The sequence below is a fragment of the Calypte anna genome, chromosome 9, assembly GCF_003957555.1.
Source record: "Calypte anna isolate BGI_N300 chromosome 9, bCalAnn1_v1.p, whole genome shotgun sequence".
Lineage (NCBI taxonomy): Eukaryota > Metazoa > Chordata > Aves > Apodiformes > Trochilidae > Calypte > Calypte anna.
In genome coordinates, this window is record NC_044255.1 from 23,915,163 (window position 1) to 24,038,148 (window position 122,986).

Here is a 122,986-nt window from a genome sequence, read left to right on the forward strand (position 1 = left end):
AAAAAAAATAAAATCAAAAGATAAAATCAGTCTGAGATGAATTCTTCCCTTCCTCTCCATGCTGGGAGGCAGGTTTGGTCCTCACAGTGTTCCCAGTGAACCCAGCAAGATGCCCAAGCCCAAAGTGCTGAACTGGGCAAGGGGCTGGGGTGTGGGGAAGCCTGGGGAAGATCCCAGCTGAAAAAAAAAAACAAACCCAGGAAGCAGAGCTACAGTTTTGTTCCTAATAATTACATAATAATAATAAAAAAAAAAAAAGACAGAAAAGAAAAAAGAAAAAGGCATTGAAAACCTAGAGAAATCCTGCCATGGCAGCATGACCACTGCTCAGCAGAGCACTCAGAATCCTCAGGCATCTTTTTATAAGATTGGATTAGATTTTTTTTAATTAAAAAAAAAAATAATTTAGCTCATGAAGCCCATGCATTCCCTGCTGCCTGAGCACACCCCACAGCACAGCCTGGCATCCTGCTTTTCCTCCTAAAACTTGCTGCAGCTCTGGCCTGCACACGTTAGGAACTGCAGCTGCTCATCTCTGCTCCTGCAAACCTCCTCGGCTGAAGGGAGGAAAAAAAAAAAAAAAAGTGCTGCTTGGTTTCAGATTCCTGGAGGAAATCTGCCTGCACATCCCTGGATGGTGAGGAAACCAAAGAGCATCCCCAGCCCAGGAGGCATCCACATCCCACACCCCCCCCCAGACATCATTTAATTAGTTGTAAAAAAGCCCAGCTACCCAAAAGGGGACAGAAAGCTGCACAAGAGGAAGGATTGAGTATTTAGTGAGAAAATGAAATACCTTACCAGCCTCATGGTGAAGTTTCTGAGTCACCTGCAAGGGGAAAAAAAAATAAAAAAATAAAAAAATAAACAAAACCAAGGCAGAAATCCAAGGCTGACACAGTTTACTCCTGCCCAGGCTGGCTCCTAGGAAGAGCAGAGGAGAGAGAAGCTGCAAACCTTTGAGTTGAGCTCACTCTATAGGCAACAGGAAAAAAAAAAAAAAAAAAAAAAAAAACCAACCTCAAAGGCAGGGAAAAAAATAAAAAATAAATAAATAAAAGAGGCAGAGCAAGAGCAGCCCACAGACAGTGAGATGAGAAACTTCTGGCAAGTCTCCAGCTCAGGAATGAATCCATCTCTGGTCGGAGATGGATCAGGCTGGAAATGAAAGGAAACTTGGATTTAGGGGCGGGTTGGGATCCTGCAAAGATGGGCAGGTTCCAGCTTTTCCCAAGCCTTGCCCAGGAACAATGCTGGCTGGGAAATTCAATAGCATGGGAGGAATGTGTACACACAGAAGTAGCTGGATAGCTATAAATACAGAGATTTAGATCTGAGGCAAGGAGCCAGCACCAACTTCAAATGCCTCATTCCACCAGCTATTTGCTGGGAATTTTATTGCTTCTATCATTCAGCACAAAGGTAGAGGGGCACCTCAAATTCCTCTTCGGTATCAAAGGGGATTGGCAGGGTTTTGTTATGCTCTTCATAAATAAATTTGGTTTAGGGATGATTTTTTTTTTTTTCAAGCATTGCCAGCAAGCTTAAAATACATTTCACAGACAGAATTCAGATGTTTCCAAGTGTGTGGCAAAAAATGTCAGCACGTCCAGACTAAACTTGTCCAAACATTTATGGATTTCCAGCCCAGAGAAGGAAAATAAAGGAGTCCAGGGTTGAAAGAAGACATAACAAATATTGCTAGCTGCAAAGTTTTCACCAGTCCAAAGACTCCCTAAGATGTAAGCAGCCCTGAGCACTGGGGAAGTGTTTGAATTTGTGGAAAATGCAAAAATTGCAGGGTTTTTTTTTCGTAAAGGATGGTTAATTCTGGTGCTTCACACTGCAAAGGGAATGGCAAAGTTTGTAAATAAAAATATATTCTTGGCTTGAAAAGGGAAAAGAGGCTCCACACAGTGTGGGTTCAAGTTCCTAGCTGAATTTATAGCTTCTTTTCTTGCCAACCCTGATAATGCTCTCCTTGAAAAGCTGGTTGCAAGTTCAGGGGGTGTCTTGGTAAATACAGCTCCCAATAATTACAGCTCTCCAAAATTAGGGGGAAGGCTCCTGTAGGTTTGGATTGCTTTTAATTTAGCAGGCAAAGAGGAGCAGGGAGTCAAGCTAAGCTGAGGATCCAGAGGGATTCTTTAATGCTTGTTTTCTTCCTATTAATAAATCAGGCCTCTGTGGGAAGAAAAATCAAACAGCACCAAACAAACAGGAATTCATTAGAGACACAGAAGGCAACGCCTGGGGAAGGCAGAGGAGCTCTGTGACAAAGAGAGCAGCAACATTTGCCACCTATTTTGGGGGATCTATAGAAGCAGAAGCATCTTTCATGTCAGCAGCTCTTCAAGATTTGGTCCAGCTCCAGTCCTCACCTCCAGCCCTGCAGATGGAGCAGCCAAGAGGCTCCAGCTGTGCCCAGATGTGCCAGTGGCAAGGCCAGCAAGCCACTGTAGGTAGCCCAGGTTTTGCTCATCACTTCCTTCTGCCACCTAAGAGACCACAAAGGTGTTGTTTAATTAATCCCATTTCTCCTCCCTGGGTCTCCCCTGACAGCAGGACCAGAGCTCTGGGCAAATCCACCCTGGTTGGGGAGGTCCAGGGTCACCTCCAGCCCCACCACAGGACACAGATCCTGGGGCTGGCTCCATGTCCTGCTCCAGATCTCCCATTTTACCTTCTCCCCATGGACACACAGCCCAAAGCCAAGCTGATGGCATGGCTGGGATGGGAAGGAGGAGGTTTCCACCCATCACACAGGTCCCAGAGTATCAGCTGAAAACCCTGCCCAAAGCTTACTGCTGGTCTGGATGGCTCTCATCAGGGAATCTGGGCATTTCTGTCACTGGAGAACCTGGGGTTGTTTTGAACAGCATCATTAGTACAACTTAATGAGGGTATTTCTAATGAAACTGGGGAGATCAGACACTTCAGGGCATGATGTAACTGGCCCAGGCACAATTCCTGCTGAAGGCTCAGGGGGGGATTTGGGGATTTACCCTCATGTTCAGGAGGATCCTGGAGCTTCTCCAGCACTGTAACACTTGGGTCTCACTGATGTCTGGGGGCTCAAGGCACCTGGCTGAGGTTTAATGGCCTGTGAGAAAGGAAAGGTCAAACCAGATGATCAATGATCCTTCCTAAGGAGTGAGATGAAAAAAGATCTCCTACCACCTGCAGGATTCAACCTGATTTTCCTGTAACTGCATCACAGGATTTCTGCCAACCCATCAATTGATTGTAAAGCAAGACCCCAGCCCACAGCTCCACACCCAGGGGAGACAAAAGCTGCAGGAACAACTCTGGGTTTTGCAAAACTAACTCCAATTCCTCCTTTGCACCACAAGACTTCCCCACCTGGGGTCCCTGACACCAGCACAAGCCCCAGCATCACCAGTAAGCACTGGGAAAGGACCTTGTCCTCAGCCACCTGGACATTTAGGACAGCCATTTCTGTCCAACAGTTTGGCATATGAAAAGAAATACTGACTTTTATCCACGGGGAAGATGCTGAAGGTGTTGGGACCTGTTGGATTTATGGGTTCTGAGGGGCAGGCAGAGGAAGGAGTTGTAGCACAGAGCCAGGGTGGGAATATTGGGGATAATATCCCCTCCACCAGGGATTCCTCTGAGCTGGTTTCTAACTTACATCTTGTGCTGCAAGCCTGCAACATATTACATGCTCAGGAGGATTTTTTATTATTATTATTTTTAATTTGTCCTCTATGAGCAAAGAGAGCTCATTACCCATAGGTAATGAAAGCTGCCAAGCTGCTGGAGCATGTTTTGCTCCAAGCTAAAGTCATTGGAGGGTTTTGGGTTTGGTTTTTTGCTGTCTGACAGCCAGCTGGGCACATCACTTCTCTGTCACTGTGTCCCAACAACCACCCCAGCCCAGCCACAGCACTTCAGTCCCTCAGCACACAAACAATTCTCCTCCCAGCAGAGGCAGAACTCAAACCCCCTTGGCCTGAAACACCTTCCAGGTGTCTGAATCACATCCTTGGTGCACCCCTGAGGTTTTTCTTTTACACCTGGAGTGTTTCCTACCTTTAGACATCTCCAAAATTCCCTCCAATTAACAACAGCAGCAGTGACAGAAACCTGCAGAATACAATTTATATCCCTGCCAAATGGAAACCAGTCATTCACCCTTCTCCCAACTGGAACCCAACTGGTTCCAGTGCCAAAAAGCTGCGCTGGACTGGTGCCAGGGGCTGGGAGCAAGGAGATTCAGGGTCCCCTCTTCAGGACCCCCTGGGGACTTTGCTCACACACCCCACAGCTCCTTTAGCAGCAGCATTTTCAAGTTCAGGCTCTGGTTTAAGATTTGGACTTCCAGGTGTGCTCCCACCACCACTCAGGTTCCATCCCTACAGAGGTGTGCAGCTCAGCCAGGTAATACCAGTTACAGAGATTTTTCCCTCAAATGACAAGATGGCCAGAAAGCTACTCTTTGAGCCAAGAGCTTTATCAAGATCCCAAAATCTCCTTTCTATCATTTGCTTGTGAAAAAAAAAAAAAAATAAAGAGAGGAACCAGGGTCTTTGGCAGTGCTGCTGCTGCCCTGACCCCCCTGGGCTTGCAGCCCCTGATGCTCAGCTCAGTTTTACACATTCTGTCAGAAAAGTTCTGCATTTAAGTAGGTTTTGGAGGTTTTGTTCATAATCCCTTTCCCCCACACACACTCTAAAATAAAAACAATTGCAAAGAGGAAAGAAATAGCAAAGTAAATCACAATCTTGCAGCCATCTGCCCACCAAGCACGAACCATCTTGTGCCCGAATCCAGACACAGAGAGGGAAAGGGACTTTCCTCTGGCCTTGCCATGAGAGAATTCCTCATGGAAAAGGCTTTCAGCCTGGAAATCAGCCTCCAATTTTTTCATGCAGTTGATGGTGTTTGTTTCTTCTTCCTCCAGGCAGAGGTTTTGACCTGGGTGACAGCCCAAGAGGGCAGCAGGGCTGGCAGGTCCTCTGCCTGCCCCCAGGGTGGGATGTTATGACCCCATCACAACTTTTATTAATCTGCCCTGGATAAGAGATTATGGGAGAAAAGAACTGTGGATTTTCTTTGTGCAGAAAGGAAGCTCTGGGTCTCTCACAATAATTAAAAGGCTGAATTACTCTGTTAGATCATAATGCACCACTAGGAAAAAAAATCCCATTTTTATTACCCAATTTTTATCAGAAATTAAAATTAACTGCAGTTTAATATATTTCAAAGTCAGATAATTATAGACCAGGCAAGGAGGATCTCTTTTCTGTGACAATACCAGCTCCAGGACCTCCCTTCCCTTCCCTTCCCATGCCCTTCTCCTCCTGGAGGTCCCAGGGAGGGTGAGGTGAGCACTATGCACACAGGGCACGGATAATTCTCCTTTCCATCTGCAGCAAACACAGCTTTTAGGAGCCTTTTTGATTTCATAATCAATAAACATTCACCCATTCCCTCAATAGGTGATTCCCTTTGCAGCACTGCTGCAAAAATGCTGCTTGTTAACACCAGATTTGTTTAAAGGAGGAATGAGCAGAATAACTGAGAAACCTGATGGATTTTCTCTGCCTTGCAGGCACCACGGGGGTGAGGCATTGCCCAGATGCTGCAGATGATGCCTTGCAAGAGTCAAACCTGCCACATTATACTCTCAGCAAGAAAAAAACCCTCAAATATTCCATCCACAAACCTTTTTCAAGAAAGTCTGCAAGTCCCAGCATGGCTCCATGACAGACTCCCCAGCAGGCTGCATCATTGCCTCCCACCACACCACAGAAAAGGTCCCTTCGAGACTGCTGCTGGCCAGAAACCCTGAATTTTAAGGACAAAACAAAGCTGGAAGAATTGAGGTTTCCTGGGATGCTCAGTACATTCCACAGTCCATTCCTAAATCCACAGCCAAGAGGACAAACCCAACCCTTGATGCTTCTCCATGCCAAGGTGTTTGGAGTCCTGTTTTTCAGCCCTTCTCCCTCACCTCTTTGGGCAGCAGAACCCTCTCTGCTCTCCCAGGAGCCAAGGTTGCCCTTCCCCACATTCCCAAGAGCTGAGGACCCAGCAGGATGGCCCCAGAGGGAGTTTGATGCCTTGGGACAGCAGATGGGAAGGAGGAAGAACTGGTGCCTGGCTGAGCAGGAAGGATGCAAAGAGCCAAAGCTGCAAAACCCAAGAGTTCCTACATCCCTCTGCAGCACCCAGTGCTGCCTGGGAATCCTCTTGCACAGAGCCTTAAACCCAGGAATTAAATCAGCAAAGCTGAAGGAGTATTTTTCTCACCCAGCTAATTAGGCAGAGAGGAGCTATACAATGTGGTCATAAGGTTGAATTAAAAATATCCAGCCACAGGTGTACATACATGTCACCTAACTAGAGACAATGTGGCCCAATCAGCTTTTGTAGCAGGCACCATTCCCATCTGCTGAAGTTCCCTGTGCATTTCTGCTGTGTTTTATGAGCTCTGGTGCTTTGGCTCTCACTGCCAAGGCAAGGCTGGAATCTGCCTGGAGCAACATCCTCACCTCTTGGGGAAAGGCTTGACACATAGAATCATAGAATCATAGAACTGGCTGGGTTGGAAGGGACCTCAGAGATCATCAAGTCCAACCCTTGATCCACTCCCCCCGTGGTTCCCAGCCCATGGCACTCAGTGCCACATCCAGGCTCTTTGGAAAGATCTCCAGACACGGAGAATCCACTACTTCCCTGGGCAGCCCATTCCAATGCCTGATCACCCTCTCCAGAAAGAAATTCTTTCTCATCTCCAACCTAAACCTCCCCTGGCACAACTTGAGACCCTTTGTGCCCTCTTGTCTTGCTGAGAGTTGCCTGGGAAAAGAGCCCAACCCCCCCCTGGCTCCAACCTCCTTTCAGGGAGTTGCAGAGAGTGATGAGGTCTCCCCTGAGCCTCCTCTTCTCCAGCCTCAACACCCCCAGCTCCCTCAGCCCTTCCTCACAGCAATTCTGCTGGATCCCTTCACAGCCTCCTTGCTCTTCTCTGCACCTGCTCCAGCACCTCAAGCTCCTTCCTGAACTTCCTGAGGGGCCCAGAACTGGACACAGGACTCAAGCTGTGGCCTCCCCAGGGCTGAGCACAGGGGCAGAATCCCTTCCCTGGACCTGCTGGCCACGCTGTTCCTGAGCCAGCCCAGGATGCCATTGGCCTTCTTGGCCACCTGGGCACACTGCTGCCTCCTCTTCAGCTTCCTGGCAATCCAGACTCCCAGCTCCCTTTCTGCCACTCTGTGCCCAGCCTGGAGCTCCCACAACACTTTGGGTTGTTGTGGCCAAAGTGCAGGACCTGGCACTTGGCCTTATAGTCTCACCCTTCTTTCTCCAGAGTGTCCCTGCAGTACAGCCAACCCATCCCAAGCCACAGTCTGTCACCATTCAATGGAAGGGGCTTGGTAAGGTCTGTTCTTGGCATCATCAACCACCCTGTGCCACCCAGGCTGGGTCAGTACATCTTCACAAGTCTGTGAGGCTACGTGTTGAATTGTTTCAGGCTTTTGCCCAGCACGGGCCATAACAAGCAGTCTTTGACTGTAATCTGCCTTTAAGAGCCTTGCAAGGATGCCTAAACCACATTTCTTGTATCCTGAAGAAACTGTCTCCTATAAATAGTGTATTAATCATTTACGGCCATCAGCTACGGCTTGAGATTTTTAAGCTCTACACTCCCTGAATGCCAATAGAGAAGAAGAGCCAAGCTGGCTCCCTCTGCTCAGAGCATTCCTCTGGGGAGCTCATTAGCACAGAAACACTTGCTGGAAATTTTAAGCAATCTCTCAGTGCTGTGTCTGTTTGGGATTTCACTCGTGGCTATGACAGCCAAACAAAAGCTCCCGGACAGCTCTAATGGCCCTCAACACGTTCCCACAAACAGACTTTAATATATTTAAATATATTTAAGCAGGCAATGATTGAACTGTCTCATTCAAATATTGTCCTAAGCAGAAGTTGCCTCACCCCTCCTGTGCTCTGTTGCTCCCAGACGTGTTTATCCAGCAGAAACAGATCCTGGATGTGTCTCACTGCTGGGTATCACACGGAGGGACCTGCACCCACCTCAAGCTCCTTCCAAATGAAACATTTTAATCCTAGAAAGAAAGAAAAAAAGCTGTTTCCTTGCATCCATGAAGATGCTGGGATCATCTTCTGCTTTGCCAAGGGAAGGGGACTGAGGGTGCAGACAAACCCCACCTTTTCTGGTGGGATGGGATGTGCCCAGGCTGCAAAGCCCCAGTTCCCCCAGGACTCACCACTTCTTCCTCCTGAGGATGAAAACAGAGAATTCACCTATTTCATGCATGAGCAATGAGCATTTGTGTACCTGAATAAGATTTCTAACTAAACAACGATTTTGAAATCAAACCAAGCCCTGGGTTTAGCCTTGAAAGCACCTGGAGATGACACCATCTACCTCTGCAGGTCACTTTGTCCCCTCACCTTTTGGTGGAGTGAAATTCCCACTCCTCCAGTCCTAACTTGGTGGTTTATTAAACCCAAAAATTGTATTTTCATGTACTTGGGAACTAGTTTGATTTTCTCAGAGGAGCCAGAGGCAGGATTTGCTGGCCAGAAGCAGAGGGAAGTGGTTTCAGCCATGATTTGTGGCTCCCCAGCAGCTCTGGGTGGAAGCTGGGACTGATTGATGTGCATGTAGGGATTTACAATGCAAAGCAAAGAATTGCTGATTAAAGTGGGATCCACAGCATTCCAGGACCTTAATGAGCTGTTGGAGAAAATTAATTTCCATCTCTAATACATGCTGCGACGACGAGGAAATCCTGGAATTCAATTAATCACAGCAGAAAAATAGTTATTGGATATAATTGTAAGTAAACACTGCTTAATTATTCTTCTGAATAATTTAGAAGTCACTTCCCCCAGTACTGTTCTGGTTCATTCTGCTGTGTATTTCTTGGTCCATAACAGTCTCCCCATTTTTGGAAATAAAGCCACATTTTTACCATCTGCATTCCAAAACAACAGATTTGGAGCACAAACCCTGCCTTACAACCCCAGAGCAGAGCCATGCAGTGCCCAACAAAGCAAAAAGCAGCAGAAATCATGCAGATTCACATCCATTTCTCTTTAAACTGGGTGCTCTCATCCCTCCCCCTGTTATTTAGCCACCATCTCTAATTAAATAGCCCCAGACCTGCTGGAGCTACGCATCCCCTTCCAAAGTTATTCCTTTAAACCTGCACAGTGCTGGTTTTGTTGTTGTTTTTTTTTCCAGAGCAATGACCAACAGCACCTTGAGTGTCTGAGCTATTTTACAAAGTTTGTTTCTCTCCAAAAGGTTGATTTGGAAGACTTTGCACTGTGACCTTTCAGATCACCCAGCCCAACCATTAAACCAGCACTGCCAAGGCCACCACCAAACCATCTCCCTGTCCCTCCATTTTTCTCCTGTTATATTTTCAAGGACTTCTACTCTAAAACAAGAGATTTGGAGCACAAACCCTGCCTTACAACCCCAGAGCAGAGCCATGCAGTGCACAACAAAGCAAAAAGCAGCAGAAATCATGCAGATTCACATCCATTTCTTTTTAAACTGGGTGCTCTCATCCCTCCCCCTGTTATTTAGCCATCATCTCTAATTAAGTAGCCCCAGACCTGCTGGAGCTACGCATCCCCTTCCAAAGTCATTCCTTTACACACTGCTGGTGTTGTTGTTTTGTTTTTTTTTCCAGAGCAATGACCAACAGCACCTTGAGTGTCTGAGCTATTTTACAAAGTTTGTTTCTCTCCAAAAGGTTGATTTGACAGGAAGCTGATTGCCAGGAAGCTGAAGAGGAGGCAGCAGTGTGCCCAGGTGGCCAAGAAGGCCAATGGCATCCTGGGCTGGCTCAGGAACAGCGTGGCCAGCAGGTCCAGGGAAGGGATTCTGCCCCTGTGCTCAGCCCTGGGGAGGCCACAGCTTGAGTCCTGTGTCCAGTTCTGGGCCCCTCAGGAAGTTCAGGAAGGAGCTTGAGGTGCTGGAGCAGGTGCAGAGAAGAGCAAGGAGGCTGTGAAGGGATCCAGCAGAATTGCTGTGAGGAAGGGCTGAGGGAGCTGGGGGTGTTGAGGCTGGAGAAGAGGAGGCTCAGGGGAGACCTCATCACTCTCTGCAACTCCCTGAAAGGAGGTTGGAGCCAGGGGGGGTTGGGCTCTTTTCCCAGGCAACTCTCAGCAAGACAAGAGGGCACAAAGGGTCTCAAGTTGTGCCAGGGGAGGTTTAGGTTGGAGATGAGAAAGAATTTCTTTCTGGAGAGGGTGATCAGGCATTGGAATGGGCTGCCCAGGGAAGGAGTGGATTCTCCGTGTCTGGAGATCTTTCCAAAGAGCCTGGATGTGGCACTGAGTGCCATGGGCTGGGAACCACGGGGGGAGTGGATCAAGGCTTGGACTTGATGATCTCTGAGGTCCCTTCCAACCCAGCCAGTTCTATGATTCTATGATTTGGAAGTCTTTGCACTGTGACCTTTCAGATCACCCAGCCCAACCATTAAACCAGCCCTGCCAAGGCCACCACCAAACCACCTCCCTCCATTTTTCTCCTGTTATATTTTCCAGGACTCGGGCATCACTTCTCACAGCTGATGGAAAAACTGATGGGAGACTCTCTTTTCAAGGCTTGGGCTTTGTGGGAAGCAGATCCCTGGCGTGAGGAAGGGACACAGGCTGCTCTGCCCAGCTCCACGCATCCCCATCCCTTCCCAGCAGCTCTGTTCCATCCTCCCCTCCTCACCTTTCTTTCTCATGTGCAGCAGACACAGCTCCTGCAGCAAGAAAAAAAAAGAAAACCCTGAATTTGCAAGTGCTCCAGATTAGAGAGCACCTGGCACCTGAGAACTTTGCAAACAGGTTTGCAAAATTGATAACACAGATGTTGTAGGAAGAAAATCACACTTGGTGAACATAAACTGCATATTAAGTTGTTTGATTTTTAGTAAACCCAATGTAAGCTACTTCAGATAGAAAATTAAAAAATAAAAACTGCTCCTTTTAGATCATTTTTGTCTGTGCCAAGGACCACCTGAAAGAAGTCCTACTGAGGATGTCCCTCTTCTCTTGCAAACAGGATGGCAACTGCCCTGCTATTTCTTTTCTTTACATATAACAGACAAATTCCTCTGTATTTTAAGCATAATACCTGAGTAATTAGGGCCCAAACACACTGTCCTGGCTCACCCTAAGAACAGAGAATTAAGATTATTGGAGCAAACGTGGCTCTTGCAGCACAGGTTGGGTTGGCTCAAGGAGCAGCTTTGGGTTCAGGCTGTGATCATCCCCCTTAACTCACAGAAAATTCAATTATTGCAGCCTGCAAAGCCCAGAATCCAGCTTAAACAGCCACGAGGAAGAAGCCAGGAGAGAAAAGCAAGGTTTTGGGTTGGTTTTTTTTTTCCTCCCAGCACAAAGAAGCAGCTGCAGAGTTCCACTGCTCAGCCAGGAAGAGGAGGAATATTTTAATTGGACTTGCAACTTTTCCCCTCAGCCCAAGGTGCCCGCAGAGCAGATGTTCCTCTTGTGCATGAAACAGTGCAAAAAAAAAAAAAAAAAATCTACAGAGGGCTTTGTGGCTTTTATCCTGGCTGGCTTTTCCACCTACAGCTACCCAGTGCCTAAAGAAAAGAGACAATTTCCCTCTGTGCTGATGGGGCTTTTCATCTGGCACCAAACAGGTCCCTTCAGAGGAGCCCAACAGAGGTCAAGGAGGAGAAGACCCCTGCCTCATCCCCATTATTTTCACCAGCTCAGGCATCTCACCCCTAACTGTGGGGTTTCAGAGAGCTACATGAAGCCCCAAATTAAAAGACTTTAAACTTTCAAAGGCTGCAGCAAAACCATGGGCATCTTTGGATTGAATTTATTTATTGTTTGGAAATTAACTTGCTTGAAGGAAGCTCTTTTTTTATTATTATTATTTTATTTTTTCTTGCAGGACTTCTCTGCTGAAGGACACCAACCACTCTCTCAATATAAATTATCCAATTTAAAAGCCTGTCTCTCAGCTCAGAGAAGCTCCATGATGAGTGGGTAATTCCCCAAGGTGAGGCTGGGGATGGGATGCAGGGGCTGAGATGGAAGAGCTGTCTGGCATCTGAAGAGCAAAGAGCCATTTCTGGGGTTTTAGCATGCAAGGAGGACTAACATGTCTGTTAAAAGAAAAATGTGAACCCTGGGTCTCTCATCAGGGACTCATTTAAATGCAATTTGGCTAAATTAGCTGCACTAAGGAGCCAATGGAGGCAGGCTAAGTGTAAAGCCAGATAAAATACTGCTTCACTGCTACCAGTGATTCATTTTAAAGGACACCAGGGGGTAATAAGTCATTAATAGGTAAACATTTTTTTAAGCCAATATATCCTCCAGCAGAACTCAGGCTGGTGCCTGGTAAACTGAGGTTTTGCCAGATTTCACTGCAGAATTCCAGCTGCATCCTTTCTATCTCAGCCATGAAGGGCAAACAAGAGCTCAGAACCTGCTGGTCTGACCACCAACACCTGCTTTTGGACCACCAGAACAGCCCCCTGGGGGTGCTGGGATGCTTGTTGGCTGCCTCCTATCAATAGGACCCCAAAATGATGGGAAGGGGTGTGCTGAGAAATGCCCAGAAGTGGGAATATCCCACTCCAGAGGATGCCATGGGAAGGTCTCCATGCAAGAGAAAAAGCTCCAGGAGGAAGGAGCTGGCAGGTGATGGGAGGTGCTTGAGGGAATGGCAAGGGATGTACCCTGAGGCTCACCTGGATGTCATTTATTTTCATTCATTTACACTCCAGAAGATGAGCATCCTCCCCATGAGGAACAGCAAGCTGCTGGGGGAACTCTTCCTGGGATAAAAGTGTGGGATGGAAAGTCAGAGCCCAAGGGGTGAATGGGGACATGGAGGATTCCAGAGGGTGGCCCAGCAAGGAAACATTCCCAGAGCACAGGAAGCCCCAAATCCCATGGTCTGAAGATATTTTTATGGGGAAGGACATGCACATCCAAACCCTCCTCTGTGTGTTTTGAATCAGGGCTCTGTAAAGAACCTTTCCCTGTTCCTGGCTGCTGTGCATTTCAATTGTTTATATAATATATTGCATTTCACTCCTGAGAGAACATTTCCTCCAATGCTATAAAACATTCCCTTCATTACTCTCTGAAATTTAAAGATGGCAACACTTGGAGACAAAAAGCTTTTTTTCTTTTTTTTTCCCCAAAGCACCAGGCAGTTACTAATGATGATCATAAAGGATTAAATTTCCAACATAATTAGCCAGTGACAGGTCAATACAATCCCTAGGCCAGATGGCTTCTTAATTGAGTTTTCAAAGAAAGTCAGTAATTATAGGAACCACCCTTAGATAAACTTTTCTTTTTCCTGAAGTTCCAGAATACCAGATTATGCCCAAAAGGTCACAGTTTGAGTTTGAGTAAAGGGAACAACAACAACCTTTGAGTCCCCAGCTTCTTGAGACTCCTCATACCCATCACCCCTGCAAGAAACTCTTGATCTAAAACTCAAATCCATACCTTAATCCATATGGATCAGGCTGGATCAACACCAGACACTGCTTCCCATCACAACCTTGAGTTTTCCCCAGGGGCAAGCTGGTTCTCCAGGGATGGGCTGAGAAAAAAGAAACCATCACTGCAGCCCAGTGAAAATTCTTAAAAAATGATAAAAAAGGGTGGTTTGATTTGCATACAAACCTGAAATAAATGCAGCTCCTCTCAGCAGGGGCTCAGCCACAAACATCTCATTTTGAAGCCTCCTTCACTCCTGTCCCAGGGCTGCAGGGACCCCTCCTGAAGGTGTTTCTGTGACCCTGGCAGCAAGTTCATGGCAATAATCACAGCAAAGCCAAACAAGAGCAGTGCCCCTTATCTTAGGGAATAACAGATGAGCACACTTGGAATTTATTCTGTTTTATGGAAATTAAATGTCACTCGAGGAAACTCGGCAATTTCTGCTCTGATTTAGGGAAATACTGATAAGCCTTTTTTTTTTTTCTTTTTTTTTTTTTGAGCTGGGGTAACATCTTTTCTAATCAAGTCTTGTTCAACAACATGTAATAACCTCCTGCTGGGATATCCCCCTGAGCTCCTTCGGATTCCTTGAGTGAAAACTCTGATCCCAAGTCCTAACCTGCCACTAAGCAGCTCCCAGCAGAGCAGAGGGCTGCAAAACATCCCCTCCTGCTCCATCCCACACCAAAACCTCCTGTGTGTCACTGGGACAACACCACCTCTGCTCAGCTGCCCACTGCCACACACAGCAGCTCCAGTGACCAGGACAAGGATCCCTGGTGCCTTCACCCCCCTGAGAGCTGAGACAGCTCCTTTCCCCCCACAGCCCTGCCCTGAGAACCACAGAACAAACCCCAGACTGGTTTGGGTGGGAAGGGACCTTAGAGACCCCCCAGTGCCACCCCTGCCATGGGCAGGGACATCTCCCACAGCCCAGGATGCTCCATCCCCATCCAACCCATCCCTGAACACTGCCAGGGATGGGGCAGCCACAGCTTCTCTGGGCAACCAGGGGCTCAGGACCCTCACCCCAAAGGATTTCTTCCTAAAAGTCTCACCTCAATCTCCCTTCTTTCAGTCTGAAACCCTTCCACCTCATCCCATCCCTTCAGGCCCTTGACCCAAGTCCCTCCCCAGCTTTCCAGGAGCCCCTTCAGGCACTGGAAGGTGCCCTGAGGTCTCCCTGAAGCCTTCACTTCTCTGGAACAATAACTTGTTAATGTTTTGCTTCTCTCTCATCCTCTCACTAATCCAAAAATTAATTCCTGAGCAGATGGGAAGCTCCAGAGCCCTCCAGCCTGTGCCCCTGGCCTCCAGGGACCTACTCCCAGCCATGCTCCTCAGCATCTCCTCCCATCCCCACCACTCCCAGCACCAAGCAGCCAAGTACTTAAACCCTGCTTAAAATTAACAGCTGGCACATTATCCACTGAATCCTTGACTTCCCACCAGCTCCAGTATTTACAGTGAGGAATCTGCCCTTCCTCTGTACAACCACTTCTTCTGCAGAGAGCCCTGGATTCATTTTTGTCACTCTTCTTTTCGTTCCAAGGGCTGTTTTATCACTTCCCCATCAGAGCAGCCTGCTGGACCTGGACCTGGACCTGGACCTGGGCTTGGTGAGCAGTCCTTCACAAAATTAAAGATGAAATCATCTGCTCTGAGGGTTTGGATGAGAGCCATGGACAACGTGACAAATGTCTCCAAAGTCAAGCACAGAAAACCAACATCATCTAACAGCCAGGGGGATATTTAATTGTTCCTAACATTTACTGAGTGGTTCCAGGACCACAGACTTGTATCACAGGCTGATGAGGAGATACCAAAGACAGGGAAATCTGTAGTTACACCAGATCTTTATAGACAGATAGGGAAGATTATATTTTAAAATAAACACCTCATTCTGTAGAAAGACACAGGGATGGGGACTGGGCAGCCTGGGCCAGGACCTCACAACCTTTTCCAGGGAGAAGTTGGTCCCAAGATCCAACCTAAACCTTCTCTGGCACAGCTTGAGGCTGTTCCTTCTTGTTCAAGAAGCAAACACCTCCCCTGGCTTCATCCTCCTCTCAGGGGGTTGCAGAGACCCACAAAGTCTCCCCTCAGCATCCTCTACTCCAGGATCAGCACCCACAGCACCCTCAGCTCACCTCTTCTCACCCCCGTGGGTGCTGCTGAGCAGAAAGCATCCCAGCTGATAACATTCAAAAGCAATGTCAAATAACAAATTCATTCATGTACCAAAGGAAGCTGTGATAGCTCCTTTACCACCTCTATATCTTATCTCATTAAGGAAACAACCTCTCCTCCTCAGCCAAGCCAGCAGAGGATTTATTGCTGCCAACATTTTGTCAGTGCCAAGGCAAAGGAGAACCCTGCTCAGCTCTGAGTGATAAAGACTCCTCCACAAACTGAGAAGTGTCCCAGGCAGAAAAATAAGATGTGTGAGGAGCTGTGGTCTGAACAATAAATCTCTGGCTGGCTGCTGGCAGCTTGGCTGCTGGGTGTTAAACAGGGCTCCATCAGCAGAAAGGCAGAAGCCCTGTGACACCAGCACAGATCTCTAATAGATGGAGACAGACTCAAAGTGGTCTCAGTCCCCATGATTTGTAAGCCAGTGGTGAAGATGAAAAGGGAGTTATGTTCCTGGTGCCTGTCACATCAGCCATTAACTCTTCCCTTTCTGTCCCCAGGCTCCTCATTCTCCTGGTCTTGGGGCCACTTACCATTCCCTACAAACCCAAAATGGGCTGCTGTGACTGCAAATGCCAGCCAGGGCTTCTTCAGTCACTCACAGCACTGAAACCTTGGCCAGGAAACCCATTCCCACCCCAAGGAGCCAGCCAGGGCTCCTTGAGTCACCCACAGCACTGAAACCTTGGCCAGGAAACCCATTCCCACCCCAAAAAACTGGATCCACATGCTCTTTAAGGTCCTTCTGACCCAAACCACAATGTGACTCTATGATTCTAAACCCAGGTTGGGTTTGTTCCCCCCATGGTCCCACCAGAGATGAAGCTGAACTGGACCCTCCCTATCCCTCCCAGCTGGGGCTGCCCCAACACCAGACCCCTGGGATGGGTGCCCCCCATGCCCACTGCTCACAGACCCTCTCCTCTCCCTCCTCCCCTTCCCATTTTGGTCAGGAATTCCATAGGGCAGCCCAATTTTGAGAAAATCCAGAGGCCCTGGCAGGCTGCTAGTCAGGCACTGGATTTTTATTTCCTAGAGGAAGGCTTTGTATTCAGGTGAGGCTTCCTCTCCCTGAATTATTTCCCTGCAGCTTCTCTCCTGGGAAAGGTCCTGCCCTGAAAAGTCAAACCCTGGGCAGGAAAGCTTCACCTGTGTCACTGTGCTCCTTGTAGGGGATTAAATGACCTCGGGACACCCCATGCACTCAGACTGTCATGGAATCATAGAATTGGCTGGGTTGGAAGGGACCTCAGAGATCATCAAGTCCAACCCTGCCCTCATCTTCCTCCTGAAACCTGCTTCAGTTTCTGCAGCATTTGAAAGAGGCCTTTGGAATTGTTCCCTAAATCCATTCTGGAGTTTCATGCCAGTTTCTTGCAGAGTTCCTGTGCAAAAGAAGATTTCATTTACCAGCTTGAATTTTGCCCCCCTCTTGGAGCTCAGCCAAGCCATTCCCATCACCAGGACTCCCCAAGAGATCTGGGATTCCTTTTCCTTCTCTGTCACACTGGAAACTTTTGGCCAGACACCAGTTGAAGGAAGAAAACATTAAAGCCCAGGACTCATTACCCTTGTCCTGGGGACAGGGAGGGCTCTGACAACCACTGAACCCTCCAGGAGGGGATTTCTTGAAGGATTTCCCACTTTTCCCCCAAAACCAAGCACCAGTGCCCAGATGCAAGGCTTGGCTGTCAGCTTGCACTTTGCCCAAAGCTGGGAAAGCTCAGCTCACACAGCAAGCAGGGCTTTCTTTAAATGTCATTTTTAATATTTAATCACCCTGGATGGCCTCAATATTTACAGCATAAGCCATTTCATTGGGAACTTAAATATATTGCCCAGATATTTAAGGAAACTGATTCAGAGCCACATAAATGTAATTGCACTTAACATGACCTGGGAATGAAATAGCACTCAGTACTTTTTAATTTTTTTTTCCCTGCAGGATGTTTAAATCCCATTTGGAAAAAAATTATGCAAAGGGAGGATCTTCCAGTGTGTTGCCTGGATAGATTTCACTAATTCTATGTCATGCAAGCAATCCAAAGCATTAAAAGAGGGCTTAAAAGGGGGAATAATGAAAATACAAACAGTTGACCTTATATATATATATATTTACTGTACTATATATGCAGGTATAGAGTGGAGCTTTGGTGAGTTGACCCCTGTTTGCTGCAGCAGTCCATTAAAAATGCATTTTCCCCAAAACAGAACCCAGAAAGAAAGGCAATAAGAACAAGAGGAAGTGAAAGAAAGGCAGAAAGGAGTCAGATGTAATTCTATTTCTGGTATGGTGAAGATGCTTAAATATCCTGTGCATAAATAACAGCTTGCCCAGAGAAATGGTTTCCCACTTCTCTGTGTCCCTGCCCTGAAACTGGCTGCAGGTCACCCCTGCAGCTCTGCCACAGGGCTCAGCACTGCCCAACATTGTCCCCAGCCCAGGAAAAGGAAAAAAAATCTTGTCCTGAAACTACAGAAGGAAGAAAATCCCCTGGTTTTGTTTTCCCTCTGGTGGGTGAGCAGGGGTTGGGGCAGCACCAATGTCCTGCACACCCCCAGCTGCTGCTGCTGGGAACCCTGGGGGGTGACAAGGACACGAGGGACACCCCAACACTGCCACCACACAATTCTTCACCATCAGGGGGCTCAGGGTACCCCCAGAAGCTGTGGCTGCCCCATCCCTGGCAGTGTTCAGGTTGGATGGGGCTTGGGGCACCCCTGGTGCCCCTGGACATGGCAGGGGTGGCACTGGGGGAGCTTTAAGGTCCCTTCCATCCCAACCCAGTCTGGGATCTGTGCTGCCCTGTTAAGCAATGATGACTGGGAGTGCTTTTCTATCATTTATCTACAGATCAAACTGTTTCAGCCCCAGCTACAACCCCCTCAGGCAGACATTTGGGGTGCCAGGAGCTGGACCTCCTCTGCCTCCCCAGCTGGGAGCACCCAGCCCCATCCCACCCCTCAGCCTGGTGACAGCACCAAAGCAGCTGCTCCTCAAGAGCTTTTGCTTCCAGCACCAGGAGAAGCTTCCCTGCTCTCCATGGAACAGTTTCTCCTCCCCAGGAGCAGGGAAGCTCCCACTTCCATCTTTGATTAATCCAGAACTGAAGTGAATCACCCATCTGTGCCAACACAGGGGCTGCAGATGGTTCTCTTAATGATCTGGGCCTGTGTCTTCCAAGAGTTTTTTTCTGCACAAGGCAGGAAAAACTGAAGCCAAGGGTAGCCCAAAGTGCCTCTTTTCTTTTTTTTCTTTCTTTTTTTTTTTCTTTCCCCTCTCTAAATTCCTACAAACAATACCCCAGCTGCCCTCAGCCTTCTTCCTCCAAGATGTGGGCTCCTTTTTCTCCTGTAAACATCCCAAAAAATGGGAAAGGAGCAGCTGCACCTCCCATTTTGCCAGGAGTGAAGCCCTAAATCACAGCACGCTTTGGGGTTACACCTTGTGATGAATTGAGACCTGAGCAAGGAGAGCAAGGGGGGGCCCTTCCTATCAGTGTAATAAATGACAGCAGAAGGGACTTTTTTTCCTTTCAGGTTGACAACCCAATAACACAGCAACACGGCCACAAATCATCATGCCAGAGCAGGATTTGTAACCCCTGCCAAAGCTCTGTTCTGGTTGGGGAAGCTGAATGGATGAGAGCTCTCAGCATCCACCCCAGACAGGGATTTTATTTTTTTTTTTTCAGATCAGAAACCAAAATACCATCACATTTTTGACCCACTACTCAGCCACAGTCCAGAGAACACATTTAATGTATTCTTCTCCTTCTCACAGCAAAATTGCTCAAGTAGAGCAGATGATTCCTATTTGCCAGGGCAGGGAGGGGAAGAATTAATGTTTGCAGAGAAGCATCCCACCAGGGCTTGGCCACACTGGGCTTCTCTGAAAAAAAAAAATTAAAAAAAAAATCACAGCAGGAGGGTTCCATTCCCTTAGGAGCCATCACAGCAGCCATCCTGGCTCCCAAAACCAGCCCTTCTATTTCTGAGAAAGGAGGCAATGCTGCCTGGAGCTGGGAAACACATTATCCCATCTTGGAGAGGTTCAGGCTGAGAAGTAACAAGTTCTGTGCCCAGCCAAGGGATGCTGCTCCCAATGATTCACCAAAATGAGTTTGCCTTGCAAAACACCCATCAAAAATCAGAGAAATGCTGCTCCAACACAGAGGTAATTAATGAGAATCACACAGGACCCAGAGACCTTCGGCAGGGTGCAAATCTGCAGAAGATTTGTTGGGCTGAATCCAACTGGATGAGGTTCAACACAACAACCCCATGGGGAGCTCCAGGCTGGGCACAGAGTGGCAGAAAGGGAGCTGGGAGTCGGGATTGCCAGGAAGCTGAAGAGGAGGCAGCAGTGTGCCCAGGTGGCCAAGAAGGCCAATGGCATCCTGGGCTGGCTCAGGAACAGCGTGGCCAGCAGGTCCAGGGAAGGGATTCTGCCCCTGTGCTCAGCCCTGGGGAGGCCACAGCTTGAGTCCTGTGTCCAGTTCTGGGCCCCTCAGGAAGTTCAGGAAGGAGCTTGAGGTGCTGGAGCAGGTGCAGAGAAGAGCAAGGAGGCTGTGAAGGGATCCAGCAGAATTGCTGTGAGGAAGGGCTGAGGGAGCTGGGGGTGTTGAGGCTGGAGAAGAGGAGGCTCAGGGGAGACCTCATCACTCTCTGCAACTCCCTGAAAGGAGGTTGGAGCCAGGGGGGGGTTGGGCTCTTTTCCCAGGCAACTCTCAGCAAGACAAGAGGGCACAAAGGGTCTCAAGTTGTGCCAGGGGAGGTTTAGGTTGGAGATGAGAAAGAATTTCTTTCTGGAGAGGGTGATCAGGCATTGGAATGGGCTGCCCAGGGAAGTAGTGGATTCTCCGTGTCTGGAGATCTTTCCAAAGAGCCTGGATGTGGCACTGAGTGCCATGGGCTGGGAACCACGGGGGGAGTGGATCAAGGGTTGGAGCTGATGATCTCTGAGGTCCCTTCCAACCCAGCCCATTCTATGATTCTATGAAATCCCTGCGGGTGCCTCTGGGCATCAGCACAGCACAACTCCAATGCTGTACCCAATATTCAGAAGTAACTTTACTCTCAAGTTCCTCACTTGCCTGTGCATACACCAGCTTTGCTCACAAGTTGTTCAAAGCAAGGACTCTCTTTGGCCTTCCCTGTAGCAGGCAGCACAGAGGATGAAGTGCAGTGTGGTGCAAGCAGCAACCACACCAGGAGCTCCTGCACTCCACAAGCATCCACGGCACCCACCAGCTTGCAGGAGAGACCACAAACATCTCAAAGCCAAAGGCACAACCTCCACCAGCCTCCACACATCTTAAAGATGAGAGGTGGACAAAAAATAAGAACAACTAATAGCCAGCCCTGGTATTTCAGCGTGGGATAAAAATATAAGGCACGTTATTTTCCCTGCAACGTTACTATGGTGATTTCACTAAGGACAAAATATCCTGGGCTTTAGTTGAGCTGTGGTTATGAACCAAAGCTCACAAGCAAGATACTAATCTGCCCATTGAACAATACCAGGGCTGGTGAATAATAATCAAAAGGCAATTACAGCACAGACAGGCTGTCAGAGCTCACCCCGCTGGGCGTGAAGGTCAAACGCATCGCATTAACCAGGGATCTGCTGGCTGAAACCCTGCAACTCAGTACACAAAAATCATTACTTCTCGCTGTATTAATAATGAAAAGGGCTGCCAGCACTACTTCATTTACTTGGACCAACATGAAATGCCTGGCATAAATATTGCACTCAATCACATGCAAATTGCCTCTGCACAGCATATCGAACCGCACGGAACTCCGGCGCGGCAGAAAATACATATATAAACTTTAAGTATACTCCCCACACTTTACAAAGATGTGATGAATTTTGCTAACTGTTTAGAGCTCCACATTACCCAGAATTTATGAGCCAAGCATACCCATTTTGCCAGTTAATGCTATATTGCAAATCACTCTTTCAAGTCCAAGGCATTTGTTACAGGCGGAGGGGCTGCGACTGCTGTGGTTCTGTAATGGTTTCCCTTTTGGGCTGTTTACAAGTCTCACTTTTGTGCTAGAATTTTCTTTCCCTTGCTTTCAGCCCCGGGGTAAATATCATTACAAAACTCTCAGAAGAACTCGCAGGTGTCACAAATCCATCTCCCCCCAGGAGCAAGGCACAGAGACAGGGCTGAGGCTGCGCGTGGGGCTGCTCAGAGCACTTTGCATGTACTTTAAAATATCAAGAAAGAAAAAAAAATAATAGAAAAAAAAGGTGTCAAAGCTCTGGCAGAGCAAAGGCTCACCTGGCTGAGCTGGGATGATGTGCTGCTTAATTCTTGAACTTGGACCTTTGGTTTATAAACTACTCTTTTCCCCCCTCACGGATTCTCTGTCAGCTCCTCACCCGCTGCTGGAAACGGAGAAATGTTAAACTAGAAAAATAAAGAGGAGATTGTGCTGGGAGGAGCAAGGAGCAGGCTGTGTTTGGGCACAAACTAGATGAGGGTGGTGAGGGAAGAGAAAGGTGCTGCTGACTTTCTCTAATCAAACCCCATCTGATTTACAGGTGATCAAGTGCAGAGCATCCCCCTAAGCTGCAGAACCACTCAGTAAAAGGGACAACCACAGCGAGGGCCCCAAAAGGAGCCCAGACAGGGAGAATCCATCAGGCTGGAATTACAGCCAGCAGGACAAAGAATAACCCAGAAGCTCCCTGTCTAACAGAGGTGTAACTGCTCTGATACCTTAAAATATTTCTTTCCCCAGACCTCTGCCCTCCTCCATCTCTCCCCCTGGGAGATGTGGGCTCGCAGTGCCTGGGCTCACCCTGGGGAGGAGGCAAGACTGAGCTGCTGGGTAAATTCTTCCACAGCTAAAACATATGGAATTTCATTACTTGAGTGACAGAGACCTACTCACTGTTTACAGCAGGGCTGCTATTAAAGCAATTATTTGGGATCAATGCAATCCAGCAGCAGGATTTAAATCTTGCCCAGCAACCAGGCAACAGAATAGCTTCTCCTGACAGGTCAGACTCATAATACTTTGTTCCCTTTGCAGCAAAGGCCAAAGCACAATCTCTTTGCAGCCCTGGGTAATGGATCTGGACAAAAAATGCTTTTAAAATCCCCCAGCCAGATGATGGTCCTGCCACTGAAATCCCCCCAGGTGCCACAGCACGGGTTACACACAGGATGATGCCCTCCAGATGCCAGGTTCACCTGTTGCCGCCTCTGCTCAAACCCCCTTTTTCCAGGGAAATAGCCCAAAAGTTCAACCCATGGCATCGTGAGCCCGTGGTTTGGTGGCAGCAGCTGGAGCCAAGCAGTGGCCAGGAAAGAACCTTTGCTCTGGTGTTCCTGCAGGGCTCAGGAGGTGAGACTCCCAATCCCCAGCTCCAGCTGGGATGGAGGAGGTGCCATGGCAGGGGGTATGGAGGTACCACCACCACTACCAGGGCTACACATCACCTGTGGGTCCCCTTCCTCAGAGGGACACCAGAAAATCCTTGAATCCCAGAGTGTCAGGAGCTGGAAGGGACCTCTAGAGCTCAGGGAGTCCAACCCAAAGGAGCCTCACCCAGGGCAGGACACACAGAACACATCCAGGAGGGTTGGAAAGGCTCCAGAGAAGGAGACTTTTTCCTGGGCCAGGGTTCCCTCACAGCCAAGAAGTTTCTCCTCATCTTGAGCTGGAACTTCCCATGTTCTGCCTTCAACCCTTTGTTCCCTCTCCTATTCCTGGGCACCACAGAACAGAGATTGGCCCCTTGCTCTTGCCCCCCACCCCTCAGATAAATATCTAGATATTACCTCTCTATAAATATCTATTCATAGGCATTCAGAGATCTCCTCTCAACCTTCTCTTCTCCAGCCTCAACACCCCCAGGGCTCTCACTCTTCCTTCCCAGCAGAGATGCTCAGGTCCCTTCAGCATCCTCTCCCTTGGCCTCTCTCCAGTAGATCCCAGTCTCTCCTGAACTGGGGAGCCCCAAACTGGATCCAGCATTCCAGGTGTGGTCTCCCCAGGGCAGAGCAGAGGAGGATCTGAAAACAACAACAATCCCTGACCCATCCCAGCCAGGAAACAAAGGAAACAAACCTGAGCACAAAGCACTCCCCATGTCACAGCAGAGGTGACAGAGGGAAGAGGGGGTGGGATCTGACTCCAGCTGATGAGGAGAAAAATCCATCTGGGCTCTGTCCAATTTGCTCTCCTTAACACCTCATGCCTTCTCCACACAGATTGATTTTTTATTTTTGCGTGGGGTTTATGAGGGGTAATTAATATTCATTCCCAATCAAGCAGAAAAAAGATCCCTGCTGCATGAAGATGTTTATTATTTATTCATATTTAAGGCTCGTTAGATTAATCTATCCCAAATCACCACACGCTGCCAGGCACAATTATTATAATTTATTAGGATAATTTCCCTGTTTTATTTCCCCCTGATGCAACCCTGCAGGGGGTGCACATTGCTCCTCCAGTGCTCCCAGCAAAGCAGCCCCAACCATCCCCTTCTCAGAAGGAAGGGGCCACCCTCCAGGTTAGATGTGGACCCCAAACTGGTTTATTTTTAGATACCCCAAGGTACAGAAATCCACTCTCCCACCTGGGCATGGGGTTTGGGATTTATATATTGGAGAAAGACACTGAGGGAGAAAAAAAAATGATGGTGACTTCCTCCTGAAGCTGTTAGATGGACTGCACCAGCCAGCTCAGGGCATTCAAGGTTCATATCCCAGGTAAACAACACAAAATGAGGGGCACTGCCACCAAAGGAGCCACCAAAGAATCCAAGAATCCCAGACTGGTTTGGGTTGGAAGGGACATTAAAGCTCATCCAGTCCCAGGGACACCTCCCAGGATGCTCCATCCCCATCCAACCCATCCTTGAACACTGCCAGGGATGGGGCAGCCACAGCTTCTCTGGGAAACCCAGGGGCTCAGCACCCTCATCCCAAAGGATTTCTTCCTAATATCTCACCTCAATCTCCCTTCTTTCAGCCTGAAACCCTTCCACCTCATCCCATCCCTCCAGGCCCTTGTCCCAAGTCCCTCCCCAGCTTTCCTGGAGCCCCTTCAGGGACTGAACATCTTCCTGCCTCTGTTTCTTAGACACAAATGGCACCTCCTGAGACTTTACAGGAGTGGGACTTCAGAGTGAGGGGAACAGGGATATAAAGTCCTCAGCTCCATGCTGTGCAAAAGGCTTCACCTCATTCCTTTAAAAAAAACCCCAGATATTTGCTTAAAAGCTGCAGTTACCATTATTGCATTTAATTGCTGCCCTCAGGGGCTCCAAAGGAGAGAGGCTTTTATAAATGTAATTATTTTCTCCCAGGGCTCTCAAGGTAAAGGTGCAATTCCAGCTGACTCCTGAGTTATGGAATCATTTGGGCTGGAGAAGACCTTTCAGACCATCAGGTCCAAGCAGTGCCAAGGCCACCCCATGTCCTCATCCCCACATCCCCAGGGCTCTGAAACCCATCCAGGGATGATGGGGACTCCAGCCCTGCCCTGGGCAGCCTGGGCCAGGACTTCACAACCTTTTCTAGGGGGAAATTGTTCCCAGCTCCAACCTAACCCTCCCCTGGCACAACTTGAGGCTGTTCCCTCTTGTTCCTGGGGAGCAGAGCCCAACACCTCCTCTCAGGGGGTTGCAGAGAGCCACAAGGTCTCCCCTCAGCCTCCTCTGCTCCAGGATCAGCATCTCAGCTGCTCTTGGTCACACTTGTGCTCCAGACCCTTTCCCAGTTCCATTCCTTTTCCCTGGACACACAAATCACTCCCTGTAGGAACCTGTCCATCAGTTTTCAGAATATTTTCTCAGCTTTGAACAAAAGGCTCTCATTTTCCCTGATTCCCAGGGAAGAGCATCCAATGTGCTGATGCAGGAGGAATGGAAGAGGAGATTCTGGCTTTGAATCTCCCCCCAGCTGAGTGGCTGCAATACCCACAGCATGCCTGATGATTCCCCCCCTGCAAAAAAATAAAAAAAAAATGACCCTGCAGTGCAAACTCTTTTGAACTGAGCTGCTTAATCAGAACCTCCCCAGAGTACAGGCAGCCACGAGGAGAAAACGAGCTGACTTTCTAATATAAAAAGAAAAAAAAAAAAAAAGACTTCCTTTGAGTAAAACAAATGCTTTTCTAACAAAGAATGTCCTGGGGACAGGAAGACAATGTTGTGCTTTTGATGCTACAACACTCTACTTGAGATTAAATCTCTCACAGATTTTACCCCAATTAGAAATCTCCCATAGCAAGTAACAAAATAAAATTGTCCTCCTCTGATGACAGACTGCATGTTAACTCTTCTTGGCTGCCTTTCATACACAGACCTGAAGAGCAATCCCAGACAATTATTTCAGCATTCCTTTCAGCTAAAGTTTGTTATTGACTCTTGATATTTCAGGCATCTCCCATCAGCTCTACGCAAAGATTTTTGGGGTGTTTACATTTTTTTTTTTTTGCCACTTAGAGACCCTTCCAGTTCTTCTACTTTGATGAGCAGTGGGGGGAAACCCTGGTGTCACCAGGGCCAGTCTGCCAACAGGGAAACAGCTAAACCACTAAAACCTTTGAGCCAACCAACACTACCCACTGCACTTGGAACAGGAAACATTTCATTTCCATGAGATCAGGGTTATGATTCCCCTTTCATATCAGAGAATCCCAGACTGGGTTGGGTTGGAAGGGACCTTAAAGGGACCAGTGGAAGGGACCAGTGCCACCCCTGCCATGGTCAGGGACACCTCCCACAGCCCAGGGTGCTCCAAGCCCCATCCAACCTTCAGCACTGCCAGGGAAGGGGCAGCCACAGCTTCTGGGGGCACCCAGGGGCTCAGCACCCTCACAGCAAACAATTTCTTCCTAAAAATCTCACCTCAATCTCCCTTCTTTCAGTCTGAAACCTTTCCACCTCATCCCATCCCTCCAAGCTCCTGTCTAAAGCCCTTCCCCAGCTTTCCTGGAGCCCCTTCAGGGACTGGAAGGTGCCCTGAGGTCTCCCTGGATCCTTCTCTTCTCTGGGAGCAGAATTTGTTCATGTTTTCCTTCCCCCTCATCCCATCACTGTGCAGCACGCCAGGATGGCAGCCCGAGGGAGAACCCAAGAGCAGCTGCATTTGCTTCATGCTGAAGCCCCAGGTTTAGAGCAAAATGACCCAAAACCAGAAGAGCCAAAAGCCCCAGCAGTGTAAAGCCAGGGGATGGCATTCCTCCCATTCCTCAGTCTTTGCCTGGGGATCAGATTCCCCACTTGCAACTCACACTTTTTTCCCCTGGGATGTTTGACCAAGCCAACACAAAAGGTATCCAATATCTGTTATTTTAAACACAGTTTCAATAAACTACAAAAGTTGATGCTGTTGGAAGCTGGATTATATATGATCTCATTAAAGAAAAAACGCTGGCACTTGGAAAGCTCTCTGGTGGCCAATCACAGCTTGGGGAGGGCTGAAATTTATAGCTTTGATCCCCACAGCTAAACCATTTAATCTGATAATAAACATCAATCACTGATTTTTATTTTTTTTTTATTGCACCATTTTGCAGCCTGAGCAGAAAACCTTGCTCTCAGCACCAAATTAGGCACCCCAAAGCCACCCTTGCAAATAAATACTGACTTCAATATTCAGCACTCTAATTCCAGGGGATCAATTTTTTTATTTAAGCACTACTGGAGCTTAGGAAAAAGTTTGTAATTACCCCAAAAAAATAGCTACACAAAGACAAGCCAGTGCAGCATAACAGCATCTGCTGAGCAGGAGCCAGCACCGTGGGGCTTTAGAGATGTCAGAGTTGTCACCAGAAAGTAACTGGGTGTGTCCAGATGTTCTGGGGGACAGCCCACAACCCCATAACTCACCAGGAAACATGACCTGAGCTCCCAGGATGCTCCCAGGCAGCCTCTGGAGGTACCAACCCCCCAGCTCCCACTTGCTGGCAATGGAAGTGGAATACTCAGGCTAAATACATCATGCAAGCAGGTAGCTGGCAGAAAGGATAAATCAGATGGAGCTCATTAATACATAATGATGGCAAACTGCAATTAAATGAAATACTCTTCCCTCTTTCAGAAGTGACTGAAGTAATTATTTTTTTTCTTTCCTTTGGTTGCCTTGAACATCATGGTGGCTTCAAGCTGGATTTCTGCACCCCGTGGAACAAGGCAGTTTGTCAGCAGGCTTTCTGAAATGTCCTCCTCTAAACTAATCTTTTCCAACAGATACACTGTCATGAAGTTAAATTATTTATAAAAGTTCCAGCCCAAGTAGAGATGGAGGATTGAGATGTAAAGATTGGGCCAGTCTTCTCCATCAGCACCTGGAAGGCTCAAGCAGGTTGGCTGCAAGGAGAAGAGAGGAAGCTGCTGGCTACACTCCTAGCAGGATCCACTGGGATTCTGCCCCAGACAAGGCAAGTTACATCTACATTTTGGTGTCCAGGAATCACTTAATACAATAATGATCTTCAGGGGGGGGAAAAAAAATAAAAATTGTTTTGTCTTCACTCACCATTTCCATTTCTCCCCAGCAAGAATAAGGAGCAGAGCAAGGGATATTTGTCTAGGCAGGACTGAAATGGCCTTTTCTGACAGGTTTTCAAAACCAACAGTCACACAAAAGCCAAAGAAATCTCAAGAAATGTCAGCTATGCCCCAGAGAACCCAAGAGTCCTGTGAGACAACTCCAGCAGCAGCAGAGCCAGCCCAAGAACCTGGCCAGCAGCCCAAGGCTTGGCCATCACCACCCACGGGCAGCAAGTGGGAACTCAGGTCAAACCTCAATCAATTTGTATTCCTTGATCTTCCTTAATTACCTCCCCAGAGCACACTCAACTCCAAGGAGCTTTGCTTACATGAAAAAATGTAATGTCTTTTCCCCATGCAAGGAAAAAAAAATATCTGAAGACACTTCAATAAGTTAAAATACCTGCCTTTTGGTCTTGCAGCTGCAGGAACACATCTGAGTTACACAACACAAGTGCTGGAGCTCCTCAGAGTGAACTTTCCAGTTGTCTGTGGCAAAAATCTCCAGTGTGTATGTAAAGCAGCTTAGCAGAGACTCACATCAGCAGTTTTGTAAGTGTTGCATTAAATCCAGACGGTGGTTTTCATCTCAAGACAGGAAAAAAAAAAAAAATGCATATTAATCCCTCAGCAAAGCAATGCATTGAGAATTTTAAACATTTCTGTCAGTATTGGTAAAACCCTAATACAGACTTTGCTGGATGAGCTACTGAATCATTTTGGTTCATTTGGAGGCCATTTGCTAACTTTATTAGGCACTATTCAGATGATGGATATCAAAAGGATATTCACTGTAGAAACAGGCTTTGTTTCTGAAGACAGTAATTAGGTTAACCTCATGAATAAACCCTTTATATCAGCAGCCTCTACAAAGCAAAAGCAAAAAAACAAAAGGCAGGAGAAAATGAGAAATGAAACAAAACCATTTCCTGCAAAGGGAAGAACTTACACTTCCCTAGAGCCCTCTCCATCTGACACTCTTAAAACAACCCACATCTCACCTGCCTGTCCCCAAAACTGGGCTGAATCCCACCCAACCCCAAGCTGGACACAAGTTGGGAGTGCTGGGATGAAGCTCAGCACCTTGAGGTCATCTCAGCTGAGGGACTCGGTGTCACCCATCTGAGGGGCTTTTCTGTAGGAGAAGAGCAGGCTCTGGGCAGATCTGTGCTGCTACACACCTCCACCTCTTAGACACACTCAGAGTAAGTCAGTAGTAATTAAATCAGCAAATAATAATATAAAAAAAAAGCCAAGCACTTTTAATGGAAAAGAAACTTAGCTTTGGTTGGTTGGTTTTGTTTTGGTTTGGTTTCTTTGCTTGAGCCTTGATTTGCTTTGTATTTGGTTGTTTGTTTGAAACACAGCAAAGCAAGCCAGCAGAGAAGGCTGGGGAAGAAGCAGCTCTAAGTCAGAAGTGGGCTGGATGGTTCCTCCTGGGCCCAAGAGGAGCAAGGATGGAGAAGGGCAGATCCACTGCAAGGCTGGAGGCTCCATGGGCTCCCAATGGCTGTGACCAACTAACCAGGGCCTGGAGGTCACACTGCCTCAGTCTCCAGAGATCTGACCTGGAAAATTCAGAGCAGAAGGCAAAGAGCAGAGGCAGCAAAGGGTGAATCTCCTAATTCTGTTTAATATCTTTATTGATGATTTAGATGAGGGGATTGAGTCCATCATCAGCAAATTCACAGGTGACACCAAGCTGGGGGGGAGTGTGGATCAGCTGGAAGGCAGGAGGGCTCTGCAGAGGGACCTGGACAGACTGGAGAGTTGGGATGATTCCAACGGGATGAGGTTCAACACAACAAGCCCATGGGGAGCTCCAGGCTGGGCACAGAGTGGCAGAAAGGGAGCTGGGAGTCTGGATTGCCAGGAAGCTGAAGAGGAGGCAGCAGTGTGCCCAGGTGGCCAAGAAGGCCAATGGCATCCTGGGCTGGCTCAGGAACAGCGTGGCCAGCAGGTCCAGGGAAGGGATTCTGCCCCTGTGCTCAGCCCTGGGGAGGCCACAGCTTGAGTCCTGTGTCCAGTTCTGGGCCCCTCAGCTCAGGAAGGAGCTTGAGGTGCTGGAGCAGGTGCAGAGAAGAGCAAGGAGGCTGTGAAGGGATCCAGCAGAATTGCTGTGAGGAAGGGCTGAGGGAGCTGGGGGTGTTGAGGCTGGAGAAGAGGAGGCTCAGGGGAGACCTCATCACTCTCTGCAACTCCCTGAAAGGAGGTTGGAGCCAGGGGGGGGGTTGGGCTCTTTTCCCAGGCAACTCTCAGCAAGACAAGAGGGCACAAAGGGTCTCAAGTTGTGCCAGGGGAGGTTTAGGTTGGAGATGAGAAAGAATTTCTTTCTGGAGAGGGTGATCAGGCATTGGAATGGGCTGCCCAGGGAAGTAGTGGATTCTCCGTGTCTGGAGATCTTTCCAAAGAGCCTGGATGTGGCACTGAGTGCCATGGGCTGGGAACCACGGGGGGAGTGGATCAAGGGTTGGACTTGATGATCTCTGAGCTCCCTTCCAACCCAGCCAGTTCTATGATTCCTCTGCACCAGCCTGTTCAATGCGCAGCTTCTCCTTTTAGCCCCAGACATCTAGAGGTTCCTTTACCACCAACAAGAGTAGCCCCAAAACAAGTAAAAGAAAAAAAAAACAAACCAACATGAAAAGCCTCAAAGGAAAATTCAGATAAGGTCATTTGGCATCTTTGTACCTTGCCCACTGACCTCTAACCCACCCAACAAGCACAATGCTCAGCCCAAAGCTGTGATGAGCATTAAAAACCTTGGGGGCAACTTCATGGCCAGCCTACAGGTTGTGCTTCTCCTGTTTGTAGTTTGCTGTCACCCTAAAAGTCCCTGAGCAATTTCAGGACATGAAGGGTCCCAGGAGAGGTCACCTCTGCTCTTACCCACTCACTTAAAGAGCCATTCCAAGGGGGCTCTCTCCTTAGCAGAACAAAGCATTAGATTTCAGCACTAACAGGGAGGGGTTTTTACCTGGAGTCAGCTTTAAAATGATGTTGACATTATAGCCAACACATTATATATCACTATTTTATGTCAGAAGCTATTGGCATAAAAATAAATCAATCTAAATGCAGAGCTCTGGTATTTAAATGAAGCCTGGAAATGCCAGACCTTTCCTTCAATTTTCCCTCAGCTTCTCCTGTGTGTGTATCAATCACTTCTGACAGATTTCATACATGGGGATATCACCTCTAGTCTCACTAAAAACTATTTTAAGTGAATTTTATATACAAGGACTGGGGAAAAAAAAATAAAATCTGCTTTTGGGAGCTATTTTTATAAGTCATACAGTTTCTGGTAGCCAAAGAGTCACAAGTGAGGTTTTTACCATCAGCCTCAAATGCAATGAACTGGTTGCCCAGAGATGGGGTTGATGCCTTATCCCTGGAAATATTCCAGGTCAGGAATGAACCCAGGGTGACACCTGCTGAGTTAAAGCAATGACAAAGCCAAACAAAATTGTTTTAAATCCAGAGGATTGACCCAGAAACACTGACTTGAAGAGATGGCCCATGCAAACCCTCCCAGCATTCAGGAGCCCAATTGGGAACACCACAAAGGGGTCTGAAGAGATAGCTCCCCAACAGACCCCATCCTCACCAGCAGCTTTAACCCAAAAAGAGCTAAAATCAGAATATAAATTAAAAAAATAATTTAAAAAATCACCTGGAAGACATCCACTGCCTCTGTGAATAAAGCAGGATTTTATAGTCTTCTATACTAAGGAGGTAAACCCATTTTCCACCAGTATTTTGGTGACCTCTGAGATTTTTTTATTTTTTTTCTGCCAATTTGCAGCAGGCAGGAGTGATCCATTTCATCCCAGCTGCTCTGAGGCTGTTATTTCACTCACCTTCATTTGAAGCTGTGTTCAGTCATCATTTCAGCTGGCAAGAGAAATGCAGGATGCCAGCTCCAGTGGTTCTGAGGTACTGACATTAACAGCTGCTTTCTCTCTCCAGACCAAGCTTTGTAACCATGTAAACAAGTCAATTAATTAAGGTGCTACAACAACAGAGAGTTTAATAATTTGAGGGAGCAGGGTGATGTTTGCAGATCCACAGATGCTGTACAACAATACCAGAAAGAGTAACATTTGCTTGTTGAGGGGAAACAGAACAGGAATTATTTCCTCCCTGGCTTGCTGGCAGGCCCCATTTGGCTTGAAGAAAACAAAAAAAAAAAGGATATTTAAGATATTTCAGCCCTAAATTTAAGGACACCCTAGGAGAGGTGGGCAGGCTTTTCTCCAGAGGCTGGGCCAGTGATGGGATTCAGCTGAAGCCTCCCTAAGGGCACCTTTCCAGCCAGATCAGAGCCAGCTCCTCCACAACACACACCCCAAAACCCCCCCAGTAACACATCAAAAACCATACTGGTCTCCAACACCAACTCTTCCCAGGCCAGCAGCCCAAGCAAACGGACCAAACTCCTCCCAAGGAAATGGGGCAGACCAAGAATTTCCAGCTTGGGAAGGTATTTAAGAGAACCAAGGGTGTTTGGGGGATGTATTTCTGTTTAATATCTTCATTGATGATTTAGATGAGGGGATTGAGTCCATCATCAGCAAATTCACAGATGACACCAAGCTGGGGGGAGTGTGGATCAGCTGGAAGGCAGGAGAGCTCTGCAGAGGGACCTGGACAGACTGGAGAGTTGGGATGATCCCAACGGGATGAGGTTCAACACAACAACCCCATGGGGAGCTCCAGGCTGGGCACAGAGTGGCAGAAAGGGAGCTGGGAGTCTGGATTGCCAGGAAGCTGAAGAGGAGGCAGCAGTGTGCCCAGGTGGCCAAGAAGGCCAATGGCATCCTGGGCTGGCTCAGGAACAGCGTGGCCAGCAGGTCCAGGGAAGGGATTCTGCCCCTGTGCTCAGCCCTGGGGAGGCCACAGCTTGAGTCCTGTGTCCAGTTCTGGGCCCCTCAGGAAGTTCAGGAAGGAGCTTGAGGTGCTGGAGCAGGTGCAGAGAAGAGCAAGGAGGCTGTGAAGGGATCCAGCAGAATTGCTGTGAGGAAGGGCTGAGGGAGCTGGGGGTGTTGAGGCTGGAGAAGAGGAGGCTCAGGGGAGACCTCATCACTCTCTGCAACTCCCTGAAAGGAGGTTGGAGCCAGGGGGGGGTTGGGCTCTTTTCCCAGGCAACTCTCAGCAAGACAAGAGGGCACAAAGGGGCTCAAGTTGTGCCAGGGGAGGTTTAGGTTGGAGATGAGAAAGAATTTCTTTCTGGAGAGGGTGATCAGGCATTGGAATGGGCTGCCCAGGGAAGTAGTGATTCTATGATTCTGTGTAGCTACCTGGTTGGACCAAAGCAGCAGAAACCTCTCTCCTGCTGCAACCCCCCAAGACTGTACCCATGGAATGAGCTTGCTGGAAGTGAAATCCCAGAAAACAGGAGGTTGTTTGATGGGAACACCAAAATCTGATCAGGAAAAGCGGTCAGCACCTCTTAGAACCCAAGCCTCACCACACATCTCCATACCAGGAACCTCTGAGCTCACTTTGCATGAAAGACACAATTTATGTTTTCAGCTGCAAAACTGGAGGAATTTTTTTGACCACCCCTTCCCTTTTTCATCCAGCCCAGAGGGTCTGTCAGTCCAACAGACCCACAGAAATAAATGACAGGAGCCAGAGCCTGGAAATCCGAGTTTTTGTGCTGTTACAGAACACGTTTCTCATGGAGTCACGTTGCAGTGCTGACCTCTAGTGACAGATAACCCAGGAACAGGAATATTTGTTGGGATAAACCAGATCTCCCCTGCCTCAGAGGAGGCACAGAGGGCTCAGGATGCTGCCCACAAATCCTCCAGCAGCCCCTGCTGGGAAGGGGAAGAAGGGGAAGAAGGGGAAGAAGGGGAAGAAGGGGAAGAAGGGGAAGAAGGGGAAGAAGGGGAAGAAGGGGAAGAAGGGGAAGAAGGGGAAGAAGAGGAAGAAGGGGAGAAGGGAAGAAGGGGAAGAAGGGGAAGAAGGGGAAGAGGGGAAGAAGGGGAAGAAGGGGAAGAAGGGGAAGAAGGGGAAGAAGGGGAAGAAGGGAAGAAGGGGAAGAAGGGGAAGAAGGGGAAGAAGGGGAAGAAGGGGAAGAAGGGGAAGAAGGGGAAGAAGGGGAGTGACCCAGGGAAGTTCCACCGTGTGTCTTCAGCACCAGAGGGTGCAGAGAATTGAGAGATTTAAGTGTTACCAAGACCTGAAGCTCACAGTTTCTGTCCCTGCTGTGCCACACACCAAATGCTGCCCTCCAGGTAACAGCACTAGAGTTCACTGCAACGGGGCAGAATTCAAGAGGACCAAGAGCAACAGAAGAACAGAATTTCCTCTGTCCCCAGGAGAAAAAACCTAAATGCATCCACACATTAAATGGAGGAACTGGAGACAACTTTGCCTTTGGGTCCTCAAAGAGACACTGTCAGAAACTCCACGTTTGTCAGGGGAAAGCAGAGGTCATGCTTGTTTGAAAAAAAATAAATAAAAAGAATCTCTAAGTCCCCACAGCCACAAAACATCACTAAATCATGTAAGAAAAATACAGGTGCCAGTATGCAGTTAAAGCTTTTATTAAAAAAAGACCCAGAATTCACAAGTCTACAAGGAAAAATAAAAGCAACTTGTATCAATCAGCTGACAGTCTCTGGTTCTCCAAGGGAGCACAGAAAGCACCAATAAAAATGGTCACAGGTCACTGACTGCTCCCCTTCAGCAGCAAGCTCAGCACAGTTCACAACCTGCTCCTTTTATCTTCCTAGATTGCTCCTCAGACTACAGAACTATAAAGCAAAACAACCCTGGCTTAGTCTTTCAGGAAGATGATCAGCTCATCTTTCAGGAACATGAAAGAAATCTCCACTGAAATGTATCTTTAAAAAAAAAAAAACCAAAAACAAACAAACCAACCTTAAGACCATGAGTTCTAGAAGCTCTGATTAAATTACTGTAGGCAAAAAAAAATAAAGTGTGTTTAGTACTATTTAGTACAACAGTGCATTCAACTCTCTTCATTTTTAATCCCAACCTCTTAAAAATAAATCAATTTTCACATTAATCAGGACTTCCACCAGCTTATTGCTAAGCCTGGGACCTGGTATTCAGCTCCAGGTCTGTAACACTGAAATTGCATAGTTCCATTTCCTTGGACTAACAGGTAATTCTTCCCACATATTTTTTTTTTCTATAAGAAAAACAAAACGGGCCATTTCCAACATGGTAACCAAGTTGTCCAACTCCAGAGGCTAAATCAGACCTGCACCAAGGCTCAATTCACAGCTATTTGATTACCAAAGCAAAGTTTTTGCATTTCAGCACTGGGGACACCAAGTCTTTGCTACTGCCTCAAGCTACTCACTGAGTATTTCAGAGAGGAGGGTGCAGTACACAGCACATCAGTTCCAACAAGCAGCCAGATGCTTCTTCATCCACATCTCTGTTTTTTATCCCCAGTGCAGAGGGGCAGCTTAGACCAAGGTACATTAAAACCAGGGTGCATCACTCTGCTTTTTGCTGTCATCAGTACTGGAAACAAAGTTTAGTGCCCCAGGACCTTCAGTGTGTTTCTGCCTTTGCAAGTGGGGGAAGAAGTTATTTCAACACACTCCTGTGAGCCATGGTGGGTAAGTAGGAGGAGTAATTATCTGGGAGCTGCAAAAATTAAAAAAAAAATAAAAAATCATGCATCATAATAAGCCCTCTTCTCAACTCATTTGGGCCACCAGCCATTGATTCATTTCCATGTTCTTCATTAGATTTTTAATTACCATTTCTCAGTGTATTCTTAGCATTTTATCAGTTTGATTTGCTGGCTACTGGACCAAGCAGCCAGGTTCTCATTGGTTTATTCCTCATTAGTGAAACCCCTACTATGTTACTAATACCTGAGCTCCTAGTTTGGAGAGGTATTTATTCCTTAAACTAAAGTCATCAGCTTTGGGCTGTAATTTAGCCAAGTCTTCTTCAGTCTGACGTCTGAGCCTCTCTTGTTCTTCAGCTCTGGAAAAAGAAAATTGGTTTCAGGTATTTGCCCAGAGGAGTGCAAACCCAAGCAACTTCACCTTGGGTATGTAGTTTGATTTTTAAGAACTAGAAAATGCTTGTAAAATCACAGCTGAGTACTGGGTATCAAACTAAAAGAGACCAGGAGCTGTGTCTGGATTACTCTGACTCAACATAAAGAAAGAGAGAGGCTGTTTTCTGCAGTTTCCTTTTATTTACATTGCAAGCCTTCAGGAGAAAGAAAAACCTTTTGGTTTCCAGAGGTTACACAGCATGCTCAGTGAGCCTTTGGAACAATCTTGACCATCACTTTATTAAAACAAGCTCTCACTCCTTTAGAGATTACAATACAAAAATAATCAGTTGTCAAAAATGCAAATAAAAGGCTGCTCAGCAGCCTTCAGAATGAACAGCAGTGTCCTAGAAAGAGCCAGCATTGGACCAGAGCACTCTCACTCTTTTTCCACCCAAGTTTTAAAGAGGAATTGGACCAAACAAAGCTCTAAATACAGTTTGCTTAAGACAGTGGTGTGCATTAAACAAAGGCAGTAACAGTGACCCATCCCTAAGCTCTAAATTCAGACCAGAGAACAGCAGCATGTGAAGAAACCTCCACCCAAACTGCACACAGACACCTCACACTGCTCTGTGTCTTAAGGTGAGGAGCTTTTTCTGGGGTTGCAGAGCACCCTCTCCAAGGACAGAGCTTAAACACAGAGCAAACCACTCTAAACCCACTCTGTTCAAACAGAGAGACGAGCTGGCATTGGTTAAAACTGGTTACAAAGCATAAAAATTAGGCATTTCCTGGATAGGTCCCAGCAAGTTAGTTCCTTTTCCAAAGAATTACTGGGCAGAGAGAGCAAACTAAACACCACTACAGTTCTTCAAGTTGCCATGATGCTGATCAAATGCTCCCCACTCCTGGATGATATTTGCTATTCAAATTTCTTTTCTGAAAAACACATTGTGATAGAAGTTACTGACAAGTTTGTTCTACACCCCACAGCAGACACTAACACAGAACCATTTCTCACAGTAAATGCTCAAGTGTTTACACACATCTCACAGGGGCCAGGCAGGTTGAAAAGCAGCTCTACTGGGACACAATTTTTGGTTTTGGGTATAAAGTGGGGTGTTTTTTTGTTGCTGTATTTGTGTTAAAAACCTGCTGTGACCTTTTGGCTCAGGGATGATTTCCATCACAACCAGTGTGCTCAGGGGGTCTGGTGAGGTTTTCCTCAGGGCTGGTGTGTAACAAACACAAACTTGGACAAGAAACAAAACCACACTGAACTCCCCAGGTCACCTGGAGAAACCCCCTGGGCAGGTATTCTCAGGTCTTTTTCCAAGACCAACTGAAGTGTCATCACACCCCAGTGAAAGAAATGACTGCACACCTCACAGCTTGTGCGTATTTTACCTATGAAAAAGGAAATCATTCCAACAAGGTTACAGGTAAAGGAACTTCAAGCTCTGAAGGGACTCACTGAGTTGTTAGGTGAGAACAGAAAGAGAGGAAAAACAAATTCAGATCAGAGGAGCAGGACCTCAGATTTCTTAAGGCCTATTCTACCCTTAAGCAAACTGAACATTTGCTTTAAATGTGTTGGAAATGTGTTGGAAAACCCAAGACTTTATCCCATTGATTTTTGGATTCTTTAAGGCACTCCAGTCCTCAGAGCACGAAGCAGGTGACAATATCTGGGTGCTGAGACACTGCCAGGAAGCATCTTTCACAAGGTCACCAGGACAAACTAAGCTGCCCCAAATTCCAGAAGACAGACTTGACATTCTGTCTGCTTCAAAAAGGAATTTTCCTAAACATCTGTGTAGATAATGGAGAAGCTGGAGTGGAAATAGAGGAGCTGAATAGTCTTTCATTTTGCCTTTAAGGTGACACCTCTTTGCCACGCAGTGCTTTTTGTCTTCTCTCTCCTCAAATTACAAGACTAACCCAGTGTTTGTACAGCATTCCATACCCACTGAAAGCCTCACCCTTCATTTAGTATCCTCAGAGAGTAAACAAAAAAAGAAGCAAACTTTCTGCTGTGCAGAGGGGGTAAAACAACACTTATTTTTTCAGACTATCCAATTCCAGCTGTTAGGGACCCTTACCATCCAAGGAAGTGGATTTTTAGGTTACTTTCCTTATTTTCTGTAGAGAGGAAACCAGCACATACAAATCTCCCACAGAATGAAATACACTTAATTGGATGAACAGCCAAAATTTGCCTATTTCAGGAATTTCTGCCCCCAGCCCACCCCATTTCCTTTTAAAGGGAGTGGATTCCACTTTATTGAAACACCTCATCCCATTTCCTTCCTAAAACCAGAAACTTTTCACTGCAGTCAGTAAGATTTATGACCCCAAACTGGGTTTCAGATGCAGTTGAGACTCAAGCCCCAGCTTCCAGAGAGAAGCTGAATGAACACTTCCAAACAGGGACAGCAGGAGGAGGAAGCTGGAACTGAAGGGGAAGTGACTGGGGTGTAGTTTCTTCTGAAGAGATATCTGGTTTTCAATGACACTTAAAAAAACCCCAGAGGTAATGCCTGTTGCTGACTGGGTCAGGTCCACACCACATAAATGAAGCACACTTTGAGGCAAGTGATCCAATATTTTTTAAACACACTTTGGTTCCACTCAGTTGAAACCAAAATAAAGGAAAAGAGGGAGGAAGAGTGCCAGAAAAGAAGAGCTGGTTATTTGCTGCTTCCTCTAATTAGTAATTCATAGAAGGCAGGAGCATGAAACTCTACCACTAAGTGTTCATTAAGCCAGAAAATAACACTGAGTACAAATGGCAGAGCTGCAAAAGGCACTGAGTTCAGACAGAAATCCCCTTCACTACTTCAGCTCAACTATTTAAGGACACTGCTCTTCATACTTACTCAGTTGCAGCTACTTTTTGCAGTTTTTTCCTTTTCTTTGCAGACCAGTTGAGATCTCCCCCTGCAACAGAATAATATACACTTTGAAGCACCTTATTATTTTTCTAATGACTGCACCTTTGATTAACACCTCACTACAGAAGTCCTCAGAGCACTTGATAAAAGAAATCAGTGGGATAATCTTACAGAAGTAGGAACCAAGGTAGGGAGGATGAGAAATGGGCTCCCAATCATCCCAGCAACCCAAATCAGGACCCAAGCTAAGCTCAAGTCTGAGTCAGTTTTCTGCTAACAATGAAGTTTCCCCACAAGCTGCCATAATACCCCAAAAAGTGGAAGCAAATTTGAAAGAAACAAAATAAAACCCTTCTACATCCTTCAGTGGTTACTGCTTAAAAAAAAGTTGAGAAAAACCACTGCTACCTGAAGGAATGTCTACAGAATTAAGTATTTATATTTGTAGGTACATGTATAGCCAAGTTTGTTATGAAGTTCAGAAAAAGCTGCAGAATTTCCTCCACATTTGTTCAAGTCAGCTGAGAACACTTACCTCTGAGGTGGTTCACAAAATACAGCATGACTACAGCTACTAGTGACACTGAAAAAACAAAATCAAATAAATAAATATACAATGAGAAGAACAGATTTAAGACAGAAACAAGCAACAACTGAGATCTTTTTTCCCTACTGGCTGTAACTGAGGGGAGATTTTTGACAGCAGCATCTATCAATTGCTTCTAAAAATCTCACTCTGCCCCAAGTAGCATGGTAACTCAGAGAAGGTTATTTTAGTTTTAGGTTTATTAATAAACAGCCCTCAAAAGTAGCCTTTAAGAGTATCAGTCAACTACCCTTTTAGTCATTTTTTTTCCCCCAACACTGAAACTGCTTTCACTAAAGCACTTCAAGAAAACCACAACACTCTTCATTAGATCTGAGTTATTATCAACACTGACCCCAGCTGAAGTCTCTCCCTAACTAAAAAAGGAGTAAGGGAATATTAAGAATAAACCCTTGAAGCCTCTCTCTGACTGTAAGAAAGGAGTTATTACTGCTTTACAGGAAATATTAAGCCCTAATCAAGCTTCCTGTATGTACAAAAGTCATTTTCAATGTCTTTAATACTTACAGCAAACACAAGCAGTGAAGAAGACTTCCAGAAACAAGTATCCTCTTGTGTCCAGAATCATCCCAGCTGCTATAGCAATAACTGCCAGACCCAGATTCTGGATGGACTGCATACTAACACAGAAACAAAGGATTACCATGGTGCAGGAATTTATTTTTAAAGAAAACAACATCAGCAGCCCTGAACAACCAAGGAGGTTTAACTTCTCCCTTTCTGTTGTGCCATCTGACCCCAGGCACACATCCTGAACCTGCATGAGACTTCCTGCTGGGCTGAATTTGGAGGAATTAGTGTCATTAATGTGTCAGAACTGCCTGATCTTCAGTGCCTGAGCATCAAGGCAGAGCAGAGCAGCAGAGCCTGAGGTACTTACAAGCCATAAGCAGTTCCCAGCTGGTGCTCTGGAACAACAAAGGCAACCATGGGCCAGAGGGCACAGGCAAGCAGTGAGTAGGCAACTCCTAGCAAACACTGGGGAAATAAAGAACAAGAGATGTCACGTGCTGCAAAGTTCTTATAAACTAAAACATCCATTTTCCCCTTCTCACAGAAGAGAAGAACAACCCAAGCAACACCCTGTGCAATACTGTTCTAAATATCCACATTTAATAGGAGAGGGAACTACTTCCAGGAGTGAACCTGAGTTTCAAAGCTATTTCTCAGCAAATCTGCCCTAGAAAGGGGAAAAAACAAAAAGAGGTTTACCACTATCCCACAGTGCATGTGAGATGGTTTTAAGCTTCAGAACTACACCAAAAGAACAAGTTTTAGGAGAAAAGTGAGTGCCTAGCACAGCAACCTGGTGATTAGTAGGTAGTAAGGAATGTCCATGAAGCATGAGAGGAGAGTTTTACAACAAAACACCACCAAAGCACTGAGATGAATTAAAACCTTCTCTGCAGGGAGAAGGAAAACTCCCAACTCCAGACAAATCAGCATCAACCCCATCACATATTTAGCTGTAAGTCTCAGAGAATTAGTTACCATTGCTATCCAGGGGTTCCAGAAGGTAAAAGCCAACATAACATGAGCAGCAAGGGTAGTTACTACAGCACATAAAACCCAGATGATATTCTTTCCAAGTTTATCCACCAGGAGCCCAAAGACAGGGGACATGGGTGCTGAGATGATATACACAATACTACAAAAGAATAAAAATAAAAATAAGAGAACTGGAGAGCAGCCAGCCATGGGCAGCCTTAGGTGGTGTCTGCAGACAACACCCCAGATGCCCTTCTCACCTGTGAGGATGTAAGAAAAAGAAAAAAAACAAACATAAAAGAGATTCCAGAGGTCAAAATGCCCAAAAGGTCTGAAGAGATGAAAAGACTCAACATGCAAGGAAATCCTGACATAGCTGGAGCTCTTGGAATCATATCCCAGAAAGTATGGTGGTGAGGTTGGGGGGTTCAGGGGTTTTTTTTTTTTGCCATATCACAAACTTAGAAAATGAAGTTCATTATTGTTGCTATCAATCTGCTTCTCTCACTCAGAAGGAAATCAAATCCCAAAAGAATGCTCTTCAGACAGAGCTTTTCCTTCCTAATTCCTCAATTTTTATTTAAACATATACTCACACTTCCCAGTTATTCCTTGGGCCAGGTGAAATCTATCTGCTCACTTAAAGTCACCCCCTGCAACAGCAGAACCCAAATCTCCTCCCAGCTGGGGAGAGCCTAAAGACAGACACACCCCCCTTGAGCACAGCAGGAGCTCATTAACTTACTCATTAAACCAACCCCAACACACCTGTTAATTGCACTTGCTTCTTGAGATGAGAATTTAAACTTCTCAATAAAGAAAACCCTAAAGAAAAACAAAACAGATTTAGACAAATGCACACTGGTTGGACCTGGGAGAAAAATCAAGCTAAAGACACAAGAACCCAGGAAACTTTTTAAGTATTTCCCTCTGTGTGAGTTTGACACCAACATCCCAGTGTGCAGCCTCAGTTACAAGGCACTCAGGAGCTGGTTAGCAGACTCCACACCATTTTGCCTCAGGATTATTCAGATTACACTCCAAAAACCTAATAATGAGACAGTAGCACCAAGCATTCTGTTACAGACCAAAGGGAGAGGTTTTGGAATACAAGGAAAAACCAGGCACCTCCACTGCTGACCCAGCACTCTCCAACTCACCCCAGGTTTTTCCATCTCACCCAACATAAAACCTGCACTGGGCTCAAGAAATCTGTTTAAAACTCCAAGTACATTCAAAACACCTTTGAGCTCTGAGATCAAGTCATGTGGTTCAAAAGGGAAACCCCATAAGAATGCTTCAGCTCTGCATGATGGCACAGTGCTGGGCAAAATCTGTACAAAATACTAAATCTGCACCAAGTTTTAATCAGATATGGAGCATGTATTATGCTTTTGAGTTCTGACAGCTCAGCCAAGCTGAGCATTTCCCACAAAGCTGAGCAGATAAGGAAACTGTGAGGTGTTTTAATTTGTATCTCCAGAGGAGAGGTGACAAACCACAGCACAGACTTGCTGGGACACCCAGTGGCTCTGTGGCTTCCTGACTATCAGCCTGCACTTCTCTCCCTCTGTAAGCAAGGAATGAAAACCCTGGCCAAATTCCAGGGGAACAGCCACACCAGTGAGAGGCACTTACTTTCCAAGCCCAATGAAAGGAAAAACAGCTCCATAGTAACAGACACAGATGACAAAGATCAGCCACAAGGACAGGGAGAAATCCTTCACATCTGTGAGCTTAATCACTTCACCTGGAGTGGGGCAAGAGACAAGAGTGTTTCAGCCTGAAATTCATCCCCACTGGACAGACACTCAGGTGATGAGAGCTCTGTCTGCTCTTGTTTGAGCTTTTCACAGTGAGAGGCAGTGAGGAACATCCAAGCCCTAAACCAACAGTGCCAAAGCCAAGAGACAATTGTCTCCCCCCCATTATGGACAGACAAGTTCTCCAAAGCCTCTGGAAATCTTGTGTACCAGGGTTTCAAGGGAATGTTTTAATCAGCTGGCAAAATTCATGCCTCAAATCACACACTATCTGCTCTTGCTTGGGCCTCAAATCTGGTTAATTTCTAACTAGCCTGAATCCTCCCACACTGAGGACTCACCACACACTGTGTTTGGGAAGAGTTGCAGGGTTTTGTACACTCAGTAAAGGAAATCAGAGCAATTCCACACAACCAGTGGCACACACCAAATAAATTGGGGCTGGGAGGCTTTGTTTATAAAGTTGGTGATGGTGCACCTGACTGTGAAGCATAGAATCACAGAAATGGCTGGGTTGGAAGGGACCTCAGAGATCAAGTCCAACCCTTGATCCACTCCCCCCGTGGTTCCCAGCCCATGGCACTCAGTGCCACATCCAGGCTCTTTGGAAAGATCTCCAGACACGGAGAATCCACTACTTCCCTGGGCAGCCCATTCCAATGCCTGATCACCCTCTCCAGAAAGAAATTCTTTCTCATCTCCAACCTAAACCTCCCCTGGCACAACTTGAGACCCTTTGTGCCCTCTTGTCTTGCTGAGAGTTGCCTGGGAAAAGAGCCCAACCCCCCCCCCTGGCTCCAACCTCCTTTCAGGGAGTTGCAGAGAGTGATGAGGTCTCCCCTGAGCCTCCTCTTCTCCAGCCTCAACACCCCCAGCTCCCTCAGCCCTTCCTCACAGCAATTCTGCTGGATCCCTTCACAGCCTCCTTGCTCTTCTCTGCACCTGCTCCAGCACCTCAAGCTCCTTCCTGAACTTCCTGAGGGGCCCAGAACTGGACACAGGACTCAAGCTGTGGCCTCCCCAGGGCTGAGCACAGGGGCAGAATCCCTTCCCTGGACCTGCTGGCCACGCTGTTCCTGAGCCAGCCCAGGATGCCATTGGCCTTCTTGGCCACCTGGGCACACTGCTGCCTCCTCTTCAGCTTCCTGGCAATCCAGACTCCCAGGTCCCTCTCTGTCTGGCTGCTCTCCAACCACCCTGTGCCCAGCAGACTTGCTGCTGATATAAAAATTAACTAAAATTATGATTAAAAGACATTACTGTGAAAAAGATGTCAAGCAGCAGCCACTAACATTGCAAACCTGCACAGAGCAGAACCATGGAACCAGGAAGGCTGGAAAAGCCTTTCAAGATAATTAAAGCCCAACCATAATCCAACCACCACAGATGGAAGGCTCTGTTCCCACCACTCACCTGTTTTCCCTTGCTCTTTACAAAGGAGTTTCTCTGCTCTCCTGTCCAGGTAAGCAAGGATTGTTGCACAGGCCAGGGAGAAGAGACAGGTCACACCACCTGCAAGAAGGCAGGGACACAGCTCCAGTCAGTGCTGGCAGTTTGGACAGTGACAGATCCTCACTGTTATTCCCACTTCCCTTCCAGAGGGAAGGGAGAGAGACTTTCAGGTGGGGAAAGCTCAGCAGGTGGATTTAATGGGACCCAACAGCTCCAGGAGTGAGGTGTAAATCCTGCAGCCTGCCACAGGAGACACTTCCCTTGATCTGGAGTACATTTATTTTATTAAAACATGACCAGCACTCCCACTCAGCACAGCCAAGCTCCTTATCTGGAATACAGAAACAAAGCCTTGTGATCAGCACCAAGGCCTTAAAAGTCCTGCAGGACAGAAAGACAGCAGCTGAAAATTCATTTTTACTTAACCACTGGGCAAGCTGTGCCATCCTGAGAGCCCTCAGAGTGTTTTTCAGGTCTGCCCTTTACTCAGAGGATGTTAAATGCTTCATCTCTGTAAGATACAAACTCCAGTGGGGCAACCACAAAAAAAAAATAAATAAAATAAAATCACACAGCATTTTATCAGCTGCAGCAATCACACTGCACAAGAACACCCCACACTGAGGCAAGCAGTGCTTGTCCTAGTGCCATGTTTATTTGTCCTCCTTTCCAGCTTGTAAGAAATCACCCAGGCCAGCTGCTCATATTCAAAAATAACAAGAATATAAATTAACCAAAATAACAAGAATATAAATTCCAAATATTACTGACCTATCATGAGGGTTAACCCCAGAGTGCTGGAACCAGTGTGCCCCAAGAGATCCTGGATTCTGGAGTAAATCCATCCCATAATGTTCATGTTCACTGTGCTCCCCTAGGCAGAAGAGGCTCAGGTGAAGAGCAATGCAACTCCCAGTTCCCCAGATTCCAAAGCAGGATGCTAATGGAGCAGTGCTTAAAACAAACACAGATAAAACTCTGCCCTGCTGCTTGGGGTTTGTCACAAATTAACCACTGCAAGAATAATAACAACAGAGTCAAGGCCTGAACAGTGTTTTGATGGATAAATAATAATAATTATTAATTATTATTAATGCCAGAATAATAATTATGGCAGATATAAATAAAATAATGATGTTTTATTATAAATAAAACTATTTATTAAATAATAAAGAGATAAAATAAAATGCCAGAAAATCCCCATCACACCCTGCATGAGCTCAGCCACACACAGGTTACAGCAAGCAGGACTCCCACCTGAGAGGAAAAAGCACATTTTTTCCCCTTTTTCTGCCCCTAAAGAAAGAATCCCTGGCTGCAGTCCCCAGGCTTCAGCTGAGCTGAGGCAGCTGCAAGTTAACAACACCTTGAACATCCCCCCAGCTGCCACCACCTAACCCTGTTACCCAGGGACATCCCTACAGTGCTGCAGGGATGTCCCCAGCACTCTCAGTGCTTCCATCAAACCCAAATGACACCACAGCTCCTACCAGCACCACCCCAAACACACCCTACAGCACCAGGGGAGGATGGGAGGCCTTCAGGCAGCCTTTTATGAGACCCCAGGAATCAATTAACCAGGTGAAATGCAGCACTGGGGCTGTCCCACCCAGTAACCTGCACTGCCACCACCACCAGGCTGACAGGTTCTAAGAAACCCCACTAAAACTCCTTCCTTGTGCATCCTTTGTCTGTTCCACCACAAATTCTGGACATTTTACATTTAAAGGCCTTCAGGCAGCCTTTTATGATACACCAGGAATCAATTAATTAGGTGAAATGCAGCACTGGGGCTGTCCCACCCAGTAACCTGCACTGCCACCACCACCAGGCTCCTGCAGAAGGCTGAAAGGTTCTAAGAAACCCCATTAAAATCCCTTCCTTGTGCATCCTTTGCCTGCTCACCACAAATTCCTGGCATTTTGCACTTAAAGGCCTTCAAGAAGCCTTTTATGAGACCCCACAAATCAATTAATCAGGTGAAATGCAGCACTGGGGCTGTCCCACCCAGTAACCTGCACTGCCACCACCACCAGGCTGACAGGTTCCAAGAAATCCCATTAAAACCCCTTCCTTGTGCATCCTTTGTCTGTTTCACCACAAATTCTGGACAATTTATATTTAAAGGCCTTCAAGAAGCCTTTTATGAGACCCCAGGAATCAATTAACCAGGTGAAATGCAGCACTGGGGCTGTCCCACCCAGTAACCTGCACTGCCACCACCACCAGACTCCTGCAGAAGGCTGAGAGGTTCTAAGAAATCCCACTAAAACTCCTTCCTTGTGCATCCTTTGCCTGTTTCACCACAAATTCTGGACATTTTACATTTAAAGGCCTTCAAGAAGCCTTTTATGATACACCAGGAATCAATTAATCAGGTGAAATGCAGCACTGGGGCTGTCCCACCCAGTAACTCCACTGCCACCACCACCAGGCTGACAGGTTCTAAGAAACCCCACTAAAACCCCTTCCTTGTGCATCCTTTGTCTGTTCCACCACAAATTCTGGACATTTTACATTTAAATTTCAATCTATTTCTCACTGAAAGGCCCTGGGGAGCACCAGAAATGCCACCTGCCCCTGCCAGGACAAGCAGCAGACTCAGAACCCACACAGTTTGGGTTTTTTTATTATTTTTTTTTTCCTTTTTACTTACAATTCTGGCCATGCTCAGCTGCAACCCAAACACAAGGTTTAACTCCTTGCCTTTAAACCAGCTGACTGCATAAGTGTTCTGTGCCACTGCCAAGGATTCTCCCCCTGTGCTGAAAAAGAAAGGAGACACAAAAAGGGAAAACATTAATTGCAACCTGCAGAGCACCCAGGGAGAAGTTTCAGAGACTTTTATCTGCTGGGAGGTAAAACCAAAGCTCCTGGAATGCAATTCCAAAGGATTACTGAAGAGTGGGAAGCACCCCCAGCAGCCCAGCAGAGCTTCTCCTTGCCTTTGGGACTCACAGAGCTCATCTCAGGGGGAGCAGCTGCTCATTTATCTATTTATTTACAAGAACCAAACAAAACCCCAGAGCAGGCACCTCACCTGGGATCTGGATTTACCAGGATCTGATCCCCCCCTACACTGCAGCTGCCTCAGATTTTCCATCAGTTTGATGCTTGACAGATATTCAGGAAGGGATTCCCTCATTCCCAGGTGGTATTTGGTGTTGTCAGTTGTTCTTTTTCCTCAGGAAAGGAGGAATCAAGAGAAAAGGGGAAGCCTGGGAACCTTGGCATGTCCCACTTTTAGAAATGCCTCAGTGTGCCAGCAGGGCTACAGCTTCCCAGGCCCCAGAGAACACACTCTATGGCCTGGTCTGGGCCAGGATAAAGGGGATTTTCTGTCTTGTACTTCTGCTTTTAGCTCAGTCTCTTATAAGTAGTTGCACTTGGAATTAACAGCAAGTTTCTCAGACAGTGTGTGCTTCTAGGACTGATAACACTTGAAGTTTAGAGTTACTGCTAGAGACTGGTGTGCAGAGCCAGGGACACTGCTCAGCTCTGAGGAACAGTTTACCCTCCAGAAGGAATAAAGAGGTCCCACCTGCAGCCTCCTTTGGGGAGAAACAGACAGGATAGATGCCAGAATTGACCAAACAGAGGATTCCATCCCATACACCTCATCCTCAGGAGAAATTGGAGGCATCACGAGGGCCAAGCCAAGATTTCCTGCTTCCAGCTGCCTGCCCTTCCTGCCTTTCCTGCTTCCCTTCCTTCACCTGGCATCCTGGGAGGATTCCATCCCTTCCTCTGCCTATGCTCCTGATCCATCCCAGCCCATATCTGTGTGTTCCTGCCTCCAGCTCCCAACTGCTCCTGACCCCAGGATTCCAGCCTGGACTTTCCCAGGGCTGCCCTGCAGCCTCGGGGGTGACCTGAGAGTTATTGGGGGAAAGGGGGAAGGAACCTGGGATCCATTTTCCTGTATATTTGTATAGATTTAGTCATTTTTCCTATTTATCATTCCTGTTCCATTAAAGCTGTGTAGTTCAGTTCCCAACCCATCAGTCTCTCTCCCTTATTCTCTCTCCTTTCCCTATCAAGGAGGAGATGGGGGATTAACAGAGAGCAGCTGTTATTTGGGTTAATTGCCAGGCCAGTGTTGAACCCTGACACCCCACACCCTTCCAGACTTACCCAAAGATGAACCTGCCTGCCTCCATCAGCCAGAAAGCATCAAGCAGAGCTCCCAGAGCAAACACCACCTGCCAGGTGAACATTTAAGGAGAAACTGTAGGGCTTAAAAGAGGAAGAAAAAAAGCTTTTCCCTCCCCAGGCTTGCAGAAACACTTCCCACCCACCTCCTACACAACACCTGGGGTTTTGTTTTGGCTCCCTCTGCATCCCTGATCCCTCACCCTGCTGTCCCACCCTGAAATCCCCCCAGAACAGAGCTCCAGAGGCTCCAGAAACTTCACCTGCACCATCCCCCCCTTCCCAAATCCCCCCACATCAAACAGAGGGAGCACTGGGTTCCTTCACATGATCTTTGATGTCACCCCAATAAAACTCAGGGTTCCTCCACCTCCCCACCCCCATCTAACACACACACACAAACACAAGAGGCTGGGTGGGTTTTTTTCCCCCACCCCTCAACCTTCCCCCTCTTGCTTGCACTCACCTGCCCCACACAAACCAAGACACTGAATATCACAGTTCCCAACCTGCAAGGAAAATAGAAGTTACTAAATGCAAGGCCAGAGCCTTTTGTTTGCTGTAAAACAATGTTTGCTGGGTGTTAACCCCCAGCCAAGCAAACAAGGGGAGGTTGATATGCAATAAAACCTCTAACAAATGCTGCTGCTGCTCAAACAGCTTCATTTTATAAAAGCAACACAGACATTTGACCTTTCTGAGCCACTTTATTTAAGCCACAAAAGGAAAGCAGAGCATTTACACCACTGGGAGTCCCTAGAGCATGTGAACAACAAACTGAAAGAGTTTATTATCCTCTGGAACAACTTTACGTGCTGAAGGCTGTGAACACGAGTGTGTGTGTGTGTGTGTGTGTGTGTGTGTGTCCCACTCACCGGATCCCAAACACTCTGTCTATCAGAAAGCCTCCCAGGAAGCAGAGAACCACGTTGGGCCAGGAATACCAAGCATAGAGAGCCATGAACTCTGCCGTGTTCACCTTCATGTCCTACGCAAAAGAGGAAGGGGAGAAATTAAAAAGAGTAACGACTCCTCAGATAAATACAGAGACACTGAAAGAGAGGACAGCCTGACCTGAGCCTCCCTCACCCCCATGCCCACCTACTCACCCTTTGCACCTGCGTCTGGAGAGCCGCCGGGTTGTCGTAGCAGAAGTAACTGCCTACGAGGAGAAAGGGGGAGACCTCAGAGCTCTGCCCCGACCCCCACCCCCCGCCATGGCCACCTCAGGAACCCCCCCGCCCAGGCTCCCGGCACCCACCGAACCCCAGGAAACACATGAGGGCGAGGACCAGGAGGCGGTGCGGCAGCCTCCGCGGGTCACAGACAGCGGGCAGGGCCCGGGGGGGACCCGGAGAACCACCGGTACCGCCGCCATGCTCGCCCAGCAGCGCCCGCTCCTCCTCCTCTTCCTCCGCCATGGCAGCCATTGCCCCTCACGTGACCCGGCCCCTCACGTGACAAGACCCACAAGGCACCGCGGCTCGTTGCCATGGCAGCGCGGCCTACCCGCGGCCTGCGGATCATAGAATCATAGAACTGGCTGGGTTGGAAGGGACCTCAGAGCTCATCAAGTCCAACCCTTGATCCACTCCCCCCGTGGTTCCCAGCCCATGGCACTCAGTGCCACATCCAGGCTCTTTGGAAAGATCTCCAGACACGGAGAATCCACTACTTCCCTGGGCAGCCCATTCCAATGCCTGATCACCCTCTCCAGAAAGAAATTCTTTCTCATCTCCAACCTAAACCTCCCCTGGCACAACTTGAGACCCTTTGTGCCCTCTTGTCTTGCTGAGAGTTGCCTGGGAAAAGAGCCCAACCCCCCCCTGGCTCCAACCTCCTTTCAGGGAGTTGCAGAGAGTGATGAGGTCTCCCCTGAGCCTCCTCTTCTCCAGCCTCAACACCCCCAGCTCCCTCAGCCCTTCCTCACAGCAATTCTGCTGGATCCCTTCACAGCCTCCTTGCTCTTCTCTGCACCTGCTCCAGCACCTCAATCTCCTTCCTGAACTTCCTGAGGGGCCCAGAACTGGACACAGGACTCAAGCTGTGGCCTCACCAGGGCTGAGCACAGGGGCAGAATCCCTTCCCTGGACCTGCTGGCCACGCTGTTCCTGAGCCAGCCCAGGATGCCATTGGCCTTCTTGGCCACCTGGGCACACTGCTGCCTCCTCTTCAGCTTCCTGGCAATCCAGACTCCCAGCTCCCTTTCTGCCACTCTGTGCCCAGCCTGGAGCTCCCCATGGGCTTGTTGTGTTGAACCTCATCCCCTTGGGATCATCCCAACTCTCCAGTCTGTCCAGGTCCCTCTGCAGAGCCCTCCTGCCTTCCAGCTGATCCACACTCCCCCACAACTTAGTGTCATCTGCCAAAGCCTCCCTCCGCCCCGAAGGCAAACGGGGGAGTGGCTGCTGAGTTTAAAAAGTGGGCAAAGTCCCTAAAAATGCCCCTGAAGGGCTCCCCAGAGCTGCCCAGTGAGGGCTTTGGTGGCAGAGTGGCAGCGGTGGCGTAGGCACAGGGCTGATCTCAGGTTTTAGCACCTGTAGCCTCCTTGCTTGAACTAAAGATTCATGTTTTCATTCTAGAGGGCTGAAACTCTGCAGGCCTGACCCCATTACTCCCTACAAGTTCCTTACAGGAGGGTGTAAAGAGGTGGGGATCCTGCTCAGTGAAGTTACAAGTGACAGGAGGAGAGGGAAGGGCCTCAGTGTGTGGGGGGAGGTTATGGTTGGATGTTGGGATGAATTCCTTCACCCAAAGTGAGGTCAGGCTCTGGAACAGGCAGCCCGGGGCAGTGCTGGAGTCACCATCCCTGCAGGTGTTGTCAGGGTTGGGTTAATGGCTGCACTGAGGATCTTGAAGGTCTTTTCCAGCCAAGGTGATTCTGTGATTTTTAAGGTCCCTTCTGACCCAAAAAACCCTTCTGTGAGTGAACCTGTTGACAGCAAACTAATAAATACTAAATAAATAAAAAGCTGAGGGGGCAGGCTGCAGTAATCTCTACAATAAGCACACAGGGAAATGAAAAAGAAAACAATTTCTCCATCATCAACCTTTCAGCTATTGAAATAATTTCCCTTGAGCTGCTTGTTCCACAAAGATCTTCCCACCTTGGACAAACGCTTGAAAAAGTTACTCATTTACTGTAAAAATTCTGTCAAACTCCATCTTCTTACACCCAAGTTGACCTGTGTGTATGTCATCAGGTGCTTTTTGATTAAAATAAGTTCTTAATGAGGGCAGAAATATTTGTAACTGAAGCTGAAGGTTTGATTCACCTTTTTGGGATGAAAGAAGGAGAAAGAAAGCATTGAGGTCCAAACCAAGAGGTCCACTTGCCAGCTGCTCATTAATTTGATCCATAACCATCAAAAAAAGTCAAAATAAGTTTTCAAACCAGGCTTGGACTGCATCTGCTTTGAACTATTGGCCATAAAGCCCTTTTCACTTGGTATGTGTCCTTTAAGAGATCTGCCAGGTGAATGTTTTGTTCTGAAATGCCATTTCCAACCACCCTAAGCTCACCTGGGTTCCTTGAAATCAGAGCAGCCCTTCCAGTTTGCTGCAGCTGCTCTCAAAAACCTGGTCCTGAGCTGAAAAAATCTTCCTGGATTTCTTCCCTCCCTTCCTCTCGAGGGTTTCGTGGCCTCTGGAGGGAGCTCGAAGGCAACGCTGGCCCTGCAGCCCACCTTGAGTGTAGCAGGGGGCATAATTAAAGGCAAAGTATTTACATAGTCAGATAAAAAGGAGAATTTCGGTGATAAATGGTTTTTAAAATGTATTTTTATATTTTTTTTTTCCCTAGCTAACCAGCACACCTATTGTAGGAGACCACCCAGTACTTTTCTAGGTCTCTCTGATCGACAGAAAACATTTTTTTTGTTCATGCACAACCTCTTGTTTCCCTCCAGGACACAAATAGGACCTTGCAAAAGCCTCCATACTGCCCTCCCACTGCCACCAGCAGCAAGAAAAGACTGAGAAACCTCAGGAGACAACGGGGTCCAGCAGCTGTGAGGGTGGAGGAAGCCCCAGCCCTCTCTGATCCTGCAGTGCAGAGCCAGAAACAACAGAGCTGACTTCCCTGTGGCTTTGTGGCTGCTTCCCCAAGACCCTCCTGCTCCATTTCTGGCATAATCTCACCCACAGCAACTTCAGAGAGATGATGTTGTGGGTCAAGGAAGAAAAAACCCTCACCAAGGAGAATCATTTCTGCACAGCCTGCCCCATAAAACCCTGTGGTACCCACCCACCAAACTTCAACCTCACACAGCAGTGGAGTGCCAGAATATTGCTGTCAAAAAGATTTTTCTTTTTTCTTTATTTTTTTTTTCCTTTTCCCTGTAACTATTTTGAAAGGGATTGGTGACAAGGGTCCCACAGAAACTGTCCCTTCTCATTTTTAAAATCAATTTTACCAGCAAGATTATTTAAAGGAAGATCAAGAAAAAAAACACGATTTCTCTCCCAAGCCTCAAAAAGTCTTTCTAGTCCCATAATGAAAGCAAGTGGCAAAACCAGGTAGCAAGTAAACATATTAAGCTAAATTAAATTAAATCTGAAATTTCAGATGTGGGAGGATAATATTATAGCCCAGAGCCAGTTGTGTTGGGCAAAGACTGGGAGTGAGCAGCTTCTGGAGGGATATCCTCACCACAGCTCCTGTCTGTGTAACTTCAGTGAGTTTAGCTACCACAAAACATCCTGCTCTCAGGCTGCTTTGGGGGTCAGGATTTCATCCTGGGTACTTTTGCTGCAGTGTTTTGTATGATAAAGACAAAAATAAAATAAAAGTGCACTCTGCAAAAGTATTTTTGAGAGCTTCTGACAGCCGTGGCAGATTGGCTGTGCCAAGTACTGTAAAAAACATAAAAAGACAGCAGCTCCCTCTTTTTCCTGTAAGAACAGTGAGACAAGGCCTGGTCAGCACTTACCTCCTCAAATACTATTTAATAACCTCCCTCTAATTTTATTATTTATACTAAAGAACCCTGGATTTCTCCTCCTTCCTTAAGTCAGGACCCAAATGGCTGTGTTGTCCTGACAAGACATGGTTTCATCCTGTGTCTTTTGCTTTTTTTTCCCTCTCTTCCTGCCTGCTTTTGGGAGACCAGAGCCCCACCTGAATTCACTTATTATCCTGTGATTTCCTCAGGAATTAGTGTGAGAGTTTAAGGTCCCACTGTGCCAGTGAAACAATGTCATTCATTCCTAACCATATCAGTGACATTATTGCCTCTCTCCCACACTCCATTCCTGTCCTACAAAGGAATGCAAAGGTCTAAAGGATTAAGCTATTTAAGGTATTTTTAAAGCCACCTAAATCACTGAAAAATTATTACCTGATGTCCCTTTCAAGCAGGCTGCACTGAGCATAATGAATTCAATCCCCAGACAGCAAAGGTAATGGTGGGAGGATCCTTCCCAGGGAGCACATCCATGGCAGGCTCCAGTCCAACAAAGGATTCCTGTGCTTTCATTCATCCTGGAGGGACATTTCATTAACCTGAAACACATGGAATTTTATTACATTTCTTTTCAAAGATGCCAGTGGGTTTTTCATGTTAATTTCATGGCTGCCTGTTTAAATATTTCATACTAGCCAGGACTGGATTTTGTCATTTATCAACAAGATAAAGTTCAACACAGGACTCTTTGGAGTAGAGCAAGAAATTAGTCATGCACCCACAGTATTTAACAGGAGAAAAAGAATATTTTGCCATCTGCTATTTCAAAACAGTTGCTGTGCCACCCCTTTATTCCCAATTGCTTCTCTCTTCACCTTGGATATGACCTTGCTGTGCCTGGAGTTTAATGTGCACTGTGACTCAAGCCTCAGATGATTCCCAAATGCATTGCAGGTGAGTGTTTATGTCACAAATAAATACAGTGGATTGCTCTTAAACTCATGCTTTAGGAAGTTTATTACAGATGCAATTTCTGTCTTAACATAAATCAGAGCACTCAAAGTGCCATATGATACCAAATGTGTAGTTTAGCAGCATAAAATGGAGCCCAAACTGTGTACAGTACTTTATAGGGGCTATAAAATCCCTGTGCTTGTGGCCTCACCTTTTTTGCATTGCCCAGATCAATCAAGCCCACTGAATGCTCTGGATAGTAAATACTCCTGGGAAACAACTATTAGCTTTCAGACTTTTAGTTCTTCTAACTTATTGCTCTCTTCAGAGAAGATGCTGCAAAACAGGGCAAAGCTGCAAAGAAGCAGGAACCACATTTCAGCTGATTAAACTGAATTCCCCACCATTAGCCCTTCTCTGAAAGAAAAATCCTCTGCTTTGCCTCCAGCATGTGCCAGGAAATTAGGAAAGGTCTGAGCTACACAGACATGAAAACATTTTGTATTAATCACTTTGTGTGGCAAGGAATGTGTTGTTACAAAGCCCTCCGTGTCCTCTTCTCTTCCTGCCTCACTCAAACATTGCTGCACGTGTGTAAAATCTCCTTAAGAAACGTCTGGTTTCTGTGAACAGCTGGGAGAAGGCTGAGGAAGCACTTTTGCATCAGAAATCCCTCTGGGACCCAAGAGCTTGGCCTGAGGAACCTCCTGAGGCTTTGAAAGGACCCCCTGCCAAAGCAAACACCTCCTCCCCTCTCAGCTGAGTCAGATCACACACCACAGCACTGAGCCTTGGCAGCTTATTGCTCCTTTTTCTAAGCACACTTATCAAGCAAGATTGCACTTCGGATTGCCCACAGTTACTTAAAGCCCTTGCTGTTCCCTAAGGCAAGAGGGTGCCAGGCTGTAACTCCAACACCAAACCTGCTCAGGTGATGTATAGTAAAAAAATACCTGCAGTGAGAGTGTAAGAGCACCATTAATGATGTTCAGCTTCCCAGCTAAACCAGTACTTTCAGGAAGCTTTTTTTTTTTTTTTTTTTCAATTATTATTTTTATTTTACTATCTGGGTACTTTGACCTAGCAGAGGTTGCTTCCTGCTGTCCCTGTACATCCCAGTGAGACAGGGGGGAGCAGAGCCATGCAATTCCAAGCACCCTGCAGGAGGGCATGGTGTGTGTCCTCCAGAGCTTCATCATTCAGCTCTCTCACCTTCTTCCTTTTCCTACCTGAAGAAGTTCAGAGAGGTCTTTTTCAGTTTGAAAGCAGCTAATACATCTAAAAAGCCCTGTAAGGGGTGTGTGTGGGAGGTTTATCAGAGGCTGCTTAACATTCATGGATGAGTCCAGAGCCAAATCATCAAGAGCCTGATATGCCAAAAGCATTTACTGGTTCCTCTGTCAGTGGAAATATGAATTCTCAAAATGTTTAAACGTTTTTAGAAGTCTGTTGTCCCTTTCAGCAGGATGGACTTGAAGCATTTCCTAACCAGTTGCAGAAGGAAGCTCTGATTTTGAAACAAACGTGGCAAGGTGATGCCACCACTCTCTGTCCCTGCCACCTGGGAGAGGTGGAAGTTCACACCCCCGACAAGGGCTTGGTTCCCCTCCCTCTGGCTGAAGCCCAAGTCAAGGCAGTGCAGAGGAGCTCTTTGTCACCAGGGCTGGGCTCTCCGTGCTTAGGGAATGAAAGTGTTTGGAAGGGCAAAAATGGATAGGAGAAAGGAACTGATCCCTGCTGCTCCCCTGCAGTACACCCTGAACAGCCCTGTAACCACAGAGAGTGCACAGCTCACCCACAGACAGCATCCTGCTCTCAAACTGGTGGGGACTGTCACCTCCCAGTCACCTGGCTAGCAGGCTGGCAAACATTTGAATTATCCTGCAAGAAAACTCCTCTTTCCAACTGCAGCATCAGGCCTCCGGGTGCTGTCTCCACCTCACTCTCTCCAAAAGCAGACCTCCTGTCAAACTCCTTCTTTTTTTGTTTTTCCCCTTCCCTCAAGGCTGAGTATTTTATGCACATCAAGCAGTTCCTCATCAGGCATTTCCTCCACCCTCAAGTTACTGAGCTTTTCTGGAGAGTTTCCAAAACATGGGTAAGGTGGGTTGTTTTTCTTTCCTTCTCTCTCTAGGCTGCAGCCCTGAGCTGAGCAGAACTTTCCAAGCAAACAGCTTTATTCAGTGGCACTGTTGTTCCCTGCACTTGGGGATTCATTCCTTTCCTTTCTCTTTTCCTTTCCCCCTTCCTTTCCTTTCCCCCTTCCTTTCCTTTCCCTTTTCCTTTCCCTTTCCTTTTTCCTTTTCCTTTCCTTTCCCTTTTCCTTTCCTTTTTCCTTTTCCTTTCCTTTTTCCTTTCCTTTCCTTTTTCCTTTCCTTTCCTTTCCCTTTTCCTTTCCTTTTTCCTTTTCCTTTCCTTTTTCCTTTTCCTTTCCTTTTTCCTTTTCCTTTCCTTTCCTTTCCTTTCCTTTCCTTTCCTTTCCTTTCCTTTCCTTTCCTTTCCTTTCCTTTTCCTTTCCTTTTTCCTTTTCCTTTCCTTTTTCCTTTTCCTTTCCTTTTTCCCTTTTCTTTCCTTTCCCTTTCCTTTCCCCTTTCCTTTCCTTTCCTATCAATCCTCTCACTTTTGTGCCATTTGCTTCTCACCATCCCTCCCCTCCAAGGCCCCAGACCTGGGGAACTGCTTTCCACTTCTGACCTGTACACATTTTCCCTTGAAACCTCTCTTCCCGGGGGTCACATCCTCTCGAGGTCCTTTTTATCTGAGTGCACTCTGCTGCACAGGTCTCCCCTGACAACACCCTGAGAGCTGCTCCCCCACTTCACACACAGCCTTGTCCTGCAATTCTTAGTCCAGCAGACACCCTGTCACCAGTGTGGAGTCTCCTGATGGATGGTTCCTTCCCCTTAGCTCCACTGCTCCCACATTTACACACCTCCTTGTTCTACCTGCAGCACTTGTAGCTTAAGCAGACACTGCAGGAGCTCTCAAAATTCAACCATTCTGCATGGCTGTCCTCACAAAGAGCAACAAACAAGCAAGAGAAGCACCATGGAGTTTTACCTGTTAGTTTCTTAGAATCATAGAATGGGCTGGGTTGGAAGGGAGCTCAGAGCTCATCAAGTCCAACCCTTGATCCACTCCCCCCGTGGTTCCCAGCCCATGGCACTCAGTGCCACATCCAGGCTCTTTGGAAAGATCTCCAGACACGGAGAATCCACTACTTCCCTGGGCAGCCCATTCCAATGCCTGATCACCCTCTCCAGAAAGAAATTCTTTCTCATCTCCAACCTAAACCTCCCCTGGCACAACTTGAGACCCTTTGTGCCCTCTTGTCTTGCTGAGAGTTGCCTGGGAAAAGAGCCCAACCGCCCCCTGGCTCCAACCTCCTTTCAGGGAGTTGGAGAGAGTGATGAGGTCTCCCTTGAGCCTCCTCTTCTCCAGCCTCAACACCCCCAGCTCCCTCAGCCCTTCCTCACAGCAATTCTGCTGGATCCCTTCACAGCCTCCTTGCTCTTCTCTGCACCTGCTCCAGCACCTCAAGCTCCTTCCTGAACTTCCTGAGGGGCCCAGAACTGGACACAGGACTCAAGCTGTGGCCTCCCCAGGGCTGAGTATTCTTAAACAGATAAAATAAATGAATGCAATTCTGCACCTGCAGAAGGGCCATGTTAAATATTCTTACTGGCCTGAGACCTTCCAAACTCAACCCAAGAAATGCAAAATCAGGATCATTACAGTAATTCTGAGTTGTTTTCACACTTTGAGCTTTATCTCTTGGAGTGTGAGGCTTCGCTCTGATTCATGACCCCAGGAAAATGATACCATGGGAAAGAAAAAAATTAAAAAATTTCACACAAACCTCTCACTTAGAATGAAAAAGAGAAGGGGAGGGGAAGCATAATCCTTTCTTCACTGGCAAAGAACTGGAAACTAGCAGTTTATCTACCTAGAAAGGGGAGGGAAAAAAAGTCATAAACTGATAATCAAAAGTAAAATGAGGACAAAATATTCTGCCTAAACATTTGTAAAAGTGAGGGGCTGGAGAGGGGGATGAAATGCAGAGTTTTCTTTTTTTACTTTCCTTCAAAGAGTGAATGAAAAATTATTCTGCACAGCAAGAAAATCGCTTGTATTATAATTCAGGGAATATATTGTTTCTTTTAGAAGCATCTTGCTCAACATTTGATTTCACATTTTCATTCCTTTGAGATTACAATTCTTTGCATTTTTATATCTCTGAGTTCCCTGCCTTGTGGTTTTGAAGTAAAAACAACTTCATAAATATTATTCATAGCATTAGGGGAAAAAAAAAAACCCAACCTCAAGTAGATTCATGTTCTTCCACATAAATGACAAGTGAATAAATACAAGTTATATGGGTGAGTAACTGAAATATTGCATTGATGTTTCCAGGCACTGCAGGCAGGTCCTGCTCATGGCACACAGAGGTGATTGATGCTGAGCAAAGGTGTGTGAAAGTTAACACTGTCCTTGAGATGAAAGGTCACTCATTACCTTGGAAAATCTTACCTGAAAACCCTTTGTTTCTGATGAGCCCTGCAGGACTCACCTTCTTCCTGCCAGGCAGGGAGAGGTGGAGAGGATGATTCAGGCAAATGCCAGCAGCAGGGCAGCACAGTGACATGGGAAGGCTGTGACCTTACCTCTCCCTGCTGCCATCAGCAGTGAAACTCCCAATAATTTAAATATTTCAAGTATTGTAATGGAACCCACAAACCATGAGCTCACTTGGCTGAGCCAGGGAAATCCCTGGCCTGGCTGTGGACACCTCCTGCAGGCTCCATTTTGGTTGTGCACCCTTCAGAACTGCAGAAACCTTCCTGAGATGCACCAAGTTATTTGATTTTTTTTTTTTAAGCAGAGCCAAGACTCTGGAGGAGAAAAAAGAAACCCTCAGAGAGGAGCTCACACCATGCAGGATGATTGCCTCACACAGTTCTAGCCCACAGGCTGCATGGTAGCCATTAGGTCAAGTCCTAGTTCAGAGAAATTGAAGTGGAAAAAAATGCAAAATTTTCTTCTTTTCTCTTCTTTTCTCTTCTCTGGAGATTTTTTTTTTCCCTGGAAACTCAAGCAGTCAGTTCAGGTGACATATCTACAGTGAGATCCACAACCACAAAGCATTCCATTTAAAATACAACAAGGCAGCAAGCTGCTGGGACACTTTTATCTCCAACACCTAACACCAAAAGCATTACTGCTTGGTGAAATTACAAGCAACATAAAACAGAAAAAGAAAACTGAACTCAGGAAGAGATGAAAACTCTGTTTTTAGGATGATGCCAAGTAATAACACCCCATCCTGGCCTCCGTGCAAGATCTGGAGTGTTTGTTTCCCCTGGCAAACTCTACAAAATCACACTTCTTCCCAGCTTACAGTTCTGCTCTAAACAATGAGTCCTTTGGGGGGCAGATTTAGGCTCTGAGGTCTCCAAGGAAATTCCCTGCTGCCCCATTTACAGGTATCGCACTGCTGAACAGAACTGGCTCCTAATTCCTTTGGGGAATGTGTCCCTTGGCTCCTGCCCAAGGCCTGGGGATGGCCCTGTGGTTCTGGGTGGTTTTTCTGTGCTGCACAGGAGTGTTCACACCACCACGAAAAGAAACAAGTGATTAATGCTTTTGTAACTCCCTAAAATCTGCTTATTCCAGGGAATTAGAGGCAGTGGATTCATTGGAGGGGAGAGGGGTGGAATGAGGTGCTCTGGCTCTGGTAGATGCTGTGGAAGGGGGTGGCACCAGCCAGCACAATGTGTCCATGCTTCCCTTGCCAAGATGCAAGGAATTTTTTATTTTTTTTTTAGAAAAAAGAAGCATTTTGCAATTACATTTTTAATCTCATTAAATAAATAATAAAAATAATAAATTAAAAAACAAAAAAGTGGCATTTTCCTAAGCCCAGAGTATACACTGGGCTTAGGTACACACTTCCCAAAGACTGCAATTTTCTCCAACAATTTACTCCTGGATCCTGAAAGGCTCCTCAGCATGGCTGAGGATCTACATTTGTATGGCTGAACAAGAACTGGATGTTTTAGGATTTAGATTTACATGATTTGGTGAACAAATGTCTCAGCTATTCACACACAGAAAAAACTCAGCTTTGAGAGTCCTGTCTTCAAAATCTGCAAGAATCTTGAGGAGTCAATGATCTCATTTTGCAGAGTGAATTCACATGTACCAAAGCCACGCTGGAAAATAATGAGAATTCCTCACCCTTGTATAAATTTACTGCCTAAAATCCACATTTTCAAGTTTTTTCTTGCTTTAAAGGCTGCCTGTGACTGTGACCAGCTCTGCTTTTCTTGCTGAGCACTGATCAAGTTCTTCTCAGTGTATTAGAATGCTCCAACACATCCCTTATGGTTATTAAAAATACTACACGTGCCAAAATGTTTTGACTGACAAAGTGAAAAACATTTCCAACACCCCAAGATCCCAGTCTGCTGTAAACCTTACCAAGAAATGGCTCAAACCAAAATAACTTTGATTTTTATTACCCCTTCCATCTTGGTAATCCCTGGAAAGAGCTGTGGGTAATCCCAGGCAGAGCTGTGGCATCAAAAATCCCCAGGGATGGAGAAGTGATCCAGTGGGGATGCTTAGGAGGGGATGTGGATGGCACAGAGCACTGTGTGCAGCCTGGCCAGGGGGAGTGTGAGCTGTACTAACTGGCTGCTAAAAATTACTTTGCCCTGGAGAAAAAGAAAGCAAGGCCAGGAACCCTGTGCTGGCAACAAGAACCCTGCAAGGAGGAGTCTGTGGCTTTAGCAGAGCCTCTGGGTTTAGGCTTCCACGTTTGCCAGACTTTGCTTTTCCATGAAAGTAAAGAACAGTTACATAAAACACCTCAGGATAAACCTCACTCAAGTGTGACTCTGCACAGGGGTGTTCCATGAAGGACATCCCTTGCTGTCCCAACATTTCAGCTTTTACCCAGTTTTTTCTAGCCCTGGCTGCCATTTCACTGCAAACAAGATCCCAGAATGGTTTGGGTTGGAAGGGACCCTAAAAATCACCTTGTCCCACCCCTGCCATGGGCAGAGAGACCTCCCACAGCTCAGGGTGCTCCAAGCCACATCCAACCCATCCTTGAACACTGCCAGGGGTGGGGCAGCCACAGCTTCTCTGGGAAACCTGGGCCAGGGGCTCAGCACCCCCAAATTAAAGAATTTCCTCCCAATGTCCAACCTAAATCTCCCCTCTTCAAGTTTTAAACCACTTCCCCTTGTCCTCTCCCTACACACCATGTTAAAAGCCCTATCCGAGCTTAATAAGATGCAATTTATTAAGAAGCTTCTTACAGTGACACCTGGAAGAGCTCTCAGCACATTCCCAGCCTTTTATTCCCTGGCAACCTTTCCCACCGGCAGCCTCGCACCCTGCGTGCCCCTTCGGAAAAGTGATTTTCCTGCAAAACCAAAGGGCTGGGATTTTCAGGGAGATAAGGTCGCGGGCGTTACGCCCAGGAGATCATGTTTCAGGAGGCAGCCCTGGCCCCGGCCCTGGAAAGGATCCAGCAGCAGCCTGCAGCCCAGCAACCTGCCCCAAACACTGCGTGCTTCCAGGAAATGGGAACGGAACCCAGCGCCTCGCACAGCTCCCAGGGGACTGGGAAGAACTGGGGGATGAATCACTGCTCACGGCACATGTCTTCAAGGAAATCAGAAAAATAAACGCGCTTCGAAATGTTGTAATTAGCTCCCTGGGGGCGGTGGCTCCAGGTTTGTGGCTCCAGCCCTGCCACCCCACTCAGAGTTTGGGCAGGGAGGTCTGACAGAAAGGAAAAGAGAGAGATCTGGCTGTACACAGCCTTGGTGAGACTGCGTGGTGGGTTGTAGCTCCAAAGCCCACCTCTGTGCTGTGGAAATGCTCTGCTCCTCAGTACTCAGCACACAGATTTAGCAACCAGGCATTCCTAAACCAAAATACTCTCCTCCTGCAAGATATATTTTGTATGCTTACTGTTAGCTGCCACAGCAAGCCCGACGTTTCTCTGACTTAGCTCAAAGTGCTGACACCCCCAGGGGGTGTTACTGGTGATGCTGTTGTCTTAGGATAAGCCAGAGAGCCCAACAAAAGTCACCAGAAGTCCAGTTCCCAAACAGCTCTGCACCCCCAGGGCTTGCTGGCTGCTCCTGCAGCTGATGGCCTGCAAGGTGTTCTCATCACCTCTCAGATAAGGGATGTGCAAGGAAATAGCAGGGGTAAAACCCAGGAGTCAATGCTTGCAATTATTTTTCTGATCAGCAGTTGCAAAGCTGCTTCAGCCCCCGAGGCACATGCTGGCTGCATACAGGGGCTGCCTTTGGTTTTGTCTGAGAAAAGGCTGCTGCAGGAAAATGCAAAAGTATCCAGCACCTCTTTCAGTTCTGGGGTTTTATTTAATTAGTCGGGCTGATCAGGCAAACCTGAGGGTCAGTGAGAATGTCCTGAGCAAGACTGTCCTAAACTCAGACTCCCTCTTGGCTGGCAGATGGCAAAAATTACTGGAGAGAAAAAAAAATAATTTTCCTAACACTTCACAGAACTAGGAGAAAGTCTTTGGTGGTAATATTCAAGATGGATTATAAACATCTCATTAGGTTAGGTTGTGTCTGTGAGCACAACACCAAAGTCACACAAATTGTGGGCCAAGATCAGGTGCTGTATCATGAGTTAAGGTTTTTGTATCTTTTACCCTGACAAAATAATGCTTTTTGCCATGAGAATCAATAAACTGTATTCTCTGGAGTCACTCTGTGACTTCTCCAGGGATGTTCCCATCCCACTGTCTGTGATTTTTGGTGTTGATCTTCCACTATATCTCATATTTTCTAGCAGCAGACTTCTGGTACCTTCTGTAGCACATTTAAAACTTCATTTGCAGTGCTGTCACATCATGATACAGCCTCCTATTTTCAGGTGCCTTCATTATTTGTATTAGAAAATGTTTTTTTACCACACTTACCACGAGCAGTTAGATCATTCCTGCCAAAAATCTGTTTAAGAGGTGGTGCTTGTGACTCCTTCACTGGGATTGCCAGGCATTTCCTCTCTGCATCAATAGGCTGCCTTCATAAGAGAAACAGTAATATCAGAACCTTCTCCATTTTAAGTGTCTTGTTAAGAAACAAGTTCTTATGCCCCAAACAAATTTACTCTGCTAATGAAATGCTGTTTGCCCTGCAAATTTGCAGAGTTACTTATTAGAATCCAGGAGGCTAAAAAAAAAATTAAAAATAAAAATACTTGAACCACAACAGCTGCATAATCTCAGCAAAAAACCCTAATCTGTTCCAGTGGGCTTTGGTTCTCTTTATGATTGCAAGGTTGGATACAGAAAAATATTTTTATGTTTGACCAGGCATTGGTAAGGGTGCCTGGTTTGTAACATCTGTGAGAAGCAGCTGGAGGCCTTTCCTTCTCTTGTTGCATGCAGCATGCTCCTTTGTGCCTTTTTCTTCCTAATTTTGTGGTAAAATAGATGGAGATGGAAGAACTCACCCTCCACCCAGGCCCCCCAGCCATGCCAGACTTCACAACTGCTCCCTTGCACAGCTCAGACTTTTTTTTATTTTCTTTTTCCACAAGTTCACACCTCACTGGTTTAATGCCCCCAAGCAGCACATCCTCACCCCGGGGCTCTGCCTGAAGGAATGTGAGGTAAAACCTGACCTCTTCTGCACTGACAGAGGGCAAAATGGGGACTGCACTCAAAATGTGGGTCCAAAGAACCACCCTGCCTGCTCTGGCTCTCTGCAGTGAGGTGTTACTGGGCAAAACTGCTCCCAAGCACTGCAGCAACCCCCCTGCCACCTCCTCTCCACCTCTGAGCACAGCTCAATGTGTCTGCACTTCATCCATGCCAGCCCTGCCTGCTGGAAACCCTCAGCTACCCGTGAAGTTCTTTTTCTCCCTCTCTGTCTGCAGTTTGTGTGTGATGGCAGAGTTATAGCTGTTAAAAATACATATTTAACCTTCCCTGGGAAGCCTCTGGAATGTGGCACAGCAAAACATGCAGAAACCAGAGCAATAAAGGAACTTGTATTCAGCTTCTCAGCTTAAACCATGGCTCTGGCACACCAAGTCATTTTGGAAAACACTTTAACTCAGGTCAGCACAAAGGTCCAGTTATTAAAATTGATCTGTTATTGTACAGGAGCCAGTATGTAGCAGACTCCTTGAAACTAACCTCCTGCTTCCTGAAAAACGTGAAGAGGAAAAATCCAAGTATGCAATCAGCAATGTTTTTATTCAAAGTGAGCATTACCAGTATTTACCCAAGCAGTATTTACCACTTCCTAATTAATTTCCTTAATTAGAAATGAAACTGGAAGATGCCACTGTTAACAATCAGCCTGTCTCTCCCAAGCAGTGGCTTCTGCATGCACTAAAAAAAGTGCATCTTGCTCCTGCTGTGATGAGAGCTTTTTGTGTCCTGACAGTGCCACCACTGCCCCAGAAATGTTTTTAATATTGATAATAATTACCTTGTTGGAGAGGCCAGCAGCACAGTGGTGGGGAGAAATCAGAGGTCTTGCCAGGGGCAGGAAAAGGACTGGGTGGCAATGGGAGGTCATCAGCATTTCCCATTATTGTGCTTGAAATATGCTCAGCATTTGCTCCCCTGCTATTGTTTTCCACCTTCACCTTTAGAAGCAAGGTCAGCCAGGACTATTGAAAACAACAAAAAAAAGTCAAAACAAAATGTCAGCCTGGGTTTGAGCTATCTGCATGGAAAACTCTGCAATAAGTGTCATTTCTTACACAGAAAAAAAATAAGTTCTCCCCTCTCTTCTCTTTTCCTCTTTTACACAGTAATTTCCCTTAAATCTTCTGGATTTGCTTGGACAAGACCAAGAAAGGAATATTACCCTCAGTTAAGAGTGCTTCCAAAAGGAAAGGGGGGATCTGATCAGGGGTGCAGGAAGGAATTCTTAGCCACTATATTCACAGCAATGCTTCAGTCATTTTACACCTCTGTCAACGTATAGACATATATAGGTGCTTCCTATACATGTGGCAGTATCTTTTTGTGCATGATCTGAAGCCCAGTCCTACCTTATAGATGATTATAGCATCAGTGGCAGCAAATCCTTTCAGCTGAGATGTCAACCCAAATGCTTCAGCACACTGGAGTAACACCTGATATGAAGAAGAATAAATCCCATAACTGTAAATGCATTTTTTTCCCTTAAAAAAAAAATGAGCAAACCCATCCCAGATGTAGTTAAACATGGTAATCCAGCCCCCACACCTCATGCTACCACTGATTCAGGAGGGGCATTGAAAAGCAGCTCCCCCAAAGGGGGAAATGGCAGAGTTTTGTCTGCTGCATCACACATAACTTCTGCTCAGAACTTGCCCTACACCACTGTGCAGGCTCTCGGTGTGGATGTGTGAGTGCCAGCAGGAGAGCCAGAGATCTACCCACAGAAAACGTCAGCTTTGCAGCTGTAAAACATAAAACATTAATCTAGTTTCCACCAGAAAATGTTTTCTTAAAGGCCTGGGAGGGTATCAAATCCTAATCCCTGACATTTGAGCTTGGTCTAGTGAGTCAGCAGAATAATATCACAGGTGATGGCTTTTGCTGCTGTTAACACAGTGCTGGGAAGGCACCAGGTGAAAAATAAAGTGTTCAGGAGACTGCAGGAGAGAGATGGTGACTACTCAATGCCCTGTGCCTAGATCTAGATATGGAAAAAACAAAAAAACCCAAACAAATAAAAAAACATACAATAAACCAAATAAACAACCAAACAGGTCAGTGGTTTGTGCATAAACATCTCCTGATCTCTACTAACATGCCAAGCATTTCCAGGGAAAGTGATTTAATAGCACATTCCTCATCAGTAAAAATCCATAATATTCTTAGGTCTTGATCTGCTCATGTGTAAAGTTAGAGGTGTTACTCTATTTAAGAAAAATATAACCCAATAAAATAGATTGAACATTTGACTGTACCAAAGGCTTATTTTGCCAGACCAGCACTGCCCTTCAGACTGCACAGGGCATTCAACATTGTCCATTTTCATTTGCTCTGTTTTGCATAGGAACTCTTAACATAAAAGAAGAACATGAAACAAAAGTGCCCATTTCAGCATTTCTGGCCAGACAGATAAAAGCCATTTTTACAATGATGGGTAGTGAGAGGTCAGCTCACTCCCTGCTGCAGCACCTGGGTCATGCCAGGTTACACAAACTCACTTAAATTTAACAGCAAGGAAGGTTGAAGAGCTTTCTCCTTGTAGTCTCTCCAACTGTAATTAACACTGCTGGAAACTACTGTTCAGTGCTTCACTCCTGCTCCTCACAAAATGTTTTTCCTTGAGCTTTAAGCAGCTGAAAGTCCTTTAGTCAGTCTCATCATGGATCAAAGCTGCCACTGAGGTCACAGCTTTTGGCTGTCACCTGGGTTTTTTTCAGTATAAACAGCATTTCCCTGACTATAATGCTCCTAAAGAGTACCACACTGAAGTCCAAGCTTAGTGAGTGATGTTGTTTCTCCATATTTTCTTTAATCCTTAATAAACTCAACCCAGAGATTTTCATGTTGACTCCACCATCCTCCTGCTGATTAAGCCCCAGCTATGCAACGTGGAGAAACAGGCACAATCCTCCTTATACATCTGCATGAGGAAACAAGTAGGTGTTTGTCAGAGCAGTATGACTAAGCAAGAAAAAAAAAAAGAGCAATTTTTTTTTTTTTTTCAGAAGTTCTGGGAATGGTTATGCAGAAAAGGACAAAGAGGGAATTATTTCTAATCAGAACCAAGAAAGTTAAATTATCATCAGATGGAGGAATGATAAGGAAATGGTTGCTGACCAGTCAGAGATGTGCTGAGAAAATAAACCATTCATTAAAAGAGAATATATGTAGGAATTGCTTAAAGAGCTGGGGATAGAGGCTCAAATGATTTTATTCATTTTTCATCTCATGCTCAGAGTAAAAGTATAGTTCCAGATTATTTTTTAAGTCATGTAGGTAATAGCCTTAATAAATCAATATGACCCTCACAATAAAAAAAACCCCAGAAATAATCAGAATATGGTTTTAAGAGGTCTTGAAGTAACCTGCCTTTATTGCTGTCAAAGCAGCTTCAGGACTGGATCACCTGGTGTTAGAGGAAGCCCTACAGAAAAGTGAAATAAGGATCACCTCTTCAGTCTGTCTGCCTGGAATGGTTTGCTCTGGAGTGGGACTGTCTCCAGCTGTGCTTTTCCCAGTGTTTTGCCCAGTTTGGGTCTGGATTCAACAAGCCAGGGACCTCCCAGCTCAGCATCCCCAGCTCCTGGGGGGAGCAAAGCCCTGGAAATGGTGACTGCAAAGGACAGAGAGAGCAGTGGTCACAGGAAGGGGCAAACAGGAGGATACAGGGAACAGAACATGGAAAGTGTTGTTTCCTTCCAATTGTTGTTTCTCTTGGATCCCTTCAGACACAACCCCTTGCAAGGAAGGTGGTTTGTGAGACAATGTTGTGGAATTTAGTGTCAGAATTCAGTCATTTGTCCCCACCTTATTTAAAACACGACCTGAGGACGTCATTCTCTTGTTGTACAAATATTTAATGCCTTGTTTAAACATTGTGCAACTAACTAACACTTCAAAAATTATTCTTGTGTTGTAATAGTCAAGAGTGACATATGTTGGATCTTTATAACCCCACTTGGCAAAAAAAAAACCCAACAAAAAAAAACAAACAAAAAAGCAAGCCAGTATTTCAAAGGGATTTTTATTGCTATCAGCTTTGAGTACATGTTAGCTCCAAAGAAATTAAAATAGTCTGTGTGTGAAATGAGGGGTTGTGACTTAGCATCCAGCTGGGGGAATTTAACAGAAATATAAAAGATGAGGTCTAAAAATGAAGCCTCTAAAGCCCTGTTTGTGCTCTAGAGGCTTCACTCTTGACCCCATCTTTTGAAAATCTGGAGCACTCTCCAGAAAGACTCCAACCAAACATCCCAGCTCATCCCAGCTGAGTTCACATAGGTGTCTGTTCCTGTTTCCTTTAAATGGCTGCTTAAATTCCTGTTTATTTTTACACAAGCCTGAGCATGTGTCCAAGATCCATTTCTTACACTTTTACAATGCAGAATTGTGATTTTGGTTTATTAACAGCCATTATTAATTGCTTGTGTTTGTTCCTGGCTCTGTGTGGTTACATCTCACTGGGCATGTATGGGATTTGCTTGCTGGAGCCAAGCTACAAACTAACATTTCTGTATTCCACAATCAAAAGAAAATTATCCTAATAATGTTCTGTGTCTCCTTTTCATGTCAGAATATCAGGGATAACAACCTGCAATCCTTTACTCCCCCTGGTTATGATAAATGACTCCTCACTTTTCCTGAGTTTAGGTCAGTTCAGGTATATTCCAATTTTCTATCAAAACATCATTTCTGATTCCATTATTTATTTCTTAACTGTAGCCATCTCCTATAAGACCATCTCATTTCTCTAGCCCAGCATCCCTTAAGCAAAGTCTATCCCATAAAAAACCACCTTCCAAACCTTTCCTGCTTGCACTTGGAGCAGATTCCAGAGGTTCTGGCACCACAACACAGGTGGCACCTGCCCTGCCTGCTTGATAAGGGCTAAGAAACAAAAAACAGCTGTAAATGTGGTAAGTTTGAGCTCTCTGCCCATTCCCCAAGGTGTGGGATCTTAAATGTGGTCCTATTATGAAACACACCCTCCAGAAAAAAAAGGAAAAAACCATCACACAGTGACCACTGCTCACCTTTGGCAAAGTACAAGAGAAAAAATGATCCTCTCAATGCTGATGTGCTGGAGAATTTCCATTCTCTGTTTCACTGGCTTCACTAAAGAGCTTTCTGCAAAAAAAAGTACAGAATAATGGGCATGGATAGCACAATCTGGAGGATTTTGGCCAGAAGAGGTTACTAGACTGACAGATATTCCAGTCCCTTCCATGTCAAGTGTTATTCCTGTACTGACCCAAAGAACCTGGATTTGAAGGGTGGTTTTACAGTCCTTTCACTTTTCTTCATTTCCTGGCTCTAGCAATTCTGGTAAGAAACAACCCTGTAAGTTTAACAGGAGACCAAGTCAAGGTCTTTGAAGTGAATTCATGTCCCAGTGGGTATTTATTAGCTTCAACTCCTTTCATTCTTGTTTATTTTTCTGTTAGTTCCCTTTGGAACTACTACAGCTACACAGCAAACTTCCTTGTAGGTCAATCAAAACATAAGGTACAGAGGTTTCTAGAAAAAACTTGCCCATTGTACACTTATTCAAAGTAGAGGGGAATTCATCTTGGCTTTAACACAGCCTGCCCTGCCCTTTGGTAAAAATTCAGTGTATCAGAGATTTTGAGCAGTAACACCTGCAGGAAACTCAGTCTGTGTTGAGTCACATATGCCAAATCCACTGGGAAAATTCTGTTACCTGGGTGTGCAAAACCAGCAGTGGTTGTTGCTGACACCAAACCAACAAGTCTTTAAAACAAAAAGTCTTAAAAAAAAAAAACACCAAAGGTTTTCAAATAGTCTGAAGGCTTCAAAAACAAATTTCCCTGAAAAAATGAGCCACACTAAACCCATCATATCTTTATGCCTGTGCTTAACCATAAGGTCAAGCCCAGCAATGCATTAAATCACCCATTCAGAAGTTGATTTATCCAGCAAAAGTTCTGGAGACCAATTACACAGAAAATATGGTCTTGTGACTAATTATTGGGAATAAAATCAAGCTGTAATTATTTTTTTTTTTTGAGGGGAAGCCATAAACAACTCACTTAAAGTCAAGTCGCAGAGCTTGTTTTTAACTGCAGCAGGATGCTGAAGTTAGAAGTGGAAAAATTGCAAAACAAAATAAGCAGAAGTTTGTCCAGATTTCATTGTATTATATTACTGTCATCTGTTAGTGATTACCAGGCAGTGAGGTCTGCTGTAAAATGCTTACAAAGGATATAGAAATAGCCTTCAATATGAAACAAATTAGGAAAAACTGGCCTCTAAACAAGCATTTGCTGTAAGAAAAGAAAAAGAAAAAAATAGCTAAGAAAATGAAACCCTCAGAATGCATTTTAGAGGAGCTGCCTGACAGGGACCTCATTTCCATTTCTAAAGGGTCTGAATCAGATGTGACATCAGCATGATGCAAACCACCCAACAATGGTAGGGCTGGGAACTCTGCCCCAACCTCCAGTTTGTTAAAGTAGAAGAGAGGAGGGAAGAGTGAGAGAGGGTAATTAACATGCAGCTTACACCACCACCCTCCTCTTTGAGTCTGGACAAGTTAACTGGGATGGGAGGTAAAAAGAGACCAGAGAGGAGAGAGCCTAGAGACACCTTGTTCTAGCCAACTGGAATAGAGATGTCACTTCAAGTCAGATCACTCCCTTTGTTTCCTTTTGTTCAGATGTTACATGCTCTAGAGATTCATTTTTGGGGCCACAAAAAGTCTGAGGCAATGAGCAGAGCCCAGCTTGAGGCCTGGCTGTGAGAGGATTCAGCTTTTAAAGGACACATAAAAAAGTCAGGGCTTAAAATAAACACATTTTTCTGAGTGGCTGTGGGAGCAGCAACTCACTGTGTTTGTAGACATTTATGAATTTCCCCCCAGCCCTGACCTGGACCTGCCCAGCATTTTACTTCCCAAGCCAAACTGCTTTGCACATTCAGGGTCTCTTTTTTTTGATCCACAGTAATTATAGCAATATCATCTCCATGGCAATGTAGGAAATCAGCATGGAAATCCCTTCTGGTCCCTGCTTTGTGATATGGGTTCTCTGCCCTTGTCAGACTGACCCTGGGGTCTGGGTTGCTCACAACCTCTTGTTGTGCTCAGGAGGAAGGAAACAACCATATCACTGCCAGCAAAGCTGCCCGAGAAAGCAGGAAAAGGAGGAGAACTTCAGAGGGGAAAGGAAGTCCATAGAAAGCTCCAGATAGGGTCAAAGCTCACGCTGGGTCTGGAGACATCAGGAGGCTGCAGGCATTTTCCAGCACCAGGGACAAAGAGCCAGATTTCCCACTCTTTCCCTCTTTTTAAGCTCCAACCTATTTTAAATCTCTTCCACCTCTCCTTTATGCTCTGGACTCCCCAAAAACAAAGGCACCAGAACTGTGCGTGTGAAACCTCTGTGCAGGGTGGTTTGAACCTCTTCCTTGAGCAGGGCCCATGAGGGCACCAAGGTGGTGAGCTGGTCCTCACCTCCTCCCTCCCCACCCTCTGCCACACATCCTGCACCAAAGCTTTGCTCACCAGTCATCACCTCCCTCCTTGCTCTTCCTTTCTGCTTCCCTGGCCTCTTCAGCCTCCCAGTCCTCCCTCTGGAGTGCTGCAGTGTGAAGTGAGCATGAGAGCCAAGTGGTAGCATCAGGAAAACAATCAGAGCTGCTCAGACCCTCCAGTGTCAGCTGAGGAGAATCGTGCTTTGTGTTCCACTTGAAAAGTAACATCGGGGCTGTCACCACCCCCAGGATAAATGGGGAGAGACTGAGGCTTGGTTTCTTCTAGCTAAACAGTGTTGGAGACAAGCACAGCAAGTGTCCCAATGAGGAAAAGAAAAACCAAAATAAAAACCAACCAGAACTCCCCCCCACCCCTGTTTTCCCTCTGCAAAACTTTATAAACACTTACCTCCAAAATATATGGAAAATGCCATTGCCCTCAGTAAGCAGCTGTGTGACTCCAGATGTGATGTTAAACAGAGCAATTCCACCTGGGAGAGATGGCAAATTAATCCAAAGTTAACTTTTCTGTAGGGGTTTAGCACAGGTGCAGCTGAGGATTTTGGTCCCTGAATTAGCTAAAAAAGCCTTGAATTTGTTGCATAGGTTGTTGGCAGTGCACATTAAGACTGAACCAAAACTGCATATTGCCACACTATCTCTTGGATGCTGAAATTGTTGAGTTAGTAAAGCTTTACCATCCTCTAGTCCAATTAGATATCAGAAAACAATTTTTAATTTTCCCAGTAAAAGTCCTGGAGGAAACTGCCACACAGACCTTCTGGGATGAAGAACCAGAAAGGTAAATCATGTAAAAGAAAGGACTGGGAAAAGATCTTTTTCTTACATTTTCACCCAAATATGGCCCATTGCTGTTAAGGAACTCCAGAATTTGTTGTAAAGGATTTGGTAACAAGCAAATGGAATAAAGAAATGTACAGAAAGGACAATGCAGAAATAGTGGGGGCCTTCTGAGAAGGGAAGAAGAAAGGGAGAAACCAACTTTACATCTGGCTACCCCAGTGGAAAGAAGGAAAACAGCATGCAAGAGCCATTTGGAATACAAATTGTTATTTAGTGAAAGTACTTCAGGAAGGAAAATCATAATCACCAACAATGCCAGGCCAATAAATTAGTTGGGTGGCACAGAAATACTGTAATTAAGAAATGTTATTATGCCATTATTGTAATAATTCTTCTTCATTTAGGAAAGCCTCCAAAAATACTGAATTTTTAGTTCTCTGAAAAAGCACTGCAGTAATAAAGGCAACTTCATGCTCCACAAGAGTCAGTTGAAGCCTTTAACCAGGGTTCTGATTTACTGCTCTGGCATCCCAGCCCAGAAGCTCATCCCAATACACATGCAGAAGCTTAAAAATAGATTGCCAGCTGCACACACTAATAACCACCTGCTTGGATAGTAATAAGAGTAGATCATTAAAAAAAAACCCCAGCATTTTAAACCAGGATATATACAGTTATACTACATGTAGTGTCTCCAAAAGAGATTATTCCAGGAGTAACAAAGCAGCAAGCCCACTTGTGTCCTAAAAATCATCTTAAGGGGGTCTCTGGCTGCCTCAGTTCATTTTTTTCACCCTAAATTGTTATGACCAACTAGACCCTAAAAAGCTTCGCTTAGCTTTATTTCAAAGAGGAATGCTTCCTTCTGCTTCTTGTGCACCCTTTTTTGGAACAGTTAGCTGTGTCTCTGGGAAAAAAGTCTCTCTCTTTAAGTGAGCCTCTTTTAAAGTTAAATGTTGTTGTGATGCTGAGAAAGATAACTGGGGTTGGTTTGTTTTCACCATTACCTGCATTTGTTCTCTTGTGTTACTTTGATCCACACCTTCCTTGAGCAGCAGTCCCCTCACCTCACACACTGAGGCATGGGGTTCTCAGACAAAACCCTGACCCTCCTCAAGCTTCCCATGGCTTCCTCTGAGAAAAACTCCCAGCCCTCAAACCTATGACTCCCTCAGATCCTCTCAAACCCTCCTGCTTCACCTCAGATCCCCCCAAATCCTCTGACACCCCTCAGATCGCTCTCAAACCCTCTTGACTCCCCTCAGATCCTCCCAAATCTTCTGACTCCCTCAGATTCCCCCCCCCAAAACTCGTCTGACTGCACCTCAGATCTCCCAAATCTTCTGACTCAAATCAGATCCCCTCCCAAACCTTCTGATTCCCCTCAGATCCCCCCCAAACTCTCTGACTCCCCTCAGATCCCCTCCAAACTCTCTGACTCCCCTCAGATCCCGCCCCCCAAAACTCTCTCACTCCCCTCAGATCCCCCCGGTTTCCCCTCAAGCCTCTGAATCCTCTTAGGTCCCCCCCACAAACCTTCTGACTTACCTTCAGATCCCCCCAGATCTTCTGACTCAAATCAGATCCCTCCCAAACTCTCTGATTCCCTTCAGATCTCCCCAAATCTTCTGATTCCCTCAGATCCCCCCACACTCTCTGACTCCCCACTCTCTCCTCAGATCCCCTCCCAAGCCCTTTGACTCACCCTCAGATCCCCCTCAAACCCTCAGATCCCCTCAAACCCTCCGACTCCCCTCAGTTCCCCCCAATTCTCCTCAGATCCCCCCCCGCTCCTCTCAGCCTCCCCGGGTTCCTCCATCCCCCCGGCCATGCCTGCAGCAGGTGGGGTTGATGAGGAGCGGTACCCGCAGGAGTTTCCGGAGCTCTTCCCGGCACTGACAGCGGGCGGAGGGAGGGCGGGAGGTAGCGGGCCGGGCCCCCCGCTATTAGTACCGTCCCTCAGCGGATCCCGCCTCAGTACGGAGCCCGCCCCGGTCATTCGGCGTCTCTTCAGCACCATGTCGGGCTCAGCGCCGTGCCGCCCGCCGCCTTCTTCTTCTTCCTCCTCCTTCGCTCAGCGCTTTGCTGCTGCCGGCGGCCGCGGCTCCGGGAGCCGAGCGGGAGCTGAACCCCGGCAGCCGTGTGGCCCGCGGGGGCTGCCCGGGCGGCCCTGCACTACCTCAACTACCGAGCGGCTTCCCCACAGCCCTGCAGGCTCTGGGACAGCTCCGCAAAAGCCACGGTGAAGGTAAACGGGGAGGCGGGAAGGCTCCGGGGGAATGTGAGGAAGGAGGGGGGGATGGCTGCTGAGGGTCTGGAGAGAGCGAGGGCTTCCAGGAGGGCAAGGCGCGGGGTTTCGAATGGCGCTGGGAAGGGTATGGTTTTATATAATTGTTGTAATAATGGTTATAAGGAAAGAGTGAGGTATGGTTTATAATAATTGTAATAATGGTTATATGAAAGAGTGGGGCAGCGGTGCGGAGATTGAGGCGCCCTGAGGCGGGCACCGGGGGCGTCCCGCCTCCCTCAGGGACTGCAAGCCCCACGGCCCTTCCCTCAGGGGGGGTTCAGGGTATTTGGGTCTCCTCAGGGGCTCCTGCTCCACAGACCCTTCCTCAGGGGGGTTCTGTGCATTTGGGTCTCCTCAGGGGATTTGGTTCTCCTCAGGAGGTTTTGGGGCATTTGGGTCTCCTCAGAGGACTGCTGCCTCACAGACCCTTCCCTCAGGGGGATTTGGGGCGTTTGGGTCTCCTCAGGGGATTTGGGGCATTTGGGTCTCCTCAGGAGGTTTTTGGGGCATTTGGGTCTCCTCAGGGACTGCTGCCCCACGACCCTTCCCTCAGGGGGGTTCTGTGCATTTGGGTCTCCTCAGGAGGTTTTGGGGCATTTGGGTCTCCTCAGGGACTGCTGCCCCACAGACCCTTCCCTCAGGGGGGTTCTGTGCATTTGGGTCTCCTCAGGGGGATTTGGGGCATTTGGGTCTCCTCAGGAGGTTTTGGGGCATTTGGGTCTCCTCAGGGACTCTGCCCACAGACCTTCCCTCAGGGGGGTTCTGTGCATTTGGGTCTCCTCAGGGGATTGGGTCTCCTCAGGAGGTTTTGGGGCATTTGGGTCTCCTCAGAGGACTGCTGCCTACAGACCCTTCCTCAGGGGGGATTTGGCGGCGTTTGGGTCTCCTCAGGGGGATTTGGGCATTTGGGGTCTCCTCAGGAGGTTTTGGGCATTTGGGTCTCCTCAGGGGACTGCTGCCCCACAGACCTCCCTCAGGGGGGTTCTGTGCATTTGGGTCTCCTCAGGAGGTTTTGGGGCATTTGGGTCTCCTCATGGGACTGCTGCCCCACAGACCCTTCCCTCAGGGGGGTTCTGTGCATTTGGGTCTCCTCAGGGGGATTTGGGGCATTGGGTCTCCTCAGGAGGTTTTGGGGCATTTGGGTCTCCTCATGGGACTGCTGCCCCACAGACCCTTCCCTCAGGGGGGTTCTGTGCATTTGGGTCTCCTCAGGAGGTTTTGGGGGCATTTGGGTCTCCTCATGGGACTGCTACTCACAGACCCTTCCCTCAGAGGGTTTTGGGGCATTTGGGTCTCCTCAGCGGAGAAATCAAATGACGGGATCTGGGGCATTTGGGTCTCCTCATGGGACTGCTGCCCCACAGACCCTTCCCTCAGGGGTTTTGGAGCACTCAGGTCTCCTCAGAGAGGAGAACCCACTTTCCAGAGGTCCCTAACTTTCTGATGATTTAAATATGCCTCAAATCCAAGCCCCATGCCCCTGAATGTTTGGTTGAGGTTGTTTCTCTGAGTTCCCTGACCTTGGAATCAAAAGCAACATAGAGGAGATAAAGAGGAAAACCGAGGCATGTGGTAGCACATGATGGAAAAAGAAAGGGGTTGTGGTGAGGAAACCTTTTCAGGCAGGATGGCTTCTGGAGTGATCATCTCCTTCACATGAGCAAGAACAGAAAGGATTTTCTAACTCTGGAGGCCAAGAGCTTCAACTGAAGGCAGTGCCACTGTCCCCACTAGAAACGTGCTTTATCTTCCACAAAAAGATGCCAAATTGAGGTGGCAGAAAGGGGTGGGAGTCCTAGACAGGAGCTGCTACAGGGGCAGAGATTCCACCTCAGGGAGAATTTCTGAGGGATGCTGGAAGCAGGGTCATGCTTGGTGTACCTGCATCCTGTAGCTGCTGCCCACCAGCTCCATGCCATGCAGCTCTTCTCTTCCTCTGGCCATGGGGTTGGTTTGCTGGTTTTGTCTTTTTTTTTTTTTTTTTTTTTTTTTTTTTTTTTTTTTTTTTTTTACTGCTTATTCAGCTTCTGGAAGTCAGGAGAACAGGCAAAAGCTTCTGGGGAACATTTGTCAAGGATATGGATCCCGGAAAGGAAAGCACCACTTTCCTGGAGAGATGAGGAAGGTCAAGCTCTCCAGTGGATGGATTTAAATCCATCCCTCTCAATCCAGTCCTTTCCTTTCTTAGGGCATTGATGGCAACTCCCTAAAGCAGGGCTGGTTGGTTGGGAGTCCCATTCAGGAGTGGCCAAGTGGAGCACTGGATTCCTCTAAATCCTTTTCACAGCCTCTGGAAAGGAGATCTTGCAACATTTATCCTTCAGCATCTGCACAGCTTGTTCCATTCAGGGCCACACTCCTAAAATTAAGAACAGATGGTGCAGTGTAAAAACCTTTCAAGCAAGAAGTTTCCAAGCCAGAACATTTAGGATGTGTGTTTCTGGTCTTTCATTGACATGGCTTCAGTGTTTCACATATGTCCCAGGTTTTACAGGGCTTCCATAACAATTTGAAACTGAGTTGCAAAACAAATTTTAACAGAGTAATTTCCAGTTGAATTTGGACAAGACATGAACTACTGCATAATTGATTCCTATTTGTGTCTGACTTTGTGTAATGCAGGGCTGAAAAATCAGCACTGGTTGGGCTAACCTGTCTGGGAATGCAACCATGCTGTCCTGCTACAGATCGGTCTGAGACCATGCCTTTAGGTAACTCTCCACTGTCATCAATCACACCTAAAAATGTCATTAAACAACCTGTGGAAGAGGTGCTGAGGATGGATGTGCTACTGTGACATTTCATTCAGTTCCCTCTGAAACTGCTCCGTGCATCTATGGCAGAAATTGACCATGACATTTGATGCTTCGTGCATCTATGGCAGAAATTGACCATGACATTTGATGCTTTCTTTCCAAACTTACAAATGCTCCTTTATTTACTGGGGAGTCTGCAGATGTATTTATTGACATATGCAAATGCTTGGGCCTCTTTAAGAAAAAAGCAGTGTTGCCCCTGGGACAGAGTGTGCTGCTGGAAGCACTCCACTGCCCTTCTAAAGAGAATGTCAGAAGTAAAAGGTTGGGTGCAGATCCTCTTCCCAGCCCCAGAGTAACTGAGAATTTGCAATGAAGTATTGGTTTGTGGGGAGGGGAAAAGATTTTTTCCACCCACTAGCAGCCACTTGCTTTTTAAGGTAGGGAAAAACAAAAAATTGGTTCACTACAGAGAAATGAAGTGCCTCATTATTGCCTCACAGTGCTTAGTGCTCCAAGAGCTTGCTGTTGCCCCTTCCTGCAGTTTATTTCCCCTTTTTCCCTTGAACTCTCTGTGAAAACATGAGGAGAAAGTACTAGAAATGGTCACTTCCTTCTTTCCTGTCCTCTGCTGTAAAAAAAATGAAAAGAATTTCCTGGAAGGAATGCATTATATTATGTGAATGAAAGAGAGATTGGAGGGGGTTTGTTTGTTTGTTTGTTTGTTTGCTTTGGAGTTTTCTTTTTAAGAAGGCTGGTTTTCTTTTGGTCAGTATATTACTGGATCTAGTCAAAACAGGATCATTTTATCATGGAATTTAATCACTGTGTTTAAAAAGTAACATCATTAGCCCACTAGTGAGTGAAACTGTGGTAATTAGAAACAGGACTGGAGACAGTCACCAGCATGGTAACCCTGTCACATGTGAAAGATTTTTCAAGCTCAGGTAAAATTAAACCAGTGTTTTTCTGTCAGCAACAAAGAGCAGAGAGACGCCCAGCACAGAATTATTTCCCACCTTGCCATTATTGGCTGCAGTTTTCTTTTTACTGTCCCTCCTCACTAATGTGGGGTATTTCCTTGAGTGAGTATCTTCTAGGAAACAGCATCTCATGGAACTGGTGACAGCTGCCAGTTTAAATGCATTTTTGGGGAAGAGAAGCCTTAGTGTGTGCCAGCTGAAGCTCCCAGAATTCAAGAGAGAACCTTCCAAATGCTGGAATTCCAATCTCCCATTCCATTGCTGCCCTGGAAATCATACTGAGCAGTAGGCAGGTGAACCAGGATGTGAAGTCTGAAGGTAAAGCTAGGTAATCTCTTTGGCTAAACTGCAACATTTGCTGCAACTGGACTACAAAATACATTTTTTCAGGTGAATATTTCTCTTCACAAGCTCACCTTGACACAAAAGAGCTGCAGGAACTGAGTCAAGCCCCCAAGGGCACCTCTCTTGCTTCTCTCTCAGCAGTGTTGGTTTCTCCATGCTCAGTAAGCAGGTCAGCCCTCTGATCCAGCAACCAAAGAAGGATCCCAGAGAAGAAATCTTGGTGGGGAAACTCACAGAAAAGCTGGAAACCTGCAGCAAAACACAGTTGTGAAACCACCTCCTCTGGGGGCTGGAATGAAACTGCTCTTAAATTTGCTGTTCTGGCCTTTGCAGCACTAAAAATCTGTCATGAAAGTTGCAATAATTTTGAGCCCGGAAATAAAATAATCCCGTGACCCAGATATTCAGTGGAAAAATGAATTACTCACTTGTTTTCTTCTCTTTTGGACACTCGTATCTTTGGCTGCCTTCAGCTAGCCATCAGTGGGTGATGTCAGATATTCCTCAGCTCTTCTTTAGCTCACACGGTGTGAGAGTTTCACAGGGATGCATTTTGAGTGGAAAATAACAGCAGAAATAAAGGTGATGCTTTTCTTCAGTGTGAATGTTAGAATCATTTCATGCCAAATGCAACCTTTTGTTTTTTGCACAGTTTTGCTTTAGCAAAGAGCAGAGGTGACACCCATTACAAGACAAATATTTCCTATTTATTATTATTTTCATTTGGCTCTGCAGAGTGTCTCCTCATGTCACATTCTTTGTTATTTGAGGATGTTTTAGTGAATATACAAATAAAAAAAAGAACAAGGAGGCAGAGAAGGAAGAGATTATAAAAGTCTGAGTTCAATAATATATTCCAAGGCACTCTTGCTTGTGCAAAAATGCATCCTTGGGAGCTGAACACTGATTTGTAATTTTATTCTTTTTAAAGTTACTTAGTACCAACCTTTCCCAAGAAGGACCCTGAGCTGCATATTTTTATTTTCTTGCATATCTCTGTGAGCAAAGCCTTTAAAACATACAAGGTTATTTAATATTATTAAATCTTATTTAATATAAACCTTTAATATAAAGGTTATTTACTGTTTTTGTTAACCCCCCCTTTGCTTTTGCTGCCAGTCCCAGTGTGCCAGGCTACAGTTACACTGATGGCTGAATCCTCCTCTATTCCAGAACATCCCAGACTTGGGTCACAAGTATTACCTGCAGTTCACCACTGAAGACTACAAAACTGGGGTGAGTTTATGGTCCACCACGTTTCTTCTCACAGTGTGCATGCCACGAACTTCCACACTCCAAAATAAGACATTTACTTGCCAGAAATGGACTTTTTATGATGGAAACTCTTTACCTTCACGCTCACACCTGCCTGTCCCACGTGGGGCATAGTTTGCTGTTCACATCACCTGAAAATCCAGTCACTCCTCTGCCTCTGAGGTGGTGCAAGCCCTGTGCTCACCTCAGTGTTCAGTGCCTGAAGCATTGGGCTCCTCAAATTCCCATCAGGAAGCCAAGTGGAGCCTTGGTAGGTCCAAACTCTGGCTGACAGCATGGTCCTCATCAGCCAGCTCTGGTTCCTGCTGTGTCCTCACACCAAAAGGAACACCAGGACTTGACAATCGTGGGGTCTTTTTAATTCCAGCCCTCCTCCTGCTCATTCTGGCAGACAGCTGTCATTAGCAGTTTTACTGCAAGCAGCTGCTTTTCCACTGCACACACGTGTTGTGAAATGCAGATTATTTTCAGAACTTGGTGTGAAGCCTCAGCTTGGTTGTTAGAGGCTGGAAGCATCATACAGTGCAATTCCCTGTTATCAGCTACTGTTACCAGTGTCAAAACTCTCAACTCTTATTTCCAAAAGACTTAGTGCATTTCTACTACACTTTCAATTAAATCTTCTGTAAACACTTTTTTTTTTAACCTATTTGTTCCCCTAGGAAAAAAGTTACATCCTTCTAAAGACTTTCTTGACCCTTTTATAGCTTTCATACAAAGCATCTCATGAAGCCATGTAGACATATTTACACTTCATATGTTAACACCAAGAGACTTTTTTAAAGAATGTCTTGCTGGTAAACAGGATTGTGATGAAAATAGAAGGGTTTTAAATTCTGCCTTCACAGGAAAATTCTGGGAGCTGCCTTGCTACAGTGTTGTATCCAAAGAACAAGTCCCCACCTGTTGTCACTATCAAGTGTGTTCCTGCCAAAGACCCAAAGGAAATCCAAGAAGAGGACAAGAGACTTTACCAAAAATGAGGCACCAAACCAAACCCATAACTGGACACAACATTCCAGGTATATTCCTCCATTGTGTTTCATTTTATCTTAAAGACTCTGGGCACGTTTAAGAACACAAGGGAAAAATATATGTGTGTTTTAAAAACTGGAGAAGTACATTCCTGGAAAGAGGTCTCCAGGTCCTTTTTTCCTCCTGCTTCCCTTGTGAGGAACCTTTCCCACTTTTCTTGTGACTCCTCCCTGGTCAAGACTGTAGCACATCAGAGGGAAGAGTCACTTCCCAGAGAGTGTGTGACAGCAGACAGAAAAAGCTGTGCTTTATCCTTTTTCTGATGAACAACCAGAACTAATCATTTTGTGTCCTGCTCTCTTTCTGCCCTACAGACAGCTATGGGAATATTGAACCTGCCCTGGAGCCAGTGTGGCTTTGGCTGTTGCTGGCAGCAGTTCCATCATGTGGGAAAAGTCAAGGGAGAACGTGGGTTACTTCCTGGCCACAGGTCAAGTCCGTGAAGCAGTGGGTAAGCAAGGTGGGAGGGGACACATCTGCCTGACAGAGTCCACCAAGCAACAGAGAATAAACCAACCACAACAATCCCCCAAATCCTCATCACTCCTCCATACAAGTATCTCCATCTCTGGACAAGTATTCTGTCCAGAATTTTCATGGTAACATTTTACTCATCTGGAGAAAATTTGGTTTCCCTACTTAGCACGAGTGGGCCTGTTGGTTTCTGCAGGTTCCAGAGTGACATTTCAACACAGAGTCCTCTGCAGCCCCTCCACCAACTCACTCCAGTGCTCACAGCCCTCCAGCCAAGCTTTAAAGGTGGCAGCAACCCATCCCTGACTTCTGCTCTCTGGGGAACATATCCAACACCTGCAGCTATGAAGAGGAGTCCCCAGAGCTTTGTTTCTCCCTGTCACCTTTGATCCAGTGTTTTTCACTCCCAAATTATTTAGAATGAGATTTCTCTGAAGGAGAGCTTAACAGGGAAGATTCCCAAAACTTTACTTGAGGGTTTAACTCAGTTAGTGAGCATCCCACTCAGCTTAGCTTTGTCCCTGGGAGCTCCCAGACTGCAGAGCCACCCTGCACTGAGCCACCTTCCAGGTTTTTATGCAGGAGTGCTCCCAATTCCCCATCACTCCAGACACAAAACCCGCCTCACTCCAGGCAGGGGCCACAGCCATCTCCAACCCTGTTCATCTTCCTCCCTAAGCAAGCAAAGTGCAGTTGGGTAGATCAGAGCTCTAAACTTCAACTCTTTAAAACTTGTCTTCTTGATCTTTTATTTTTTTCCCCTCTTTGGTGTCCAGATCAGAAAAGATGACCTTCTGAGTTTGACTACACTGTCCTACTCCCACGAAATCCCAACACAGGTAAGGGAGCACCTGCATTCCAACACCTCTCCCACCAACCAAGTGCCAAGATGATGAATGATGTTAGCTGTAAATACCTGCTTGTAATCTGTCACCAACTCCTGTTCTCCAGGAAATTATTTCATGCCACATGCGCCTCACTTGGCTTCCCAGCCGCTCTCTGAAGGTGAAGCACTTCTGTGCTTCAGAGAACCAGGGAGCTCAACGAGGGATCTGGAATGGGATCGGGATCAGCTGCTGAGGTTTTACAGGAAAGGGGAGCAAATTTTAACAGAGCTTCTCAGCTTTCTGCAGGTGTATTAAATGAGAAAATCCTCCTGTTAACAGGCCCAGAGTTGTGATCATTTTTCTGTACAAGTCACAGAGCAGTGAATTTGAGTGCTTTCACTCCCTCTGTTTTCGTTCCCAAATTAATTCCTCCAATTTCTTTAATGGCAAGACTCAACATTCTGGAGTTCTGCTCAAAACTTTGCTATGACATAGATACACACCACTTGTTTTTTGTCACTAGCATGCTGTTACTTTTGAAATGAACACACCCTGTAAGCCAAAGTTAATATATTTGGATAAAAACCTTGAGAAGGAATCCGTTGCCATCCAATTCCTGCTCTACTAAATCTATTACTTTTTGGGGCCAGACATGCTGACTTTTTTACCTGACATCTCCAGTAAAAACAGGTTGAGGCTGGGTTTCCTTTCACCACCACTGCTGTTCCACCCCAGCTTTCTGTCCTCTCCCAGCACCTGGATGTTTTTCTCTCACATTTGTGAAGGCAACTCAGACAATACTGATTTGAGGCATCTTCTTGTCTCCCCACATCTGCCAGCAGTGCCTCTCAAGTGGAAATGCGGGGTGTTGTCCAGCTGTTTGCAGTGGGACACAGTTCTGCTCTCCTCCTTGCACACCAAAGTCTCCCAGTGGGTTTGCAGCAGCTCTGCTGCCCTTCCTTCTCTGGGAACTGGGCCAAACTGTTGGCAATTTTGTCATTTTTTAGTACTTTTTTTTCCCCTGTTAGCAAGATCCCTGCCAGGTGGGATGAAGTCCCCATCCTCCTGACACCCTCTGGTCTGTCACTCCGGGTACACGGCGCTCCTGTTGATCTGTAATCACTAAACAACGATTCAAGTGTTCAACACAAAAGCTTAACTGGGGGATATTTAGGCTGGGTGATCTGTTAACCCCCCAAATTCCAGCATTTTACACAACTGTATCAAGTCTGATCTACTCTGACTGACTGAAGCTTTTTATATCAGCACATAATAGAAATTCCAATAAATTCCGTGACGCAAGCATTTCACATGATTCTGGGTGTTTTCTTTTGTGCTGTAGAAAACATTTCCTTGTCATCAAAAGCATGAAATCAGAGCTTTAATGGCAACAACCTCTTAAAGAAACTGGTGAGAGTATTTCTTTAACATTTGGGGCTCTGTTTTAGCAATGCACTTAACCAACAAGGTCAGTTTCCTTACCTGGTTTTTTTGTCACTCCTCTCCAGAGCCAGCACAGAGGAGCAGCCACTTCCAGCTTACCAGATTGCTGTGACTTTGACTTCCAAATAAGCAGGACACAGCCTTAGGTCAGTTATAAATAAGTTCTGGGCAAGTAAGCCAAACCTGTTGAATCCAAAGGCAAAATATCCACCAACATCTCTAGGGCCATCGTTTCAGCCCTCTGAATCAGAACCTAAAACCATGCAGGTTTTTTTACTCAAGCAAAATTCTGGGTTCCATCATGACCTCAAAGGCTCAGTGCCTCTGTCCCTCTCCATCCCTCTGCCTTCCCCTGCCCACACAATCTCTCCCTTGCCACTGAAGCTCCTAAGCATAATATAAAAAAGCAGGAAATCCAAGTTTAAAAGTTACCACTCCCGTTTTTTCTTGCATTCATACTGCTTTTGTGAGACATCTTTGAACTGGTAAATGCTTGTTGAAGAAAATCTCCAAATGTCAGCAAACCTGCAGGGCTTTTCTTCAAAAGCAAGTTCCAGCTGAGGGTTTTCCTAAAATAAAGCTCCAAATGTAAGAGAGTCAAGAAGGACTTGGCCCCAAGCAACATCATACCCACACACAAACATTCTGCCTGTGTTCAGCTTGGCATTTACATGCCCCTGACAAATCTGACACTGTCATTTTTTCAAGGTTAAAACAATTTTCACTCTTTCTGTGAAGGCTGAGGAGAAGCTGCCCAGCCATCCCAGTCCTGTCTGTGTCTGGTAAACACCAACCACAACGTGCCTGGAATGTTGCTGGTTTTGAACTGGAACTTCATTCTCCTGCTTACTGGAAGCCTGCAGACTTGCTGGTAAGCTGAAGTAGGTCAGAAAGAGACTGCATGAAAAGAAAATCCAGAGTGGATCTTCTGGTAGGAATTTAAAAAAAAAATAAATTGATATTTTCTCTTCCTCACTATCCTTGTTTTAGCTCTCTCCTATATAACCCATTCCCAAGCTGAGTACCACAGCAACACGACTGCAAGATTTTGGTTTTTCTAACCAAGAAAGCAAGTCCATAAAATAAAACCCACGTGGTTGATCATTTTTGGGAAGAATTTTAACTTCTACAGACATTATCATAAGGGCTAAGCAGTCATCGGCACCAAGCAGGTTGCAGTGACAGAGGGAGTGCCTGGTTGGGGAGTCTGGAGGCTCTGAGTGTTGTTTCTGGAGGCTGTGGAGGGAAACCTGATGTTTATTCCTGGACTGGATGGATGCTGAAACATCCATGGATGGGATGGGAGCCCACATGTGACAACAAGACATCCCCTGTGCCTGCCCAAAGAGTTGGCTGAGTCTCCAAAACTAAGATTTTGAAACTTTCAAAACCAGAGAACAGTAACCAGTCTATTTACAGAATAAAGATGTATCAAGTAAAAAAAAATACAATTATTTTAATGCAAAGGGATTAAGACAAATTTCAAGACAAACCATCACGTGTTGTAACATTTATATATTTTCTTTACCAGCAGCATTTACATGTGAACAATTCCGTTGTAATCTCCTGGTGGCTTTGGGAACACCAAAAAGGAGGGATATTAGGATAAAATTACAAACCCAAGTCCTTGCTTCTCTAGGGCAAGTCAGCTTTTAGAGAAGATTGTGAAAACCTGTTCAATGTTCTCAAGAGGAACTGAGTCAGCTCTTGGCTTTGCCCTTTTTTGCAGGAAGGCGTCCTGTTGCTTCCAGGTATTTGTTAATTATTTCTTCTTGAGTGCTGGGTGAACAGGGTTGGTATTTACAGTATTCCATTGTATATTCCCCCTTCCCCTGTGGAGGTGGAAAAGTCAAAGTGAGGATGCTAAACATGGAATCCTCCTCAGAAGCAGATCTGAGAAATAATGTGCAATAATCACCTGCAATTAAGCATCCAACACTGAGTGCTGTGGCACTCGGGGATGCAAAACCACACCCACAGTATCTGGAGGTGGTTTCTCTCTATGTATTTATTATATATTTACATTTTTATATGTTATTATAAAAGGACAACTCAGTAATGTGAGCACTGCTGTCAAGAATCTCCTCATGATGCAAGGAGTGCCTCAAAGTTTCCAGCCTGAGAGCTGAACAGTTTTACTCATGCCTATCACTTGGGATCACAATTCTGAATCTCTTCCCTTCTCAAAGCATGGAATAATTTATTGGCCAGAAATTACACAGCTCACAATAAGCTATTTTAATTAAAAAGCAGTTGAAGGAAGAGTAAAAACTCCAAGGTTATTCTCCCGTTCTGCATTTGTTTTGATTTTTAGCACTTCTACTGCTGTGTACATGATGATGATGCAGACCAGCACACTTGGGTTACAGAAATACACATCTTCTAGCAAAAAGCACCAAGAGTACTCACCTCTGTGCAAGACCTCAGCTCGGTGGCATATCCAAACATATCATTCAGTGGCACCTAAAATCCAAGTATATTATGATTGTAAAACCCAGGTATTTTGCCATCAGCTTTGGGTTATTATCCAACTCATCTCAAAATATAAAGATTCAGTAAAATCTGGTGCTCTTTAACAGTATTGATCTAATTATCTCTTTTTTATAAAAGGATAATTTTTAAGTTATTTCAACTAATTTATATTCAGAATGTGTTTTCAGCAGGAAAACCCAGCAATCTCAGAGTTCCAAACATATCATTCAGTGGCACCTAAACTCCAAGTATACTATGATTGTAAAACCCAGGTATTTTGCCATCAGCTTTGGGTTATTATCCAACTCATCTCAAAATACAAAGATTCGGTTAAATCTGTTGCCCTTTAACAGTATTGGTCTAATTATCTCTTTTTATAAAAGGATAATTTGTAAGTTATTTCAACTAACTTATATTCAGAATGTGTTTTCAGCAGGAAAACCCAACAGTCTCAGATCTGGAATGCCTTGAATTCAGCAACCTGTGTCACCCAGCAAGAGATCCTAACCTCTGAAATCCAACTGTTAACGTTTATGCACTGAAAAACCTGGCTACAAGCTCACACACAGTTGTCAATAAATAAAACAGGAATGGAGAGGGGGAAAAGGCAGGAAAAGAAAAGGCCAGGAACACCACAAACCTCAGCATAGAGAGTGAAGTAACCCTCGATGCCGTCCTGCCCGGTGATCACTCCGTGGCGCCGATTGATTCCAGCGATCACTGCTCCTTGGAATTCTGTGGGTGCCATCACCTCCACGGACATAACAGGTTCAAGTATCCGTACAGTGGCGTTCTCCATGGCTGGGGGAAAAAAAAATAATAATCAAACATCAAAGAAGAAGCCTGGTGCAATTCAAGATGCCCCTATGCTGAGTGAAGAGGTGTTCTGTCGTTAATGCGGATGGTTTCTGACGTCAGCAAGAAAATGCTCTGATCATATGTGTGTAAGGATGAAGCTGTTGGTGCTTCCCTGTTCTGGGAAAAGAGGATTTCCCTCACATAACTGAAAGAATTACTGTGCCTCCCTTCAAAATTCTATAAGCAAAATTCTATAAGAAGAGCATTTACTCCGCTCTACAGAATCGGCCAAACTTCAAACATCTACGTGGATCCACCAGGCAACAAACCAGCCTAGAGAAAGGAGGTCATTAAATAAACCCAAAACCTGTGTGTTTAAAGCACCACCTTTATACCTTGCCTTAGGGCTCCTTCTCCTGCTCTGATGAAGGAGATTTCATTGGAGTCCACCATGTGATGTGCACCATCATCCAGGACGAACCGGACTCCTGATATCCTGTGTCCTGACACCAGACCTTTCTCACATGCTTCCCGGAATCCCTGCCGAGGGAACATTTCAGTTAGCAGCCTGCAGACCACAGGGAAACTTCAAAATAAAGGCTGGCATTAACAAAAGGCACTGAACTTCATAAAACAAACTAACCAATCAATCCCTCTCAAAATTTTTGGACAGCAATCCCCTATCTATCCAATGAACTTTCTTGTGTGGAAAGGTAATAGAATAAAGTAAGAACAGGGAAAACTTTTTATTCTCAAGAGTCTGAAAACTTTGTATGGTCATTCTTTGGCACCTCAGTTTGACAGCAACACTTTTTAAAAACATAGAAATCATGCAGCAAGCAAAGAAAAAGAAATTTACTCAGGATTTTGCTTTGTAGAGGGACTGTAGGATCACAAACCAAAAGAATGCTCCATGTGGCAAGAACTACTCTAACCACTTGACAGGAGAACAAAGATTCTTTTTAGATTTTTCGAGGGTTTGGCAAAAATCTTTTAAGTGCTGAATCATGGAATAACAAATGGAATTATTTTAGGTTGCTCCATTATTATAGGAATGCAATAATTCTGCTAGGTGATAAATTATACAGGCACAGAGGGATCAGAAAGCAGAGATAAAAAAGAAAGAATATTTGGTAATTCATGCAGGAAATCTAGCTTAATCCCAGGATCCTACATAACCAGCCTCGGAGAAGTCACCAAAAGAAGTTACATATTTTGGGGTTAGAGACATGAATTGTGTGGCCACGAAAAGCAGAAGAGGGCCATGAAAAAGCAGATTTAACAGGAGGAGGCTTGTCTGAAAGAAACCTTCTGCACTGCTATGGAAACAGAGCCAGCACACACCACCAAAGAAAACAAACAGCTGCTCCTAAATTAACTGCAAAACCTGGGAATGTAAGGTATGGAGCAAAGCCACACGAACTTGAATCTGCTTCCACTGAAGTAATGGGAAAAGCTTCCTTGCCCAGGGCAAACCAGTCACAGAAAACGCAGAGTACAGCAGGAAAACAAGAAGAATCAGTGTTTTTTATACTGTACCCACACCCCAAAGGCTCTGTTACCTTTTCAACAGCGGGTATGAATTGTTTGGGAATATTTGTGCCGATGGTTCTGTCTTCAAACTCCACCTTTGTGAAATCCTCTGGATCCAGGGGCTCAAGCACACCGATAACTTTGCCATACTGGCCCGCTCCGCCCGTCTGCTTCTTGTGTGTGAATTCAAACCTAAAATCCAACCCCCCCCCCCAAAGAACCTGGGGTTATCACTCCACACCCATGCTCTAAGCACCCCTTGCTCAGGAAGCAGCTCCTGTTCTGCATTTTCTTCATCCCATGGAGCTGCAGGGGCTGAGGCAGCAGCTGGGGGTACCTGACACCTGCAGAGGGAGCACCTCGGCTCTTCAGGAAGCTGAGGGGTGGTGGGAAGTTCAACCTTTCCAAAAACGACTGCACAGGTGCTCTGACTGCTTACCTTTACTTTTATTGATGGAATAACAGGATTTTTTTATTATTATTATTATTGTTTCAGCTCATACCTACAGTTTCCACCCATAAAGCACTTGAAGAACAGACACTGGATAAGGGGACAATCAGTGGGAACACTTATGATGCATTCTGCTCTTTTTTAATCAACTTGTGATATATTCTGCTTTTTTTTTTCTTTTTTTTTTTCCCAAATTTTTCAAGGTCAGGGGCTTGGAGCACCCTGGGCTGTGGGAGGTGTCCCTGCCCATGGCAGGGGTGGCACTGGGTGAGCTGTAAGGTCCCTTCCAACCCAAACCATTCTAAATAGGAACCATTTAAGAATTTTTCAGTGAAACGGGAGGGATTTAAGTGATTTCAGTGAAACCGGAGGAACTGGAGCCCCCTGAGCCCCCGAACCGGGCTAGCTGCGGGGATGCGGCAGTGGCCGCGGGTCAGGGATCCCGCATCACGCAGGTGCGGGACGGGGCAGCCCCCGCCTCGCTTCCCTCCCCGCTCCGCCCCGTCCCGATCTCTTCCTGCCTGAGGAGGAAGCGCTTCCCGCCGCCATGGAGCTGCCCCTCAGCCACTTCCCCGCCCGTCGCGCCGCAGCGCTGGCTGCCGCCTACATCTGCTACAGGACCGGGGGTCCCGGCCATGGGCTGCGGCTGAGGGACCTGAGAGCGGCCCGGAGAGAGGTGAGGGACAGGGGGAGAGGTGAGGGACGGGGGGGAGAGGTGAGGGACGGGGGGGAGAGGTGAGGGACGGGGGGGAGAGGTGAGGGACGGGGGGGAGAGGTGAGGGACGGGGGGGAGAGGTGAGGGACGGGGGGGAGAGGTGAGGGACGGGGGAGAGAGGTGAGGGACAGGGGAGAGAGGTGAGGGACAGGGGAGAGAGGTGAGGGACAGGGGAGAGAGGTGAGGGACAGGGGGGAGAGGTGAGGGACAGGGGGGAGAGGTGAGGGACAGGGGGGAGAGGGGAAGGTACAGAGTGGAGAGGGGAGGGGACAGGGGGAAAGGAGGGGACAGGGGGAAAGGAGGGGACAGGGGGAAAGGAGGGGACAGGGGAGAGAGGTGAGGGACAGGGGGAGAGCTGAGGGACAGGGGGAGAGCTGAGGGACAGGGGGAGAGCTGAGGGACAGGGGGAGAGCTGAGGGACAGGGGGGAGAGCTGAGGGACAGGGGGGAGAGCTGAGGGACAGGGAAGGGAGAGGGGAGGGACAGGGGGGAGAGGGGAGGGACAGGGGGGAGAGGGGAGGGACAGGGGGAGAGGAGTGGGACAGGGGGGAGAGGGGAGGGACAGGGGGGAGAGGGGAAGGTACAGAGTGGAGAGGTGAGGGACACGGAGAGGGGAGGGGACAGGGGGAAAGGAGGGGACAGGGGGAAAGGAGGGGACAGGGGGAAAGGAGGGGACAGGGGGAAAGGGGAGGGACAGGGAAAGGAGAGGGGAGGGACAGGGGAGAGAAGGGAGGGAGGGGGAAGGGGGGGGCAAGAAGGATAGGTGAGGAAGAGGGGAGAGGACAGACGTGAGGGAGGGGAGAGGACAGACGTGAGGGAGACGTGAGGGAGACGTGAGGGAGACGTGAGGGAGATGAGACAGCACAGAGAGAGGTGAGGGACAGGGAGGGGAGAGGAGAAGGAGGGGAGAAGAGGAGGGAGACGGGAGGGCTGAGGGGACAGGTGGTGTACAGGTGAGGGATGGGGGGACAGGTAATGGCTGGGGGGAACAGGGAGAGGACAGGTAAGGGCTGCAGGACAAGGGAGAGACAAAGGAAGGGACAGGTGAGGGCTGGGAGCAGACATGAGGAACAGGGGTGGGGAAAGTGTGGTACAGGGGACACACACCCAGGTGAGGGCTGGGGACACACCCAGGTGAGGGACAGGGCACCAGCAGGGCTGTGCCTGGTGATCACCTTCCTGCAGAGGGTGGGCAGAGCTTTACACACGATGCAATAAAAAGCACAAAATGGACTTTAAGAAGCCAGAAAAGGGTCTTGACAGCAATTAGGAACCTCCCCACCCTGCAAAGTAACTCAGCATGGTTCAAAATAAAGGTTTTTGTTTTCCTTTTTTAGGACCTGGATGATGTTGGCCATAAGTACAGTCTAGAGCTGGTGCTGGAAGACATCCTGGACAGAGTGAGTTCTGATTTATCTCAGGAATACACCCTGTGGGCAGAAGCTGGCACTGCTGGGGTGTAATAAAAAGCCAAAGCTTTATTGCTGCTGATCCTAGCTAAGGGAAGTGCACACGTAGTAACACTGGGTGCTGATTCAGATTGCTACACACAGCAAAGCAGGCACAGAAGGGGAAAAAAAAAAGGCTTAACTTTACCAACAGGCAATCCCCACTTTCTACACTATAAAATCCCTGAATATCTGATGCCTGCCACTGTGACACAAGAAAATCCTGGAGGGATGACTAGGGCATTCCAGTGTTAATCAAACTGAAGTTATTTGATTCTGCACCACAAACATTGCCCTTCCTACCCCTGCAAAAAGAAAACTGCCCTTATGCTCTGTTCACAGAATTTAACTATGAATTTAACCTTGTCTTAAATAACCACACATCTCAGAGAAAACAGCAGGTACATAATGAAAAAAAAAAATTATAAGTGCAAATTGTTAATACGTAATCACCACGTAATTACCAAATTACCATGTATCTAATCAAATATTAACACAAATCATTAACTCCATAACAGGACACTACTGTTAACTGCACTGCTGAGGTTCTTTATCACCTGGGCAACAAAAACCTTGCTCCAGCTGTGCAATTCACACTTGAAGGAGATCTTAAGAACACAGACGAAGCAGATAACACGTTCTACAACCAAATCAGGAGCCTGGAAAAAGAACTTGTGGCAGAAAACATACCAGGTACAGAGAAGGGGTCAGGGCAAGAAGAAGCTTTTGAGACAAAAACTTTGGAGACAAAATGTCCTCCATGGGCAGAAGGAAAGCAGAGCTCAGCTAGTGGTGTCCCACAACCCACCTTTATAGGTTTTCTATAAAAGCTGAGGGGCTAAGGCCACCTCTGCTCTAAGCACATGCTGCTTCACTTGCTCTGGCTCAGGGTGCTCAGTCCCAACACTGCTGAATTTATTCATCACTTCTGAAATCCACAACTGGTGATTTGCATGGGATTCTCCTTGAAAACCACCTGCCAACTCTGACCTCTCCCTTCACCTCTGCACTGCTTGCTGTTTGTGGCTGTTCCTGGTACAGTACATCAGGGTCTGCTCTTCAGAGCAAGCCCTGCCTTGAAGACCTCCCAGATTATGTATTAACAGAAAGAAATTGGAGGGAAAGTCATAGTGGTGATGTAGCTACTCTTCAAAGATTATCTGGAAGGTCTCAGCAAGGAACTTAAGTGCCTTGAGCCACCAAATTCAAACTGTTAGGTTCTGGTAATGGCTTCAACTCCATTAATCTTGTTGCTTAATGTGTATAATTTATTTTGTTTGCCAGACAGCCACGGCAACATGCCCCCAGCACTGGAGCCCATCCACCTGCTAGGCTGGGTTGCCTCTGGCTACGTGATCTGGCAGAACTCAACAGAAAACACCCACTTCCATCCTGCCCAAATCAAACATGTGAAGCAAGTGGTAAGTTCCCACCAATGTCCTGCAAGAAAAATAGGAGCTAAATAGTTGTGCATGTACTGGGTTAGAGCTGAAGCCAAGTTCTTTAGCAAGAAACCACACAGGTGTCTGAAATTCTTGGTCCAGTTGAACCAAGTGCTTTGGGTTTTGTTCTACCTACCCCTTTCCTCTAGGAAATTATGAACACTCCTTCTCTTCACAAGTTTTGCTAAGAGAAGCTGTGGCTTCTTGGCAGCAGCAGTATTACAGGTTTATTTAGCAGGGAAAACTGACTGCCCCTTGGGAGACCATCATGTTAAATGCAGTTTTATATTCCTTTCCTGTCTCTCACCTCTGGTGGAGGCCCAGCTGACATTATTCTTGCATCTGCATAACACACACTGGAATATTGCCCTTTATCTCTGGATCTCCAACATCATCTGGCAGTCAGTCACAGGAATACCCTCTGACATGGCAGCAACAGCCCTGTCTAGACAAATAGCAATGGGCTGCACCTCAGATTCAATAACCACCACCTGCATTCCCTGTGTTTGCAGTACTGTACCCTCCTTCCATTTGCTAGTTCACCTCAAAATGCTACCCAAGAAAGGAAATACTGATGCAGTTGCACTCTTACTATTTGATTTTCTAATTGGTTCTTCCCCAAATCACTTTTACTAATTTTAAGTAATTTTTCTAGGGGGTGAGAATACATAAAATTAATTGAGCTCTTAGACTTACATTGGTGTGATGTAATCAGTGAAGTTTTTGATAAGAAAGCTACATTCAAGATAGGTCACATGACAAGGGAACAAAATAACTTCAGGACAAAGTCTTTTCCAGTTTTCCTTACTTCTGGGTGGTTACAAGTGATGTGTTTATCTTCAGCAGATCTGGATCTGCCCTAAGCTAAGAAATGACCATGACTAGCAAGTCTCTGTGGCTATTCTAATTAATTATGTCATTAGCTGTGGTTATCAACAGGCCCTGAAGACTGATGGTCTAGAAGAGTCTTAAGTGATAAAGCAACTTGATTTCAGAACAGTCATTAGCAGAGCAAAGCTTTTGGGTTTGTTTTTATATAAACAGAATTCTACAGATTCTCCCAGTTCCTCTCTGTTCTATTTGGAGGAAACACAGTCAAGAGTAACTCCTAAGGAATGGTCAACTTTAAATTCAAGGACAGTTACTATATAACCTAGGATTAAGAAGCAGGACTTGGGATTTAGAAACCCAGATAGATCAGGAGCCTTCGGATCAGACTTTCAGTTGGAATGTCTGGTCCCTCCCAGTGAACTCCCATCAAGTTCTGCCTGTGAAGGGAAGGCAGAAGCTGATTCTGGGAGCAGGATTTGTTATTTTGCTCCCTCTGATGGCTGCCTGAGAGCAGTTCATGTGCTGCAGGGCTGTGAAGGAGCAAGACTCTCAAATCCTCATTAACAAACCAGATGAATTTAAGCATAAGGCAGACAGAAGGCTATTAAACTAAACAAGTGAGCTCCTGAAGTTGAGCTGTATTCCTCCCTTCTTTAAGGGAGGAATTAGCACAGTTCAATTTTCACATTCAGTCTCTCAACTGCAATTTTGGAGTTCCCAGAAATTAATTAAAAAAAAAAAAAGGAGTATTGCTTTGGTTTGTTATAGCGACTAAGCTCCATCTGCTTTAACAGTTAATACCAGCTGCCAGTTTCATCTGAAACATACCAGAGAATTTTTATGATGGCCAAGAGGAACTGATTCACTTCTTTTACAGTGGGGTGAAAAGCCCCAAAATCATCCCTTTTCATCTTCTCTTTCCAGAAAAGAAGTGATGAATATCTTGAATTTGACTACATGATTCTACTTCATGAAATGGTGTCCCAGGTAAAGTCCTCATTCTAAGAACCCTCTTTGTGCCAAGAAATAGTAACTTTCAGCCCCATTTCTAGGTCCCTCATGGGAATGGCAGAGGTTCAATGTGTTGAGTCATTCAGCTTTCTCCTCTGGGGAGATGCTGCTGCCACACTGGCCAGGGATGGAGGGCAGAAGCAGCTCCCAGCATCCTGGACAGCTCAGCCACAGCTGTGGAGCTGCAGAGTGTTTTTTCCACACTAGAGGACATCACTGGTGGACCAGAGGCAGTGTCCACCTCAGCAGCTCACAGAAGAAAGAAGAAAAACCCCTTTTGTTCCTGCAGCACAGGGTGCTGTTCCCCATCATGATTTTGCCACCTGACTGACCTTATTTTCCTAAGAAAAACACATCAGGTTGGAAAGAAAAGTTCTTGATTGTGCAACCTCCTGTAATGAATCATGCAGGGATAACCATCAGAGAGCTCAGTCCCAATTCTAGCTCCAGTGCCTCCTACCCCACTCTCAGTTAAGTTGGGGCATGAATAGTGGTTGTAGTCCCCAAGTTTCCTATGAATAGTAATTCCCAAGAAGCAGTAGCAAACTAATTGCAGAACAAAAGCATCTGTCCTTCCCTGTGCTCTGCTTGGAAAAGGCCAGGAGTCCCCAGCACCAACAGGAAGAGAGGTAAAGCCAGCACAGACATGATTGAGCTGCAAAACTTCCCTACTGAAGTATCCAGCACAACACAGGCTGGAAAAAGCTTGCAGGAGAACTTCAAACACCTGGAGAGCTGAGCAGGGCTGCACATAACCCTGCTGACCCTGGGGTGTGAGCACCCTGCTTATCACCATGACAGGCAGGGCTGTACTTCAGTGTTATTCCAAGGAAACACCTTCTCTCCTCTCCCCTTCTCTCCTCCTTTCCCTCTCCCTCCTCTTCTTCTTTCCCTCTCCTCTCCTCCTCTCCTCCTCCTCTCCCTCTCCTTCTCCTCTCCCTCTCCTTCTCCTCTCCCTCTCCTCTCTCTCCTTTCCCTCTCCTTCTCCTCTCCCTTCCCTCTCCTTCTCCTCTCCTCTCCCTCTCTCCTCTCCTCCTCCTCTCCCTCTCCTTCTCCTCTCCCTCTCCTTCTCCTCTCCCTCTCCTCTCTCTCCTTTCCCTCTCCTCTCTCTCCTTTCCCTCTCCTTCTCCTCTCCCTTCCCTCTCCTTCTCCTCTCCTCTCCCTCTCTCCTCTCCTCTCCTCCCTACAGTGTTATTTTCTGCCCACAGGAGATCATTCCCTGGCAAATGACAGTTCTCTGGCACCCCCAGCATGGTGTTCAGGTGACAGGGGACAGCCAGCAGCCCACACACCAACCTGAATAACTGAGCACCTCAGACTGAACTTCTCTACATTCTGCTTTGAGCTGATAACCCAAAAAGCACTTCTTTTGGCTCCATACTCAAATTCTGCATCAAAATACATTTTAAAAGCCTCTTGTTGCCAGGAAGCAAGAATACTCACGGCACAGGGGCAGAGATGTTCTCCCTGAAGGCAACTTTTGGCTTTCCCATGGTGCAAGGACAACCATATTCTCTTTCCATTCTCTGCAGGAAAAGGAAGAGAAAACAATGAATTACGGAGTTTGTTCCTTTGGAACAATTAATTGGAAATTATTTAGTGTACAGGTTTTTCTGAAATAGGAAACTCAATCAGGGTGAACCAGTTTTTTTGGTTTGGGGTTGGACTGATTTTGGGGTCTTGGTGGGGTACTTTGTTTTTTAATTATTCGCTGCTGTTCTGCAGTCATCCTTGTTTAGGAGCTATAGCTTTAAATGCAGGAAAAGGGAACAGCATTCATTATTTTACTAAAATATAAGTTTTCCAGGACACAAGTTTCCAGGACAAAGCCATCTTTTCTTCAGTTCTGTAAACATTTCAGGTACATCTACTGTGTTAAACTAAGTACAAACATCAACTTGAAAGAAACAAATAAATCACTGTAACTGTTCTCTCCTGCCTGCCTCAATTCTTATGGAAAAATACATCTAAAACCACAGAATCTTTCTCTTTCCTGTAGGAGATGGCTAACAGTAGAATCATTAAAGCTGCTTAAGCAAAGCATAGAACATTTTTTTCTGGATTTGAACCCAAAAGCATTAATATTCAGCCAGATGTTTCACTTAAATGGTTTACAAGCCCTCAGAATAGAACCACTGGAGAGAAAGGATCTTCAGAAGATGACCAAGAAGTTCAACTCTTCCCTTTTAGCAACAAATGCTGTTGACATTAATGCCATGGTGCTTTCTGCTGGGAAGACCTCAAAGGAGTTATGACATGGTAATGCTGAATTCCAGTGGAACAAGTGGAGCTGTGCACACATCCTGTCAGCTGAGACACCCAATTTCAGCATCAACCTCACAGCTGGCACCATCAGCCCAGCTGCAGGCAGGTTTGGGTACAGCAAGGCACTATTTCAGCCAGAAAGGAAAAAAAAACAACCCACAGTCAGAGCCCATGGAATGTGCTCTCCAAATTACCTGGGCATAGATTTCCAGGTGCAGCTCCCCCATCCCTGACACGATGGTCTCCTTGCTCTCATCATCAAAATGGACTCTGAAAGTGGGATCTTCCCTGGTGAAGCGGCTCAGGCCTTTGGAAAACTTGTCAAAGTCATTCTGGAAAACAAGCACACACACAGAGAAGGAAACATTAACTCCACAGCCAGAAGTGGCACAACAAAAAGGCCTCCAAGTTTTTCTCGACTGCTTAGCACTGCTGCTCTCAGGTTATTTTCTGAAAGATAAACTGTACTTATCCCTTCAGTTACTCCAAGTCCACATTTACCCAGGTCAAACCCATGCATTTTCAAGGCTTTTAAAACACAACTCCTCTGAGTCTGTGGTTCCATATTTAACTGCTAACACACATGAAGTGAAAAAAGCAGCAGAAGAAAAGGAACTCAGTCAGAAGAAGGTTGATTTATAGGTTCCTACCTTGTTGGAGGGCTTCATGGCGACTGAAACGACAGGGTCAGGGATGTGAATTGATTCCTGCAATGACCATAAAGGAGAAGATCAGACACTGGAGTTCCACTACACCTGGTGATGGCATTCCTCTCAGAAAAGCTTGGAGACAAGGATTCAGGATGACAAGCAGGGATGGCTTCTAGCTTGGATTAACAGAACTGTGCAGCTCTCCCCAGGATTACTCCAAGGTTGTTCTTCCCTACTACATGCACACCAAAGCCTCTCCAACACCGCTTCCAAGTCTGATCTCTGGATTTCACACCAGACTCTGCTACCTGTCAGTTTTGTAACTGCTTTTAAATACATATGCAAATACATGAACTAATATTTTGGGATAACAGCATCCACTTCTAAAAGCCCAGAACTGAAGCATTTAATGTCAAGGGAAGCAAACAGGAGTCTCTTGCACAGATCACACTTTTACACATTCAGGCTCCTTGAGGTGTAATAACAACAAAAACCCAACAGGTATGGTTGCACATACATCAACATAATATTTACACTGAAGAAACCACTAAAAACTTTTCCAGCACACCCCTGGTGAATCTCAGTGTGAGAGGCAGGCAGATCAGAAGGGGCACTCACCATGGAGATGTCAGTACTGGTTTTATCAGTGAAGGTATCCCCACTGGCACAGTCAATTCCAAACAGTGCACAGATGTCTCCTGCATGAACTTCATTTACATCCTTAAGAAAGAGAAGTTTACTGGTTAGAAACACAGAGATATATTGCAAACTACCCCTGCTTTTAAGGAGCTACATAAATACGGGGTTTAAAAGCATGAAGTCAAGATGCTTTGAGAACTCCAGCTTTGATAAAATGCTCTGTAAATCTTCCCTATTCAAAGCACAAAGAGGAGACTTCAGCTTGGTGCTGGCTTCCTTTCATTTCAGGATGTAAGCAAGCAGCACACACCGCTTCAGGCAGGCCAGAGAGTTCCAAAAATTTTAAAGAGGGAAGGGAAGGATTTGCAGCAGTCTGAGAATCAGTTTCTAGTTTAAGAACTGCATTTGATAAACAAAAGTTTTCTTCCACCTGGTTATTTTTGCAATTCTCTTTCCCCTCTCCCAGAAGTCTGGATTATGGTGATAATCCCACAGCTCATTCTCTTCACCCATCAGCACAGAGCAATTTCCCAACATTTTTTGGGCAAAGATTCTTCCACTTCAGCAGAAATAAAACCCTGGAGATGGCTACAGCTTCTTGCAGAGCTCCAAGTGCTACAGGCAGGTGTGAGCTCACAACACAAGCAGGAATTGGACACCTGACAGCATTCAAAGAGCAGGTTGTTGTCAGGCAGCCCGTGGGGGTTGTGCCCCCCTCTCACCTCCATGTTGTCCGAGTGCATCCGCACGAGCCTCTGGACACGCACTCTCTTCCCAGTCCTGGTGTTATAGATGTAGTCAGACTTCTTCAGCATCCCCTGATAAACTCTAATGTAGGTTAACTGCCCAAAACGACCAGCCTGGAAAAAAAAGTCATTACAGATCAGAGAGAATACTGCTGGGAGCTAAGGCTGCTCCTGCTGAAAGCATCACCTGCAGCAACTCACTGTTTCTGGCTTGGATTTAGACGTGAGGTGTGGACAGGAAACTTTTTTAAAGTCTCAGCTTTCCCTTGGCTCTGGAATGGAATTTCTCATCTGCTGGCAATTTTCTTGACCAGTTTTATCAGTCCTGAACCTCCTCACCAGAGGCATATGTGAATGAGCTGATTTGGCCAGCCACTTGCCAGATGAAATCTGAACTCTCTAGGCAGCAAACAACTTCAGTAAAAACTTGTACTTTCTCCCCTCCAACTCTCTCATATTCCATTGTTCTCAGCTTCAAACCAAGATTTTTCTCTGAAAGTACTTAATGTCAGCAAACTCGAAGGTTTTAACTAAGAAAGTTATAATTTGAGACACAAAACCCACATGAAAACTTGATAAATTTGTAGATTTTATGATTTTATGGTTGAAACCATTTTTTGGAAAGAACTTTAAGTTTTAAAAAAATTATTTTATAATTTATTCCACATGAGTTTTGGTAGCACCATCTATTTGGAGTTGCTGTTTTCTACTCAGATCACAAATAGCAAGTCTGGATTCCTTCCTTTCCCCCTCAGAGTTAAAACAGTGTGAACACAACTTTTTCTCTGCAGAGATCAGATGCTGCTAGGACAGAAAACTTGCAAGCAATTGAATAAAATCAGTGATGTTTTTCTGGCCATCCATTCTCTAGGAACTCTCAGTTTAGCTTTACCAAAAAGCACCAACAGATACACTGAAAATACAAATGTTTTCCTCAAGAATCCCAGGCACTTCCCAACAAACAGCTCACTGCAAGCAGGACTCGTGTACCCACCAGCAGCTCTTGCAGGAACTGCCCAGCTTCCCTACTGCATTAGAAAGGAGAACAGCAAGAGCTCACCTCCAGTTTAAAAGCAAGGCCTATGAAAGGTTGGGAATTGTCTCGAGAAGGGTTCAACAGGAACTTTGTGTTGTCCCCAGAATCCCTGGAAAAAAAAGGATGAAGAGGGAGTTTATGTGATGAAGGAAACATGGCAGCTTCCTCTGAATAGGAGCCCAGCCTTAGGGAGACCCAAGTGCCTTCAGTTTCACAGGTTTATAACAGACTTCAAGATGCTCCCATCTGTAGCTCCTGTGTGCTCTGAAAGCATCTGCAGCAGATCCCAGAAAGGAGGCTGAAACTATGAGAAATATCCTTGAATCACAGGTGGGAAGGGAGGTCAGGGATCATCTCCTCCAACCCTTCTCATATTATTGTTTATCTGAGATGTCTCAGCTGAGACTTCAAACATTCCAGAGTGGGGAATCCACCCCTTCCCCTGGGAAACCATCCCAGTGTCTGACTGTCTTCATGGGGGAAACTTTCCCTCTGGTGTTCAATCAGAACCTCCCCAGGAACACCTTGTGCCCACTGTCTTTCCCAAGCCTTTCCCATCACCCAGCTTTTTTGCCCTGAAAGCAATGAATCAGACACTGAGACACAACTCATGAGCAAGTCCAGTTTGAGGGTGAAGAAAGAGACACTGGAGAAACTTGTGTGGCAGAGCTCATGAGCCAGGTGAGAAGTTTGATGTATTTTAGCAGGCTTGGGGCTATGAGAGAACAGCAGCAGTGAGGAGTCAGAGTCAGGTAACTGCTGGGAGAAAAAGTCATAAGCTCTATTTATCAGTATCTTTTCTGTTATCATTTTACTGTCTGAATAACTCAAAGGCATTAAAAGAAGACCTGGAGGTCACCTCTAAGCCATGACTGGAATGTTAAAGGCTGTTTGCTGGCTCTGATGTTGGGTTTCATGCTGCCTCACTGACTGCAACAAACATGTCCAGAGAATGAAACACTTCTTACACAGTTCAGGTATGTTAAAGAATTGCCTCATCAGGTAATTTTTTTTTCAAATTTAGCACCTAAAGCATGTTAAGGAGTACAAACAGTAACCCTCAAATGAGAGAGGAGAGTTCTCAGTTTTGGAAGTCTGTGCAAAGTTACAGTGGCATCATTTAATATGAGTGGTCAGTGAGTGTGTATTTTATTAGTTATGTTGATTACTCACTAATGAATATTCACCATGTGCTCGCGACTGCACTTACCCCTGGTTAAGAATGGCATAATTCTCAACCTCTGAGGGGTTGGGGAGGTATTCCAGGACAGCATCCAGCAATGGCTGCACTCCTTTGTTCTTTAAAGCACTTCCCACCAGTACTGGGGTAAAGGATTTCTTCAGTGTTGCTCTTCTGATTGCAAGCTGGAAAACATCAGTGCATTCATCTCCTACAACAGCTTCAGCAGTTTGGGCACCTCTGCTCCTGCAGTAACAACTCCCATGGAGTACAACCCCCTACACAAGAGCTTCCCAGAAAACCTCCTCACCAGGATTTGGGAGAAGTGGGACATTTTCCTCACCCTCATCTTAAATTCAGCTTAAGAAAGAAAATGCAGAAGATAAATACAATGGCTGATAGACCTAAAATACTCAGAAAAAAAGTTTACTGGTTTTCTGCTGGCTAAGTCAGGAATAATTTCTGTTTCAATGTCTCATCATATTTTGTTATGTTGGGGAACAATATACGTTTAGATTTGTGACAGTAAGATGAGAAGTTTGGTGTCTTTAAACTATGGAAAACTCTTCAGGGAAAAGGCAGGCAGGGAGGGAAGATACTTGGCCGAGTGCCACGCTCAGTGAATCATCATTTTTTGGGATGAAGGATGTTTTAAAAGCCCAGCAGAAGAATCTGATCACATTCCTCTACAGCCTTGCTGAAGCTGCACCAGCTCTCTGGGGAATCTTTCCAGGACATCCCAGCAAACTGAGCAAGAGGAGCTGACCACACAGGAACCTCAGTGCCTTTATTCAGTGCCTTTCCCAATCTGCAGAGCCCCAGTGAGCACCAACAGCTTTCCTGACACAGATCCTGAAGGGGACTGAGCCACTTTCCATCCTCCCCACCTTGCAATTAATTCCTGAAGCCCAGAGGGACAGCTCAGTCCCTGCCATCTCCCTGCTTACTCCCACCAAAAGCAGCTCCTGGTTTGCTGAGCTGAAAGACATTAATTCTTGATGAAGCAAGGTAGTTAACCACATCATCTGTCTGGGAGTCGTTTGGAATACCCAGAGACAGGCAGTTAAGCTGTCTTCATAATTAACAGAGAGAACAGTGGTTCCTTAAACTTGTTGATGATTGCAAAAACAGCAGGAAGAAAGAAAAAAAAATCCTACACTGGCAGTGGTGCTCACCCAGCCATGGAATCCCAGCTGAGCTGGGCCGGGTGTTGGCCACTGAAGCAACCAACACAGCTGTAATTTATCCTCATCAACAATTACCTCAGGCAAAAAAAATAGTAATTTTATTTTCACATAAAGATTACTGTCACTGAGTAGCAGGGACATCAGTTCCTTGAGTGCAGCAAATGAGGTGATGTTTGAGCAGCTGATCCTCAGCAAACATCATGTGCTACAACTGTGGCATCCAGGAGTGATACTTAGCATCACTGCCACAAAAAGGTATTTTCAGTGGAAACTTGGCTGCTGGCCACTGGAAGAAAACCCATCTTCAGGGACATATTAGTACTAATTAACCTGCATCTGCAATACTATAGCCAGCAGAGCTGTAATTAATTGGCTTTCAGAGGTGGGAAGCAGAGGCATGCTGAAGAGACACCTTTAGCTTGGTAGCAGATTTCCCTCCCAACTGGAGTTATCAAAACCAGCTTCCTAAAAACCTCTCCCTTCCTCCAGCAAGGCAGTGTGTCCATCCCCAGCACTCTGCCAGGTGAGGCACAGATCCTCACAGCTCTCTCTCATTCCTGTCTTTATCCAAGCAAGAAGGGTTGCTTTGGGACAGGAAGAGCTCAGCCCTCACAAAATAATATTTAATTCCTGGAATACTTGGTTATTAACAAGAGATACATTGACTTGGTGCTTTCAAAAAACACCCCCCCTGCTTTTGTCTGAAGCCAGGTTGGGATATGCAGATTCCTGCAGGCTCTTCCTAGAGCCCTTCATCACCAGGAAATCACCCACACAACTGAAAGCAAAATCAAAACCACCTCCAGACCCGAAGTCTGTAACAAAGTTAAAAGCAACCAAAATTTAAAACATTAATAAATCTAGATAAATAAATAGAAAATTAACCTTGTGGGGATTTTCAACATGGGAAAGCTTGGAGGGTCTGCCAGACCTCTGCATCCCAACAGGTAAGAGTGGACAACTTCCAGGGAAGCAGGAACACTGCACAGAGGGAACTGGGGGCTTCTTGGGCCAGGTACTTGGGAGAGGGCTTAAAACATCAAAGCCAATGTTTAAAGGCACAGCCTCTGATCACATCTGCCTCCAGCTCAGCTGCCCTAGCAGCTTTCACTCAGAGGAACAACTCCTGCTGATGGCTTTCCTGTCTCACTCCAGCAGGCACAGACAGAAGGACCTGGCTGCAGGAGAAGGAAAGGGAAAGCAGCAAATGCCAAGGCAGGCAGTGCCCAGGGAGACTGTGCCACACCACCCCCCAAAGCCAGGCTGCTCAGCTCCACCAGCAGCTCCCTCAGGAAGAGCTCCCTGCCTCCAAGGCTTCTCCCACCCCAAGAGGCTCTGGACCCCAAACCTGGATGGGGCCCTCAGCAGGGACTGAAGTGGGAGCCCAGCTCTGGGGGTGACACTCAGACCAGTCAAACAAACCAAATTTCTTCAAAATTTCCAAGAAATGTTTTACAGGGACAGAACAGTGAGGTGAGAGTGCTGCAGGAAGAACCACCACAACCAAGTTACCTTTAGCTCTGCAGCTGTAGGGATCTTTTCCTCCAGAAACATCTCCCCCAGCTGCTCATCTGAGTCAGCCACACACTCGATCAGCTCCCGGCGCCTCTCTGCAGCCTCAGCTCTGAGCTCAGCTGGAATCTCCTCGTACCGCAGAGTCTCCCTGCAGACACACAGCTCAGAGACAGGAATCCCACAGCCCTGCAACCTCTGAGCACTCTGACCACCAGCCTGGCCACGAAGAATTCACTGCTGAGGTGGATACTGGGAGAGAAATCTCCTGAGAGCATCAGCACGCTGCCTTTGATGCTGGCAGGAGCTGTTCCACAGCCTCACCCACATCTTATCTTCATCCCAGGAAGCTCACACCAAACACCACTACCAGTGCCTGTTAGGAAGCAACTCTCCTGCTTCCCAGGGTGGCAAATGTGGCTACCACCCCCCCCACTCCTGCAGCCAGCAAACGTCTCCTGCTGCAGGTGCCCATCAGGAAACCTGACCCTGCAGAATCATTCTGCTCCAGCTGGAGGGGGATACCTCAGCCCTTCCATACATGAAAAGCCCAGACTTTTCATCTCTGAAGAGCAACTTCAGGCAGCTTTACTCACACAAAAAGTGTGAGCTAGGAAATCTGCAAGTTTCAAAACTTACCCAAGTGTGCCATCAAAATATATAGCTTTCTCTTCAATAAGATCTATAATTCCTTTAAAGTTTCCCTCCAGGCCAATTGGAATCTGAACAAAAGCTGCATTGTGTTTCAACTTGGATCTGAAAAAGTAAGCAGAGAGAAATGAGTTGAAGAAAAAAAGTAATTTCTGTATGTGTGCTCCAGATGGTCTTTGAACAACATCCCATCCCCACAGAAATCAGAGTCTTTTCTCCTTTGGACAGTGCCAAAAATCTACCAGAGCTGAGGAAACACCTCGAGCTTCGTTTTCCCAGGAGTGCCTGCCAACAGATACAGCAAGCAATTCCCTGGGAAAGCAGGCAGTGCTAATTGGTTTCAGATTAATCACTTGATTACAGGGGCTGCTTCTCCCCCAGTGCATGGATTCAGGGATGAAATCAGGGAAAGGAGGAGTGCAGGCAGGGAGCAAGCAAGGCTTCTGGTACCCAACCCAGAGACTGTCCCTGTGCCTGCTGGAAGCTACAGTGTGTTTGCTACCAGCTCCTAGGAAAAATGAAGAATCTGTTTTCAAAGTGGCACCACATGTAATTCCACGGACAAAATAAGCATCAGAAACCCACCCAAGTCTTGCTAACTGGGCTGCCACTGGCACTGGGTTTTCTTGAGGAAATGGACACTTGGTATAGGTCAGATTAAGGTTTAAACCAGTCAGGTATTATCCTCCCAACTGCAACTACAGACCCCACACAAGAATGCATTTGATAACCTCAGTTAGTGTTAAACTGCTCCCCAAACAGCTCAGAATTATTTCTCCAATAATTTTAAGTGGTAAATACCTCAGCTGTTGTACTGCCCTGTCTGGACTGGAGCCCAGCCTGTCCAGTTTGTTGATGAATGTTAAGAAGGGCACGTTGTAGCGTTTCATTTGCCTGTTGACAGTTATTGTCTGGCACTGGACTCCTCCAACAGCACACAGAACCAGAATTGCTCCATCCAGAACTCTCAAAGACCTCTCCACTTCAATTGTGAAGTCCACGTGTCCTGAGCAACAAGAAAACCCCCATCATTCACAGGAAAAAAACGGGATCAGAAACTGTTTTCTCTTCTAGGCACAGAAGAGCCTCCAGCCACTCAGAGTCACATCACTCAACTCAAGTGACAAATCCACCCCAGGGTGGCACCAGGAGCAGCCTCAGGTGTCAGAGGGGTCACTACCTGGGGTGTCTATGATGTTGATGTTGGTGTCTTTCCACATGGTGTACGTAGCTGCAGACTGAATTGTGATCCCACGCTGTCTCTCCAGCTCCATTGAATCCATGACAGCTCCAACTCCATCCTTACCCCTCACCTTAAGAAAAAAAGAAAAAAAATCTTAGTCCAAGGGAGTTTACTGGTAACTGCATGTGCAAAAGTGGTGCTTTAGGTAGTGTGCCTCATCTTTGATGTGCTGCAGACAAGCAGGTGTGGCAGAGTTGCTGCTAATTTTTTTACTACAAAGAAGTTTGGGCTGTTGGGTTGTTTGTTTTTTTTTTTGCAGCTTTGCCCACAACTTTAATGCATTTAATTTTCATTCCTGAAAAAAAGGTTGTCAAAAATCCAGGGTGCACAGTGAGTTTAACACCGGAACACACCTGCTGCTAAGAATGACATCCCTATGTTCTGCTTCTCCCAGGAATCTCTGACTACACCAAAAGGTTTGTTTCCCACGGTGCATTCACACCAGGGAGACGAATCCCTGGAATACCTGGGTGTTCAATCTGAGTGTTGGGAAGGGGGGTACCCCCGGGGCTGCCCACCTCGTGCATCTGTGCTATCCGCCCGGTGTAGAAGAGGATTCTCTCCGTCAGCGTCGTCTTCCCGGAGTCGATGTGGGCCGAGATCCCGATGTTTCGGATCCTCTCGTTGGGGAGGACTCCCGAGGAACATCTCCTGCAGGAGCTGCGGAGCAGCTATCGAGGAGGAGCAGAGAGATGGCTGGCAGCTCACACACCGCTCACCCTGCGCCCCGAACAACCCCCAGAACGCCGTCCCGCAGCTCCCACTCCCTCCATCGCGGACAAGAAGCTCCTTTAGAGCCTTCCCAACCTCCCGCGGGGTCACCTCAACCTCCCCGCACCCCAATGGAGGACACGCAGCAACCCCCTCTCTCCCCTTTCAGCTCCTCCGTACGCTCCTCGCCGTCCCTCCTCTTCCTCTGACCCAGCCGCTGGAGCTGCCCCGGTGCTTCCCGACCCACGGAGGGGTCTGTGCTCTCCCCTCCGCCGCCTCGGGAGCTGGGGAGTCCTCCCCGGCCCCACAGCCCCCTGACAGAAGCCGACATTTTGTGTGCGGCCTCACCCCCCCCTCAGCTTGGCCCCCGCGGCGCCTCCCGCGCTCTCCCCTCACGAAATGGCGGCGGGCGGTACCTGCGGCTGCGGGAGGCAGCGGGGGCCCAGCCCGGCCCGCAGCACCCTCAGCATGGCTCCTTCCCTTCCCTGCCTTTCCCTTCACTTCCCTCCCGCCCCACGGGTCAACCCGCAGCCGCTTCCGGGCCGCCGCGCATGCGGAGCGGGACCGGAACCGCGATGCGGGCCGAGGGGAGTCCGTGCGGGAGAGGTGCGGGGTGAGGGGGACCCTGTGGGGAAGAGCGGTGCGGGAGGGCCCCGGGAAAAGGGTCCTGCGGGGAGAGGGTGAGGGAGCGGGAGGATCGCGGTGCTCCCGAAGCCCCAAACCAACCCGAGTGTTCCCTGCCAGCTCCTGACGCCATTCCCAGCCCCGTCTCGTTCCTCCCAGGGAACTCCCGTGGAGGAGGAAAACGTGAAATGCGCATTTCCCCCTGCAAACCGCCCCTGTGCGCGGTGCCGGTGCTGTCACACCCCTGATGAAGACTTCAAAACTGTAAGTAATAAATAACTTTATTAATAAAGAATTACAGGTTTAGATGCTTCTGCACAGCATCGCTTTTGTGTGACACTCTGCAGCACGGGTTTGTGTGACAAACTCATCCGTAATGAAGATTTGCCTCTTCCCACGAGAGCTTTAAAGCCATAATCATTTTATTCATTACATTTATGCATCATATTTTTTTTTCCTCTCAGTAGAGCACAGACACAAATCCAAGCTGTCAGATTAATACTGTTTTCTGTAAATAGCAGTGTCTCGATTTATTCTGAAATTATGAAAAACATTTCTGCTGTTTTATTACTGGGTTTTATTACTGAAGTTTCAGTGAACACCTGGGAAATGTCTCCACATTCACCCTGACATTAACAGCAAAACCGATGCTGTCTTCAAGGAATGGAAGATCAAGCCCTAAAGCTGTACTTTTATTTTTTAAGGAAGTTTCAGGGTTCTGGCAGACATCCTCTGCATTCACACGGTCTCAAACCCTTCCCCACTTACCTGGACCCTATGGAGAACGATTCCATGGGATGAACTCAGAACCAAAAAGATTTATTTGTGGCAAGGAGGAGACCATTGCATTAAGCAAGCACAGAAACAATTGTCTTGCTGAACTCTGACAAGGGAAAAAGTCCTGCTGATTATTTTCATGTGTTCACAAGCAGAATTAAATAAACTGGGAGAGCTTCAGAAAGATTAAATATCATTTAAAGGCCAAGTATTAATTTATTAAACTTCTATCTCATCAGGAGTGCTTTCAGGGCTGTTCTAAGCCTTCAAAAAGAAGCTGCAGTGTTACAGAACCAGGAGGCTCAATTCTGAGCAGCACAGGAGGATTCCAGCTTCACACTGAGAATACAAAACCCTCCCCTCTGCACACCTTGGCTTTACACCCCCAGGCTCCTGAGCCAAGGAGGCTGCCTGCTCAATCCTGCCCACATTTTTCTCATTAATGGCTAACAACCCGAGTGTGAGAGCAGTGGTGATTACAGAAAGACTAAAAGCTCCTCAGGAGAATCTCAGAGTGAAAAACAAGAGAGGAAACAAGGATCAGAAGTGAGTCCAGGCACAAAGAGTGAGATGCAAGCACAGCTTCTGGCCATCAGAACACTGACACACAAGTGCTTGGCATTTCAGTGTGCCTGTCACTTCTTGGTAAACCAAGGTAAATCTGGGGATTCTGTAACAATTTACAAGTTTAAAGATTTTATATATATATTATATACACACACAGAGTGGCTACAGTGTATTCAAACTGCTGTATCACCCAGAAAATTAGAATTTACTTCAGCCACACAAAACCAAGAGCATTTATTTTCTGTGCAAGTTAAAGTGTGGAAAAAATTAGTTTCATTACCAAGCTTAATCAAATGTCTGAGACTGGTGCAGTTGTAGTAGAAAAAAACCTTGCAAATCAAAGCTTTTTTTTTTTAAAAAAAATTTGTGCTAATCCATTAAAGTGCTTCTAAGTGGGAAGTTTTTTTTTAATGTACTGAAACTAGGTGGTTTAGCCAAGGATCTGAAGTTTCAAAGCCCATTTGCTTGTCAGAAGATCAGAGTAGCAAGGTACATTGATACTTCTTAAAAAGCCACAGAGATTGGTCATGTCTATGTACACTGGTATGAAAATAAGCAATGCAGCACCATTGTCTTCTCTGAAGAAACTCCACTCAGAGAATGGAGGCAATTTATTTTTTGCTGCTTTTGATGGGAACAGGTGTTCCTTTCACACTCAGATTCTCTTTGGGCTCCCTGGAACCCGCAGCTGCAGCTGGTTTCTCTCTGAAAGAAAACAAAGAATTCACTCAGCATCAATAAGGGGGTGAGGGAACACCTTTTGGCAGTCAGGTATGCAGAGGTGGTGTTATTTTAGTTGTGACATTTATGGTGTTCCCAGCACTTTGCTGCTGCCCTCTCCTTATCCTGCTAGGAAGCTTTTTACCTTCTTGCTCCCTCCTCCTTGGGTACGTGATGAATACTTCTGTACTTTGGAGCTTCCAAACTGCTTCTGGATCTGGATGGCTTGAACTTCATGACCTCTTTCTGCCACTCTTCATCAAAGGTCTGGGCCTCAGCTGGAAAAAAAGAATTAAAAGTTTACTTATTTTCAGTAAGTGTGAAAAAAAAATATATAATGCAAATTAGAGGGTTTGAAGAGTGGGTTTTTACACTTGTCACCCATGACTCTCCACATGGCCTGAAAGCTGCTTCCAGGGGAGCAGTAAAAGAACTGAAGGTTACTGCCAGAAGGATTTGTTTGGAATAGAAAAACAAAACAGCCTCAGAGTCATTATGTTGTAAAAGCAGATGCAGATTCTAACCACACAGATCTCAAACATGTCTCTGTTAGCTAAAAGTCTGTTGGAAACAAACAAAAATCATTAAAAGTTCAAATATGAGAAGCTATTGTACAAACAAACAGTGCCAAGTGCACCGCCACACAACAGGCTGTCAACACCTCTATCAGGTGGGAAATCTGACCAGTTCCTGTAGGATGACCCCAGCTGGAACCTCACACTCAGTATGGGGAACCCCAGCAGGGAACGGGCTGGCAGGACCTACTTTCATCCAGGTTGATGAATTCTTGGTTCATTTCTTCATCCCCAGTCTTGCTGTTCTTTGATTTTTTAATGACATGAGCACGATCATGGATGTGGTGACCAATGGCCATTTTCTCCAGCCCACTTTCAGAATCCTTAAGTGCTCTTCTTGTCTCCTTAACCTGTGCAAAGAAGGGAGCTCAGTGTCCGTCCAAACAAGTTAAAAAAAAATAAAACCCCAGCTGTCTCCCCCAAAGGTTTTACATCCTTCTTTAGAAAACCAGGGGTCTCTACAGGCTGTTTTATTTACTGTGTTGGCTGAAAACGCACCAAAGCACAGAGCACATGTATTTTCTTTTTGTCAGCAGAGTGATCAAGAACATCTAAAGCTTCTCAAGTCATGTACACACTGGATATTAACTGCTGGGGGGATAAAAACCACCCAACCACCTTATCTAAAAATGCTACATGCAGACAAATCTTCAACATTCTCCTTGGCCACAGGAGTCAGAACCACTGCCAGTGTTCTCAGCATGCAGGGAAAAAGCATTAGTGGGTTATGTTGATTGGCCTGAGAGCCAGGCAGCCACTTCTCCCTGTGCCCACAGGTGTATAATTAGAACCTTTTTGATAACTGAGTGTCTGCTTGAGCCTGAGCACATCCCACAGCCAGTCCTGCTCAGCAGCCTTGGCCAGCACACATCCAGGCTGTCAGGAACCTTGCTGCAGGGGTCAGATTCTGATTTCTCAGTAGAATGAGAGGCAACAGCTGCAGGGAAGTCAATGAGAGGGCAGCTCCAAGCTGAAGGGGGTGATCTGAGCCTTGTTTTGCATCAGACTGCCTCTTGCTGCCTTGTGTTTTAGACAGAACTCTAAATGTACAAGAGTCTTAATTATAGCAAAGAGAGAGGTTCTGGAGACAGGCTGGAAGAATCAGCTGTTCTGGCACTCTGTTTTTCCAGGCATCCCATTTAATTAGATGCAGACTTAGAAGCATACAAATTACAAGGAAGAAAACAGCACTTCAGCTTCAGGAGCCTCCTCCAGAGCAATATTTAGACATCTGTTGTTCTAAACTATAAGAGTAGCTCTCTGCAGTAAAAAGAACCTGAAGGGAAGTGTGGTTTGGTGTGGATGTCCTGAGATTCTGGTCATTCCATAGCCCCTTCCTGCTGCACCTCAGCACTACTTACACCTCCTGGAGCCGTGCGGGTCTGAGCTGAAGCCTGGAAAACTTTTGGGGGTTCATCTCCTACTTTGGAGTATGTCATGACAGAGGAGGAGCTGAACGTGTGTGCATCTGGGTGGACAGACAGATCATCCTGCAAGCAACAAAGAACAGCAAGAACAGTTAAACTTGGGGGTAATAAGTGGGTTTTGTATTCTGTCATTATCTTATTATGAAAAAAACACCTCTGAAAAATTAACCCTCAGTCCTGGGCCCCAGATTCTTCCCTCTTCCTGGGAAGAAACCTTGGCATGTCCTGACTCTTGTCCCCTGTGTCCCCCTGCCAGGAACATGACAACAAATCAAACAAATGGGCTGCAAGGAGCAGCTGTCAAGGTTTGCCTTGGTGGGGTTGGGTTTGGTAGTGAAGGTTTGGACCAGCACCAGCCTTGTGCACACCAAGGCAGGCAAAGAGCTGAGCTCAAGCACAAATGGTCCCAGAGGATTTCCCAAGGCCAGCAGAACACAGCACAGAGACTCAGCAACACTTGATAGAGTGGTGTTATCTTCAGAGAGAAGAAAAACACAGCACAATAAAATCAGAGGAAGAATCTCAATGCAAGGTGGCATTGAGGTGTTGGCAGCCTGGGTGGTTTTAAGGGTCCAGCAACATTTTGCTCCTTCACTTAAGGTGTCAGCTCTGGCAACAGCCAGAAACCAGGTAACTCCCAGCAGTTCTGCCCCTGGAGCATCAGGCATACATGTAAAGTCCTGGGGTTAGCACTAAATCAGTGACAGAACAGACAGTTCTATACCATATAGCCAGGAAGAAAAAAAAATTAAAGTTTCTATCTGCTCAAGACTAATAATTTTTTTTTTTGGCAGGACTTCTAATTAATGTTTTAAGCAATTCTCTTCTCCAAACCAATTAATTTTAGAATCAATTTTTAAACACTCACAAATTTTTTCTGCATTTCCAGCATGGTGTTTCTCATATTTGCCATCATCCTGTCCATTGCAAAGAAAGGTTCCCCAAAATCTGCATCCTGAGAAAAGAAAAGATAAAAATTAAAACAAATTCTTCTGACTCCTCAAATTCTGAGGCTGTTTAAAAAAAAAAACAAAACAAACCATGCATTTTTAATGCAAACCAGACCATCAAAAAGGCTTTTCACAGACTGCAAGTCAGACACAGACAAGCCAAAAATGCATCTTTTAGAATGAAAACTAGAAAGCTGGCATGGGGAGTTTGATTGTTAAGTTGGGAGTACTGGAGAGACAGAAGATTTGACATTCAGATATCAAAACTGGTGGCCAGTTCACAAGAACTATTTTCATCCAGCTTCTCATCTCTCTGCTGCTGCAGGGAAGTCCTCTCTGACTCAAAAAGGACCATAAAAAGCACCATATGGCCCTGCAGGCCTCAGGAGCAGATGATTCCTGTTACACAAATCCCTGAGTGCAGCTGGGATCCCCCTGAGCATCAGCCCAGCAGCAGAGGAGACTCAGGGCAGGGCAGTGGGGATACCTCAGAGCCCCACGATTGGGATTTTAATGGCTGGTTAATTACTTGATGCTACAGATGTGTTCAGTGCAACATTCACCAGTTTTGTTCCAGGAAAGCAGATGATCCAGTGTGGCACAAGGATACTAAGGCCAGGTTAGGGCAGGATGGATCCACCCCACACTCCTCCAGCTGCTTGGAAACACTCAGAATTTCACTGCATTCACTTCACCAGCTACTTAAAAATCTGAAGTTTATAAACACAAAACTGAGTAAAACTCAAAGATGGAGAAATCTCCAGTTTGCTGCTTCATTACCACAGCACAACACACACTCCAGGCTGCTGCCTTCCCTCAACACTCAAAGCTTGGAGTCTTTTTACTCCAGGGATTAATTTCAGGATTTTTTCCTGAAATAATCCCTCGTCTCCAGGGAACATTTCCTTCACATCCATCAGGGATCAAGCACCAACATGGCCAAGCAGAAAAACCACCTCAAGCAGCAACTTCTCCAATCTAACATCAGCATATTTAGTCCACCCTCATTTTCATTTAATAAGGAAAACCAATTATTATTTTAAAAAATCTTTAATTCTGTTGTTCTCTCTACCCAAGCCCCAAGAGAAGCACTGTGCAAGCAGACAGGAACCAGCTTTTGTCCATGCTTTAGTTAGGCAGACAGTATGCATGGATCAGCCAGAGCTCCAGGGATCACTGCTCCTGGGATACTGACCATTCTGCCAAAGCCTGCAAAGGGCACGAGGGAGAAGCTGGATGCCTGGAAGGAAAAGGATCAGCAGCTTTTATTGGGTCTGTTATCAGGTACAGCAGGAGTAACTTCTATACACACCACTTCCTTATCCAGCAAGTGATGTGAAACATTTCCAATCAAATAAAAGACACTCAAGAGAAGCCTCCCCAAGGACTGGCAGGTTACAGGGTTCTCCACCACTACAGTGTGAAGCAGTCTCTGGGTGTAGAAGAGGAATATTTTCCACTTATGTTCCTGGAAAGCAACCACATTTAATAAGACATTTTCCTTTGGATGGAGGAGAAACACTTGGAGCTGGAAGCTGAGAAACGTTTGGATTGCACAGCAACCTTTGTACTAAAATTATTATATTAATTATTTTATTAAAAATATCAAAAATGTGGTGCAGTGCTTCAGAGCTCCCCTGCTCCTCTGAAAACACTTCATTCCACAGAGCCCTGGAAGGCCATGAGAATCAACAATCAACAGACCCTTTAAAGCAAATGTCTGTAATTACATTTCAGAGGGCTGGCATACATTTGAGCATATAAAAAAAATGAAGTACCACAGCTAGCTAAGCTGCTCCCAAGCCCTCTTGATGTCTTATTAGAGCTTGAGAAAATATAAAATATTTTCCTCAAAAAGACCCTTACATCCCTTGTGATAATTAAAGTGAAGTCTCTCTTGTCAGCAGTTTCAAAGGTCACTGCAAAGAAGTTGTAGGCAAATCTGTCATCATCATAGACAGAATCACCCAAAGACAAATCCCCCATGAGCAAATTCTCCTCTGCAGTTGTATAAATAGATGTAGCTATAAACACCAGCAAATGCAGTTCCTGTTTGACCAGCTGATACTGGATCTCCCTGGAGGCCAAGGCAGTGCTGGGAAACACACTGGTGTTTCCAGGAAACCAAGACTGGAGTTACATAAAAGCCTCCCCACTGAGAGGCTGGTCAGACACAAGTACCAAACCCTTCAGTGACTCAAGTACAAAACCACAGAATTACCTGATTCTTGAGCACCTTTGAGCTCCTTCAGACTGCTGTCCCACTTAAAATATGTATTCTATGTACATCAAGTGCAAAAGGCTGTCTGCAGAAATGAGTTGTTAGTCATTAAACCTTGATAAATGTTTTGTAATACACACTAAAAGCTGTTGAGCTGCCTCACATCAGGACAATCACACAAACAGAACTACACTATCTCAAGATGCTTCACCTCATTCCTCTTGCTCATATCCTCTTCTCCTCCTTCCAAGAGGCTAAAACCTGACACTACAAACCTGCTTCAGAAAGCAAAAGCATTTTCAGATTTGAAGGCTATCTTGGCACATGTTGAGTTGATGCAACTTTTAGGCATGCTAGAGTTTAATTAAACACAGAATTACAACTATCAGTCATCAGCATGGGGGATTTCAACAAAGTATTTACAGGCCAGTAAAGATAATCCTTTTTTTTCCTACATAAAAATCTAATTAAGTGTTTGAATCACTTGTGGAGGGAAACCAGTAAAAGCACTTTGAGACTACAAGGCTCAAGTAGTAAGTGCTGAGTCTTCTGTGACATCTGACAACTTTTAGGTGAAACATGAGGCACATCAAGAGATACTGGAAAAATTTCAGCAGGTGTGGAATTCTTTTGTTCTTATCAAAGCAGCCCAGTGCTCTTCCATCTTTAACTCCTTCCTGTAGCCACAAAGAAACATTTTCTATGCCTCAGTTTTCTTCCTCACTGCCAGGAAGAAGGGATGCAAGCACCCAGGATATTTGGGTAAGGTTTAAAATATTTTTTCTCAAGGACACAACAGTCTGATCAGTTTGCATGCTGAACCCAGGCCTAAGGATCTGCTCCAGCTGAGGAAAGATCACCCCCCAGTGGGTTACAGCCCCAGCTATATTTGAAGCTGACTGGTAAGGTATGAGCACAGAGGAAGGAATCTGGCAGTTACCCTTTTGACTTGCAGGTGATGCTCAGGGGTTCAGCTGTGTTTATTAAGCTCTAACTATCTAGGGTTGAACAACCACCACCCAAGCTGGCAGAGTGCCACAAGCCCTTGTAATTGGTTTTGCCTTCTAACTGCTTTTTAAAATCAAATGTGATTTGTTGAAGGAGATCATTCAGCTGCAAAATATTTAGCCTGGTGCAGGGAAAGGAACTACAAGCTTACAGCCCTGCTAAATACAGCAATTAGATAAGGTTCAGCTACACAAGCTTAAGATACAATTGTCCTGCATGTCCAGAGAGTTGAAAAGCTGCTGTGGAAAAACACAGATCATTGCCAGCTCAGTTTCAGATGGGCATTCAGAGAAATTTTCCTCTCAGTTCCCCTGAGCTGTAATTCTTGCAGTCTTGTACCTAGAGGAAACACCAAGGACCTGACCAGTTGGAGCATGAAGCCTTTAATCACAGCTGAAAAGTTGAAGCAGAGTTTAAAGTATCTGTGTGGCTGCAACACAGGCTTGTGTTCAACAAAGAGAAATACCTAGACACAAATAGTGAGGTGCAGAGTGAAGGCATCATTAAGGTACCTTTTTAAGTACAGTTAGCCTAAAAAGGAAGAAAGTGTTCAGAGAAGGTTCTGTCTTTGGACATTTTAAATACCTTTCTGCAATATAAACATTTATATTATATAAATAATATAAAGTAACATACAAGTTTATGTACATGTTTATGTATAAACATTTATACCAATAAACATAACATTTGTTAAATGTTTACTAAATAACATTATGTTTTGTTACATTTTGTATATTCAATGTTGAATAACTTGTTCCCAGGCCTAACAGAAACATGGTTGGCAATGTTTTAATGCTTCAACAACAGGCATTAAGGCACCAAGAGAGGGGTTCTTCCCTTTGCAGTCAGCAAGGAAACAATCCCATCCAGGCTGCAACAGCTGAGCCAAACCTCTGCTTCCCCTGGACCAAGTGAAGAGAAATGGCAACGTGAAGCCAGCTGTTTTAGGAGGAAATGTAAATCCCAGGTAGCAGCCCCTGGAGATGCAGAAAACACTTACTCTGCCATTTCCTCTCCGGGCAACCCGAGAGTCCTGGCGTGCCCCCCGCTCTCCTGCTCTCTCCTCACCATCTGTCAGGCTGCGGAATGGATCCCTGCCAAAGGGATCAGAGAAGCTCCTCATCATCTGCCTCATGTGCTCATGGTGTGCAGCAAAAGGATCCCTGGGAGGAGAGAGTTCACACACACAGTCAGCAGCTTTTACTCCAACCTACGGAAAACGGCTCCGAAATGTTTTAAATTCTGCTGTTTTGGGTTTTTTAAATCATTGTGCATGGTTCTTCAGGAAAAATCTTGATTTTAACAGGACCTAACTGAGCAACCTGCTGCCCCTCACAGACTCTCACTTCTCCCATCTCTCTGGTTGGACAGGTGCTTCAGTTCTGTTGTCTTCTCAGCTGCCTTGGTTGCTCTCCTACACTCTTGCATGTTCACGTTGCTTTTTCCTCCTTCCTCATCTTTTCCAAAAAAATAATTCCATCCTTTGCAGCCATCTTTAACTCCAGTCTATGTTCACTATCTGCCAGCAACTATAAAACTGCCCTATATTTTATTTACCACTACTCCCAGAAGACTCTTCCTGGCTTTTTGCTTTTGTGTTACTTTTCCACTTCTCTTCTCTTTGTAAACATTCAACCTTTCCCAAAAGCTGCAGAACTACACCAGTAATCCCAAAGCCTGCAGGTAAAACATTGCTGGAGTTCTTCTCCATTACTCATGACTTAACTCTTTTGCATTCCCTAATTTGTACAAGAACTAAAGACCTCAGGCTGTGGCCAGAAGAGGAGCAAAACATTATTTGGTTATAAGCACAATATATGATCAGTCAGTACTGCTGCTTGTGGTGCCAGGCTGCAGACCACTTGATACAAAACCCATGCTGCCCTTCCTGCCTTCACCTCCACTCCATTTTCTCCTTCCCTATTCCACTGGAAGCCACTTATATTAAGTCATTTCTCAGCTATAATTACTTACACTGACCAGCACCCCATCTTCCTTCCTATTTCCTGGCATTCCCCAGACACCCCAACCTTTCCTGGGACACCCCATGCCTCCCTGAAGCTTCAGGCTGTGCATTCCTCAGTCCCCAACCACCTCTTGAAGTTTCCTGAAGAGCCCTTGTGTTCCCCACCCCTCCCATGAGTTTCCACACCCCATGGCCCCTTTCATCTCTTTGCTTTGTGCCCTCTTTCTTCTCCAGTGCCAAATGTGCATTTTTATTACCAGAAACAAGCTTACAAACACGATTTTCAAACAAGACCTTTTTTTAGCACGCTGTCCCTCTGAGCTGTGAGCAGAATTAACTCACCCCAGTGCAAAGCAACCTTCAGAGTCAAGAGGCAGAGTTGTTTGTCAGCAGACCCTAATCTGCCCCACTCACATGGCTGCTGGCTCTGACTTCTGGCCAGACCTGATAAGCAGCTCAGGCACAGCAAGGGTCCCCTCACTTTCCACAGGATGAAGAGCAGATGGAAAAAGGCACTGCAGGAGCCAAGGAGAGGGAAGCAGAGGAGCACTACCTCATACTGCCACCAAATCTGCCCTGACACCACCTTCAGATTGTTTGGTTATCAAAACACAAATGAGCTGTGTTCTGTCAGTAACTTCTGCTTAACTAAATTTCTCTCTGGTCCTTTACAGTTCAATCTAGGAGGACACACATCAGTTATCTGCAACACATCGAGAGACTGCAGAGATTTACTGGAGAAACCAAAAAGTGTTGAGCTGAGTGTGCTTACTGTGCTGTAATACATCTCACCTGACACAAAATACTGCTTTACAACTTGTGAAATTGTCCTTTTTGCCTCAATTTCTCTGGGCCATTCACCCTCCACTGCAACCATCTGATACACATACCCACATCTAACACTGGGGGGTTCTGCTCTTGCTTCTTAAAAAAAAGGTTTAGGAAACCTTTATAAATAAAACTTATAAATACAGCTTCTCACTATCAGAGATGGATCTATGCTGTTCCCACATTTAGAAACAGAAATTAAGTCTCCCACCACCCTAGGGCCATTTTAGGGAGCAAAAAGATCCAGTGTTGCCAAACCTCTGAAGAAACACTACAATTTCTGTGGGGCAAAACCACTGGAAAGCCAACAGGGAACCAGTCTGGAAGATAAGGGCTTCCGAGGAATGACACTACCACCCTGACAGCTCTGGTGACTGAAACTCAAAACCAGAACTACAAAGGAGTGTGTCACTCTTGAAAAATAACATATATATATATATAAAGAAAGTCTCTCCAGTAAAGGATGCAAGATCTTAAGTTCTCTGTTCAAATATAGGACTTTATAGGAAGGCAGCAGGTGGAGTTACCATTCAGTTACCACTGAGCACACCTGACTTCAAATCTGACCTTTTTAAGAGGAGGAGAGGAAAAAAAGTACTTTTGATGAGGGAAACATGATTTTTGCATACTTTGTATTATTCTACCATAAAATTAATGGGGGGAAAGTGTGTTCTGTGAGGGATTTGTTTAGAGAATTTGTGCCTTTCAGCATATTATTTTCCAAATTAAGTCCTGAATGGGAAAAAGTGATTTGTACATTTGTTGTTCCACTATTGTGCAGTTAAATTCTAATTAGTGGTTAATGTGCCCTTACCCTGACATTCAGGTGTTAGAAACAAAAAGGTTTCACCTCCAAAAACCAAGTTCCAAGCTACAAGAGCAGCAGCACACAGGCATTAAGGAGGCTGATGCTAACGACAGAAATCTGATGTGCACCAAGGCACAGCTCACTTGGTAAGTTCTTGAATGACTCAGCCTTAAGCTCCAAAGTTTCAGGCTCTACAGTTCGGCTGAAACCTTTCATGGTGTTATACTAAGAGTATAATATCACTCCTTACTTCTAGGTATGTTTCTGGTCAGTTGAGAAGCTGAACAGTAAGTTTATTATTTTTGAAAACTGTCCTTCACATCAGATAGGGGTTTTGTGTGTGTAATTGGGAAGTTATGTAAGCCTGAAGTTGCAGAATCACAGTGGTGACAACACCTGGAACAACAGAACAAAAGCTGGGCTTTAGGAAATTAAAACCAGAGGCCAACTGCACTTGGCAGAGAAGCAGCAACAACTTCTGCACCTGTCCAGGCTCTTTGGGCTGAAGCTCAGCTGGGCTTGGGCAGTGATCTGTCTGTCTGACTGACTGGTGGTTCCCTGGGACAGCTGCTCTTTTGCTTTTAACCCAGGCACTATTTCCAGTGCAGCAGTCAAACCCTCTCCTTGTGAGGCAACACCATTACACTGTTCTGGAAGCTAATCTTATCTGAAGGAATAAGCTCATTTCCTTAACTATATGCAGAACAGATTTACAAGGCCAGTGCCAAGCACAGGCAGCTCAGTATCAATCTCCCATCTCTTTCTCACACACTCCCTTCTCCCATCTTCTGCAGTTCCCCCCCAGATGGTTTTACAATGAGGTGGGTGGCTACAGTGAAGATGAGTAACTGCTATTTCCAAAGCACTCTGCAAATCCCAACTAACAAGACATCCTTCCCATTATTACTTTAATTTCACACAGAAGATTTCCACAGGGAAGTTTTCCCCACAGGTCACTGATGAGTGGGTACAAGAGTGCACTTATTGAAACCAAGAACACAAATCCACCTTGCTCAGCTTCCAGAGCAATCCCCCTGCTAGGAATGTGCTTTTGCAGCTGAGCAGCAGACTCTGCTTTAAGAGGCACCAACACAACCCCAGCTAGAATGTCCTGTAACTAAGAGATGCCGTCAACAAACCCACATCACAAGGCCTGCTGTGTTACCCTTCCTCACCCACCCCCCTGCATTACTCCTTCTCTTTGCTTCCAATTCTTTGCTCCAATTAAGCTCCACAAATTATTTTTTTTTAAAAGACATGGTACTTACTAAAAAAAAATAAAGAAATAAATCACTCAAGAGTTCTCTAATCACTTTCTTACCTGCTACATCTCACTATTTCTGTCAAAAGACAGAAATGAGGCCAGAGTAGAGACTTCAGCTGCTTTTGGCCATCCCAGCACTCCAGGGGAGTATTGGTATAACACTCCTAGGTTAAAGTTAGATGGGAAAACAAAGTTCCCCAGGAGAAATAAAACTCATTTCAGAGCTGAATCCATGCTCTACCCTTTTCCTCATGGCAGAGAAATGAAAAAGCTGCACATCTGTGGAGCTAACACATCAACATCCCCTCAGGAAGCCTCTACAAAGAGACAGACACTTTGCCTTCAAGATCTCATGTGCACATTTGCAAAGTTTTAGTGCCAGAAAACCCGGTGTATGCACTGACAAGAGGTAAAAAAAAATAAATATAGAACAGCTGGAATATTCAGCACCTGTCCACTTTAAGACACTCAAAAAAAAACCCACCAAAAAAAACACAAACAAAAAATCCCCAAACTAATCCGAACAAAACCAAACAAAAAACCCCACTAAATTCAGACACTGAAAGCAAGGGAGAAGATTTCTTCTCAGTAGACGCACTTGTACCTCACAATTCATTTCCCCACTGCACTAAGGTTACAAACATTGCTGAAGAACGGAGCGAGAGACAAGACTCATGTATTACCCCCCCACCACAGGGTCCTTCGCCTCAGGTCACCAGAGGAGCCGTGATGGATCCTACCCCGGCGGGGCAACAACGGCCTCGAAGCGTTTGTCTGGGCGAAGCCGGAGAGCACGGCGGCTTCCCCGTCCCCTCACACCCACCCCCTCCCCTCAAAACACCCCCCCGGGCCTCCCCGTCCCCTCAGACCCACAGCAGCCTCCCTGCCCCCTCACAACCCCCCCACCCGGTCTCCCCGTCCCCTCAAGACTCCCCCACGGTCTCCCCATCCCCTCACACCCATTGCGGTCTCCCCGACCCCTCAGACCCACCTCGGCCTCCCCCTCCCCTCACACTCCTCCCCCCCCGGCCTCCCCGTCCCCTCACACCCACCTCATCCCCTCAGACCCACGGACGTCTCCCTGTCCCCTCACACCCACCCCGGCCACCCCTTCGCAGACCCCCCCTACAGCACCGGACCCTCCCCTCGGCCCTCCCCGATGCTCAGGAGGGCACCAGAGCCCTGTGGGCCGTGGCCGCTGCCCTCACCGGAAGAAAGGATCCTCCTCGAAGCAGCGTCCCAGACCCCCGAACATGGCTGCGGCTGCCAGCGGTCTGAGCGACCTCGGACCCGCCGGACCCTGACGACGGCTCCCACCTCACCACGTGACCCCCTCCCCGCGCTGCTATTGGTTGCCGCGGCGGTGACACACCCAGCGGGGCGGGGCTCAGCTCGTTGCCGCCGTTGCCGTAGTAACCGCGGGTTGCGGCCTGGGCCTAGCAGGGAGCGGAGCAGCCCCGGGCCGCCCCTTCCTTCCATGCTGCCCCTTCCCCTTCCACGCTGCCCCTCGGTCTGCCTCTCCCAAAGCCCCTTTTTGCCCTCCGGGTACGGCCCGGCCCGGCCCGGCCCGGGGGAGCGCAGCCCCCGGCTTGAAGGAAGCACCTCAGCTCCTGGCGGGTGGGTGCTGTGGGCACGGCTGTGGCCGCTGCCCCCTGCTTGGGAATTTTAAAAATTAATAGTTTTATTTTTTTCCAGTAGGTGGCAGTAAAATAAAGCGACTGTAAAGCGACAGGCTGAGAGGGGAGGCTCTGGAGGAACAGTGGCACCCCGGTCCTAAGCATCCCCGGCCGGCAATAAAATCAGGTCCAGCTACCTGTGCCAGCCAGACACAGCAATGAGGGGAAACTGAGGCAAAGGAGGAAGGGCTGCAGGGAGCTGGGAGTCAGGATTAGGATTCACAACAGCTCAGCACATGGCAGATCCCATTCCTGAGGCCCCATGGCAGTCACCTTGTGGCCAGCTGCCCACTCCATGGTGCTTGCTGGTTAAACAGAAAGAGAAAAAGGGCTCTGTCATCTGGGCTGGAAGCAGCAGCTCCCAGATCAGCTGTAAAGGATGTAAAGCTTCCTGATACCAAGGAACATTTCAAGGAACAAATGGGGTAAACAGATGGAGAGTGTTACCTGAGTGTCCTGAAGAGCAGGGTGGTTGTGAGTTCTCACTGTGTGTGAGAACTGGGGTTACATGGAATCCCAGACTGGTTTGGGATGGAAGGGACCTTAAAGCTCCCCCAGTGCCACCCCTGCCATGGGCAGGGACATCTCCCACAGCCCAGGGTGCTCCAAGCCCCATCCAACCTTCAACACTGCCAGGGATGGGGCAGCCACAGCTTCCCTGGGAAACCTGGGACTCAGCACCCTCAACCCAAAGGATTTCCCCCTCAGACCTCATCTCAATCTGCACTCTTCCAGTTTCCAACCATCACCCCTCATCCCATCACTCCAGGCCCTTGCACAAAGTCCCTCTCCAGCTTTCCTGTAGGCTCCCTACAGGGATTGCAAGGCAGACAGTCTGGAAGAACAAGAGGTGTAGGAATCTCCCCTTCATCCTCTGTAACGTGGAGAAAAATTGTGGAGAAAAACATTTACCTGTTTGGAAAAAATTCTCCTGGTCTAGATGGCCAAGTGCCTCAGAGCTGTGAGCCTGGGGGGGTGTTTCTCCTCTTGCATCTCCTGTTGAGAGGCAGGAGAAGGCTCTCCCCTCCTCCTCACTTCTCTTTCAACATCCCAGAGTTTAGGGGAAAGACAGAAAAGGTGCTGAGGAGATGTCCAGGTAGGACTGGAGCACATCAGGGTGTTCAGATGGCAGCCAGGGAAGCAGATCCCTCGTTCCCCTAGGATCCATCCTGC

General features: G+C 46.4%; 5 protein-coding genes and 1 long non-coding RNA gene across 10 annotated transcripts; 2 read left to right on the plus strand and 4 right to left on the minus strand.

Annotated features, from left to right (window-relative positions):
- Window positions 1-34,769: 34,769 nt before the first annotated feature.
- MFSD1 (major facilitator superfamily domain containing 1) lies at window positions 34,770-50,029 on the minus strand. Of its 3 annotated transcripts, XM_030456316.1 has the most exons (17): window positions 49,848-50,029; window positions 49,696-49,748; window positions 49,462-49,574; window positions 49,053-49,095; window positions 48,569-48,636; window positions 47,091-47,199; window positions 45,206-45,308; window positions 44,396-44,494; window positions 42,858-42,969; window positions 41,988-42,044; window positions 41,223-41,379; window positions 40,612-40,709; window positions 40,239-40,351; window positions 39,660-39,707; window positions 39,110-39,170; window positions 36,097-36,211; window positions 34,770-35,863 (listed from the first exon to the last, which is right to left on the minus strand). In XM_030456316.1, the coding sequence occupies exons 1-17, from the start codon at window positions 50,014-50,016 to the stop codon at window positions 35,804-35,806; spliced, it is 1,578 nt and encodes a 525-aa protein (XP_030312176.1). In that variant the 5' UTR covers window positions 50,017-50,029; the 3' UTR covers window positions 34,770-35,803. The 3 variants fall into 3 exon arrangements, with proteins under 3 accessions (XP_030312176.1, XP_030312177.1, XP_030312178.1); XM_030456317.1 differs by lacking the exons at window positions 34,770-35,863; window positions 36,097-36,211 and adding an exon at window positions 36,419-37,169; XM_030456318.1 differs by lacking the exons at window positions 34,770-35,863; window positions 36,097-36,211 and having other exon boundaries at window positions 39,106-39,170.
- A 3,892-nt stretch (window positions 50,030-53,921) lies between these two features.
- On the minus strand, window positions 53,922-65,590 carry LOC115598776. Its single transcript, XR_003987912.1, has 5 exons — window positions 65,509-65,590; window positions 64,938-65,121; window positions 63,416-63,519; window positions 58,304-58,390; window positions 53,922-54,089 (listed from the first exon to the last, which is right to left on the minus strand). It is a non-coding gene; the product is annotated as an uncharacterized LOC115598776 (long non-coding RNA).
- An 8,693-nt stretch (window positions 65,591-74,283) lies between these two features.
- Window positions 74,284-83,740, plus strand: LOC103534312 (ovocalyxin-32). Its single transcript, XM_030455807.1, is given in 11 exon segments — window positions 74,284-74,377; window positions 74,584-74,702; window positions 80,002-80,064; window positions 80,952-81,081; window positions 81,084-81,125; window positions 81,453-81,491; window positions 81,494-81,564; window positions 81,566-81,589; window positions 82,389-82,451; window positions 82,564-82,647; window positions 82,649-83,740. Coding segments are annotated over 11 exon segments (873 nt in total). The 3' UTR covers window positions 82,793-83,740.
- A 1,637-nt stretch (window positions 83,741-85,377) lies between these two features.
- Window positions 85,378-107,174, minus strand: GFM1 (G elongation factor mitochondrial 1). The gene is made up of 18 exons (XM_030456413.1): window positions 106,819-107,174; window positions 106,210-106,362; window positions 105,629-105,761; window positions 105,250-105,454; window positions 104,437-104,553; window positions 103,798-103,948; window positions 101,129-101,283; window positions 99,943-100,027; window positions 98,859-98,996; window positions 98,116-98,217; window positions 97,498-97,554; window positions 97,042-97,179; window positions 96,026-96,108; window positions 88,715-88,877; window positions 87,548-87,692; window positions 86,995-87,155; window positions 86,292-86,345; window positions 85,378-85,714 (listed from the first exon to the last, which is right to left on the minus strand). The coding sequence occupies exons 1-18, from the start codon at window positions 106,870-106,872 to the stop codon at window positions 85,583-85,585; spliced, it is 2,226 nt and encodes a 741-aa protein (XP_030312273.1). The 5' UTR covers window positions 106,873-107,174; the 3' UTR covers window positions 85,378-85,582.
- LOC103534280 (latexin) lies at window positions 89,669-96,084 on the plus strand. Its single transcript, XM_030456417.1, has 6 exons — window positions 89,669-89,812; window positions 91,188-91,250; window positions 91,817-91,991; window positions 92,583-92,719; window positions 94,496-94,558; window positions 95,791-96,084. The coding sequence occupies exons 1-6, from the start codon at window positions 89,684-89,686 to the stop codon at window positions 95,884-95,886; spliced, it is 663 nt and encodes a 220-aa protein (XP_030312277.1). The 5' UTR covers window positions 89,669-89,683; the 3' UTR covers window positions 95,887-96,084.
- Window positions 107,175-107,473: 299 nt separating the features above from the next.
- On the minus strand, window positions 107,474-121,470 carry MLF1 (myeloid leukemia factor 1). Of its 3 annotated transcripts, none has more exons than XM_030456414.1 (8): window positions 121,346-121,446; window positions 116,272-116,434; window positions 113,238-113,282; window positions 111,961-112,047; window positions 111,027-111,155; window positions 109,856-110,015; window positions 109,236-109,368; window positions 107,474-109,075 (listed from the first exon to the last, which is right to left on the minus strand). In XM_030456414.1, the coding sequence occupies exons 1-8, from the start codon at window positions 121,390-121,392 to the stop codon at window positions 108,982-108,984; spliced, it is 858 nt and encodes a 285-aa protein (XP_030312274.1). In that variant the 5' UTR covers window positions 121,393-121,446; the 3' UTR covers window positions 107,474-108,981. The 3 variants fall into 3 exon arrangements, with proteins under 3 accessions (XP_030312274.1, XP_030312276.1, XP_030312275.1); XM_030456416.1 differs by lacking the exon at window positions 121,346-121,446 and adding an exon at window positions 117,580-117,663; XM_030456415.1 differs by lacking the exon at window positions 113,238-113,282 and having other exon boundaries at window positions 121,346-121,470.
- Window positions 121,471-122,986: the final 1,516 nt, after the last annotated feature.

Coding starts and splice junctions, on each gene's coding strand:
- MFSD1 (XM_030456316.1), bottom strand. CDS start 50,016: ATGGCTGCCATGGCGGAGGAAGAGGAGGAGGAGCGGGCGCTGCTGGGC. Junction 49,575..49,695: donor TCCAGACGCAGGTGCAAAGG/GTGAGTAGGTGG, acceptor TCTTTTGCGTAG/GACATGAAGGTGAACACGGC. Junction 45,309..47,090: donor AGCTGAGCATGGCCAGAATT/GTAAGTAAAAAG, acceptor TCTTCTGCCTAG/GGGAGCACAGTGAACATGAA.
- GFM1 (XM_030456413.1), bottom strand. CDS start 106,872: ATGCTGAGGGTGCTGCGGGCCGGGCTGGGCCCCCGCTGCCTCCCGCAG. Junction 101,284..103,797: donor CTACAGCTGCAGAGCTAAAG/GTAACTTGGTTG, acceptor GATGTTTTCCAG/CTTGCAATCAGAAGAGCAAC. Junction 100,028..101,128: donor TATGCCATTCTTAACCAGGG/GTAAGTGCAGTC, acceptor TTTTTTTTCCAG/GGATTCTGGGGACAACACAA.
- LOC103534280 (XM_030456417.1), top strand. CDS start 89,684: ATGGAGCTGCCCCTCAGCCACTTCCCCGCCCGTCGCGCCGCAGCGCTG. Junction 91,992..92,582: donor TGTGGCAGAAAACATACCAG/GTACAGAGAAGG, acceptor TTTGTTTGCCAG/ACAGCCACGGCAACATGCCC. Junction 94,559..95,790: donor TTCATGAAATGGTGTCCCAG/GTAAAGTCCTCA, acceptor TTCTGCCCACAG/GAGATCATTCCCTGGCAAAT.
- MLF1 (XM_030456414.1), bottom strand. CDS start 121,392: ATGTTCGGGGGTCTGGGACGCTGCTTCGAGGAGGATCCTTTCTTCCG. Junction 112,048..113,237: donor TTGCAGGCTTTGGCAGAATG/GTCAGTATCCCA, acceptor TTCTTTTCTCAG/GATGCAGATTTTGGGGAACC. Junction 109,369..109,855: donor ATTCATCAACCTGGATGAAA/GTAGGTCCTGCC, acceptor CTTTTTTTCCAG/CTGAGGCCCAGACCTTTGAT.